The sequence below is a fragment of the Lycorma delicatula genome, chromosome 2 (assembly GCF_047948215.1).
Source record: "Lycorma delicatula isolate Av1 chromosome 2, ASM4794821v1, whole genome shotgun sequence".
Lineage (NCBI taxonomy): Eukaryota > Metazoa > Arthropoda > Insecta > Hemiptera > Fulgoridae > Lycorma > Lycorma delicatula.
In genome coordinates, this window is record NC_134456.1 from 55,019,237 (window position 1) to 55,163,415 (window position 144,179).

At 29.4% G+C, this 144,179-nt stretch overlaps 3 protein-coding genes and 1 pseudogene across 10 annotated transcripts; 1 reads left to right on the forward strand and 3 right to left on the reverse strand.

Annotated features, from left to right (window-relative positions):
* Window positions 1–20,329: 20,329 nt before the first annotated feature.
* On the reverse strand, window positions 20,330–39,288 carry LOC142320176 (uncharacterized). 5 transcript variants are annotated; one of them, XM_075357862.1, is made up of 5 exons: window positions 39,192–39,288; window positions 26,017–26,153; window positions 24,818–24,998; window positions 23,041–23,157; window positions 20,330–21,220 (listed from the first exon to the last, which is right to left on the reverse strand). In XM_075357862.1, exons 2-5 carry the CDS (start codon window positions 26,045–26,047, stop codon window positions 21,178–21,180), a joined length of 372 nt encoding a protein of 123 aa, XP_075213977.1. In that variant the 5' UTR covers window positions 26,048–26,153; window positions 39,192–39,288; the 3' UTR covers window positions 20,330–21,177. The 5 variants fall into 5 exon arrangements, with proteins under 5 accessions (XP_075213977.1, XP_075213975.1, XP_075213973.1 ...); XM_075357860.1 differs by lacking the exon at window positions 20,330–21,220 and adding an exon at window positions 21,366–21,936 and having other exon boundaries at window positions 26,026–26,153; XM_075357858.1 differs by lacking the exon at window positions 20,330–21,220 and adding an exon at window positions 21,366–21,936.
* An 8,437-nt stretch (window positions 39,289–47,725) lies between these two features.
* On the forward strand, window positions 47,726–69,384 carry LOC142318817 (presenilin-associated rhomboid-like protein, mitochondrial). 3 transcript variants are annotated; one of them, XM_075355327.1, is made up of 4 exons: window positions 47,726–47,821; window positions 51,477–51,574; window positions 59,709–59,832; window positions 69,119–69,384. In XM_075355327.1, exons 1-3 carry the CDS (start codon window positions 47,732–47,734, stop codon window positions 59,797–59,799), a joined length of 279 nt encoding a protein of 92 aa, XP_075211442.1. In that variant the 5' UTR covers window positions 47,726–47,731; the 3' UTR covers window positions 59,800–59,832; window positions 69,119–69,384. The 3 variants fall into 3 exon arrangements, with proteins under 3 accessions (XP_075211442.1, XP_075211439.1, XP_075211440.1); XM_075355324.1 differs by lacking the exon at window positions 69,119–69,384 and adding an exon at window positions 60,829–61,317; XM_075355325.1 differs by lacking the exon at window positions 69,119–69,384 and adding an exon at window positions 60,364–60,532.
* LOC142318814 (glycine dehydrogenase (decarboxylating), mitochondrial-like) lies at window positions 64,304–93,783 on the reverse strand (annotated as a pseudogene).
* A 5,645-nt stretch (window positions 93,784–99,428) lies between these two features.
* LOC142318816 (evolutionarily conserved signaling intermediate in Toll pathway, mitochondrial-like) lies at window positions 99,429–121,365 on the reverse strand. Of its 2 annotated transcripts, none has more exons than XM_075355323.1 (4): window positions 120,715–121,365; window positions 110,916–111,142; window positions 104,104–104,212; window positions 99,429–99,447 (listed from the first exon to the last, which is right to left on the reverse strand). In XM_075355323.1, the coding sequence occupies exons 1-3, from the start codon at window positions 120,824–120,826 to the stop codon at window positions 104,210–104,212; spliced, it is 342 nt and encodes a 113-aa protein (XP_075211438.1). In that variant the 5' UTR covers window positions 120,827–121,365; the 3' UTR covers window positions 99,429–99,447; window positions 104,104–104,209. The 2 variants fall into 2 exon arrangements, with proteins under 2 accessions (XP_075211438.1, XP_075211437.1); XM_075355322.1 differs by lacking the exon at window positions 99,429–99,447 and adding an exon at window positions 103,620–103,730.
* Window positions 121,366–144,179: the final 22,814 nt, after the last annotated feature.

Genomic DNA, 144,179 nt, shown 5'->3' on the forward strand with positions numbered 1-144,179 from the left:
GTTTCTCCCATTTCATCCTCCTCTTCTTCCTCTATAACACTATTTTCTAATTCATTTCCTCCGTATAACTCTTCAATATATTCTACCCATCTATCGACTTTACCTTTCGTATTATATATTAGTGTACCATCTTTGTTTAACACATTATTAGATTTTAATTTATGTACCCCAAAATTTTCCTTAACTTTCCTGTATGCTCCGTCTATTTTACCAATGTTCATTTCTCTTTCCACTTCTGAACACTTTTCTTTAATCCACTCTTCTTTTGCCAGTTTGCACTTCCTGTTTATAGCATTTCTTAATTGCCGATAGTTCCTTATACTTTCTTCATCACTAGCATTCTTATATTTTCTTCGTTCATCCATCAGCTGCAATATATCGTCTATGATTATAGCTAAATATATAGCTAATATACCGTCCATGATTATATAAATATGTATAGACCACTGCTTTCAAGTAAAAAAATTCTTTATTGGAACCTATTTAATGAAGAAACCTTTTTTTTATCCAAAATTTCTGTTGTATGTTGTAAATAAATTAATATTATTTTTTTTTTTTAAACAAGTATTTTATACTCCTAAAATAAAATAAGACAGTTTTAGATGAAATTAGGAATTATTTTATTATTTTTATTTTTTTAATGAGATCTGCAATTAAAGTAATTTGTTTTTATTGTAGTCCATGTGTGTTTCATTTAGGTACTACATTGTCATGTATTAATCATGTACTTATAAGTTTATTTTTTATAATTTTAAGTGTCATATAAATCTACTTGAATAAATATTTTTATATCTGTTATTCTTTTCACTTTAAGGCATCTTAACATATCTATTCCAGTCTACAATAAGTTGATTCATATTCATTACATTTTACAAAAAGTATATTTAAATTTGATTGTTTCTGATGAAAGTGAGTATAGAATTGTTTTTTTACAATTTTTTACAGGTATATATATATATATATATATATATTTTTTTTTTTTTATTGATAAGCTAATTGATTTTGAGAGTTTATTTATCAGCTTCTTTGAATCTGTTGTTTTGTCTGATTTTAAATTACTAGTAAAAACTTAAACTTATAATAGGGACAGTTTGCTTTTCACTTTTTTAAATCACTATCCAAAGATGATGATAGCTTCATTGTGGGTCTTGACATCTTCCTCTCATCTTCTTCATACATGGATTTTTTATACATATGGAGAAATCTTATCTTTCTTTTCCTCTTCCCCCTCTCTCATCCACTTTTCCTAAGTCTCACCTTTTACCCTGTAAAACATCCTACTAGTAAACCATCTCTGCTAACTGTGTAAGTGTGAGTTTTTAAGTCCAGTTGTAACTCCTCTTTTTGGAAATTCTAATTGTTTTCTATCTGCTATTCAGTTATTACTTGAGTACATGAACATTATAGTGTATGGATTGTTGGAAGTTTTCAGTGTCCAATTATTACTTTCCCATTTTCATTTTTGAGTCATTTTGGATGTACAGCAAAATTCCAAAGGTTTTACTAAATATCCAAATGTTGTATTGATATTGAGTTATACTATCAGAAATAATCGAAAAGGAGTTATTTTTAAAGAGGAAGTCATTAAAAGCTAGCCATATCAATTTAAACATTTCTAGCTGTATTTGTCCCCTCATAGATTAAAGGGATACTTCCCATCCCCTTAAGCCATTTTCATAAATATTTAATAGCATCAATATCCCATACAAACTAGTCATACCAAATTTTGGATGATTTACTCATCCATTTCAAATATGTTAAAAAAGTAAATACCAAATCACATATTCCACACGTACAGAATTGCACCATAGTTAGTTTTTATAGCTCATAGGACCTCAAGATTTAAAAAAAAAGTAAATACGCAGAATTTTTTTTCCTTACAGTATATAGTTTCTTCTTATTGAATTCTACATTACAACAGCCAGAATGTAACAATGTTTTGCCTAAATTACTGGGACAGAGCTTCAGAAGGGTATTTTGAAATGCTATTCAGCATTTTATGAGCCTTAATCTGTTTGTTTATTTATTTATTTTTTGTAAAGTACCTTATAGAATGACTACTCAAAAATGTTTTCATTAAGAGATGGTGATAAGTTCATCTTTAAATTTTGTTGATAGTTCAGTTTATGAGTATTGGTGAGTTTTTATAAATCCACCGGGTTGGTCTAGTGCTGAACGTGTCTTCCCAATTCAGCTGATTTGGAAGTCGAGAGTTCCAGCGTTCAAGTCCTAGTAAAGTCAGTTATTAGGATTTGAATACTAAATCATGGATACTAATGTTCTTTGGTGGTTGGGTTTCAATTAACCACACATATCTCAGGAATGGTCAAACTGAGACTGTACAAGACTACACTTCATTTATAATCATACATATCATCCTCTGAAGTGTTATATGATAGGTAATTACCGAAGGCTAAACAGGAAAAAAGAAAGAAGAAGGTTGAGTTTTTATAGAAATTTAGTAGCATCAATAACTTATAAATACAAATGACTGTACAGGATCTCATGGTTATATAATCACAGTTTCAAAGGTATCAAGCAGAGTTGATATATATATATATATATATATACTGGGTGTTTTCATGTAAAATCATGATTTCCTTTATGTGTTTGTTATGGAACATGTCTCTGTCCTGTTGAAAATATCCATGACGTAGTTCAATTCCACATCGTTTCAATGATTTGCATAAAATTCAACAATATTCAGTGGTGTTCATAGTTCTTAAAAAAAAGAATTAGACCTATTATTCTCCCTGCTGATACTGTACACCAAACTCTGACTTTCAATGGGTACATAGCCCATGTAATTTTTAGTTTAAAATATTTTTCATTTCAGTAATACAGAATAACTTAGATGGGACCACCAGAAAACCTGCTACATAAGTGTTTTTCTTTTTTAAATCATTGAAATTGTTTTGTGTGAAAGAGAAACTTATACATGGATTCACTAAGAACTTCCTCTTTTTGTTTAAGTCAATTAAAAAAAAAAATCTATTTTTTTTTTTTTATTCTTTCATAACTTTTTTTAATTGGAACCAAATTAAAATATTCATTTTTATTTTTCAGCAATTTTTTTTTATATGAAATAATCAAAATCTCATTTGACAGTTCATTTGAAAATTGATAATCAATCAGATAGTGCATGCTATGTTTACATTATTTCAAAAAAATGTATAAGCATTAATTACTACTTCTTAAATTCCAAAGTGAAGACTTTATACAGAGAATTTAGAGTACTTCAAAAGAAATCAGAAAAATTGCAACAGCCGTAGAAATAAACCTAACTCATAAGGAGAGCTAAATAATATTTCTTTAGATAAATGGTTCCATAAATGAAATTTTATTTCATTAATAACTTCTGAAATTTTTTTAAATTATTATTGAACTATTATTTATCATAAACATTATTTTACAATTAGAGATTAATAATTATTAATAAATTAATTTATTTAAATTAAAAAAAAAAAATGGTAAAAAAATAAACGGAGATGAAATCTGATTCAAACTGATGTGTCTTACCCTTGTAAGATCCAAATATTTCATTAGTTAAAAGTTTATTTGGCTATAACTGTGGAGCCAACAAAAATAAGTACTACTTAGGATATATTATTGAAAAGCTCTCAATAAGGATTTATTACTGCAGTTAAGAAAAAGTCCAAAATCCAAATTTTTGGGATTTTGGGCTTTTTTGGACACTTTTGGTTCAGTTGACTGCAATCAAAAGGGGAGGTATACAATTAAATGTTACAACAGTCTAAATAAAAAATTTCAACATTCTTCAGCTAATTGTTTTTTAGTTAGGGTTGATACGTACGTACATACGTCATGGTGAAACTAGTCAAAATGGATATTTTCGTTGAAATCTGAAAACCAAATTTTTTTGCGATCACAGTACTTTCTTTACTTCATACAAGGAAGTAATTAATGAATAAACAAATAGAGGAAGAAAAGTTAGATAGATAAGCAACTCAATTTAGCTCTCTAAATTTGTAAATTTATAAATTCCAAAGTGAAGACTTTATACAGAGAATTTAGAGTACTTCAAAAGAAATCAGAAAAAATGCAACAGCCGTAGAAATAAACCTAACTCATCAGGAGAGCTAAATAATATTTCTTTAAATAAATGGTTACATAAAAGTTCTATCAGATGCTATAGGAATGTTTTGAAAAATACAACCAAATTAAATTCAAGAAGCAGTAGAGTAAAATACAAATAATAAAGTAAACTTCTTATGTATAGTCTTGGATATGAATATAGTTATGAAAATATAAAATTAAATAATTCTTGTGCAGCTATTTTAAATTGAAATGCCCACTAAACTATGTAGAAGTATCTGTCAGGGATCAAATCAAAGTCTTAACTAATTTTTGTTTAATAGCACAAATAATAACCAACAATGTAAATGATGTTTGATCATATTCCTTATTTTAATGGCAAATAAATGGCTTGGTCCAATCAGCTAAAAAACTAATTTAATTACCGATACAATTCCAAGTAGTTGTGATAAACAGTGTTAATTTCTTAAATACAATCTATTACTCTAAAAAATAGAAAATAAAATAAACAACAATAATGATGATGATAAATAGATACAACATACAGAATAATAATTCAAATAAAAAGACAAGAGTTATTTAATCGCAATTAAAATAATAAATATCAAAACAGTCCAATTTACTAAAAACGTTATGACTGCTAGAAACTAAAAGAACCTAAAGTTCACAGAGTCCACTTTCTGCAAGTATTATTACTTTTACTGTTTACAATAGAACTACCCTTAACTTTATGAAAAAATGGAATACTGTCACTTTCACTACTATTTACCAATAACTCGCCAAACAACTTTCTATATTCAACCACTGTCCACACTTGAATACTTGTGATGTACTCTTCACTGATAATTACCACATTCTTACTGATAATCTGTTATCATGACTGAGTTGAACACAACTCGCAAAACTACTGATCGTTATCACTTGTTATCATGACTGTGCCAAACTACTGATTCTCTCTGCTGGTCCCTGACAGTATTTATAGCTGTTAGTATAGTATTTATGGCTGCTAGAATTATTATTAAAATTATTCATCATTTTTACATTTTACTCATACTTTTTTATTTATATAGAAAGTTTCATTAAAATTAGACACATAATTATCTCAGATCCTTTTGTGGAAGAGCCTATGAATGGTTTGGAGACCCTTATCCTGAAAACTACAGTTTGAGGTGCTGAAAATAAAAACTAATCAAAAATAAAATGAAAGTTAAGTACTGTTAATCTCTCACAAATTTTCTTTTCATTTATACAATAAAATATATAAATAATAATAAATATAATCTGTCAAGAAAAAAATTTTTATTTAGATAATAAAAAGAAAACTCTGAATAATGGCCAAATGGGGATTGATATCTAATCAGAATGGAAAAAATCAAAATGTGTAATAATAAGAATAAAATCAATTTAAAAAAAATCCTAACATTGCTGATATTAAGAACGAACAGATATTATAATACAATTATTACATAAAAGTAATTGATAATAACTAAAGTATTTGAGCACATTAAACCAAGTATACCATTCATTAATACTTACGATGACCAAATCCTAAACCTGAAACAGGCACTACGTATAAAACTAGAGGATATTAATCATAGTGTCATATTATTTTATAAAATTGTAAAAAACACAAAATAATTCTAACAGATCTTTAATCTAGAATTCTAATATATATGTGTTGATCATACATTACATAAAAATATGAAATCACATTTAAGACCAACTAATATATCACACATTTATTTTTAGTTCAAATGAAGCAATAATTAATTAATCTGTCCAACAGACCAGTAGTCTGGAAGTTGATGATAGATAAAGGCTGGTTTATGATTTATGAAAGATGTATGGAGTAATTCTATTTAAAAAATATTTTTGTTATTTTTCAATTTAAGAAGTAGTAATTAATGCTTATACATTTTTTTGAAATAATGTAAACATAGCATATCTACACTATCTGATTGATTATCAATTTTCAAATGAACTGTCAAATGAGATTTTGATTATTTCATATAAAAAAAAATTGCTGAAAAATAAAAATGAATATTTTAATTTGGTTCCAATTAAAAAAAGTTATGAAAGAATAAAAAAAAAAATAGATTTTTTTTTTTAATTGACTTAAACAAAAAGAGGAAGTTCTTAGTGAATCCATGTATAAGTTTCTCTTTCACACAAAACAATTTCAATGATTTAAAAAAGAAAAACACTTATGTAGCAGGTTTTCTGGTGGTCCCATCTAAGTTATTTTGTATTACTGAAATGAAAAATATTTTAAACTAAAAATTACATGGGCTATGTACCCATTGAAAGTCAGAGTTTGGTGTACAGTATCAGCAGGGAGAATAATAGGTCTAATTCTTTTTTTTAAGAACTATGAACACCACTGAATATTGTTGAATTTTATGCAAATCATTGAAACGATGTGGAATTGAACTACGTCATGGATATTTTCAACAGGACAGAGACATGTTCCATAACAAACACATAAAGGAAATCATGATTTTACATGAAAACACCCAGTATATATATATATATATATATATATCAACTCTGCTTGATACCTTTGAAACTGTGATTATATAACCATGAGATCCTGTACAGTCATTTGTATTTATAAGTTATTGATGCTACTAAATTTCTATAAAAACTCAACCTTCTTCTTTCTTTTTTCCTGTTTAGCCTTCGGTAATTACCTATCATATAACACTTCAGAGGATGATATGTATGATTATAAATGAAGTGTAGTCTTGTACAGTCTCAGTTTGACCATTCCTGAGATATGTGTGGTTAATTGAAACCCAACCACCAAAGAACATTAGTATCCATGATTTAGTATTCAAATCCTAATAACTGACTTTACTAGGACTTGAACGCTGGAACTCTCGACTTCCAAATCAGCTGAATTGGGAAGACACGTTCAGCACTAGACCAACCCGGTGGATTTATAAAAACTCACCAATACTCATAAACTGAACTATCAACAAAATTTAAAGATGAACTTATCACCATCTCTTAATGAAAACATTTTTGAGTAGTCATTCTATAAGGTACTTTACAAAAAATAAATAAATAAACAAACAGATTAAGGCTCATAAAATGCTGAATAGCATTTCAAAATACCCTTCTGAAGCTCTGTCCCAGTAATTTAGGCAAAACATTGTTACATTCTGGCTGTTGTAATGTAGAATTCAATAAGAAGAAACTATATACTGTAAGGAAAAAAAATTCCGCGTATTTACTTTTTTTTTAAATCTTGAGGTCCTTCTTCTTCTTTTTCCTGTTTAGCCTCCGGTAACTACCGTTTAGATAATACTTCAGAGGATGAATGAGGATGAAATGTATGAGTGTAAATGAAGTGTAAGTCTTGTACATTCTCAGTTCGACCAATCCTGAGATGTGTGGTTAATTGAAACCCAACCACCAAAGAACACCGGTATCCACGATCTAGCATTCAAATCCATGTAAAAATAACTGGCTTTACTAGGACTTGAACGCTGGAACTCTCGGCTTCCAAATCAGCTGATTTGGGAAGACGCGTTCACCACTAGACCAACCCGGTGGGTAAATCTTGAGGTCCTATGAGCTATAAAAACTAACTATGGTGCAATTCTGTACGTGTGGAATATGTGATTTGGTATTTACTTTTTTAACATATTTGAAATGGATGAGTAAATCATCCAAAATTTGGTATGACTAGTTTGTATGGGATATTGATGCTATTAAATATTTATGAAAATGGCTTAAGGGGATGGGAAGTATCCCTTTAATCTATGAGGGGACAAATACAGCTAGAAATGTTTAAATTGATATGGCTAGCTTTTAATGACTTCCTCTTTAAAAATAACTCCTTTTCGATTATTTCTGATAGTATAACTCAATATCAATACAACATTTGGATATTTAGTAAAACCTTTGGAATTTTGCTGTACATCCAAAATGACTCAAAAATGAAAATGGGAAAGTAATAATTGGACACTGAAAACTTCCAACAATCCATACACTATAATGTTCATGTACTCAAGTAATAACTGAATAGCAGATAGAAAACAATTAGAATTTCCAAAAAGAGGAGTTACAACTGGACTTAAAAACTCACACTTACACAGTTAGCAGAGATGGTTTACTAGTAGGATGTTTTACAGGGTAAAAGGTGAGACTTAGGAAAAGTGGATGAGAGAGGGGGAAGAGGAAAAGAAAGATAAGATTTCTCCATATGTATAAAAAATCCATGTATGAAGAAGATGAGAGGAAGATGTCAAGACCCACAATGAAGCTATCATCATCTTTGGATAGTGATTTAAAAAAGTGAAAAGCAAACTGTCCCTATTATAAGTTTAAGTTTTTACTAGTAATTTAAAATCAGACAAAACAACAGATTCAAAGAAGCTGATAAATAAACTCTCAAAATCAATTAGCTTATCAATAAAAAAAAAAAAATATATATATATATATATATATATACCTGTAAAAAATTGTAAAAAAACAATTCTATACTCACTTTCATCAGAAACAATCAAATTTAAATATACTTTTTGTAAAATGTAATGAATATGAATCAACTTATTGTAGACTGGAATAGATATGTTAAGATGCCTTAAAGTGAAAAGAATAACAGATATAAAAATATTTATTCAAGTAGATTTATATGACACTTAAAATTATAAAAAATAAACTTATAAGTACATGATTAATACATGACAATGTAGTACCTAAATGAAACACACATGGACTACAATAAAAACAAATTACTTTAATTGCAGATCTCATTAAAAAAATAAAAATAATAAAATAATTCCTAATTTCATCTAAAACTGTCTTATTTTATTTTAGGAGTATAAAATACTTGTTTAAAAAAAAAAAATAATATTAATTTATTTACAACATACAACAGAAATTTTGGATAAAAAAAAGGTTTCTTCATTAAATAGGTTCCAATAAAGAATTTTTTTACTTGAAAGCAGTGGTCTATACATATTTATATAATCATGGACGGTTACATTTTTAAATTGCATGGACATAAAAAATATTTACCTAGCCATAATAAGCAAAGTATGCAAAAGCCTAAGATACACTACATAAAACAATTATCATTTAAAACAATAGAAATTCATTAAATAAGGAAAATGCAAAAAATTTCAAGCCATTTACACAATAAAATACTATAAAACATCTTTGAATACAATGATTATATTGATGGCATGCTTAATAGACTAAACAGTTAGATTATGCATAATTGATTGTTAACCTCGAAGTGTAAAAATATATAAATTAAGTTTTTCTAACACCTCTACTTTGAAGTAGAAGTAAATGTTGATGTGGTGCCTATATAATGAATAAGTAAAAAAAAAAAAAAAATAATAATAAAATGGATCTAGATAAAACTGTACAACTGTACTATACAACCTCTTTCCTTACAACCTCATACTTCAGGTAATAGAATTGCGTACATTGTAGAAGTCAATAAACAACTGAATGTTGGGTGTAGTTTCATTGCTTATTATTAGAAGTTGATTAGGATGTTGAAACATAGTAATACTTTACAAAATTTACTCAATAGATTTTAAAATAAGTGGAAATATTGATTCCAGAAAGCCTTTACAGAGTTACTACTCTGAAATAAGTACTGCATACATTAGCCAATGGTTTTTTTGTACATGAAATGTGAAAACTACGTCTCTTGCCATAATTACTCTGCTTACACGAACACCTTCTATCTCCATACACAAGATGATACAGGACACTTAAAATTAAGCAGTACTGGAAAGGAAATTTAGTAAACAGAACCCAACATTTAATTAATCTATTAAGAAATACTAAACTTACAATTATATATATTAAATTAATATGTTATAGTAATAATAATTATTATTATATTAAATAAATCAATAATTAACACATCTCTAATTTATCTAACTGTGTGCAGGTGTATTTACTAGATTGTAGAAAGAGAATGATGTTGTTTACAATAATTTTTTTTTTTTTTTTGTCTTCAGTCATTTGACTGGTTTGATGCAGCTCTCCAAGATTCCCTATCTAGTGCTAGTCGTTTCATTTCAGTATACCCTCTACATCCTACATCCCCAACAATTTGTTTTACATACTCCAAACGTGGCCTGCCTACACAATTTTTCCCTTCTACCTGTCCTTCCAATATTAAAGCGATTATTCCAGGATGCCTTAGTATGTGGCCTATAAGTCTGCCTCTTCTTTTAACTATATTTTTCCAAATGCTTCTTTCTTCATCTATTTGCCGCAATACCTCTTCATTTGTCACTTTATCCACCCATCTGATTTTTAACATTCTCCTATAGCACCACATTTCAAAAGCTTCTAATCTTTTCTTCTCAGATACTCCGATCGTCCAAGTTTCACTTCCATATAAAGCGACACTCCAAACATACACTTTCAAGAATCTTTTCCTGACATTTAAATTAATTTTTGATGTAAACAAATTATATTTCTTACTGAAGGCTCGTTTAGCTTGTGCTATTCGGCATTTTATATCGCTCCTGCTTCGTCCATCTTTAGTAATTTTACTTCCCAAATAACAAAATTCTTCTACCTCCATAATCTTTTCTCCTCCTATTTTCACATTCAGCGGTCCATCTTTGTTATTTTACAATCATAGGTATGTAATAAGTGTAATCTCTGAATTTTTTCATGTAGATTCACACCTGGATGTAACACAAATTTATAGATGCCAATAATAAATGATATGACTAGCCATATTCCGGCCATACAATATTAAGAAAGATCTTTTAGAAGCAATATTTCAACATATTTTAAAAGTTAGTCATAAACACTTTAAAAAGAATTTGATTACTGTTACCATTAATTTAGAGGCAATGGCCATAGCAGTCATTACACTTAACAAAAACGTTATTTAAAGAAAAAATATTTTAAATATTTTGTAGTAGTGTAAAATCTAAGTTTTTTTTTAATGATTAATTCATCACAGAAAACTTGAAATCTTGTACTTAGAAATAAGCAGAATAAAATTAAAAATTTTATGTATACAAAATATGTAGATAATTAAATTATGAATGTAACAAGTGAATTCCCAGCGTAACTAGTAATCACATCTGAAACCTTCATGTACGACAGCCTTGAAACCTTCAAGGTCAGATGTACGACAGCTCTGTCTTGAAGGTGTGGTGGTAATATTACATAATAATAATTCCTCTTAAAAATAGTCTTGATTTTTGAAAAAATTTAAAGTCAATAATTTGTACGGATTCTTTTATGTATGTTTGCCTTACTCTTCATTGAATGGAACAATTTTGAAATTTTTCTTTTATAGAGTTCTTCTTATATCCTATCATAAGTTTTCCTACATTAATTCAATAGACATTTTTTAAGTAAATAATCTTGTTAAATATGAAGATAATTTTTATTAGTAAGTCAATATATGAGTTAAGTACGGTTTTGGTATACATCTGCTGTAGCCATATATGTATTGATTAACTACATTTATTGGCTTGCTACAGATACCATTACGTGATTGTTAGTATTTGTTTACAGTTCCCTGTGCATGTTTAAAACATCTATGAGTATAGACAGTAACGCCAATTGTGAAATATATGCAGTAATTGATTTATTAAATGTAAGATGTATGAAAGCGGCCAAAATTCAGTGATACATTAGTGAAGTGTATGAGGATAATACTATGTCAGATGGAACGGTAAGAAAATGGTTTAGAACATTTAAATAGGACCATACAAAAATACATGATGTGGCATGGAGTAGGTAACTGTCGTGTCATTATTGATGACCTGGTGCAGAGAGTTAATTGAGAAGTCCATGGGAGTAGATGGTTTAATTTCATCATTATGTAATGAATTTCCTTTAATTTCATGAAGAGTTCTCTATGAAATTGTGTTGGTACACTAAAATTATCAAAGTTGTGCTTGTGCTGGGAACCAAAAATACTGATTGAGATGTACAAAAACAAATGTTTAGCCAGTGTTTGAATTTTTTCACAAGATATTAATTTTTGCTTGCATTTTCTAAGCCCCTTTGTAATAACTATATCAAATTTCAATTCTATAATGACAGGAAAAAGTTGGATAGTGATAAATGAGTCAGTAAAGGATACATTTTTTGTAGGCGAGTGAAAAAAAAAATTTTATAGTGGTAAGTGCATAAGTGAACATAACTGCCAGGTTTAAAGTTTCCATCTCTTCCAGTCTTGGCAGCTCCTACTTAATCAAATCCCTTACAGTCATTAAAAATGATTTTTGTTTGACTATCTTAAAGCCCTTCTTGTAACAGTGTGAAACATTAACTTTCTACATATCCACTATTTTGTTATTTTCAACTTTGAAAATAACAACATAGAGATAATTGGGGCTTCTCGTTTTCATCCGTAAAAGAGTGAAACAGGATAAGCATAGACTTAATAGATTTTTTTTTCCAAAATGGACAGAAACTTAAACTTTTGCATGGATATTAATTATGAAGTTCTGTAGTGTTTTGAGGTTTTTAGAGAGTAAAATTAATTGGTTTAGTGTTTCAGTTTTTCATTCTGAATGTGAGCAACATTTAAATCAGTAATGATGTCTATTGAGAAACAACCATGATGAACTATATAAATGAAACTGCTTACTCTTTATTAATTATTCTCCCATTTCCTGAATAAATAGCATAGTTATTCCCTAAGCAGTCTTTAGGAAAAGTAAGGATAAATTTAATTTGACTTACAGTTTTTAAAGGGATAGAAAGGCAAGTCCAACGCTTAAAAATTTGCTATTTAAAGGTTGGGTACTACAGGCTCCTATAATGAGTATACAGTTTGAATAAAAAAATACTAACTTTGGTCATTATTAAACATCATTTGGAATTTCTATGACTTACATGGGGCAAGCAGTCTGCTTATAATGGAGTTTATTAAAGTCTTTTTACAGGATGATAGGAGGGGACGTCCTATCTGCTTTAAATCCAAAATGGCAGTTTCCAACAAGGCCCTATTTCCAAGTAAACTAATTAAAAATTTTTTTGTTGGTTCAAGCAGCCTATTAATACATCTAGTCACAGCAACCAAGTTGTGAGTGTTCCATTTTCATAATCAAGAGGTTTTGGTTTTTTTTTAAAAAAAAAACCCAAACCTCTATGAGACTTCTATGAAGACTCAGAGAGACTTCTATGTTATTTTTTCTTACACATATCCTAATGCAAATGAAATCTTTATTTTAAATTATTTGTAATAAGAATTTAGCAAAATAAAATGAATCTCATGTTTGCTGATTATTATTTTACCTGAATAAAATAATTATTAAGTTAACAAACAAATCTTGTTTTATAAAACATGAAAAAATGTTAATAAATATATTTTCCTACATTGTCTGCTTGTTACAATCCAAAAAATATTTTTTTTATAATTAAAAATTATTTTTTTACTTCCTTGTATGAAGTAAAGGAAGTATTGTGATCACGAAAAATTTCAGTTTTCAGATTTCAATGGAAATATCCATTTTGACCTTCCCTGAATCCATTTTCACTAGTTTCGATGTGACGTCTGTACTTACGTATCGCGCATGACTCAAAAACGATTAGCCATAGGATGTTGAAATTTTGGATTTAGGACTGTTATAACATCTAGTTGTGCACTTCCCCTTTTGATTGGAATCGACTGAATCAAAAAAGTCTAAAAAAGCCCAAAATCAAAAATAATTTGAATTTTGGACTTTTTATAAGCCTTCATTGAAAGCTTTTCAACAATGTATCATAAGTGGTACTCATTAGTTCCAGAGTTGTAACCAAATGAAATTTTAATTAATGAAATATTTGGATCTTATAAGGGGAAGGCACATTGATTTGTATCAGAAATTTATCTCCTTTCTATTTTTAAAGTTTTTTTTTTTTTTTTAATTTAAATGTATTGATTTATAGATAATGAATTATTAATCTCTGATTGTAAAAAAAAAAAAATACAATAAATAATAATCCAATAATAACAATAAAAAAATATGAAAAAAAATCAGAAGTTATTAATGAAATAAAATTTTATGTACTTTTAATTTTTTAAAAATGTGTGATTGGCATTCAATCTAATAGGTGTACAAGTAAGTCAAGTGGTGTCCACATCGGATTTGGTGAAACAGCTGATTTTTCATTTTTGTTTTCATTTTGTTGATGGTTACATCATAATAATTTTAAAAAAATATACTGTTATATAGATATAAGACATATATTTATATACAGACATATTTAAGACAGATTTATTTACAGAGCAATAAAGGGACTTTTACTTTATCCTAATATTTCATGTAAGATGGTTGAATTAATAATTGTATAAATATTTGATCTTAATAACTAATATTTTAATAATTGTGTAATTGTCCACTTTATTAAAGAGTTGGAGGATCGAATTTCACTTTCAAATGAAGTAAGTTTAAATGAAGTACAGCAAAAAATGTGTATTGTAATTTAACAATCATGTGGTGTCACATCACATTTAAAAAAAATTTTAAAATTATTTTAAATTTAAGAAATTTTAGTAAGTGTTTTCTTTTATGTAGGATTTTTTAAAATAATTAATCTACCGAATGTAACAGACATATTGAAAACTAAAATAAATTTATTTATTTACATTTTTACAACTTTTATAATACAGTATCTGTTTGTTTCCCATTTCTTAATCCCTCATTTCCCATGTGATCCTATTCCAACATGTTCATAAAAATTTTTAATTTGGTATTTGTTATATTCAAAACAATCACAACAGATATGCAATTTTTTTCTATAAATATTATAAATTCTTATAAATATTATTATTACAATTACTATATAAAAAAATCATCTGCATTAGCATGTATGTAAAAAAAATTAAATAAAAAGAGAAACAACACAAATTTAATGCTTGCCATTTGGCTGTTGCTGCTGCTTTTGAATGTAGATATACAAATAAGCTAGTTGAACCAATCAAATATGCTTAAATGGAGTTAACTTGAAAATAGGGCCAAATTGAAAGCTGCCATTTTGAATTTAAACAAGGGAAACTGCCTCTTTTTGTCCTGCAATACGGCATCAGTAAACTCTGTTGTAAGCTGACTACCTACTCTTGCTAGTTATGAGAAAATCTTTAAAAATTTCAATAAAAAAGTTAAGCCAAATCTGAATATATATATATATATAAAGTAGTGTTCATATGTGTGTGTGCTATCGACTAGACAACTACTGGACTGATTTACACACGGTTTTTTGAAAAATGGTCCACATTGTCAAGAGAAGGTATTGATATCCTCGATCTGACCATTACAAAGAAAGTAAGGGGTATTTTGAACCAACTACTGAATTATATCAGATAGGTAGCGCTGTTGTTTTGACAATTGGATTTATTCACATTCTGACTTTTATAAAGTGAAAAGTTAAATTTTGTGAAGTTCCGTAATGTTCAGTTTTTAATGTTTTATCAAATTTTCAATTGTGTTCATTTAATCATATACACTCAAATCTAGCAATAGGAAAGCATTGCCGGGTTAGCTAGTGTAAAATAAAAGAAGTTCTCCATGAAAACTTTTGTATAGATGCTTTATCTATCTTTCATTTAGAAAAGTGAAACTTTTGCAAAGAACAAATAAATAAAAACTCACTAAAAACTGAAATTAAGAATTAAAAAATTCAATGAATTAGTGCCTACAAAACAAATCTAATAAGTTTTATGCCCGATCATTCTGATTATATGACTTGATGACTATAATTAAACAACAAACATTGAATTATGCGTAACACAGTAAATCATCTTTAAGATACAAAGAATAAAATAATTAAATTTTATTTATGAAAGGTTTTACTGCTACGATTATATTGAACATCGATTACAAGTAAATATATATGAAAAATCTATTTATAAGAAAAGATCATTGATTGAATTTAACAAAACTTAAGACACACTGTATGTTAGTTTTTTGCTCCACCTCTGGTTAAAAAGTAACCAATGCTCTCCTTTGCTAATATCTCTAGTAGGAAATGATAGACATGAAATTTTAACATGAAAAAGTTGATTTTGTCATACTGTGCTTCAATGGTTAGTTGTTTCTCTCATCGAGATTATTTCCTATCTAGTTTTAAATGAATTACATTTGAATATTTTGTGCTATGATTTACTGAAGTAAGTGCAGTTTTTCACACATTCAAAGAGTATTTTAATAACCAAAATAGGTATCCTTGAAGACTTTTGTAGATTATCACAGAAGTAAATATATATAATCGGGTTACATCTCTATTGCACAGCTCCTCTAAAAGCTGTAGGGAATTGCCAAGAGTTGTAGTTTAATGATAATTTTTATCATTTTGGCTATACAAAAGAATATTTTTTAATTTTTAATTACATTTTTTTTATAATTTACAAATTCATAATTTCTTCTGCATTCTAAAATGTAGTGTAATGTATGGAATAAGAATTATTTGCACCTCGTTACATTATTGTTTGTTTCCTCTCATGTATGGATGGTAAACTATTTGTGTAGTTTAAATTTTAACTATGTGATTGTCTCTCCATAATGTATTGATTATCAACCTACTCTAAATGTTTTGGTTCAATTAGCAGTAGGATTTTTCTTTGAAGAATTTTTCTTTGAAGATGGTTGTAACAATTTAGATTAAAATTTAAACAGTTATACATTAATAATGATCTATAATTCATATTATATGCAACATTTTGCGGGGCTGAAAAAAAGTTTCTTTTAGGACATGATATAAGTTGAGTTAAGAACATGATCAAGTTAAAAAATTAATTAAAATATTTGCTAACTTTTGATTTAATCATAGATTTTAAATACATTTTAATCAGGTTTTGTATTTGTAATTTTAAAATACAAGAAAGTGAGAATCTTTTTGGATTATTTAGATTTTCATATTGTTACTAAATAAAATCAAAACTTGAAATCATAAGCTTCAACAAAATTTTATATAACAATCTGTTATTTTATAAACAACATGTATATTTGAAATTTGAATAATATTGTAAATTTTATTTGTAATTATAAAAAAAAAAAATAAATAAATAAACCATTAAAAGTTACTTTATCAACGAATATATTTTATTTAATTTCAAATTACTATGTAAAACATTATAATTAGATTAACGGTTCATTAGATTAATGGTCAAGTTCATATTTCATACATTTTATTGTGAGGTGAAGTAACTTTTTAGCTATCAGACTGGGACACTGAAATGGGAAACTTAATTAAAACCATTCTTTTATCCAATATATTATTTTGTGTATACTATAAGTTTAATGCATTTCTTTCATTTTATTATAAAGTTATAAATTAAAATGAGCTTTCAGGTAATTCTATCTAGTCATCAAAATGTTATATAAAATGCAATCTTAGTTATAAAACTGTTATAAATTATTCATTGTAGCAATTTTATTTATCCCACTTTATTATACTCTTATTAACTCATTCCTCCTAGACTAAAAAAAATTAAATTTTCTACAATTGTGTTACCTTCTTCTGAAATATTGTATATTTTATATATATAAATATAATTTTTTAAATTTTCACAAAATTCAACATACTGACCACTGTGCCAAGTTTTTAGTTTATATATGTATATAAACTAGCAGCCCTGAATTCTTCATCTCTGAAATCTTGCTTTTTCATAGTATTTATCCAGTTTTTTCTGAAGAATTTAATAAAAAGAACCTTATGAAAATAAAAATAAAACTATAAACATGTTTTATATCAGTTGAATAGAATATTTACTTGGGTAGCGAAGTGGGGTACTTACTATACAGTTCTAAGTCTAAGTAAAGTACATAACATCATAGAAGTAAGTGTTCAAAACTTTTATACTTATTTCACAGCATACAAATAAGTTGCTGTAGCAAGGTGCAGCTGGAAATACTGCTTAGCGTTAGCAACGACAAACTAAAACCAGGTATAAAATCAGGCTTTTAATATATGTACATTATTTGTTTGTACCATCATAACAGCTCAACAGCTGAATCGATTTATATGTATGATCCCATGTTGGAATCCTTATGTTACCGGGAGTGTCATTGGTTATATAAATATATATGTAATTTCTTTCATCATTTCCCAGTATTTTTCTTTTTTCTGTCCAGGTATTTTTCTTCTATCTTTTTGTTTTTTCTGGAAATCTGAGATGTTTTGGCAATTTCTTTCTCGATAGTGAACTTTCTTTGGTATTTTATTGTGTTATTTTCAATTATTCTACGTATCTTTCAGGTTCTCTAACTATTTGTTGTCGCTTTTTTACATTTTTAAAATTTGTCAATAGCCTATTTGTCAGCACATTAGAATTTATTATTTGTTCGTGATTGGAGAAGGTGATTCTTCTTTGTTTGATAACATCTGATATTTTTTTCTTTGTTATTGTATTTTCTTTATAACTCATTATTGTATTTTCTTCTGTAGTCTACTTTGTTTTTTATAGATGCATGACCTTACTAACTATTCCTTATTCTTGTGATTGTAGTTAATTAAACTTAAAACTTAAATTTAAATTTAAGTTTAATTAACTACTACTAAATATCTTAGAAAACTAGTTTCTAAAATTTAAAGAAAGAGAAATTAAAGATTCTTAACGATTCAGAAAATTGTACCTCTATTATTCTGATAGGTACAAATAATAATTAAGATAGTAATTTTTTTTAAATCTTAATAATTTATTTTTATTTTTAAAGAGCTGATAAAATGCATTAATTTGAAATAAAAAATGATATTTCAGTTTAACTATAAAATGGCTACCGACGAGTCATTTTTTCATAATATTATAAGCCTAAATAAAAATGATTGTTCATCAAATAACGAATTGAAACCGAAACACAAAATTTGATTTTAATAATATTAACGTATTTACCTGAGTATTGGGAGTAGGAAATAACCTCCCCCCCCCCCTTCAATGTTTGTGCAAAAGAAGAAAAGATTTAGTGGAAACAACTTCAAATAATTTTAGGTATCATGTCAAAATGAATAAACGAAAAGAGAATTTCACACATGGTTATTGTCGCTTAACTTGCAGTAAATAGCTTACGTTCAACTTATGTTTTTAGAGAAAAATATTACAATCCTTGCAAATAGATACACATCGACATAAAATGTTACAAATGCAATATAGATGTTTATTTTATATAGGACATATGTATTTGAAAAGAAAAAGATACCGATTTAAAAAAGTAATTAAATAATATTAAAGTCTAATATATAGAAGATTTTCAATAATTTTGTAAATAGATTTAATATAAACTATGATTAAAAACAGAACCTTATCAGTTATTTAAAGTTCCTTTTTTCATTCTCTTATTGTTAGTTCTAATATGGCAATCGTAAAATAAACTTTTTTCAGCTTTCTTTGAAAGTAAGAATTTTTTTATACGTAACAGTTGCTTTAACTACACCATTATGTTGTAAACATAATTTCAATAAAAATGGAAATGAAAAAAAGGTTGTAAAGGAAGGAAAGCAAAAGGAAATCAATTGAAACCAATGAAAACCTTAAAAGATTATTAGGATTAAGTACAGACAGTGTTGTATTTATCTGTGAAACTGTTTCACAGTGAAGTGCGAGTTGACTACATTCCTCTTTTACAAAAACCAGTGATTACTAGCAGTGTTACTAGACATTTTTTCCTTTACAACTGTTAAAATTATTAAAGTGATGTAATCCATAGAAGTTGTGAAGAGTATAAAGTTTCTTCCCCAACCTGAATTGACCACCCTTTTGCCATTGATTTTGAATTTACTAAACAGTCTTTTGTTTATTTTTTATTAAATAATTGGGATGACTCTTCTAGAACAGGTGACTGATCAAAGTGCTTAAATAGGTCTTTGCTTTATTCATAAATGCTTCTATTAACTGGATATAATTTCCAAGCTGGAAGTCAGTTTCTTTGCAGTTTTGTTGTTAATCATTATATATTTCTCTTTAGCTTGGGAATGACAAACATTTTTATCGATGTAATTCAAATCATACTAATTTTATCGGACAGTGTTACCAGAATCTCCACTGAAGAAGGTGGGTGACAATAGGGATTAATTTTAATGTAATTATTATAAATTATTTTAATAAAAATTTCCATAAATTTACAGTTCACTTCATATTTACAAAATGTCTGATAAATGTAATTACTGATTTATCAGGTTTATTCTTTGTATTGGTAGAAGACAGACAATAATGTGATTAAAAACAAATGGATAAATAAATTAACACAGTGCATATATTTTTAAATTAAAAACTAAAAAATATGCAGAAAAAAGAAACAAATTCAGTTTTGTTAATAGAAATGTTTAATTTTGACATTTCTTTTAATCTTAAAATAATTTTTTATATAACATTTACACATATTCAGCACAAGCTGTAAGGCTATTTTGAAACACTAAGTTTTTGAAATCGGATTCAATTGATGTAAGATACAATCTCAAATCTGGACCTGTTTGGTTTACTACAGTTTTTATTTATTTAAACATAGTAGTAGACATAGAGCAGTAAAACTCTTTCTACTGACTCTGTAGTCATAAATGATAACAGAAACTTAAGAGTTTCTGACTGTAATAAATCAGGAAGAATTAAGGTAACCAGTGTTTCATAATTCAGCGTTTCAGTAATTCAGGTAACCAGTGTTTCATGACATTAATATAGCATATGTTGCATTAATGATCATTCATTAATGTTGCATTAGATCATTCATTAGAATGCACTATGTGATTTTAATTAATTAAAACAGTCTTGTGTTTTTAATGTTGTTATGAACCACTTCTAGATCAATAAATGTGTTTAGTTGATTTTTTCTACAACACGTTCCTTTATTTTACTATTAGTCATACAGTATTGAGTTAATTTGAAAACTGGGAAAAACTTCCTTTTGTTATAAAAAACACTTAAATGTTAAATGTGTTGGGCATTTCAGTCGACAAGCATTATTCATTTTTTGCAAATGGTTTTGCGTTTTATGTTTTTTAAATTTATTTCATATATCATTTAGTTCAGCTCTTTCTTCATATATAATATACAGGATTAGAAAAAATAAATATAACATAAAATAACAAAGAAAACCTACTCTAATTACCAACTCTATTAATTAAAGTTGAATTAATTCTACAACTTCTGGTTTGTCTCTTATCTTACACTGGTGATGTAGGTAGGCATTTATACTATTACACAATTTCTTCACTTACTTCAAATATCCAACTTATAACTCTGAAAAGATATATACTGCAGGTAAAAATTACTGATTCTATACTAAAAATTGGAAGGAAATGTAAATTTTAGTCTGTTTAGAGAAAAAAAACTGTAGTTAACTAAACATCAAAATAAGTTGTACAATTAAGTATAAATATTTAAATACAAATAAAATCAATACACTTTATTTCCAAACAATAATACAACATAATGTGAGGGTTTTAAGATAGTAAACAATAGACGTACTATAACTGAAAAAATCCCCTTCACAGATTAGTTACAGAATAATACAAATCAACAACAAAACTTAAAACTACTGAAATTTGTGATTTTATCATCCTTTATATAATTAAAATTATTATTTTAGCAAAACTGTAATTTTGTTAACAACTTTCATATTAATGCAGATATTAAACACTTCTTTGGCACTAGATATGAAGGTATAGTTTCATTCACTGAACACACTTTGTCCATTAATTATTAATAAAAGTCACTAAGAAATATGATTAGTCTGGTACTAAATTAACTCTATTAGAAATAAAAACATTCACTTTTCTAATCATCTTAATTTTATTTTAACTGTACTTTAAAGCACCAATTCTGCTACAAAATTTTTTTTCAGTAACTTCATTGCAACAACTCACACACATACACACAAAACCACTTTGTTTTCTGTCATAATGTTCATTAATAGTCTTTTTTGAACAATTTTAATTTTGATATTAAATTTTACCCTTGACAACACAAAGTAAAAAAAAAAAAATTAAAATTAAAATGTATACATTTAATGATGATAAAAATTTTAATGTAAATTTTAAATATCTAAATAATTCATTTTCTATTATTTTTTATGCAGTGATCTTTAATATTATCTACAGAACAGTTGCTTCTTCAGCTATGCTGGTGAATTTCTGGTCTATCCTTGTTGTAAATAGTACCATTTTGTAGCTAGCTCACAAGTAGTATTTTGATTAATAGTTTTTGAGTAAGAAAGTAGAAATTGTTCAGTTTTGTAAGTAAAGAATATTTGAAACCTGATTACGGTTATTTCTTTACTGATTTGTGTGGATGACAAAAGTATTTGATCATGTTTAATCTATTTAAGTCATATGAGAAAACGTTAAATACCATCATTTACTTTCAACTAAACAGAAACTATACAACTCCTGCTTCATTTAACAGCTTTTTATTTTGTCATATTTTGGGGTTACCAGAGTACTGATAAGATTTATATTATTAAAAATTAACTTATTTGGTAACAGCATAAAAGTATAAATGCTAGTCTTTTATATAATTTATTTTATTATGTAATATCTATTTACTTTTAAATTTATAGTCTTTTTATTCCGTTTTTTTTTTTTTTTTTTTTTTTTTTTTTTTTTTTTAATAAGATTAATTATAATAAAATTAATTTAAGTAAAGTACTTGAAACAATAGTCTTTTTTGTTTCTTTTTTTCCCTCTAACATCAGCGGGTGGAAAACTTATTCTTTAATGGAATTTTATAATTCATTAATAAAATTTCCTATCTATATCACATTTTAAAAACTTGTAATTTTCATGAAAATAAAATGTAAACTCCACATTTACATGGAAAATCCTTTGTTTATTACCCATTCCAATTAGGTATACTTAACTAGAACTGTTGATACAAACTTTGGAACATAATAATCTTAATTAAAATATTAAAAATATTGAGAGGTATATTAACCATCTCAGTCACTGATATATGATAATTACATATATTCATATTTATACATAGTTAATATTTTAACTTTCAGTTGATAAATAATTCTATTAATAATTAGGCACTAAAGTAATATTCAATTAAGAACTCACTTTCCACTAGAATCCCTAGCATGTTTTATAGATGGGCTACAAATTTTCTTCATTGGTTTGTTGCGTTCTAATATAGGACCATCAAACAATTCTATCATTGACTGGTATGATGGTGATCTGCAACATTATTACATTATTAATATAAGAAATACCACAGTAAGATTACTGAATTATGGTTGATTGGATTTTATGGCAACATTAAAAATCTTCAGTTACCAAAATATTATTACTGTTTAGACACTGATAAAAAACTACAAACTGATTGAGAGTTGTAAGTATGTAGAAGTAAGTCATTAATGATTGCACGCTTGCAATATTTACAAACATTTAAATTTAGTTGAGATTTTAGATTTGCTTAATAAATATTTTATTTATGGGTTACTTTAAAGGAATAGGATTAGTAAAATGATTTTTTTTTACAAAAAAAAAAAACAAAAAATAAAAAAATAACTTACTTGAATTATTTTATTCAATCAAAATAGTCATGATTGGTAAAATTTGCTTATCCTCCAGAAATGAAAAATTAATCGGAGAATAAATGCTGGATCCTTAAAGGAACTCTTCAGTACTGATCTCTTCAATAATGTGTGTTATCAAATCTTCTAGACTCTTCAGACTAGTCTAGTAATCTATTTTTAAAGTACTACAGAAAAAATATAAAGGCTGAAGGGCAGCCACTAATCTGATGAATTCAACTATACTTCACCAAATACTTGTCTGAGTAAATTCATTAATGTTCATGCAGTACATAAACAGACACTATCTTGTTAAAAATAAAAATGACATATAATTGGGAAAGAAAATTGAAAATAATTTCTAGATAAGTTAATGTTTTATGATAACTATATTTAAAAAAAACAAATCACATAAGTTGTTGGCTTCTCAAAAAAAAAAGAAGCAAACTGTAAACCAACTTTATGTAGTGGTAATATTGTAGCACTGTACTCATATAGATTTATAAATCCATCTTAGTGGAAAAAGCTCAGTTGTTTCAGCACCTATTTTAAACAGAACTTCACAGCCTGTCTGTCAAAATTCTATTGTTTTTTCTCAAAATTTGTAAAAATTAATTTTAAAGTTCAGAAATCACGAAACTATTTTTATCCCAGAACTTAATAAAATGGATGGCAAATCAGGAATTAGTTTTGTAATAGCCTTTGGATTTATACTAACCCTGCTTATAAACTATCTAAAATCAACTAGATTTAACAATTGCAGAGGAAGAAACTCTTCCTTATTTTCTAATAATGTGTCTTAAATAAACCAGAATTTTGGGACAGCTGCTCATGTATAAAGTACATAGTTCATAATCCCTTAAACAGTAACTAAATAAAAATATTGTATATCTTTGCTGTAAGATGTAAGAATCATAGGATCTATATCATTCTAAAGAAAAAAAAAACATCTTTGGTGACCTATTTTTCTAGAAACAGATTCAAAAGAACAAGTAAAGTGAACATTGACTATAAGATTGAATAATTAAAGATCTAGTATGGTGTTATATAAGAAAATAAATATTTAACAAACTGACAATTGTATTTGATGATTAATGCAGTGATTCTGATTGATAAATGAGTTAGAATTTGTTATAATATGGGTGAATAGTCCATTATTATAGTAAGCTGTGTCAGATTCAATACATTAATGCTTAGTTGTAAGAATTCTATTACTGATCTACCATGACGTTCCTAATATAAAGCAGCTAATGCTGTCATATAAATGATGTATAATTTAAAATTTATCAATAATTGCTATTTAAAAATTAAATCTTACTTACTTGAGTTTGTAGTTGAAAAGGGATAAATGAACAACATCATTGAATTTTCCAGTAAATATATAAGTACAGTTTTGATTCCAGTCTAAATTTCTTGAGTCAAAATGACCAGATCGTGATTCATTGCCTGAGAATATGATTTCACATGAAGGGCGCGCAGTTGAATGCCAATTATGTCCATCCACTGCAATAAAAATTATGTACAATATTAATTTTTTTAAATTAGGATTAAAACTGGTGAAATGAGATGATCATTATTTTCACTGCCGTTCAATGATTTTCAGTCATGTTGCCCGTGGATTTCAGTAGTAAACTGAATTTTGTAAAATGATTAGTTTTTGAAGACAAAATGAAACTAATTTAATTTTAAACTATTTACTACATCAATATAATATTTCATTATTAGTTATCAACATTGATATTGATACACTGAAGTTCTAAATTATCGCAGGTAACAGTTTTGAGTTGGGAAGTTGTGTATTTTCTATGATGTCAAAAATGAAATTAGATGCGAATTGTATTCTATTTTTTTTTTTTGTTTTATTTATACATCTTTCATTAAATATTTTTGCTTTCATATTTATCATTTAAATAACTCACTTTCAAACTGTATAGAAATTGTTTTACTCGAGTACCATTTTGTTATTGTTAATAATTTTTAATGTTTTTAAAGAATATTAGAATAATTTCTTACACTGATCAAGAAATTTAATAAGAGAAGACTATCTTAAATTAGATTGATGAAAGAATTGCATAATTAGTTCCATAAGAGCTTTTGAAAGAACAATTTCAACCATAGCTTGAAAGTGACATTAATAATTTTTACTACTGAAAAAAAATGTTATCATATGTAAACTACTGTATTAAAAAAATATTATTATCATGTTTGTCATGCTGATTAATGAATTTTATCACATGTTATTTATCCTCTGAAAGTTTTCACTATAATTGTTACAGGAATTTACAAAAAAATATCATGGAACACTGTAAGAAAAGAATTAGACAGGAAGTGCTGCAAGTGGAATGTAATTATTAATATCAGAAATTAAAATTAGATTATCTTGTAATAAATAGTATGTGCTAAATTGGAATAATTAACAATATTTCAACAATTTGTTACTATAAATAACAGAGTTAAAAGTGACCAGTGATAATAAATGTTTATTGCAAAATAAATATCATAAGACATTAGATTAGCTTACTTGACTTACTCAGGATGCCCACTTCTGTCATCCTGGATGTTGGTAAAGTAGTGGCTTCTGTAGTAACTGGTTTATCCCAAAACTCAAGACTAGCCAAAAAACCATTGTGATCAAATGGTGGAAGAGAAGAACCTGATCTGTAAATTATAAGATATACATATCTGTAATTAAAACATTAACGATTTAAAGTTGACTTTAGCCAGCTCGAACTGCAGTTATTTCAGTGTCGCCTTTAATGGTGCAATTGTCACTGATAGTGATAGTGCCATTATTGGTTGTGTGTTACTACACTTATCTATTACTATCAGTTGTAAACTGTTCATGCTTCAGTGCAATATAGTTTTGTTTTTTGCAGTTGTGTTTTTATAAAATGCCTTATTTGAAAGAGGAAGGTTTGCTATATAGTGGAAGCTTATTTGCGTACTGTATCCTTTCAGAAAAACATGTCAAATATTTGGGAAAAAATTTCTGTATGCCAGTATTCCGGCAAAGAGTAGCATACTCAGTTTGAACCAATATTTAAGAAGAATTTCTGCTGTTCCAAAAAAAAATTTATAAGTAACACAAGGTAGTATAAAATACGTATTTTGTCTTAAGATTATTTATGATTTGAACTTGAAATCATATTGCATAACAACTGTGCAACATTTTAAGTCAACAGACTGAAAAATCTTCATTGTTGTAATAGCTTCTCAAAACTGTTGTTGATAAACAGATAGTCCTAATGCTATATTTCATGTCAGATGAGGCATAGTTTCATTTATCTGGGGATGTTAATACAGAATACCCGGTATTGGATTATTGAAAATCCTTACCAGATTTTTAGTGTCTACTTCATGATGAGAAGTTGATGCATGGTGTGCTGTTTCTGGTAATCTTACAATAGGGCCAATATTTTTTAATTGAACCGTCAGTCAATTATGTTTTCATTCTTTAATTAAATTTATAGAATATTGCACATTGTAACTGTATTTAGTCTATAGAGTTTGATTTTAAACTGTTCAACTGGTAGTATAGAAAAAATTATACATTTTTCAGCAGGGTGTATAAATGGGTTTTGCACTACTGGATATGTGAGAATTTTACTTAAAGGAAGCTGTGCTTGTTACCTGTAAACTGTTTAGTAACTGGAGAAAAACAATTTTTTGCAACATGTAGCATGTATTGATCAGTAATATAATCCCCTTATCCTCACTAAAAAATCTTGATTTCCTAATTGATTATGGGTGAGGTGGATATTTATTGCCTGGAGCAACACTTTTAAACCACTTTTTGGGTCTGTTATTGGATTCATTTCATGTTCCTCTAGCAGTAGATAATCTTTTTCTTTGTATGATATTTGTTAATTTATAAGCTGTAACTTTATTTTGAACAAGTTAAACTTAATTACATAGAATATTTTTTCTGATGGTGTTACGTTAAAAAATTGTTTGATTCTTACTTAATATAAATCCAAGACCAGATGAATTAAAAGCTAGCGTGATGGCAACTGCACCAACTGTCCAGCCAGTTAGTAATTCTAAGGTTTGGTAAGGGTAACTTTTCTTATGTCTCTATCCAGTAAATGCAGAAAAAAGTCTTACTTGGAACTGAGATTTATATTGAGTGAAACTGAGCATCCATATCTCTTAATAAGATCCACTAAATCATATCTTTATTAACAAAAATTCACCAAAGAAAAGAAAAAACTGAGATAGAATAAATAGATAAAATCTGTTGATAGTAAAATGTTTCTTACGGAAGGTTGAAACATGATTAAAACATTTATGGTTAAAATGTGTAATGACATACAACTATAAAAAAATTGAAGATTCTAACTTAATCAGTGTTAAACATCAAAAGTAAAAGTACTAAATAAAGGTAGATTAAAAAAACGAGACAATATTACATTTTGAACATGTTTACAAATGTGGTATATCAAGAAAGAGAAGGAAGAGATACTCACACCAACAACCAAATAATAATAATGATGATTTTTAAATGAGGGATTTGACTAAGGAAAATCTTAGGTTTCATGTTACAATAATAGAGTAATTTTTCATTTAATAAATATATTTTCTACTTCAAATTACTAATAAAAGAAACAGGAAGGGGGTCAACCCTGCTTAGTTCTTATTTCTCCTGTTATATAATCTTCTAAATCCATAACAGTACTTTAACAGAATTAAAATACAATTAAGACAATTAAAAAAGAACAGTAATGTCCAAAGAAACCTATAAAAAGAATTTAACAATTCTTATGACAGTCACACAAAGAGTTAATCTTGTAATGTTAATCCAATAATCTGTTGTAATGTTACATCTGTATTGTAGTATTATAGGACTTTTAATGTGGAATCATGTGAATTTCATTCATTAAAGATATTTATAAAAAATTCTTTCTCCAAACACACTGAAAGAAAATTGTTTGAAATCCAGTGATCTTTAAAATTCTGTCAAATATTTTATTATTATTATAATCAATCACAGAAACGTTTAAATAACGGACTTGATCATTGTCTGCCTTTTAAATATAAGATACCGTTAAAGTAGATAAATTTTTAACAGAAATATTAATAATAATAAATATAATTTTCTTTTTGTAGATGACCTCAAAGACTCAAAATCTTTTGTAGATAGACACCTGAAAAACTCTCAGCTTGTTATGTGAATATGGAATAAAAATTTTGTAGCATATGAAAAATTTTGTAGCATATGAAAAATTCCGTGCCTGATTGGGATTAATGAACCTTTTACTTGAAACGGTTTAAATACTGCTATTCTGCCAAAGGGATTAGTATTAATTAACAACATAAAATTATGCTATATAAATGCAAAAGTTTGTGAATCTGTCTGTTTTTTTTTTTAACAGTATCACACAAGAGCCAACCACCCAATTGCTTTCAAATTTTCAGGATATATTTGTGTTTTCCCAGGAAAAGTTATAAGTTACAGATTGAGGGCCTAGCCCCCCTGGGGGTTAAGATATTCATAAAAAAATCCTTTTATTCCATTATATTTCTGACACCAGGGCAACAGAAATTTAATCAATAATTCTTTTTTCTTTAAAAGTATTTGTAAAATATTTAATATTCTCATAATCTGAGGATAACAAATGCACTGGGGATCCAGGGGGTGGAACCCCTTGGCTACAGATAAACGAATGAAAAAAGCAAGCCCTGACCGGCTAGTTATGCTACAGATTGTACTTTTATTCAACAATATAAAGTAATAATTACTGAACTGAAAGCACTTATTAACTGTAAAAATGTGAGAGGTGTAGGCAATGTTACTGTACACATACAACAGCATTAAGTATAATTTAAAGTATAAGTATAATTTTAAATTTATTGTTTGTTTATAAAACGGTAATGAAAACTGTTTTGTTGAAACATAATGATCCAAAGATATTATGATGTTTGTAGTGTGGTAATCCAACTGAAGCTTGCTACTTTGGAAATTGCAAAAATTGTCCTGGGTTTGAAGAGGTCAAGGGAAGGATTGAGGAAAAATAATGTGGTTTACTAGATAAGGTTACGGAAGAAGTGTTTAGAGTTTCATGAATTTTGGATTACGGATTGTACAATTTTGATTTTTCTGTGTGCATTAGTTTTTCACATATAACCAGTGTGTAAGTTATTGAGGTTAGACAAGAAATATTCTAAGTAGAATAGACAGGGAATTACATGTCAGAAATGTCACTACTAATAACAGTAAACAAAGATTTTGAAAGTTTTTCAACAATTTTTCACCGAAGTAAGCGAGAATTATTTTAAGTCCTTGCACACTTTATAAGGGGGACAACCTTTTCTGCTATTTCTCTGCCCCTATTCTTCCGATCCCAAAATCCCCCAGGATCTTTGCGTCCAGTGTCCTTCTGGATCCCTTGACCCCCTCAATTTTTTTGAACCCTTTTTGAGGGGATACATTTTCGACCCCCCCAAAATTTTTGAACCTATTTTCAAGCAGATAAATTTTACCTACCCCCACCAAAAACCCCCGACCACCCCCTTTTGACCCAAAAACCGAGCCTTGTGGGGTGTCAAACTATGAGCCAATATACTAAAAAATATTGGAAAACTATTGATAGTCCAGCTGATCATTGCATCGCTTAACCAGAATGATTTATAACAATTAACAAGATGGCTATCAATCACATTACTACAATAAAATGAAAAGTATCACAATGAAAACTTGCCACAATGTTGGATAGGATGAGTTGGCAAAGGTGATTTAATTTTTTGCCAATTCTGATCAAATTTAATTCTGCAACATGATTTTTTTCTGATAGAGATTTGTGAAGATACTGTTTTTATAATATACCAAAATTCCTAAAATATTAAAAAATATACCAAAATTTTAAGGTAATACGATTTAGGATTTGTTTTATAATTTATTAATAGAAATTATTTTAAATGTTTCATATAGTACATATATGTTTCAAGTAGCATAACTGTACATAACATTTCGAGCCAAAAAAAAAATAAATAATGCTATGCAAATATGCATCATGATAATAATTATTCATTCATTCTTTTGAAAAACAATTTTTGTTTGAAGACAAGATGAATTTATTTATCCTCATTATTTGTTAACAACAACTGTTTTAAAGAATAAAACTTAAAAACTGAAGGGTAAACAGTTTTAAAAGATTAAAAAATTATTAATAAGGGGTTATATTAAAACATCTTTACCAAGAAATAAATAATTGCATTTTCAGTATAGTTTGAACAATTCTGTTAGATGAAAATTACATTTTCACTACTAAATTAATTGATGTATGTTCCTAGGCAAAACGGTAACTACTTTGATATCCCAAAGGATGAATGATCCTCTTACAGGTTCTTCCAATACTATTACATTCTTTGAACTTCTTTTTTTCTGGATTGTTAATCATGGAAAATTAATCAGTTGCTACAACATTAACACTCATCTTTCTTGACCCTAACTAAGATAGTAGTCTACTTTTACCTCAACCAGATCCTTCATCTAATCATCCATTTCCTTCTTATCCTACATCCTTTTTCTTTCATAAAGATACTATAAAAATTGCTTCCAATCATTATTGATGAGGAAGATGCTTCTTTATTGAAGTTAAATATAGTCATGACTCCAACTGTGGAATTGATCAGAAACTAGTTTTTCCTATTTGAAGATATCAGACAAAGCCAAAATAGTAATACAGTAGGTATTGGATTATATAAGGTCAAATTTAGGGAGTTTAACAACTTAAACTCCAATAATAACTTATGGTACTCCAATAAGGGAATCTGTAATTTTTAAAGTCTACATCACATAAAACTAGGTCACGCCCTCTGATTCTGTAATATTATAAACAAATATAAAGCGTTTATTCATTCTAACTGGACAGCCAGTTGACTATTTGGCACATGTTAATTAAAAAATAAATAAAAATAGAATTAATGCACACTTTTTCTAATATAATAGTTATTTTAGTAGAGGATAGAAATACACTAAAAAAAAGATAAAACAATGAAAATGTAAAAATTAGAATTAAATCCAACAAAATACAAATTATATCATGCTGTAAAAACAACACTTTAAAATAGTCATAAACATAATCTATAACATCATAAAAGAATATTTGATTAAGCACACATGATATTACAACTTTTCCAAAAAGTTTTATATATATATATATAGTTTTTTAAATTAACCAAAGAAGTGAGCTAATAATTTATACACATCTAGCAACATTGAAAAAAGATCGATATTTAATTTTTAAAACGCATTATCATAATTTATTTTTGTTAATTATTGTGATAATTTTATTATTTTTTTTAATTATAAAACAATATAACAATATATCATAAATAGATTTAATGATCATAATTGGTAATATAAATATATAAGTAGGCCTTACTTAACAATAGGTAAACAAATATTTAACATTAATTATTATATAATTAATAACAATAATTTATTCAATAACAAATAACACAGATTACATTTAACATAAATATACAATTAAAAATTAATTCTTAATTACTCCATTACAGTAGTACAATTCTTAATTACATAAAATAATGCTGTTAAAATAATAAACTACCAATAGAAATATAGACTTGTACTGAATAAAGTAACTGAATACAAAAAAAACCTTTAGTTGTGCTTTAGTGATTTGAATACTACACTGTATTTATTAAAGTATTTATTTGAATAAGGATTTATGATAATTAAGCTAAATTAACCCACTGGATTCTATAATAATTAGTTTTTTCAGGTTTCAAACAAACCAATATGCCATCAGACAAAATCATGAAGTAGTAATTCATGGAGAATTACTACAGAACTTAATCGGATGAGGCTAAACCAAGTAGGCTTTTCCAGAGCTCTTGGTTGGAAAAGCATGGATTGGAGCACACGACCGCCAAGACAGAGATGGTATGGTTAACAAGAAAGGAGATTGACACAATCATACGCATGAAGGTACAAGACAAAGAAATTCAGAAGAAACAATCAGTTAAATACCTAAGAGTGATGTTGGACAGGAGGCTCACATTTTGAAACCATCTTAGGCTGGTGGTGGACAGAGCATCGATGAGGGTGGTGGGTCTAAGCTTAATCATGCCGACTGTCAGGGGACCTAGTCCTGCCAAGCAAAGGCTTCTTATATTGACTGCCCAGTCCATCAACCTATATGGGGCAGAGACATGGGGAGATATGATGGACATCAGAAAAAACATAAAAAGTATAACCCAAGTTCAAAGAAAAGAAGCACTAAGGATTGCCTATGCATACTGCACAGTCTCTGAAACTGCAATACTTGTGATATCTAAGGCAATCCCAATTGACCTCCTAGCAAAGAAAAGAAGGCTGAAACATCTCACCGAGCAGGAAACCGGAGGGAATGAGGCTAAAACGGAAGCCTGGAAAATAACCTGAGTATTTTGGCAGCAGAGGTGGAAAAAGGACGAAAGGGGCAGATGGACTGTCAACTGATAAAGAAGGTGAAGCAATGGGTTGAGCGACAGCATGGAAAGGTGAACTTCTACCTTATCCAATTTCTGTCAAAAAATAATAATAGGCTACTGTGTAAATAAAAAAAAATAATTTCTGTGTAAATAGGCTACTTCCACGCCTGTTTACACAGAATGATAACAGACGATATACAACACTCATTCTTTGTGTGCAATCAGTGGCAGAACGAGACGAGATCTTAAAGACATGATAGGCAGCTTCAGTCCTGATGGCGTTATCGAGAAGATGCTGGATTACAGAGAAAATTGGATGGCAGTTGTAAGCTATATATACACTGTTCTTCAAACAAAGAAGAGGAATGGATGCTTGGAAGACTGTTAGGAGAAAGCCAATTCCCCATAACACACGACGTAGGAAGACAGGATTAAGGAGACAGATAGAAGGAGGCCTCCATCAAAAGACTAAGTCACAGTGACCCCAGCTTGAGGTTTCTATGTGAGAGCAGATACAAAGTCAAGTGTTCCTGGAATTAAGTCTTGCCAGTTTGGTACAGTAGTACAGCCCGTATTACTGCAGAAAGGTTATGTTGTTTATCAACGAAAGGTACTAAATTACCCCATCATTATTTTCTGTTTAGTCTTCATAACCACCATAAGATATTACTTCTCAGGATGATATGTATGAATGTAAATGAAGTTAGTCTTGTACAATCTAAGATCAACCATTCCTGATTTGTATGGTTAACTGAAACCCAACCACCAAAGAACACTGATATCCATGACCTAGTATTCAAATCCTTATAAAAGTAACCTGCCTTTACTAGGATTTGAACCTTAGAACGCTCAACTTCAAAATCAGCTGATTTGCGATGAAGAGTTCACCTGCTAGACCAACCCAGTGGGTCACTAAATTACTCCCTATGTAGTTTTTATTTTTTAAGAATCTAAAATCTATTAAGTAGTAACTCAAAGTAAAAGTTCTGTATATGTCCCAAAGTTTCTATTATTTTTGTTTAACAACCTAATACAGCCATTCTTAGAAATGGCTATATATCTAATTAACAGCATTACAAAGGAGAATGAAATGAAGACAGGTGTATTCCACACAGCGACTGATCACTTTGTTTATCGATAAACGTTGGCTGTGTAATAAAATTACTCTCAGAGAAATCAACTTGATGAGGATCTTGGTTTTTTCGTGCATCAAAACCATACAAAATCAGCGTATACTGATTATTATTAAAAATAAATTTATATCTCCATGTTTTATTCAGTACGAAACTATTGTAATTAAATAAATTTTAAACTGCTCATCAGTAACAATGAAAATTAAAAAAAAAAAATCATTTAATTATCAATAACTTGTAAACATGAAGTACTTAATTCATTCATACATATATGTGTACACATGTAAATATATATATCTATATAAAATCTTGGGTGCAATCTATTAATTTTAATATTTTTTTTATAATCATAAACTAATTATTAAAACAATAAATTAATATTTATTACAATTTTTGACATGAACACTTAAATACTATCTCAGTGTTATCTATAATAATCAGATAACCTGCAGTATACATTATGTGTGTATGCTAAAAACAAATAACCAGTAAAACCTTTGTATAATATGTTTGGTGCATGCATACAGAGATTTATGATAATTCATTTAAATAATTATTTTTTCACACCTTAATGAATCTGTACTGATTACATGATAATTTAGAAATTATCTTTTCATATGTACAAGATGAACAAAAATCTCTTTGTATACAATGATATGATTTCGGACTGGAATATTAAATAATCAAACTAATTCTTATTTTATAAATATGAAAAACTACCACATATTATAGTATACATAAATCACTTAAAATTTTTCATAAAAACATCAATACGGTATAACAAAAATACAATCACATAACAGCAAAATTTACATGTTTACACACATAAAAATTATCTATCGTGCTCAATTAAAAATGAATGGTTAACATAAAATAAAAACAGCAACATGGGATTAAAAAAAGTTAAAATTTGATAAAATTAACTACATAACTAACTACAATAATTATTGTAGTGGTAGGGTAGTAGTACAGTTTGAATTATTTTTTTACATGTAGGTATTGTTAGTAGTTTTACCACAAATAATATCAATAGTGATATAATACTTAACCCTACATTTTTGAAAACTAATCTTTTTACATGATTTAAGTTTTGGCTTCAAATAATTTTGACGGGCTGGTAATAAAAATTTCAAATTTGCACCGCTTGCAGTGTTTTTGTAGATGCTTATGGAAAATAAAATAGTTTCTTGTGTACTGTGCCAATAAAAAAATTATAACTTCTCAAAAATCATGAAAAACTTGCTACAAGCAATACAATTTTGACTTAATAAAAGGGATTTATTGTCTTCTTGGCGATTTAATATTTTTATACTTAATACTACAGTTGAAATAGACTTGTTTGAACCATTCAATTGCAGTGCTCATCTTATAACAGGCGCTTGAATTCATTTCGTCATCAGGAAAATTCATGCTGCAACATGCTCATTTATGCTTGTTGCATCATTTAGCTTTGCAGTTACAGACTGGTGTGTCTGACATTAGTCAGTGACCTGTTCACATCTTTACAAAGTGTCACAAATTTTATCCTGTTTTTGAAAGTGTTTATTAAATAAATAAGTTTTCATTATTACATTAGCAAATTTTTTAATTATTTATACTTTTACATTATTTTTCAAGTATAACAATGGAAGAACAATGTCCCATAGGAATTTATGTAAATGAAGAGTGTCAAAACATTGTACTGGTACAGTGCCAAAAGAACTCATTAAAATTTGTGAATTTACTGATGAAAACAAATCACCTTATTTTTTTACAAGTTAATTCAGATGTCACTAGTGTTTGTAAATATCATGAAAATGTTTTTGTCAACATTCAGTCACCTGCATTGACAGTTCTGTTGCAACCCTTTGAGAACTCATAAAAAAAACCAGTTAAGAAAACCTTGACAAATAACATTAGAGCAAGCTCTAAAAGAACACATTTTCCAAATTTAAATTTAGTACCTGGAAAGTCTTTTTCTGTTAACTGTTTCAAAAGTATTTTTTCTCAGCAGAACAAAGATCTACACGAATGTAAAAACCAAGAGCAATATATTGCCCCACATCACAAAATTGAACAATTGGATGCTGGTTGTAGCATTTTGGGTGTATCACTTCCATAAAAATTATGGTATTAGAAACTACCATAAATATGTTCTTGTGTCAGAAGGCATTGTAAGATGTTACTTTAACTTTACTTCAGACTCCAAGGACTAAGAATATCATCTGGTGTCAAGTATTCCACCAATTTCACTTAGGGAAAAAGACTCTATTGCTTGTGTGTATGACTATCAATGGTAGATAGAAGTGGTAGATATTAGCCTTGAAAATGATGATCTGCAGGTTCATTATTTCAAGAGAATTATTAGAAGAGATATCACAGCTGTTGCTTAACCACACTAAACAATATAATTTTGAAAAGTTTCATGGTTCAATCAATTCACATAGATTATCTATTAGTATCCCACCTTTTCTTTTTCCTGTTTAGGCTCCGGTAACTACCGTTTAGATAATTCTTAGGTTGATGAATGAGGATATGTATGAGTGTAAATGAAGTGTAGTCTTGTACATTCTCAGTTCGACCATACCGGATATGTGTGGTTAATTGAAACCCAACCACCAAAGAACACAGGTATCCATGATCTAGTATTCAAGTCCGTGTAAAAATAGCTGGCTTTACTAGGACTTGAACGCTGGAACTCTCGACTTCCAAATCAGCTGATTTGGGAAGACGCGTTCACTAGTAAACCAACCCGGTGGGTTATACTATGCCACCTATACTATGTAAAGGACAGTTAATACCTTAACCTTATCAAGAGCTATTCTAACTTATGAATTATAATTTTTTTATGTAATTATGTTGGTTTTTTTAATATGAATTTGTATTCATGGGTTTCATGCCTGTCTATATCAATTAAATAAATAAATACAATTTAAAATTTAACATAGTTACCAAATAGGAATTCTACAGTCTTTGTTTTAGGGTAAAAATAGAAAATTAGGCCACAACAGCAAAGACAATTGCAAAATTCCAGCAAGCACTTTGAAAGATTATTAAACTACAACGAAGCCAAGGTAAGATTTCAATTCCAAAATCTAGCAACTTGAACTGAAAAATCCAAACAAAATAATTAAATCAAAACAAGACAAAATCAGCTAGAAATTAATTAACAAGGTAGCAAGGGATAATTTTACTGCAGCAAATTACAGAAACAATCATGAAAACAACCAAGAAAAACGTGAGAACTTGGTTTAAGAGATATGGAAAACTGAAAAATCCCTCAAGATTGAAAAAATGCATTAATACATCGACTATACAAATAAGCAGATGAAACACAACTAAATAAAGACAAATGTATTTCCCTCTTACCTCTGACAAACAAAATCCTTTCAAAATATTGCTGAATTAATCAAATACTTAACAACTAGGAGAATACAGAGAAGGATTCAGAAAAGTAAGATCATGTACAGAACAAATCTCAAACCTTAAAACAATAATAAGGAGAAAAATGACAAGGCATAAAAACTAAGCAAATGTCTTCGTAGATTTCAAAAAGGCATACAACTCAATCAATAGCACTTCCTTATTTAATATGCTAGAAGAATTTGGTATGGATCCCAACACAATTAACATTACTAAATAGATTCTTCCAAACACCTCTCATAAACACCTTTCTTATAATTACCTAACGATAGTTCTTTATATTTTATAGTAGCTTGAATGAGGTTATATTTGATATTGATTCATTTATGTTGGCAATAATAAATAATTACTCTGAAGATAAATTTTTAAATAAATAAAATTAAAACAAAAATTATTTATCTGCATCCTGTTCAGAGATCACCTTGCTATTTCTTATTTAAGAACTAGAAATAAAGATCTCCCAGTTATAAGATTTGAACACTCACTATAACACTTGGCTGCTGTGACTAAAAATATACAAATAAGTTACTTATTTAATAAATATGTTTAATTACAGTTTACTACAAAACATCACGAGTTGGAAGCTGCCATTTTGGATTTAATGGAGGAACCCCCCACTAAAAAGATATTAATAAATCCCATTATAAGCTGAACCACCAGCCCACACTCTTGTTATCTAAAAACTTTTTCTAATTTGTACGCCCCATTTTAGAATACTTATTTTTTTCAACATGCCCACAATAATAAAGGTTACAAAAAAAAGGGAAAAATACTAACTTAGCATTAATGATAAAGCAGAATTCAAAAAACAATGCAAGCTGGTTTAAATATATAAATGTCAATAAGCACAGGTTCACTGAAGTTCTTTTTATTATATGTCCGTAAAATAGGTTCATAATATTGGTTTGTAAATCTTTGTTTACACACATCTTTGTTCTACATCATGCCATACATTTCAAATTATATGTGTGTGTGTGTGTGTGTATATATATATATAGTAAATTTTAAATTTAATAATACATTATAATTACTTTAATTAAAGTGAGGTGACCAACCCCTCAAGTCTCCTAGCATCAATAAGGATATGATAGCACTCACATTTAGTGATCATGGATTTATTCAATCAATGTATAATCACTTCTAACTACAAGTTACCTAATAAAAATTAAAAGTTAATAAACAATAGGAAGAATTAATGTTCAAGTACTATTAATAATTATGTACTAAAAATCTATTCTTTCTTTAGACAGAAATTTCTTAACGGTAGCTAGTTGCATCATTGCCTTAGAAGTAAGGTTGGGAGTAAAACAAATCTGGCAACTCATCCTGCCAAGTTCGAGGAAGTTGGCACAATAGATAAACTTAACTGTATAGGTTATTTCCCTATTCTACTGAGAAGGCTAGTGGCGTCTCGGATAAAACTGGTTTGTAACAAGAACAGCATGAAAGATTGGGACATCAAAATATGATATATGTGTAATCATTTCTGAAGGACTGTGAAATTGAAGTTCAGTTTGTGTTTTCATGGGGTAAATGAAATTTACAGTCTCACACTTTAAATGTGATTATACAAGTTGCTGAACTTTCCTTTTGAGGAAAACGATTTTACAACGAACTAAAATGAATTTACATGACTGGTTAAAGCTCACGCTACCAATTATCAATATAAAAAAACTCAAACTTAAATTCTTATTGATTTATATTAGAATAGCATAACATTACTTACTCAGTCAGATAAACAAAGTAAACTCCAACAAGTACACAATAATAAAATTAGAACATCTACTACATATCTTCCTAACAAAGCTTTCCCACAATTTTATCAGTGATGCCAACACATGCAAATGTATATTTTAATACCTACGATATCTCGATATAATCTTGGAAAAATATATATATATATACATACGTATAATATTGCACATTATACTTATTAAATAATTTCTCATTCACGGAAAAGCTAAGTGGTTTAATGTAAAAATAAAAAATGTAAAGAAATTTTCATAAAATTCTTAGAACCGATTGTAATTTATTAAAAAAAAAAATATTAAGCCGGCATTTAATAATAATAATAAAGTTTTCATATTCTTGTTTGGAGTTGTTTATTGATCCCAGACATCTTGAAAACCTAAACATATTTGTACGCACAACGATGACAAAATACAGAATGCATCACCCAAAATCCGAAGTGAAATGTCTGTATATCTCTTAAAGAAGATGATAGAGGTCTCGACCTAAAATCACTTTCATTGCTTCAATGAAGTGATATTTTCTCTCCAGATCTGAAACATCATAACACAAAGCAGTAGTTTCATCGGACAAGGGTTGCTCCCCTCTAAATCTGAATAGTGACAATTTGTACTCCTGTATCATTACAACTAGGGATAGGATCCAAGCATGGAAATCTAAGGCGCTCCACGGTAGATTTCTCCATTCCCACGAAAATGCTGATAACGACGCATTTACGCGTTAGCTGAGGGAAAAATTTCTATTTAGAGAAACTGAAGGTTTTGTACGTGCCATCCAGGATCAGGACGTTGCGATGAACAATTACAAGAAGTTCATAGAAAATCAGGACATCAGTGATGAGTGCCGGATGTGTCACCAATTATCGGAGACAATTGATCATTTGTTAACTGAGTGCGCCAGTCTGGCTGACAAGGAAATCTGCATCACCACGATCTTACATTAAACACTGTTCATTAGGCGTTGGCGTTGAAATTAGACTCGTAGATGACAGGGAGCAGTGTCCTTTTTATGAATATAAGGCCTTTGCTGGAAAATGAGCACTATAGACTGTGTTAGATCTCTCGGTAAATACTGATAAAATTATTGCTTCGAAGAGGCCAGACATGGATCTCAACAACATTAAAGAAAAGACTGCTCTTCTCATTGATGTCACTCATTTATCTGATCACAATATTAATAAGGCTGAGCAGATAAAATAACCAAGTACAACCCTCTGGCAATAGAGTATAAGGAAATTTACAGACTGAACTCAGTAAAGTCATTCCCGTTGTGATAACAGCAACTTGATTGATTAATAAAAATTCGAAGAAGCTGATAGAAAAGGTTGTCCTGGATCCTAAACTCAAAATTTCAAAAGATCGGTAATTCTGGAGAAGTGTAGGACTGTACAGACTGTGTTAAAGGTACCACATCACTAAATGAGGCCTCAATGGCCTCTCGTACTGGAGTTCCGGATGTGAATTATCTCTGAGATGAAAAGATAATAATAATGTTTTCGTTATATATAAAAATAATACGAAAATGTAGTAGTTGAACATAAAAGTTCAAATAACATTGTCCTTAATAACTTAAACAACAAGTAATCATTTTTAATTACTTCATAGCTTTTTGTCGATGACGGTCAGAGATTATATTAATTTAAAAACACATACTTCCGTAACAACAAACCGAAACAAATTTATTATCTTTTTTTTTAAATACGTACTCCAGATATATTATAAGAATTTAGTAGTCGTTTTTTATGGTGTAGGCTCCTATCATCTAAACTCCCTCCCCCACAAATAACTCTTGAAGACCGGACCATCATTCTGTACCTTTATCTTTGAATCTGTCTTCTCCAAGGTATTTCATGGGTTTTAACTTGATGCCCGCTGTGCATGTAGTAATTGTAATTACAAGGTCATCCAGAAAGAAACCAACATTTGATATTCCATATCATCATATTTGCCTATTCATTATTTCACTAGTGGTGGTGTGTCATTACAAACAAATTAAATATTATTTTCAAAGAATCCTACTTTGTTTTTAGAAATAAAACTTTGTTTGTCATGTCACTGTGTTTTGTTTCAGTCTGCAAACATGTCTATAATGAGATTGTACATTTTTTCTTGTATAAAAAAAAGATTAAAAGTTAGGAAGAGCAACTTGTTTGTGTAATTTTACTTTAAATTTGGAAGATACTTATAGAACCTGATGAATTTAGATGTAAATTTACAAATTTCTTTATAAATTATGCTTGGTTTTAAAATCCAGCTTTCATGAATTCTTCCAGACCATACTGCTTCAGTGCTGGTTATTTTGTTGTCCACATTACAATGTTGTCTGGCAAATCCTTTTAGTTAATATAATGAAATATAATTATTTTTTTCTACAAACAATTACGTATGGAATTTTGAATCTAATCCTCCATTTTCCTATGGCTTTAGCAATTTCAGTTGCATTTCATAAAAAAATTATCCATCAATTTTCCTGAAAATAATTGAATGCTTTTGTAACAGTTCTTCTGTATGAAATGCTTGCTAACACCATTCTGAAATCCTGGATATGATTAATGTCTGAGAAAAATTTCAGTTTTTTTTTGCATGCTTAAACCAACTCCTCTAGTTTCAATTGTTTCAGGTAAAAACAAATTTGTCAAAAAATCAACCGATTCCTTCACAACCACAAATCTTCTTGTACTGATCACCAGTGATTGTTCTTACACCACTTACTACTGTTTTTACATTACAAATGCTTATAAATGCGGCCATTTTAGTAAACTGTAAATGTTTTTGGTATGGTTACTACTATCAGTCAACGAGCTAGTAATTACTGATAAATTTAAGTAAATGAAACGTTTTATTCCCCCAAATTTCAGTATTTACTTAGTAGTATTGGTAAATAGTATTTCAATAAATACTGATAATATTAACTGAAGTAGTAATTGCTTTTTTATTCACAAATACTAAATAATTTACTAAAAATACAGCTAGTAATTACTGGTTTTTATTCCCCTTCCTCAGTGTGACAATTAAAATTTTCTGCTATTATTTTTATCTTCCGTGAAAAGAATGACTGTTCTAGGATAACCTCAGTCCAACTACTTCCACTACTCGCTCACCTTGTATTCATCCTCTTAATAAAAATTTGTTTTACAAAATTATTAAAAAATCAGAACGTAAAAAAATTATATATATTGGTACCTTTTTTTATTGCAGGCCATATTGTCTCAGAGGTGGCTGTAACCCAAATCACAGTTAAAAAGTTAATCTTGTCCTATCTTGACCTAATCAACCCTAAAATTAATGTGGAAACGTTAGCAGTTTACTTTGTAGCAACACAAATTTTCAACCATCCTTTCATGGATTACCACCCCCATATCCTTGAGGAACATGGATTAATTTTTAAGTTGTCTTTTACATACACATCTATATGATTTCATTCTTTATTTACCCTTAGCTGAATTGTAAATAATCGTTTTTATGTTTATATCAATAATTTTATTTTTACATTTCTTTATATTAATTATTTCACGGTCAGATATAACACAAACTTTTATTTTCACAATACTTTAGATTTCTTGTTTCATCTAATATTTTAATAAACAGATATCCTGTCAACCCTTTATATACATTAAATTTAAAAAGAAATTTTCTAAATAATTAATATTTTTATTGTCTTCATATCAATTCTTTCAATATTTATGATTATATCAACCTATTCTTGGTTTGCTATAATTAATTGATAGGCACATATGTAATAATAATTATTATGTCAACCTTCTGAGCAGATTAAATTTATAATGTCTTAAAAGAATAACATATATTATCACTATGTTAACGCTTGCTGAAATATAGCAACATTAATATGTACGTAAAAAATAAATGTTACTAACAATTAATATACTAATTGCTAAGTATTACATGCTAGCTACACTAATATTTATAAAAATTAACACTAACTATAACAATGTGTTTACTTAAAATAATAGGTAACGGGTTTTTTTGTACATTATTCATGTTGTTAATAAATATTTAAGCGTAAATTAAGTTTTAGCGTAACCGCTGATGAGTTTATTTGATAAAAACAAAGTATTCCAAGAGTTAATTAATGTCTGACTGTTTGAGGTTACAATAATATAATTATTAAATATAAAAAAAATTCTTGAGAAGTTTAATGTTTTTATTTTTTCATCTTTGGATTAATTTTTAATAAAATATTTATAATAGAATCCTTTAATAAAGTCATTGTTTTAAAATTAAGAAAAATAATATTCTCTGTTTCATGTGTTCACTGAACGTTTTTTCGCTTACTCTGATTCTTTTCTTTTAGTTATCAATTTGAGAAAGAACAGTAAGAAAAAATCTCTCCTATTCATATGGAAGATTCTGAATTCAAATCCCAGTTATTTTTCATATGACGGGCTAAGAAATGTTACTATGCCAGAGGAGGTAACTTAAATAGTGCAGGAGGTGCGAAGCTACATAGTGAGTGCCTCAGAGCACAAGGCGACTGCAGAGGTTGTTAAGGGGTGGTGTCCACCCAGGCATCTTTCATGCTAGAGGGATACGTAATGAAGCCAGGCGTCTGTGTAGGGCAGATATTAATTGGGCTAAGAGAGCTATGTGGGCTGACCAGCTCTGTGAGATTGATGTTGACATGTGGGGGAGCAGCTGCAAGATAGTAATGAAGAAGTTTGGTCGTTCCCTCCTCGTTCTGCCAAAAGTCTGGTGGATTGTTTGGAAAAACTATTCCCAAAGGCTATTGAGTGTCTTGGCAGGAAATCGCTCTGGAAGGTTCAGTGCCTCTCTTTAACCGGGATGAAGTAACAGCTGCCGCCATGCGGGTTAGGCACAGGAAGAGGCCTGGACTAGAAGGCATCACCATTTAGTCCATCTAGAAGCACTGAGTGATGCAGTGCAGGACCTGGTCAATGTAGTCCCGCAAAAGCTACAAGATGCTGCTAACTACTGCTTACACATGACTTTGTGCCAGATGCTTGGTTGGTGCTATTGGAAAAGGGTAGGAATCAGGAAGTTAATGTCACTGGCTACCGTCCTTTGTGCCTACCGAGTACATTTGATAAGCTATTCGAGCGCCTTCTTGTGGGTAGATTGACGACCGAGTTGCATGCTAGGGTAGGTAGTATGGTTTTCGCAAAGGTAGGTTCACAGTGCATTCTCTCAACCGAGTAATGAAGCTGGTCGATGAGGCTGCTGCTGGATCCTGGCGTATCAGGATGATTCCGGTTGTTGAAAACGCTTGCTATAGCCTGCCCTGGCGAGTGACTCATGATGAAGTGGGGAGACGTGGTCCAAGTGCGTAGTCCAGCGGATCATAAATCTGTACCTGTCCCGTAGGTATGTAGCCGCCAACTCTGAAGTAATGCAAATTACCCATGAGTTGGAGGGTGATGTGTCGCACAGGGCTCGGTTCTCGGTCTTCTGCTATGGATCATCACATATGATGTTGTGTTGAGAATCGGGTATCCGGAAGGGGTTACGGCTGTAGGTTTTGCAGATGACGTGGCCCTGGTAGAATATTATTTACATTTATAGAAATGTACAGCATAGTACTGTATTTCCAAAAAAAGTGTTTCTATTATTTATACATCAAAGTTATTTTACTAGTTTTTTTTTTACATTTTTTTTTTTTTTCTTCAGTCATTTGACTGGTTTGATGCAGCTCTCCAAGATTCCCTATCTAGTGCTAGTCGTTTCATTTCAGTATACCCTCTACATCCTACATCCCTAACAATTTGTTTTACATATTCCAAACGTGGCCTGCCTACACAATTTTTCCCTTCTACCTGTCCTTCCAAAATTAAAGCGACTATTCCAGGATGCCTTAGTATGTGGCCTATAAGTCTGTCTCTTCTTTTAACTATATTTTTCCAAATGCTTCTTTCTTCATCTATTTGCCGCAATACCTCCTCATTTGTCACTTTATCCACCCATCTGATTTTTAACATTCTCCTATAGCACCACATTTCAAAAGCTTCTAACCTTTTCTTCTCAGATACTCCGATTGTCCAAGTTTCACTTCCATATAAAGCGACACTCCAAATATACACGTTCAAAAATCTTTTCCTGACGTTTAAATTAATTATTGATGTAAAAAATTATATTTCTGACTGAAGACTCGTTTAGCTTGTGCTATTCGGCATTTTATATCGCTCCTGCTTCGTCCATCTTTAGTAATTCTACTTCCCAAATAACAAAATTCTTCTACCTCCATAATCTTTTTTCCTTTTATTTTCACATTCAGCGGTCCATCTTTGTTATTTCTACTACACTTCATTACTTGTGTTTTGTTCTCGTTTGTTTTCACGCGATAGTTCTTGCGTGAAAAACACTGAATTTCTCTGAAATTTGCAATTCAAAGGATGATCCAGTTTTTTCTACTAAAAAAGCTCATCCTATAGAAAGAAATCGATAGTCAAATTAGAAAAGTGTATATGAGGTTGTAAATTAAGTATGAGAAAATGGGAATCATATTTAATAAAAAACGATCAGCTCATCATTCATACAGTATTTTACAAGAAAAATTGTTCTGGTTATTTTTCTCTTATGACTGAAAAACTGAATCAGAAAATTGATATTAATTGAGATTCATAAAAATCGGCAACTCATTCATTATTGACAGATTATTTATTATACACAGATTTTCAAAGTCTGTTGTAAGAAATATGTTAGTGAACCTCTAAAGTACAAAAAAATTTGTACCGATGAATTCATTGACCTGCTGCCTGAAGAAAGCAATAAACAATGCATGGAAGCGGGTTTTGATATTTCTTCACTGGTATAAGAAATAAGTTGGGGATTTTTTAAATATTTTATTCCATACTGCCCTTATCTGGCCCCCAGTGATTTAAACAAATTTTTTCATGAAAATTTTTAAGCTGAATCATTTTAAAGTGACAAAAAATTATGCATTCTGTATTTTAACTTAACTTTTAGTTAATTTAACTCTTAATTTGAGTATTCTCTATATGTATTTAATACAATGTCAATTATTGTGATAAAATTGTAATGGTTTTTGTGCGCTAGTATAAGTGCTAAGTATAATATTATAATATTATCTTTAACTATAATATTATCTTTGACAATTAATTTTATTTTTATAACAATTTAATTTAAATACAATTTTATCAAATCATTCACCTAGTCATCGATTTACTATATTAATATAGAAACTGTTAAAATAGGTTGCTATGTATTCTATTTTTACACAAATCTTTCTCTTAATAATATCTTTAGGAAGTATTCTTTAGTGTCACTGCTTTTATCTGCCTGTAGCAGTTAACAAGTTTTCTTTCTATGCGACATTATTTTTTAGAAAAGAGAGCAGTGATGAACCATAAAATGGTTTAGATTGTTTTTTTAGTTTTAATTCTTTAGATTTTTAGTGAAGCATTCTTTGTGTTGTAGTTATGAAAAGCTCACGTAATTAGAAAAAAATTCAAATTTTAATATTATAGCGAAATTATAATTTTTCAGGAAATATGAAATCACCATAAAAAAAAAAAACATTCCAATGTGTTATACAGAATATAAAAGTATAGCATGTAAATGATTTTGAAAATGTAAACTTGTTACAAGCACACTAAAAGAATATATAAAATTAAAATAAAAGACTAATGGAAAGAAAAAAATTATTCCAGAATTTAATTGTTTATTTGTTCATTATTCATTCACATCAGACCAAAATTAGACTATGAAATGTCTTATTTCATTCTATTTATTTCATAATACTCTGGTAACTTCATTAATATCTTTTGGCTGTTGTACGATCTGAACATTTCATGAAAATCTCATCTATTCCTTATTCCTTTTGTTTTCAGGTAAAATTCATCTGCTCCATAGTAAGTTTTCTTTAGCACAAGAAGCAGATTTTTCAAGCAAAATTTTGATATCCTGTGTCAGACATGTCTTCTCTTGCTCATATTATGTAACGATTTTCTTCTAAAGTTGACCTTTCTGGTTTTGCATGTATTTCTTACCAGTATTGTTGCTTTTAATACCAGTAAGCCGTGTTAAGTGATATGTAAAAATTAAAACAGGTTGTTCTGGTAAGTGGTTGCCAAGAAAAAAATGTTTTCAAGACTGTGAGATCCAAAATAGAACAAGTGAAACACTTATAATTAATTAATTTAATTATCCAGTAACACTGAAAAACACTTTTAGCTAACATTATCGATTAGCATCTATACTTCAACTTTCTGCAGGCATGCTCCGAGCATATTCATTGACATTACACATTTCTCACTTACTAGTACATGATCCAAGTAATCAAAAGCCTTGCAGTAAAGAAAAAGGTGGGGTCCCTCTTCCCTACTTGGTTTACTAAATACTGAATAAGCACTAGCATAACAGTTGTTGACTTATCCCTATCAAAATAAATTTAAATAAGTAAGTAATAAACTCAATTAAGTTAATTTTAACTTAGTATTTAATTTATTTAGGTTATATTAGTTTTGATTAACGCTGTAATTTTGTATTTTTGGAATAAATTTTTGTCTTATAGTCTGGTGCTATAATGGCCATCATTGGTTATGTTTGTACTGCCTACCCAGATACTGAGATGTCACTAATATTTTTACCATTTGTACATTTTAAAGCTCATCATGTAAGTTTAATTACATATAATATTTTATTAATTAAAATTTATTTAAAAAATTTTATTATAATATAATAGTGTTTTTTTATTTTTTGAGTTTACAGGTAGGCTTTATTTCAGTGTTTATGCACTGTGCAGATGCTTTATAATTATGTGGTGCATTCCTTTCGACGTTAGGTTAGTTGGTCTGTGGACAACCATTGGGTGTAATAAACCGAGACGTCAGTTGTTGAGCTGTGATTGAACATGCTTCAATTCATGTTGTTTCATTTATCAGAGTCAATTGTTGCAAGAAATATAATGTTTCTTTCTGTTGAGGAGGGCATTTTTCTCGTTGAACACATTTTTCATGAAGGTAACAAGTATATCGATTTAATAAAGCACTAGTTTTCTGAATTGAATTGCTCAAAGTGGAAGACCACCAAAACTAAACGAACAGAAGCTGCTGGAAATTTCAGCATGAAAGCCATATCTTGGGGTTAACCAGGCCCAACTATGTCATTCCTGAGCCCCCATCCAAGGACCGTGACTCAGTCTGTACATTTTCTTGCCTGCCTATAACTACTAGGGGAGGGGTTTATACTGCCTATAATCGGGACCCAATTATGTTGGGCCCTGATTAACAAATGAACTTACATTTGTTAACCACCAGTTTCAGTCCATGTGTTTGTATCCGCATGTCAGTTAAAGATAATGCAGAATTGCCTCTTGTCTGTATTTCCTCTTCCGTCCTTCCGCTGACAAGGACCACAAGGTCATCGGCATATGCAATGGTCTCCGTCTGTGCTGGCAGACAAAGTTTCAACACGCCGTCATAAACCACATTCCAAAGCAGGGGCCTCAGCACTGACCCCTGTGGAACACCTCCAAACAGCTGAAACCAATAACCGCCTTGTTGTGTATCAGCTGTGGCCCACCTATCCTTTAGATAATCTCCAACCTGCCTGCACAGTTAATTAGTAATGCCTTTCTCTCTCAGCGACACCATAATGGATCCCCACAGTATGGAGCCGAATGCATTCTTTACATCTAACAAAATCATCATCCGCATATTTCTCGTTCTCCATGTGCCCTCTCTTTCTCTCGCAGCCCAGTTTATCACTCTTGAGATCACCTGGGTAGTCGGACTTTCCCTTACAGAAGCCATATTGGTTTAAGTGAATATCCATCCCAGCTTTTAGTTCATCAATTACTGCCAGCATCCTTTTCACCACTTTAGCCGTGGTATTTAACAGGCAAATAGGATGATACTCTGCTGGCCAACCAGCTGGTCCTCCCTTGGGGAGGAAGAACACCCATACCTCCTTCCAGCAAACCGGGAAGAAGCCACTCTCCAGACCCCTATTAACCATGATCTCCCAAAAGATCCATCTCACAAGGCTTTTGAGAATCAGTGCAGGAATCCCATCAGATCCAGGACTCCGTTTGTCACCCAATCTACCAATTGCCCAGGTCACCTCATCCATCGTGAATCTGCGTGCCTTAGAGTCCTGTTGTCTCTCTATGTCTTGTTCCTGACAGAACCCCAACCCCAATGAATTACACAAACAATCTTACAAAAATTGGAGTCTGGGTCAAATACGCGTTGTGGGTCCAAACTTTTTTAAAAATACAGTTAATAGTGACTGTTATTGTGCTGTTTTAACAAACTTCATTAGTCAGTTAACAGAAATGGAAATTATCACGGTTTGTTCAAACAAGATTGTGCCACAGTGTACACAACTAACAGGTCAATTATGTTTTTATGAAATGTCTTCGGTGAATGAATCATTTGAAGGGGTTTGTAGCCTGCACAATCACCCGATCTGACTATCTTACTTTCTACAGCAGTGAAACAAGAAGTGTATCACAACAGATCACACACAGTTGACGAACTAAAATCCTCATTAACGACATACGTAAGAGACATTCCAGTACACCAGCTGGTTAAAGTGTTTGAAAACAAATTGAAACATGTGCAGTTTTGTTCTGATGTTGGAGGAGGTCATTTTCAACACTTTTTATAAACTATTCTAGTAATTACAGTATCCATTTTTATAAAGTAATACTAAGAAAATTTCATTACTTTTTTTCTTGTGCACAGCAATTTTCTGAATGCACTGTAATCTAACTGCCTATGTGGTTGAAAAATACTTAGTTTATTTTTGTCTGCTCCATAGCAAGGGAAGGTTTAGTAAATCCCCGTTTCTACCATCCTAGTCAAAAAGAATAATACTTAACATCCAATTTGTTTATGAATAATTTTAATGATGAAAAGCTAAATGGTTGATTTGACTAAAACACTACTTACTTGCAAGTTCTTTTTTCTTTTTTTTTAATGATATTTAGTCTATGCTTATGTAAATTTAAATGTGTTTTACACTTTGTGATTACTGTACAGTAATACAGTAGAAACCTAGTAATCGTGACTTAAAATAGTACTTGGTCTGATCACTAAATATCTTGATTAACCAGAATTATCTTTCAGTCCATTTCTTTATTTAGTATTTTAGACAGCATGCATATTGCTATTGTGTAATGATTTATAAAATCTTAATCATCATAAAAATAGGTTTGCGGTTCTGACAATTAAAAGAATGAACATGAGAAGGTGAGATTGGAATATTATAGGCGGGTACCAGATAATTTTCTTTCCAAGTATGTCAAAAGAATGTTTATGGGAAAGAAAAGATAAATTTTTAGACAAAAACATTATCAATACCTGGTAACATATTGTGGTTACTAAACAAGTGTAAAATAGTTATTAATGAAGTGCACCAACTGTCCTTTCTTGCCCGCTTTAAAAGGAGTGGAGGAAATCTCCCAATATACCAATGCCAAAATTTCAGATAACTTAAACAGGGATTATTTAGTTAATAAATAGTTTTTGTAATTATTCCTTGAAAAATATTTATTTCTAAACCAAATTATGTAATATTTATATTCAGAAGAATTAAATTATGTAATTCTTATATTACATAATTTATAATAATGTAATCAAATTAATATAATTTCTACGTAATCTAACTTACTTTTGTTTCCTTTATTAGCTAAACCTCGGTTTACATTTCTACTTTTCTCATTTTAAGTATATAAATTTGAGAACATAGCTTCTAGATGTAAGACAAGTCATTCATAATTAGAAGATTAAAAATATAGGTGTAAAAAAAGATTCCCTTGACATTCAAGTTGAATATATAGGGTAGACTTGACCATCAGTTATCTATTTTTTTTATCAGTGTCTATTTAAAATTCTAAATTTATCTTTAGATCTTACATATTCAAAATTTAATCTTTTATGAAATAAATAAAATAATCAGTTCTACAACAATCTGTTTTTCTGTCTACAGTAACGTTGTGTACAACAATAATGTTTTAAATATTAAAAAACATGATTTTTCATCATTTTAAGTTGTTAAATTAAAATATAACAATTAAAATTAGTTATCACTTGTTTATCACATTGTATTCCTCTAAAAATGTGATAAACAAGTGATAACAATGCGATATGCTCGTATATATATAAAAATACAAACATGGAAATTGTTTTTATATTTTCATTCATTATATTTGCTTCAAAATTGTTATTAGAAATAATTATTTTATTTGACAGGCCTTAACTAGTCTGTATTAACAGGTATGTTTTGCATTAAGAAGTAAATTTAATAATTTTTATTTTTTTTAGGCTATAAAAGCAATAATGACATTGGATGCTGCTGGTATTTTATTTAAGTGGCAATTTTTCGATCATGCAGCACATCTTGGTGGTGCCATAGTAGGAATGTAAGATATAAATTAAAAATTTTATTCTTTTACTTTTAAGAGATTAACAGTTATAGAGATTAATAGTTAATAAATTATAAGTGCAAACTTATGTCTTAAATATAAGCTAAAAATAAACAGATCCTTGGAGATTTAATCATTTTTGACAATCTTTTATATGATATTTTTCTTCATTTATACATCATCATAAAAATATAACTAATTGCTGATGAACTTTTATGAAATAAATAACATAATCAGTTCTACAACAATCTGTTTTTCTGTCTACAGTAACATTGTATACAACAATAATGTTATTTTATATTTTAAGATAACATGTGTAAAATACAATGGAATGCCGATTATCCAGACTGCCATTTACAAGGCTAAATCCAGGTAAATGGAAAATTAAAAAAGGTTCATCATAAGTGTGGACATACCATTCCGATGTATAATGGGTATCACACTTAATAAAAATATGAAAGTATAAAAAATAATTGTATTACAGTAAAAAGATACTCAGAACATAAGTAAGTACAGTATAATAAAAAACAGATACAATTAGACGTTACAAAAATCGAATGTGGTAGAAATTTGCTAATAAAAGAATCTGAATTTATAAAAACTATTTTAAATAAATTAAAATTTACTACTACCTTACTGTTTTATAAAAAATGTCATTTCAAAAACTTACAAAAACATATTGAAGAGAAATTGCATTTATTATAAAAATATATTATTTTAAAACTGTTAAAAAAATAGAAAAAAAATTACAGTACGTTTCATAGAATAAAACTTTAAACATACCTTTAAAAATACTATTTCTTTTTTAAAAAAATCAAGAATGTATATTTGCTTGTATGTTGATCTTCATTTAGGAGCTACAGTAGCCAACATGTAACAGTGCGCTTGGATGATCAGCCCGCACATCTGCTATACTATTGTTCTCTAAAACATTGGCACACCATGATTAGTCAATTCTTAGTAGCATAAACATGATGTATGATACGTTGGGTAGTAATTGTCGCCACTCCAAGCTCACCGTTATTTGGCGGCAACTGTACGAGATCACATAATCATTTTAACAAAGAATCTGTATGCTTTAACTGTTCAATAATGATGGACAAAAATTAAGTTTGTGTGAGACAGCCCTGGATGTAAGTCATTGCCTTTTTTTGAGCTGTTGGCTGATCATATATGGTATCTACAATCTCATCATTGCACAAAATTTAGTACCCTGGGTTATTGTCATCACTAATGATCCATTCATCAACATTCTCGAAATCACAGTCTGTATTGCCCGATATGAAATCTCTTGTGTAAAATTCCTTACGTTATAAAATCTTCACGATGCATTACATCAGTATTGTTGGCATTGTTTTATTTAAAATTTCATTCCACATTCTTTGCTAATATCACCCTTCTGTCAGAGTTCCATGCATAGGCCACATAAAACGGCAATCTTTTAGATTAATGTCTTTGATTATCTTAATTATGCCACGTACATCTTCATTATCAGCCAAAAGAGTTCTTTTCATGTCCTCTGAAACCAGGGTGAGCCCAACTGTACATAACCTTCTCCAGTATGCGAACGCTGTGCTGGAGTCTTCTGTTGAATCGCTGGTCCTTTGGGAACAAAATTTCGGTTTTAGTTAATAATATTTCAGTACTTGTTGTTCCTCTTGAAAAAACTAACAAACTGGGAGTTTGAAAAGACTTCGACCAACCTTTTCAGCTGAAGAGGTATCGAACAATAAAGAAACAAGTAATGTAACAGAGAGTGCTAAATTATTTAATGTATGGTTTCTTTTAGTAAAGTGTAACAAGGAAGTTAAATCCTTTTCTAAGGTTTCTCTCTTTGTAATAAGTAAGTGCATAATAACAGCTCTGGCTTCGAAATTTATTAAAAAACTTAGTAATGGTGCCCAGGTAAGTAATGATAACAAGAGTCGGAAACTCCTAGCCCTTAGGTGCATGGGGAAGGACAAAGTGATAGTGGAGCCCAATAATACACTAAATTCCAGCAGGAGAGTGTATCTTTCTAAGAGTGATCTTTTACCATGAGTTGGCTGGTATTGAATTATCTGAAATATCAGAAGATCTATCATCGCAGTCAGTCACTTCTGTGCAGAGGATTATGAATAAGTAAAATGGTTGTGTCAACATTTTCACTTATCCTAACCTTTTTTACTCCAACTGTTCCTAAGCGAATAAGACTTGGCTACCTCTCTGTCTGTGTGTGACCATTCATACCAAACCCAAGATGCTGCTTACAGTATCAGGGTTTTGATCACAACAAAATTGGTTGCATGAGGGAACAGATTTGTCTGCATTGCAGCCGTACAGGACATGATGATAGTGCATGCTTTGAAGCTGAAAAATGTATTAATTGTAAAGGTTCGCATTTGGCAAAACTTCAAGATTGTTTCGAGGTTGCCCCCTTTCCAAGGAGGAACAGGCTTTATTAAAAATTTGTACCGAGCAGAAAGTGTCCTTTTGTGTAGCTTGTCAGGAATATAGAAAATCCCTCAACATGAGGAATCCTATACAACGCACTGTTAAGTTTTGTCCAGGCTCTTTCTAATAATGTGCAAAAGGAGAATGCATGTCCATCATGGAAAGAACCGACCAAATTGGTCTAGGCTTTGTCAGACCAGATAAAATTCCTTACGTCTGCTTTTTCGTCACTGAATTCTTTTTAGGCAAGAAAAAGGAGGATATTTTTGGTGGAAAGACTGATAGTGAGCAGTTTATTGAAAATCACTCAATCAGTACATCACCAAATAAAATTCCTGCTGTACCAAATATGCAGCAAACTATCAAAATCCCTATGAAGGGATGTATTAAAAAAAAAAAATTGTTCCCTGGTATGGTATCTCTGCCCTCCAAGGTTTCCAGGTCCCCACCACATCTCGAGGTCTCTTCACAGATATGGTGACAAATGAAGTGCCTGAAGAAGCAAATTACTTCCTAAAGTTTATAAACACCAAAAAGAAAAACTGGATCGTATTTGATAATCTACATGCAGGGTTTATATATTTTTTTTACTAAAGGAAGAAAATTCTGTGGTACATTGTCTGCAGGAAATTCACCTCCTTCCCCATAATGAAGTGTCTTCTCGCAGCTAGGTCTATAAGAGATGCGGCTAAGTGTAGGTAGAGGACATGAAGGTGTGGCTGTTTTCCTGAAGGAGGTTGATTAGCCGCACAGATTCCCCTGGCTATAAACATCCCTGCAGCTCAGTGAAAGTATTGGCATCATTTAAAATGAATATCTGCAACTTATACTTTTCCCCAAATTCCAGTATCAGTGAAGACGATCTTTCCAATCTGCTTTCCCAAATACCTTTGTCCTGCCTAATAATTGGTGATTTCAACACCTTTACTATTCATCATTATGTTCTTCTTTAGGTACTATAGTTGATTGAATGACGCATAACTTTTATCTCTGCATATTGAACAATGGGTCATACACATTTATGTCATCTTCATCTCGTACATTTTCATTTGTTGATCTGCCTTTGTGTTCAACATCCCTACTTTCATGTCTTACCCACTACATGTCCTAAAACTTTAGAAGCAGTTATAGACCAGTTTTTACCTCAGTTGTTAATTGTGATTTGCCTCAGAGTCAGCCAAGCAGATGGATAGTTGGGAAAGATTGGATGCAAGAATTCCTTTGGGCAATACAACAGGAGTCGTATAGTGTGATCCACCAACTTGTCGCATATATGGCATTTATATTTGTATTGTCATGGCATTTATAGACATAGAAAAGTCATTTGATAATGTAGACTGGAATAAAATGTTCTGCATTTAAAAAAAATTTAGTGTTGAGAGCATAAGAAAGAAACCGTAATAAAAAAGGGAGTCTGAAAAAAAGATGTTCCCTATCCCCGTTACTTTTATCTTTACATAGAACTAGCAGTTAATGATGTTAAAGAAAAAGTCTGATTCGGAGTAACAGTACAAGGTTAAATTATAAAGATACTACGATTTGCTGATGACATAGTAATTATATCTGAGAGTAAAAAAGATTTAGAAGAAGCAATGAAGAGCATGGATTAAGTCCTACACAAGAACTACCGCATGAAAATAAACAAGAACAAAATGAAAGTAATGAAATGTAGTAGAAATAATGTTGATGGACCACTGAATATAAAAATAGGGCAAGAAAAAGATTATTAAGATAGAAGAATTTTGTTACTTGGGAAGTAGAATTACTATAGGTGGAGCGATATAAAATGCCGAATAGCACAGGTGAAAAAAGGTTCAGTCAAAAATATAATCTGCTTACATCAAAAACTAATTTAAACGTCAGGAAAACATTTTTGAAAGTATATGTTTGGAGTGTAGCTTTATATTGAAGTGAAACTTGGACGATCAGAGTACCTGAGAAGAAAAATTAGAAGATTTTGAAATGCGGTGGAATATGTAAAACAAATTGTTAGGGACGTAGGATGTAGGGGATTTACCAATATTAAATGACGGGCACTAGATAGGGAATCTTGGCAAGCTGCTTCAAACCAGTCAAATGACTGAAGACAAAAAAAATTTATATTTTTAATATTGTGTCATTGTGATTTTATTTCGCCTTAAACATATGACATAGGCACTTCACATTATGCTGTACTGTATAAAAAATATTTTTGTTTTGATATTGAGCATTTTAATTGCTGATTTTATTTCTTTTATAACTCTGTAATTTAATTTTTAAGTTTGGTATTTTTAACTAATTGTTCATTCTAGTAATATAGTGTCCAGGTGTTGATAAAGACATTTAGTTGTCTGTCCAGGAAAAGATTAAATAGAAATAATCATATCAATCTGAAAAAATTTGCTAGAAAAAAAAAATTTTTCTTGCGGTCATCTCTATGATCTGACTAATCCAGTCAGTATAAGATTTAATCGATGATCTCAAGTTGTGTTACTACCAACCAACAGTGTCAAATATTTTGTAGCCTGGAGCTGATTCTTCTTTGCTGGGAAATAAAGTTATCTTAGGAAGAGCTTTCCATTCAAGGACATATTGTCACAATTTTCAATTAAATTCAATTTATTCAGGTACTCAAATGTAACATGATAGACCTCTATAAATAGAATGAATCAGTTCAGCTGAGAGTTACCTCCTGTGCTCAGACCTGGATATAAAAATTACAAAGATTTACATAACATACAAGAACATAACAAAAGATATATGTACAAGAAATAAAAATCTAATTTCTAATTACAAAGTACTTTATAAGCAAAGTATTCATCATAATATTTTAAAAGAATCAGAAAATTGTTGAATAAATTCATTTGCTACTGGGATGTTTGCTGATGATTCTCCATGAATTTAAAGTTCCCAAATTCCATCATGCTGATTAAAATTTTGAAGCCACCTGTATTTGCAATAATATTTTCTTTCCCATTTAGATTCTTATTAAAGTAATTGCTTTCTCTACTGGAATTGATCCACTAATTGGTTTATCAAGAGATCACTTTTGAACAAATCACCAAAAGAGCTCAATTCCCCTCATCATTTGATGCTTTCTTCATTGTCTTACTGGAAATACTTTATTCTTTTTTGAGTTGCAAAACATTAATCATAATGGTTTCTCCACTTATCTAAATATCTGAAAGAGTGGATGTTCCTGAACCATATTCATCTGATTACCATTATCCAATTTTTCTAAGATCTCTCTTTTTTCTGTAATTGATAAAACAATTGTTTTGTTGCAGACATGATATTAACAATCCCTAACAATATTGATACTTATGTTAACAGCACCAGAGTTACATTATTATAATTGTATTTATAAGAAATTTTTACGTGTACTGTCTCTCAATATCCTTAATTATCAAACCAGATTATTATATGAACTGAAAACATGCGATATATATATATATATATATATAAATAAAATATGTCCTTACTTACTTACTGATAATCAAAAACTACAGAAGATAAATTAATGAAAATTTGTATACACATTCTTCTTATGATGTAACTGCACATTAAGAAAGTATTTTTTTAGATCCTGAGTTTAAAGAGTTAAAATGGGGTAATATTAATTTTTTTTTTTTTTTTTTAATTTCTTGGTAGCAAAGTATTTAAAAACCAGTTTCTAGATTTTTTTTTTAATTCTATCTTGAAAGCGATGAGGGGTAAAAAAATGTTGACAATGATTGTAAATTTTCCCCATTTCCGATTATACTAAACGAGGTATTCATTCGATTTGGGCTTACAAATACTCTTCAGATAATTATCTTAAAACCATTTTTAGATTTTTTGAATTTTAACATTTTAAGGGATAAAAAATAAATTATTTATTATTTTTTTTGCTGTTTTATGCTACAACTATTGAATCAATCTTTATGAGATGTGGATGTGATTGTAATTTATGTTTTAGATTTTTTTTTAATAAGGTGTTACTTTTTTAAAATTGCCTAGTGCAGATAGATGTAAGGAGTCCAGATAGTTGGACATCTGGGAAATTGGCATTCCATTGTATATTGTGGATATTGGCAACAATACATTTAATATTTCCACTAAAGTATATATTAAACTGAAGATTTGTCCATAGTACATATTTTAGTTTTCTTTCAATCATTGCAGCTTATTATTAAAACATTACTAGAGCTATCACAGAAAACTATAATGATTAAAACTGCATCACAATTAAAATGTACTCTTCTTAGAAGATTGAACGTAGTGTACATTAATTGGAAATAAAAATCAATCGAGTGTTTTTGAGAAAAACATCTTAATTTTTGTGTGTAGTTTATTAAATATCATATTAATATAGCTTAATTATATTAAATAAGATTTTTATCCGTAGAATATATGCTTATGCATAACTGTTGTAATATTATGTGGATTATCACATGAGTACTTTTTACCAAAATTTAAATTTATACTATAAATAGTATCATGAGTAGGATTTAAATATAGTACTTTCTCACTTTAAAATTTTTACTGAATGACCATTTAGTAATGTTACTTTCTTCTACAGTATAAGGTTGGGTTGTTTTTTCCCCAATGTTTATTTTAATTTACCATCTTGAAATGATTTTACGTGGTCATTTATATTGAATTTTAATTAAATAATCTAGTTTTAAAGTATATATGATATAATTATCATTGTCACCATGAAATAAGGACAGTGTTATATCTTTTAAGCTTTCATGTCAATATCTTGGATTTGGATTGATTTTTCCAGTTCTTTCTAGAGCAATTTTTTATAAAATCATTTATCAAGAGTTGGATGATAACAAAATTTATGTATGTTACTACTCATATTAGTTAATAAAAGACCATAAACTAGTGGCATTTTTGTCATAGTATACAGAAGAAATGATGAATTTTTCAATTTGATTGTTTATGGTAATGAAAATGAGTATTGCATAGCACTTTAGAAATGAAATGCCAATCATTTTTGTATAGTACATCTGTTGTCACAATTGAAAGTATAAGCAGGATTTGCTTTTTAGGCATATTTATCACCATAGTTATTCGGGATCAATTCGGTACATTGTTGATCGACTTTCAAAAAGGAAGCACATAACAAATGCTGCGCTAGCCTTCTATCAAATGATATAGAAATTGCACACCAGAATATACAATCAATGACACCTAACAAAGAGCATTGTGTTATTGCATGATAACATAAGCATGTAATACTTGTGGGGCATAAGGTTTATTAAAAAATTATGATGGAAAAAGAAAACAGAAAATTCAAATCATTGATAACTGGTAAAAACAAGTAAGTTGAAGGGGTTTTTTGGTACTGATTTGGGAATGTGCTGAGTTGAAAGAAGCTGTCTGTTTTATGCATTAACCGTACAGTTGTAACATGCTTTATATATATATATATATATATATATATATATATATATATATATCTTTTTATGCTTATATATATATATATATATTTATATATATATAAGCATAAAAAGATAGTAAATCAACAAATTATGTAATATATTGTGTCATCAAATAATATAATATACAGGCTGGTTTGATTATTAGAGTAATTAACATAATACAATTTTTTCCTAGCAGACTTATTGCAGAGGATTTGATAACAGTAACTATTGTAATCATAAGTAATTTCTAGTATAAATTTGTTATTATGTATATTGTGTTGAATGCATATAATCTTCTTTTTCAGAGGATGGTATTATTATGGAAATTATTACATTTGGCAGAACCGTAAATATGTTGTTCAAGCATGGCATGATTTTAGGTCATCTTTTGACTGATAAAAACAATGTTAATAATCAAATATTTTAAAGGTAAATATATTTCCTATGCAAGTAATTTGATTTAATTTTTTTTTTTTTTTTACCTTTCAATATATAACAAAATAAATTATGTTCACATAACCAAATGAATGAAAATGCAAACAAATGTTAGTGAGAGTACTGTTCCAGTACGTCATGAAAAGTACTGTTCCATGTGTTACAGGGAGATTGTACTGCTAATCGGATTGAAGGTTCTGAAAATCATATGTACTATAAAAGATGATGTTCATATAAACATTGTATTCCTTTAAGTCATTTTTGATAACTTTTAATAGCTACAAAGCAATAAGATTACAATAAAAACTGATTATTGTGTGTACTTCTTTATCAATGTATCCTTCGTTTAGAATGAATGATTTTTAATTCGACCGGTGTATCCGTGCATGTTTGGTTTTTTTTTTGCAACATATATGCATTTTGTGTTCTAATGATTATTTCACACAAAGAGCAGCATCCTTAAAAGGACGTTTAAAAAAGATAATGAAATCCTTAAAATATATGTATTACTTTTCTTTGTTACAGATTTTCAAATGTTACACTGCAGGGATAAGTAATTTTTTTATAAATAATAATGAATGCATTTATTACAAAAAAATGTGACGAAAAAATATTTAATTCTGGATAGTATTTATTAAAACGTGCACATATTTTAATACACATTGTTGTGTATGCATTTATTTATGTGTGAAGTCATTTAAATTAAATTTGAATGGTATTTTAATATTAAAAATAAAAAAATTTTATTATTTTGTAAACAAAAATTTAATGTTTTATTTCCTATTTTGTTATCGATATATATTAATTTGTTTTTTTATCTTACTTCTGACTAATAAAAAAAAAAACAGTTTATTTTTAAAGAAATGCTTCTTTTAAATAAGTTTGATGAAATGTTACAAAAAAGTAAATTTTTCTTTAATAAATTAGATACCTTTTACCACCTTTCTTTTTATATTTAAGGGAATAATTTATTTATGCTTTTAATTACAGGCTGATGCCAAATTTAATTGCTATACTTTTTTATGGATGAAAGATGAATTTTGTTGTGTATGAAAAAAGTCAACCCTGACTTGGATTAAAAACAAGAACCTTCCAGAAGAAAGACTTTTTCATGCTCCCATAAAGATCAGCATGATAAAGATCTCATTATTATCAAAATTATCTTCTATAAAGTGAAAAGTTAGGTTTTCAGGTTAATCATATTTAAAATTTGTGACAAAACTTTTTAAAGAGATTGATGGGCTGTGTATTAAGATATCCACGTTCAATTAATTTAGTAACAGAAAGATGTATGGAACATAAAAAGCTGTGAAAAATATATATTTGAATATAAAACAGCGATTAAGGATGTATAAATACGTCAAAGTTAAAAGATTTGCACAGTACAGAAAAAAATGGAGAATACCATCAAACCAGTGTGACAGATGACAGAAAAAGTAAATATAATATTAAACTTTTTAAAATTAAAATATAAAAATATGTGGAAACAAAAGTTTATTTTTAAAATCAAATTGAAATGTTATATTTTGTACTATAGCAGTGGCTTACTTACCTAAAACTTCAGATTATTTTCAATGTAAAAATAAATTATGGTAGCATATTAGTTGAAACAATAACTTCCGCAATATAAAATCTAAGTTCATTACTTTCTGGTGGGTTGTTACTTTAATCAAAGTCTAAATTCTTACAGTACCTTTACTATATTGTTATCAATGTAAAAGTTCATACTGCCATCCTGAAATTACTTCAGCAACAGAAATGCATTCTGAAGTAATAATTCAGACCATCATCTTTGCTAACATACAAATCCCAAATTATTACTTTTGTTATAATTAAGTTTATATAATATATATGCGATGTTATTTTCTTTTAAAAAATTCTTCATACATTTTTAAGAGAGAAAAAATTCAATTTAATAGAACAAACACCTAAAGACAAATTACACAGAAAGTGGTTTAATTTTACAGTAACAGTAATTACTCAAAATACAGACACAATAACAAATGATGTGTTCAACCAAGAAAAAAAATTAAGAAGTGCGATAAAGTTAAAGATAGAATTCTACATTTTAATAGTAATCCTTGAATTTTTTTACTAGCAATAGTTCAGTATTTTATCATAACAGAAATATCTGATGTGGACAACACATGACTTCCTTGTACACAGATTAAATTAAATTACATTTACACATTTTTATTTTTTTTTTTAAATGAAAAGTACATAAAATTTTATTTCATAAAAAACTTCTAATATTTTATCTTTTTTTGTTATTGAATTATTATTCATCATAAAAATAATTTTACAGTGAGAGGTTAACATAATTATTAATAAATCAATGTGTTTAAATTTTAAAAAAAAGTTAAAGAAAAAGGAGATGAAACTGTTTTGAACCGATGTGAACCTAAGATCCAAATATTTCATTAATAAAAATTTTATTTGGTTATAACTCTGAAACCAATGAAAACAAGTACCACTTTTGATATATCGTTAAAAAGCTATCAATGAGGGCTTATTACTGCAGTTAAGAAAAAGTCCAAACACCAATTTTATTTTTATTTTGGGCTTTTTTTGACACTTTTGGTTCAGGCAATCAAAAGGAGAGGTGCACAGTTAGATGTTACAACAGTCCTAAATCCAAAATTTCAACATCATACGGCTAATCATTTTTTAATTATATGAGATACATAATACATATGTGCATACAGATGTCATGCCGCAACTAGTCAAAATGGATTCAGGGATGGTCAAAATTGATATTTCTGTTGAAATATGAAAACCAAAATGTTTCATGATCACAATACTTTCTTTACTTCGTACAAGGAAGTAAAACTAATTTAATTTTATTTAAATTACTTCTATTTTATTTATTAATAAAGTCTGTAATTTTCCATCAGCCAAACCTTTCTGGATGTCCTTGATATAGTCATTTTCATACAAATTATGCTGCGCTTCATTAAAAATATTAATTATATTCAAAACTATAACCTAAGCAAGCTAAAATTAACTGTAAAAAAGTGATTGAACAACAAAGGTGGACTAAGGAGGATAAAAATAACTTCCAAAGACCATGTTATTAGTAATTTTAGACTTGTGAAAGGAATGTGTTTTGAAAATAATTTTTTTAATGACAAGCGTAATTTATTAATATTTAAAACTAAGCATAGTATAATTTTAGTACTTTTCCTTTTACATATCATAAAAATGTTCAAAATATCCATCTTGAGCACTGATGAAGAAATCGACTTGTTTTTATGCCCAGTTCAATTTTTCTTAGTTACCGCAGCACTGACTTCAGCTAGCAGAAATGCTATCTTTTGATATTTTCTTTAAATTCACCAAAGTGTGTATGTTGTTCTTGTTATAGTAACTTTCAAATGAACCAAAAATAGAAATTTGGTGGTGAGAAAAATTTTGAGACCACAGATACCGTATTCCACAAGAAATTACAGTTATAAAAAAATTCATGCAACTCCATAGCCAAATTGGAAGTGTGACACAGAGCATCCATCTTGCTGTAACCAATATTTTTGCTCTTTATTTCAAGCTAAGCTATAAGATTTGTAATTTATGAATAATTTTCTGCATCCCAATCCCATTGGGGAAGACACACCCACTTTGTGGCAATTCCAGTCGCCACACCACCCTCTCCATTTTGAGCCCTGAGGGGCTTTACCGGAGGTCATCTTTAGACCCTCTTACATCTCACAGTCATCAGTCGGGATGCCACCGATGCAAATTGCTCGGCAGACATTTACAACAGTAAAAATTATATCAGCCAACACCTTCGCTTTAGGCTTCTTTCGGACAGCTTCACTCTTTTTCCTACAATATCACCCTCTGAACTGCTAAGTGAGTCCGTGGAAGCGCGAACTCTGTATCTAGTTCCAATTTTAATACCAATGCTTGTGACTAAATGCCTCAACCATCAACTAAGTAATGAGTCATTACAACGCTAAACTCATACCATTCAAAATGTGTTACATGTAATAACAAAATTCAGATTACATCCCATCGCCCATTATAAACATCATACCTGAAGACCGCCCCTTGGCAACACAGTGCCACACCTCATGGCTGCATGGACTACCATGGCCTCAGTAGCACAGTCAAGCCCCGCCAACAGTGGCTCCACCACCCAACTTTAACAACTATTGGTCTAAATTAACCGCATGACATTTACTTCATCACATTCATTCACTCTCGGCAAGACAATACATATGTACCTTTATGTGTTTATTTAGACAAAAGTACAAACATCTTGGACCTACAGTCAAAAAACATGAATGCAAACGTACATTTAAAATGTATGGAAAACTTACTATAACTGAAAAAATTTGTCATACATAACATTTAGTCATCTCAATATCATAAACTTCTAACTTTCAGACTAATACACTTCATTCCACTTAACAGAGATAAATTACACGAATAAAATTTTTAATTAAAGCAAATGACCATTACAGTACACTATTAGACAAACTCCTACACAAATTTTATTATTAAAAACAAAATAAATTACAAAAAAGATAAATTCATTAAAATAATTTATGTTACATCGCATTCAGAACTATAAAACAATATACAAATTATCAAACAATTTTGTTCTCCTGTGGTGTACAAATTTTGACTGCTGAGACTGAAATAAGTTTTACATTTGACAAAACAGATGGAGTATTTCATAATAAGAGCTCATTAAAACATTTCACTCCACCATTGAGTATACTTTCACAAACTGGCTTGTTGAAACAAATCTAAAATGCACAGGAATTCATAATTAAAAAGATCTTAAATAAACAATAAAGGACACAAATTAAATACACTTGTGAATAATCCAAAATATATATAATAATAAAAGAGGTTTTACAAAAACACAACTTAATAATATCTTACATAATTTTTGAGCATGTAATTAATAAAAAAAATGTTACAAAATTAAGTTCAAACATCATTATTACTACAGCAATCAGCATCGACAGAGGCAGACTCTGTAGAAGCTTTTATCACCAAGAAAATACAACTTAGACTCGGATAAAATTTTTATAATTTTAACCTTAAATAAAGTACACTGAAATTGATTTGAAAAATTTTTTAACATTTATGTTGTAAATTTTTCCATCTTGATATTCCATTCTAAAGCACTTATTTCTTTTTGAATAGTATCCCAATATTAAAAACTTGGTAATATTGGAGGGCAAGTGCATACAAGGTGTTTATCTCCATATATATCATCAATACGTCCAACTGTTGGCCAGATTTTATTATCGGGTCGAACAAATTCCTGTACAGAATTTAAAATGAAATATGAATATACAAATATACAAAATATACAAAGTTATAATCTCTTAACTTGGAGGTTTATTTATCTCTTGCTTTGGAGGTTTTATGGCATACCTTTTTTTTCAATTATTAAAAAGTTAGTTTTTCCACCATTTTGGGGGTGGAACAAAACACTTGATCTACAAAATTGATATTTTTATATTTTATGCATTTTAGTAAACCTTACATTACCATGTTTGAACCAACTTGATAGCTTACCCCGTTATTGTGTAATGATTATTATAAAATTTATATTTTGGCGACCATGTTGAGGTAAACCCAATGGCTAATTCATGTAACGAATGGCTGCATTTGTGTAATTTAGTAATCTAAAATCAAAATCCAAGAGAAATGTGTCCACACACATACATACATAATTGAATCTAATAACATACTGTACATTCATTGAAAATTACATCTCAAATGGCCGGCCTCGGCCTCCATGGTGTGAGTGGTAGCATCTCAGCCTTTCATACAGAGGTCCTGGGTTCGAATCCCAGTCAGGCATGGCATTTATCATTTATCAGGGAATTTATCATTTCGTAACTCTTTGATAAGGTAAGAGAATTGTTCCCCCTCTGTTAATGTCTAATGCAGAGAAAACTAATAAATATTCAAGGAGACAGGTTGAAACAGTGAAAAATTAAATAAAAAATCATTATTGTAACTCCTTAAAGAATGACTTAGGTTTTGTACCAAATTAAGAATAATTTAATAACGACTTCAAAAACTGAAATTTGAACAAGTCAAAAAGTCATTTTGGTTTGTAGTATGATTTTAAAGTTAGCTTTACTTTTTTTTAAAATTAAACCTGTAAACAATGTAGCTATATGAAAAAATAAACGATTTGCAAGAAATATAAAAGTAAGAAACTTCATCTCGATAAAAAAAAAAATCTGAAGTGAACACCACATGACTTCCTTGTAAGCCTATTAAATTATATATACACATTTTTTGCTGCATTTCATTTAAACTTATTTCATTTGAATGTAGATACAATCCTCCAATACTTTATATAAAGTGGACAGTTACAGAATTGCATTGTGGTGGACACCACACTGATCACATTTTTTTGTGATGTACATATAAGCATTTTATTTCAGTTTATATATTAATTTTGTTACACGCCACTCAAGTAGTTGTGTAGTGTAAGTGAGAACGTGTCAGATCTGTAACCATGGACACATCGGTTGGAATCTTGACTTCATTTACATTTTTTTTATTTATTTAATTATATTGATTTGCTAATAATAATTATTAGCCTGTGTAAAAATTTTTGAATTAAAATGAAAAGAATGTAAAGTTTTATTTCACTAATAACTTCCAATTTATTTTTAATTTTTTTTTTTTTGTTATTGAATTTTTATTGCAATTTGTTTTTACAGTCAGAGGTTAACAATTATTAATAAATCAATATATTTAAATTAAAAAAAAAAGTTAAAAAAGAATAAATGTATATGAATTCAGATTTGAACCGATGTGCCTTCCCCTTGTAAGATCCAAATATTTCATTAATTAAATTTTATTTGGCTATAACTGTGGAACCAATAAAATTAAGTACTACTTACAATATATCGTTGAAAAATTCTGAGGGTTTATAATACTGCAGTTAAGAAAGAGTCCAAAATACAAAACATTTGGATTTTTGGCTTTTTTTTTACACTTTTGGTTCAGTCGATTGCAATCAAAAGGCCAATTATTTTTGAGTTATCAAGATACATTCATGCTTTTTTACATACAGACGTCTCGCCGAAACTAGTTAAAATGGATAATTCTGTTGAAATCTAAAAACCAAAATTTTTTGCGATCACAGTACTTTTCTTACTTCGTCCAAGGAAGTAAAAAGAGGAATGATAATGTAAGTAGACTGCTACCAACAATGAACAGGCATATCTGTTTGTGTTTGTCCATTAGAATTTGTAAAATGCAATGTGCCTATTTTCTGATAATCGAGTTGATTTTTGATAGAGCTATCCAGACTGACAACACTGATATCAAATGTAGAAGCAATATTCACTGTAATTCGACAGTCATTTTGAATAATTGTGTTAACCGTGTCAGTCATTTCCTGTGTTGCCGATGTTTTCAAACAACAAGAGTGAGGTTTATTCTCTATATGTTTCGACAGTCTTAAAAGATTTACTCCATTTATAAATGCTTACATTTGTCAACATTTCCTTCACTATAATATCTTTTAAGTCTTATGTAAATTTCTGACAGCTTCATATTTTCTTTTGTAAGAAATTTTGTAATAATAAACTTTTCCACTTATAACGAAATAACATATAACAGCTAAGTGCTGAACTGTTGGAATAGGTTAATGCTAGTTTCCAGCCATCAGATGTGCTACTACTTCAGCTTTTATTTCTTATATTTCGCACCAGATTCAATTTATAATTTAAATTTTAACACTCCTCATAATTAAATTTGAAATTACTTTGTATTATTGAAAGACATTATAAAAAGAAATTTACGGTGCTCTATTTTCTATGAGAAAGTTGTGTATTTTCCATGAGAAGTTTGATTATATATTTGAAGAATTTTAGTTCATCAAACGGCAGCCAGTTTGTCTGTTGGCTTTGTCATCTAGCGATATTTTCAAACATAAATGTTATTTATTTTCAGTAACTATATAAAAAGGTAGTTGTATTTAAAATTAAATACAACTATTGCATATATATATGTGCATATATATATAACACAGCTAGCTAAAATATTAATAAGAATTTCGTTATCTAATCGTACAGTAAGTGTTGTGAATGTTTAATTACAGTAATTTTTAAATTAAATATATTTTTTTTCCTATGAGTAAGTAAAAATATACCATTGGAAATGCTACTTGTATCCTGCTATAAGGTCGATTCCATTCATCAGCCATAACTTGTTCTTGTGTGTGCGGTGATAGTTTTAAAAGATTTAGATTTATATCCATTTGTTTATTTTCTATTGCAGCAATTTCTTCTCTGATACCTATTAAAACAAACATCTTATTTAAACAACTTAGAAAATCCATTAGTGTAAATTGCAAAGTATTACTGTGCTACTACTTTGAACAACTACATTCTCTAGTATTAAATCTGGTACAACTTTACTTAAAAATTTGTGGGAATATATAATATTAAAAAAAAACCACAAAATTATAAATGATAATTGAAATCAACTCCCATGACATGTTTGCTAATAAATGTGAACTGAGGAATGCATACCAATAATGTCAACATGTTATTATTGCAGTTTAAATCAATGTAAGATTAAATTTATTTTTTATAAATTAATGTTAACATTAAATATGATGTGTGTGCAAACGTGTATATATAATTAGATCACAATGCAGGGCAAAAAAAGAATGCAAATTTCTACTCATTCATTTAAAAAAAAAAAAAAATTATTTGATTATAGTTGCATGATAGCTTTAATAATAGTAAAAGACAAAATAATAAATATATTTTATTTTTTAAATTATCCACTCAGTTAAGAAACACTTCTGATATATTGAGAAACTGTAAAAGATGAGTTTTTTACTTTTGATAAGCAACAAAATGGTTGCTTAGATGGATGGTTGGATAACCATTTTTATCCTATTAAAAATTTACAGGCTATATTCTGTCGCCAAATGGCTTCAACAATGCATGGTACCTTAAAATCTTGTGGTAGTCCTGAAAAGTGCCATTTGAGGTTTTTGGAATGATGGCCTTGATAGGGGTCTTTTGTGAGATAGCCTGAGAAAAAGCTGGTCTCCAGCAATTTCGGCTCAAATGTAGTCGGAGAATTGCAGCTTGCCCGAGCTCTTCCCTCAGCGGCAGTGGTGGCCCCCCGGCCCCCCACAGCCTCAAAGTGTCAGTCATCTTGCACTGAGGCGGTTCTCCCAGAGCAATCCCATGCTGGGCCCGACAGCCAGCAAACTTCTTTCTTCTTCTTCTCCAGGCGGTGGTTGATGATGAATTGAAAATTCGCTCTTTTATAGGTGCCTGCGAGTGATGGGACTGCTGTGGTGGGAGAGTTGCACAGTCGGCTACTTGGTGAAGAATGAGTGGCACTTGTGCAGGCACGTAGGTATACTGTACTCCCACTGATATCTGAATGCCTAGCATTGCAGTCACTGTTTTGAAGTTTGGCAACAGTACATTAACAACAGATTGAACAGCCTGTAATTTGTAAGCTAGAGTTTGAATGATTATTATATTATGAATGAAAGGCAGCTTCAGATCAATAAATGGCCCTCATTTTCACAAATAAAGGGTCTGATTAAGTAGTATCCCATCAAAAAATATATAATTTTTGTTTATTTTTAAATTAGAAACAATTAATACATAAAAATATTAAGTGTATATGAGATAATAATAAAGTAAAAAAATCAATGGAAATTAAAATAAAATTTAGAAGGCATCAATTGAATTTAAAAAAAATAATTAATGAGTTATTAATGAAAGCATATTTTGATTTCTGTTTCTTGAAGTACTGTGCTGCATAGAGGAAAATGTTTGGTTTGGTTGATATGGATATTGTTATTTTTGTTAGAAATAATAAGACTTCTTTATTTAGCAAAGATAGTATTAACATAAATATATCAAAATTAATATTTTTATTTATTAATTATCGGTCCTTATGTTTATATACATATGGGTACCAGCAAGCAATCTGATAGTCATGTATTTTCTGTAATTTTGTTCTTACACTAGAAGCCCAAGATAATCATTATGGTTTCAATTTGTTGGGCTGAAAATCAATTTCATTATTTTATGAGATATAATTTTCAACAAAACACATAAAAATTTTATTCATCAGGCAACAGTAATTCAACTATTACCAAGTGATCAGATAGATTTTATGAGAAATAGAGGACTGGGCAAATTGAACTGAAGGGTATTTTAGATCTAATTAATTTGGCTTTTCATGTAACTTCAACATAAACACAATCCACAGGCGCAAAAGCTTTGCTACTCTACTGAGCCCAAGTAGAGAAATAGCTGGCCTCCAGGCTACTAGAAGGCACCACAAGAAACTTGAAACAGAAACAGCTACTAGAAGGAACCAACGTAGTGACCAGTGTTTAACATTCATCCAAGGAAGAAGAGAAGGAATAAAGAACAATTGAAAAAGAAAGATAGAGAGGCTTTCTTAAATTAGGGGTATTAAACCAAAATATCATAAAGTGAAACGGATTCTTATAATACAAGGGACAATCAGAAAGTAAGTTACAACCCCCTCTATGAAACAAATACATATTTATAAAACTTTTCTTTTTTTTTTGAACAAAAAACTACATATTTTTATCTATTTTTTGGCATAATCACCAAAACCACACTTCTCATTTGAATTTTTGCAGTAACTCTACGTTACATAAGCTGAATGAGAAGTAATATTGTCATGAAGAAAACCTACCCCATCGCTCAATCTTCCGGTCTTTGATCTTTAATGGCTTTACACAATTTTTTTAGTCTCATAGTAAGATCAGCATTCATTGTTCCTCGAGACATAAATTTACTGTAAACAACTCCCTCAGAATCGAATGTTGATGTTTGTGGTTGTCGGTCTAACAGATGTGGCACCCATCATGCACACATCTTATGGTAACCAAGCTAAATAATTGCAAACACAGGACCGTAACTGATGTTAAGTTCACTTATAATCTCTCTAATTTTAATGCACCGGTTACTCAAGATCATTGCATTCACATGTTACCCATCGTGCTTACAGTTGAAGGACGCCCAGCACACAGTTCGTCACTCACATTTATTCTTACATTTCTGAGTATTTGGCACCATTTTGTGATCATGGGGTGTGACAGTGCATTCTCTTCGTATACCTCGACAATTTGGCAATGAATTTCACAACTGTAATTTTTTGCCCACAAAAATCATACTACTGGACGAAACCTCTAGAGGACACGCCATATTGACAATGATACTACACACATACCGAATGTCATACAGAATTGCTGCTAGGGGAGTGTAAAGACAACAACATAACCAGTGCTGCCACCGTAAGACATTAATATACACCTTTAATTCAAGAACAGCAAGGGTGTAACTTATTTTTTGATCCACTTCTCTTATACCATACTTAAGTAATATAATTACTATCCAGGTTTCACGCTTAAAACTTGTACTATTAAGGAAGGTTTAATTTTGTAAATCAAATCTTATATCAGATATTCAAATATTTCTTATATGAAAAAAAATTATTTATCAGAAATGCTGTATTTACCGATGAGTGCGCAACAGAATCTGTCCAATTCTTCTTTGTCTTCAGATTCAGTCGGTTCAATCATAAGAGTACCAGGAACTGGCCATGACATAGTCGGTGCATGAAATCCTAAAAATAAAAAACATTAAGTTAATTTTAATAATTATTTAAGATGTTTAAGAATGTAAACCTACAATAATTTATATAATCTATTAAACATGGCCTGTTGGTATGATTATACAATAATAATAATAATTTATAAAAACCTCTTACCTACAACTTTCCTTTAAAAGTTGTTGATAAGTGGTTTTTATAAATTATTATTATTTAATAGTTTATATCAAGAAAAATGCAGAAACAACACAGGAACAATGGAAAAAGCTTATAAAATAGTGTGTAAGGTTTGGACAATAGATGTTTTGAAGCCATTACCCTTGAATGAACAAGGGATACGATTCAGCTGCAGTTACATCAGAATAAGCCCTAGGCCTGACATTATAGATACTACTGAAGGCCAGCTACAGAGAGTGTGCAATAACATTCAATGAATATGTGCGGTAACATTTGAGCATATGAGCGAAATTGTAACAGTAATCTGTTTTGCAATCGATTACAAGAAGCCGTTCACCAAGTACAGAAAACATTATTTGTTTATAAAAATAAGTCACTTTCTTATGTAAATAGTAAAAGTAAAATATCTTTGTATAAAGTTTATTGGAGTCTGTAACTGTAATCTCGCTGCAACCTCACTTTTTAGTTTTGTATGCATTTTTATTAATTATTGTAAATTTCATAGATAATCAGAATTATTGTTTGTGAAATATAATTTATCTATTTTGTAAGTAGTAAGATACTTAAGAGTAAATAAATTGCATTTGTAAGAATTTTAATATGTGTAATCCTCTAATATCTTTATCAAACTGGTAGCATGCAACAGCATGATATATATTTTTTTCATTTGTAAATAGCTTACAACTCATAAATTTCATTAACAGAATATGTTCTTTTGAAAAAAATATTTAAAAATTATTTTCATATAAAGCAAATTATTCCCATACTGTAATAAAAAATAATGGAACTGTTGAAATCAAACATAAATCAGTATTGTTGCTTCAAATGAATATTTTCAATTCATTAAATATAACAATAATTTTCACTAAATCATTAGTTCTTCAGAATTTTTATTCCTGCCTTTTTAAATATTTGCAAACAAAAACTATATTACACGATTTGTATTTCCTAAACTTATAATACAATTTAAGCCAGATCGATCGTAGCGGATGATAGAAAAGCCTTACACCAACACAGCCTGTTCTTAAAAATGTAGGTAAAAATTTTTTGATCATTGTGATTAAGAGAATATGCAATAGCCCTATTATAATAATAAAATATAAAAACAGTACTTTCTAGACATAGAAATACAAAAAGATTAGCAATCATTATAAAATAAGAAGATAAAAATGAAAAAAGTGACTGGCTTTTCAAAATAAAAAGCAAACTTCCTTGATTCACTCATACCAGATTTAAATCTAAAAGCCTGTATAGTTTCAGTTGTACTAATACTTATTTCATTATTATTGAATTTTGACAATACAAAAGAAAAAACTATAAAAATATGTTTTCTTCAGTAGCTCTCTATGTCATGAAGAGCATATTCTTGTATCATCATTTTTTTGTTTCACCTAACAGTTAAGTGCTATAATGTAATATGTTTTATTTTATGCTATTTTAAATGTTCTAAAAAGTGTTCGATACAAATGAGTTGTAATGCTGCAGACCATTTATAATACAGAAAAAAAAATATTTCATTCATGCCTTACCATAATCCATAAGTCGTTTAGCAATATCCACAGCCTAATGTTGGCAGTTTTTTTTAATTCTCTAACATCAATAATGAATTCATGTGCTACTAAACCACTTTTAGGACTGCGATAAACAGTTTTGTAATATTCTTTTAACTGATTACTCATATAATTTGCATTTAAAATTGCAACTTGTGTTGCTTTACGAAGACCTTTTGCACCCATCATCTGAAAAAAGTAGTGAAAAATAATATAAAAGTATAAATCAATATAAATTAATGAAAAAATAATACAATAACATAAGAGAACTCATGAAATGAAGGTATTATTTCAATAATTACAGCATCTTCAGTCTTGATTTAAATAATTATCATCATCATTATTATTATCACTATGCTGATCTCCATGAAAGTCCTGCATTCATCACCATAGAGGCCCTGCATTCTAATCCTAGTCAGGCCTGACATTTTTCATATGCTACAAAATTCATCTTTCATTAATATTGTAACTGTAATTATAATTAGACTGTTTGCTAAAATAAATAAATTTTAGGTGTCATAAATGAAATGGGTACAGGCAAAACTTGACATGAGTTTCAAGTTTCTCCCAAAAATGTCACTCTCCAAAAAAAAAATACCATACATAGCTTACTACTAAGGAAAGTGAGGAATGACGTGATTTTCCACTGCCTTCTCTTCAAGCCAAATAAATAAGGCATATCGATACACTAAGCCCATCAAACTGCTACCGATATTCAACCCTACAAATGACTCCTTCACTCTGTTTACCACATGAACTTGGTGTACAGTTATCATTATTTTCAGAGAAAACAACTCTTATGGGTGCCTTTATACCTCTAGTGCTTTACATATGTCTCCACCATAAAAAAGACAGGAATTGTTACTGTCTCTCTTTCAACTCTGAACAGAGAATTATTATTATTACTATGAATGAAGTAAAAACAAAAAAGACATGTTTTTTTTTTAATTTAAAAATTTGTCTGATTTTTTTCCATTTAATAATTAATATATTAAAATCAGGTACAAAGAGCTTCAAGTTTATTATTTTCTTTGAATCAGAAAATATAATTAACAAAAGGAATATTCCATTTGAAAACGTCTTTAAATTCGTAAATGAAACTTCAAAGAAATTACATATTGTATTTTTCAAATACTTATATTGAAAAGATACATTCATACACAGCCGTAATAGCAAAATAGTTCAAAGTAAAAATATGAATAGAGATTAAAGCGCATAAGGTAAATTATGTATGTAGGTAGATAGATATAAAGCATCTTGAGTAAGATACAAATTGCCTCTGAACTGAAGAAAATTATCTGCTTATTTTAAATGTGGTTAGCTGTTTTTTCTTTTTATCATATATAAATGATGAGGTTTCATACTCCTGACAACAATTATAATTTTGTGATGTACATTTTTTGGAGAGTAACAGATTTAGATTTTGTTATCAATGTTTGCATGTTTTCTATATTTGAAAATTTGTCTATTTTCTCTAATGTGATCAGCATAATTAGATTTTTTTAATTATATTATTTATAAAATTTTAATTGTTTTTGAAAATATTGGGCTTTTTTAATTCCCATTTCTCATTTCTGTATAGAATTTTTTTCTTTCCACATTGTACTATAAAGCAGGTGTTTACCTATATAAGTATTAAAATTAGATTTATTATTAATTTTACTTTTTTAATGTTTTGTTTTAAAGCAATCATATATAATTAGTTAATCTTTTTAAAAAATTTATGTTGTGTTGGTTTTAATTTAAATGAATATAAAAGTATATTTTTATATTACTTTAACGTTAATTTATTTATTTTATTAAATTCTTTATATATATATATATTTAACAGTATGAATAATTGATTACCTTAATGTAAGCCCATGATATTGGTAAAATTGCAGATGAGCCGAAAGGTGCAACACTTACTGCACCAAAACTTTGTGATTTCTCTTCCCCAGTTAAATCAATAACAGGATGATTGGGTAGAAATTTTTGTTTATTTTTAAATTAGAAACAATTAATACATAAAAATATTAAGTGTATATAAGATAATAATAAAGTAAACAAATCAATGGAAATTAAAATAAAATTTAGAAGGCATCAATTGAATTTTTAAAAAATAATTAATGAGTTATTAATGAAAGCATATTTTGATTTCTGTTTCTTGAAGTACTGTGCTGCATAGAGGAAAATGTTTGGTTTGGCTGATATGGATATTGTTATTTTTGTTAGAAATAATAAGACTTCTTTATTTAGCAAAGATAGTATTAACATTTTTTTTCTTTTTTTTTTGTCTTCAGTCATGTGACTGGTTTGATGCAGCTCTCTAAGATTCCCTATCTAGTGCTAGTCGTTTCATTTCAGTATACCCTCTACATCCTACATCCCCAACAATTTGTTTTACATACTCCAAATGTGGCCTGCCTACACAATTTTTTCCCTTCTACCTGTCCTTCCAATATTAAAGCGACTATTCCAGGATGCCTTAGTATGTGGCCTATAAGTCTGTCTCTTCTTTTAACTATATTTTTCCAAATGCTACTTTCTTCATCTATTTGCCGCAATACCTCTTCATTTGTCGCTTTATCCACCCATCTGATTTTTAACATTCTCCTATAGCACCACATTTCAAAAGCTTCTAATCTTTTCTTCTCAGATACTCCGATTGTCCAAGTTTCACTTCCATATAAAGCGACACTCCAAACATACACTTTCAAATATCTTTTCCTGACATTTAAATTCATTTTTGATGTAAACAAATTATATTTCTTATTGAAGGCTCGTTTAGCTTGTGCTATTCGGCATTTTATATCGCTCCTGCTTCGTCCATCTTTAGTAATTTTACTTCCCAAATAACAAAATTCTTCTACCTCCATAATCTTTTCTCCTCCTATTTTCACATTCAGCGGTCCATCTTTGTTATTTCTACTACATTTCATTACTTTTGTTTTGTTCTTGTTTATTTTCATGCGATAGTTTTTGCGTAGGACTTCATCTATGCCGTTCATTGTTTCTTCTAAATCCTTTTTACTCTCGGCTAGAATTACTATATCATCAGCAAATCGTAGCATCTTTATCTTTTCACCTTGTACTGTTACTCCGAATCTAAATTGTTCTTTAACATCATTAACTGCTAGTTCCATGTAAAGATTAAAAAGTAACGGCGATAGGGAACATCCTTGTCGGACTCCCTTTCTTATTAGGGCTTCTTTCTTATGTTCTTCAATTGTTATTGTTGCTGTTTGGTTCCTGTACATGTTAGCAATTGTTCTTCTATCTCTGTATTTGAACTCTAATTTTTTTAAAATGCTTAACATTTTATTCCAGTCTACGTTATCGAAAGCCTTTTCTAGGTCTATAAACGCCAAGTATGTTGGTTTGTTTTTCTTTAATCTTCCTTCTACTATTAATCTGAGGCCTAAAATTGCTTCCTTTGTCCCTATTATTAACATAAATATATCAAAATTAATATTTTTATTTATTAATTATCGGTCCTTATGTTTATATACATATGGGTACCAGCAAGCAATCTGATAGTCATGTATTTTCTGTAATTTTGTTCTTACACTAGAAGCCCAAGATAATCATTATGGTTTCAATTTGTTGGGCTGAAAATCAATTTCATTATTTTATGAGATATAATTTTCAACAAAACACATAAAAATTTTATTCATCAGGCAACAGTAATTCAACTATTACCAAGTGATCAGATAGATTTTATGAGAAATAGAAGACTGGGCAAATTGAACTGAAGGGTATTTTAGGTCTAATTAATTTGGCTTTTCATGTAACTTCAACATAAACACAATCCACAGGCGCAAAAGCTTTGCTACTCTACTGAGCCCAAGTAGAGAAATAGCTGGCCTCCAGGCTACTAGAAGGCACCACAAGAAACTTGAAACAGAAACAGCTACTAGAAGGAACCAACGTAGTGACCAGTGTTTAACATTCATCCAAGGAAGAAGAGAAGGAATAAAGAACAATTGAAAAAGAAAGATAGAGAGGCTTTCTTAAATTAGGGGTTTAAACCAAAATATCATAAAGTGAAACGGATTCTTATAATACAAGGGACAATCAGAAAGTAAGTTACAACCCCCTCTATGAAACAAATACATATTTATAAAACTTTTCTTTTTTTTTTGAACAAAAAACTACATATTTTTATCTATTTTTTGGCATAATCACCAAAACCACACTTCTCATTTGAATTTTTGCAGTAACTCTACGTTACATAAGCTGAATGAGAAGTAATATTGTCGAAGAAAACCTACCCCATCGCTCAATCTTCCGGTCTTTGATCTTTAATGGCTTTACACAATTTTTTTAGTCTCATAGTAAGATCAGCATTCATTGTTCCTCGAGACATAAATTTACTGTAAACAACTCCCTCAGAATCGAATGTTGATGTTTGTTTCCTTGATTCACTCATACCAGATTTAAATCTAAAAGCCTGTATAGTTTCTGTTGTTCTAATACTTATTTCATTATTATTGAATTTTGACAATACAAAAGAAAAAACTATAAAAATATGTTTTCTTCAGTAGCTCTCTATGTCATGAAGACATAGAATTCTTGTATCATCATTTTTTTGTTTCACCTAACAGTTAAGTGCTATAATGTAATATGTTTTATTTTATGCTATTTTAAATGTTCTAAAAAGTGTTCGATACAAATGAGTTGTAATGCTGCAGACCATTTATAATACAGAAAAAAAAATATTTCATTCATGCCTTACCATAATCCATAAGTCGTTTAGCAATATCCACAGCCTAATGTTGGCAGTTTTTTTTAATTCTCTAACATCAATAATGAATTCATGTGCTACTAAACCACTTTTAGGACTGCGATAAACAGTTTTGTAATATTCTTTTAACTGATTACTCATATAATTTGCATTTAAAATTGCAACTTGTGTTGCTTTACGAAGACCTTTTGCACCCATCATCTGAAAAAAGTAGTGAAAAATAATATAAAAGTATAAATCAATATAAATTAATGAAAAAATAATACAATAACATAAGAGAACTCATGAAATGAAGGTATTATTTCAATAATTACAGCATCTTCAGTCTTGATTTAAATAATTATCATCATCATTATTATTATCACTATGCTGATCTCCATGAAAGTCCTGCATTCATCACCATAGAGGCCCTGCATTCTAATCCTAGTCAGGCCTGACATTTTTCATATGCTACAAAATTCATCTTTCATTAATATTGTAACTGTAATTATAATTAGACTGTTTGCTAAAATAAATAAATTTTAGGTGTCATAAATGAAATGGGTACAGGCAAAACTTGACATGAGTTTCAAGTTTCTCCCAAAAATGTCACTCTCCAAAAAAAAAATACCATACATAGCTTACTACTAAGGAAAGTGAGGAATGACGTGATTTTCCACTGCCTTCTCTTCAAGCCAAATAAATAAGGCATATCGATACACTAAGCCCATCAAACTGCTACCGATATTCAACCCTACAAATGACTCCTTCACTCTGTTTACCACATGAACTTGGTGTACAGTTATCATTATTTTCAGAGAAAACAACTCTTATGGGTGCCTTTATACCTCTAGTGCTTTACATATGTCTCCACCATAAAAAAGACAGGAATTGTTACTGTCTCTCTTTCAACTCTGAACAGAGAATTATTATTATTACTATGAATGAAGTAAAAACAAAAAAGACATGTTTTTTTTTTAATTTAAAAATTTGTCTGATTTTTTTCCATTTAATAATTAATATATTAAAATCAGGTACAAAGAGCTTCAAGTTTATTATTTTCTTTGAATCAGAAAATATAATTAACAAAAGGAATATTCCATTTGAAAACGTCTTTAAATTCGTAAATGAAACTTCAAAGAAATTACATATTGTATTTTTCAAATACTTATATTGAAAAGATACATTCATACACAGCCGTAATAGCAAAATAGTTCAAAGTAAAAATATGAATAGAGATTAAAGCGCATAAGGTAAATTATGTATGTAGGTAGATAGATATAAAGCATCTTGAGTAAGATACAAATTGCCTCTGAACTGAAGAAAATTATCTGCTTATTTTAAATGTGGTTAGCTGTTTTTTCTTTTTATCATATATAAATGATGAGGTTTCATACTCCTGACAACAATTATAATTTTGTGATGTACATTTTTTGGAGAGTAACAGATTTAGATTTTGTTATCAATGTTTGCATGTTTTCTATATTTGAAAATTTGTCTATTTTCTCTAATGTGATCAGCATAATTAGATTTTTTTAATTATATTATTTATAAAATTTTAATTGTTTTTGAAAATATTGGGCTTTTTTAATTCCCATTTCTCATTTCTGTATAGAATTTTTTTCTTTCCACATTGTACTATAAAGCAGGTGTTTACCTATATAAGTATTAAAATTAGATTTATTATTAATTTTACTTTTTTAATGTTTTGTTTTAAAGCAATCATATATAATTAGTTAATCTTTTTAAAAAATTTATGTTGTGTTGGTTTTAATTTAAATGAATATAAAAGTATATTTTTATATTACTTTAACGTTAATTTATTTATTTTATTAAATTCTTTATATATATATATATTTAACAGTATGAATAATTGATTACCTTAATGTAAGCCCATGATATTGGTAAAATTGCAGATGAGCCGAAAGGTGCAACACTTACTGCACCAAAACTTTGTGATTTCTCTTCCCCAGTTAAATCAATAACAGGATGATTGGGTAGAAATTTTTGTTTATTTTTAAATTAGAAACAATTAATACATAAAAATATTAAGTGTATATAAGATAATAATAAAGTAAACAAATCAATGGAAATTAAAATAAAATTTAGAAGGCATCAATTGAATTTTTAAAAAATAATTAATGAGTTATTAATGAAAGCATATTTTGATTTCTGTTTCTTGAAGTACTGTGCTGCATAGAGGAAAATGTTTGGTTTGGCTGATATGGATATTGTTATTTTTGTTAGAAATAATAAGACTTCTTTATTTAGCAAAGATAGTATTAACATTTTTTTTCTTTTTTTTTTGTCTTCAGTCATGTGACTGGTTTGATGCAGCTCTCTAAGATTCCCTATCTAGTGCTAGTCGTTTCATTTCAGTATACCCTCTACATCCTACATCCCCAACAATTTGTTTTACATACTCCAAATGTGGCCTGCCTACACAATTTTTTCCCTTCTACCTGTCCTTCCAATATTAAAGCGACTATTCCAGGATGCCTTAGTATGTGGCCTATAAGTCTGTCTCTTCTTTTAACTATATTTTTCCAAATGCTACTTTCTTCATCTATTTGCCGCAATACCTCTTCATTTGTCGCTTTATCCACCCATCTGATTTTTAACATTCTCCTATAGCACCACATTTCAAAAGCTTCTAATCTTTTCTTCTCAGATACTCCGATTGTCCAAGTTTCACTTCCATATAAAGCGACACTCCAAACATACACTTTCAAATATCTTTTCCTGACATTTAAATTCATTTTTGATGTAAACAAATTATATTTCTTATTGAAGGCTCGTTTAGCTTGTGCTATTCGGCATTTTATATCGCTCCTGCTTCGTCCATCTTTAGTAATTTTACTTCCCAAATAACAAAATTCTTCTACCTCCATAATCTTTTCTCCTCCTATTTTCACATTCAGCGGTCCATCTTTGTTATTTCTACTACATTTCATTACTTTTGTTTTGTTCTTGTTTATTTTCATGCGATAGTTTTTGCGTAGGACTTCATCTATGCCGTTCATTGTTTCTTCTAAATCCTTTTTACTCTCGGCTAGAATTACTATATCATCAGCAAATCGTAGCATCTTTATCTTTTCACCTTGTACTGTTACTCCGAATCTAAATTGTTCTTTAACATCATTAACTGCTAGTTCCATGTAAAGATTAAAAAGTAACGGCGATAGGGAACATCCTTGTCGGACTCCCTTTCTTATTAGGGCTTCTTTCTTATGTTCTTCAATTGTTATTGTTGCTGTTTGGTTCCTGTACATGTTAGCAATTGTTCTTCTATCTCTGTATTTGAACTCTAATTTTTTTAAAATGCTTAACATTTTATTCCAGTCTACGTTATCGAAAGCCTTTTCTAGGTCTATAAACGCCAAGTATGTTGGTTTGTTTTTCTTTAATCTTCCTTCTACTATTAATCTGAGGCCTAAAATTGCTTCCTTTGTCCCTATTATTAACATAAATATATCAAAATTAATATTTTTATTTATTAATTATCGGTCCTTATGTTTATATACATATGGGTACCAGCAAGCAATCTGATAGTCATGTATTTTCTGTAATTTTGTTCTTACACTAGAAGCCCAAGATAATCATTATGGTTTCAATTTGTTGGGCTGAAAATCAATTTCATTATTTTATGAGATATAATTTTCAACAAAACACATAAAAATTTTATTCATCAGGCAACAGTAATTCAACTATTACCAAGTGATCAGATAGATTTTATGAGAAATAGAAGACTGGGCAAATTGAACTGAAGGGTATTTTAGGTCTAATTAATTTGGCTTTTCATGTAACTTCAACATAAACACAATCCACAGGCGCAAAAGCTTTGCTACTCTACTGAGCCCAAGTAGAGAAATAGCTGGCCTCCAGGCTACTAGAAGGCACCACAAGAAACTTGAAACAGAAACAGCTACTAGAAGGAACCAACGTAGTGACCAGTGTTTAACATTCATCCAAGGAAGAAGAGAAGGAATAAAGAACAATTGAAAAAGAAAGATAGAGAGGCTTTCTTAAATTAGGGGTTTAAACCAAAATATCATAAAGTGAAACGGATTCTTATAATACAAGGGACAATCAGAAAGTAAGTTACAACCCCCTCTATGAAACAAATACATATTTATAAAACTTTTCTTTTTTTTTTGAACAAAAAACTACATATTTTTATCTATTTTTTGGCATAATCACCAAAACCACACTTCTCATTTGAATTTTTGCAGTAACTCTACGTTACATAAGCTGAATGAGAAGTAATATTGTCGAAGAAAACCTACCCCATCGCTCAATCTTCCGGTCTTTGATCTTTAATGGCTTTACACAATTTTTTTAGTCTCATAGTAAGATCAGCATTCATTGTTCCTCGAGACATAAATTTACTGTAAACAACTCCCTCAGAATCGAATGTTGATGTTTGTTTCCTTGATTCACTCATACCAGATTTAAATCTAAAAGCCTGTATAGTTTCTGTTGTTCTAATACTTATTTCATTATTATTGAATTTTGACAATACAAAAGAAAAAACTATAAAAATATGTTTTCTTCAGTAGCTCTCTATGTCATGAAGACATAGAATTCTTGTATCATCATTTTTTTGTTTCACCTAACAGTTAAGTGCTATAATGTAATATGTTTTATTTTATGCTATTTTAAATGTTCTAAAAAGTGTTCGATACAAATGAGTTGTAATGCTGCAGACCATTTATAATACAGAAAAAAAAATATTTCATTCATGCCTTACCATAATCCATAAGTCGTTTAGCAATATCCACAGCCTAATGTTGGCAGTTTTTTTTAATTCTCTAACATCAATAATGAATTCATGTGCTACTAAACCACTTTTAGGACTGCGATAAACAGTTTTGTAATATTCTTTTAACTGATTACTCATATAATTTGCATTTAAAATTGCAACTTGTGTTGCTTTACGAAGACCTTTTGCACCCATCATCTGAAAAAAGTAGTGAAAAATAATATAAAAGTATAAATCAATATAAATTAATGAAAAAATAATACAATAACATAAGAGAACTCATGAAATGAAGGTATTATTTCAATAATTACAGCATCTTCAGTCTTGATTTAAATAATTATCATCATCATTATTATTATCACTATGCTGATCTCCATGAAAGTCCTGCATTCATCACCATAGAGGCCCTGCATTCTAATCCTAGTCAGGCCTGACATTTTTCATATGCTACAAAATTCATCTTTCATTAATATTGTAACTGTAATTATAATTAGACTGTTTGCTAAAATAAATAAATTTTAGGTGTCATAAATGAAATGGGTACAGGCAAAACTTGACATGAGTTTCAAGTTTCTCCCAAAAATGTCACTCTCCAAAAAAAAAATACCATACATAGCTTACTACTAAGGAAAGTGAGGAATGACGTGATTTTCCACTGCCTTCTCTTCAAGCCAAATAAATAAGGCATATCGATACACTAAGCCCATCAAACTGCTACCGATATTCAACCCTACAAATGACTCCTTCACTCTGTTTACCACATGAACTTGGTGTACAGTTATCATTATTTTCAGAGAAAACAACTCTTATGGGTGCCTTTATACCTCTAGTGCTTTACATATGTCTCCACCATAAAAAAGACAGGAATTGTTACTGTCTCTCTTTCAACTCTGAACAGAGAATTATTATTATTACTATGAATGAAGTAAAAACAAAAAAGACATGTTTTTTTTTTAATTTAAAAATTTGTCTGATTTTTTTCCATTTAATAATTAATATATTAAAATCAGGTACAAAGAGCTTCAAGTTTATTATTTTCTTTGAATCAGAAAATATAATTAACAAAAGGAATATTCCATTTGAAAACGTCTTTAAATTCGTAAATGAAACTTCAAAGAAATTACATATTGTATTTTTCAAATACTTATATTGAAAAGATACATTCATACACAGCCGTAATAGCAAAATAGTTCAAAGTAAAAATATGAATAGAGATTAAAGCGCATAAGGTAAATTATGTATGTAGGTAGATAGATATAAAGCATCTTGAGTAAGATACAAATTGCCTCTGAACTGAAGAAAATTATCTGCTTATTTTAAATGTGGTTAGCTGTTTTTTCTTTTTATCATATATAAATGATGAGGTTTCATACTCCTGACAACAATTATAATTTTGTGATGTACATTTTTTGGAGAGTAACAGATTTAGATTTTGTTATCAATGTTTGCATGTTTTCTATATTTGAAAATTTGTCTATTTTCTCTAATGTGATCAGCATAATTAGATTTTTTTAATTATATTATTTATAAAATTTTAATTGTTTTTGAAAATATTGGGCTTTTTTAATTCCCATTTCTCATTTCTGTATAGAATTTTTTTCTTTCCACATTGTACTATAAAGCAGGTGTTTACCTATATAAGTATTAAAATTAGATTTATTATTAATTTTACTTTTTTAATGTTTTGTTTTAAAGCAATCATATATAATTAGTTAATCTTTTTAAAAAATTTATGTTGTGTTGGTTTTAATTTAAATGAATATAAAAGTATATTTTTATATTACTTTAACGTTAATTTATTTATTTTATTAAATTCTTTATATATATATATATTTAACAGTATGAATAATTGATTACCTTAATGTAAGCCCATGATATTGGTAAAATTGCAGATGAGCCGAAAGGTGCAACACTTACTGCACCAAAACTTTGTGATTTCTCTTCCCCAGTTAAATCAATAACAGGATGATTGGGTAGAAATGGGGCTAAATGAGCTTTACTAAAAAAAAAAGAAAAATTGCATAAAATTATTTAATAAATCTGTGTAATGCATGGACTATTACTGCACTACATGCATTGGTATGAGTATGTATTCTACAGTGAATTAAATTTTAGTTACTAACCCACTATTACAATCATATTTGTTAGTAAATTACAATTTCAATCACTTACACTGCAATAGGTCCCATACCAGGACCTCCTCCACCATGAGGTATACAAAATGTTTTATGCAAATTAAGATGAGATACATCCGATCCATAATCGCCTGGTCTACAAAGACCTACCTGTGCATTCATATTAGTTCCATCTAGATATACCTATAAAACAGATCAGTAAATATTTAATTAGACAAATTATTCAATAAAATAGAATCGGGAAGTGGCTAATATCATAATATCTTATAATAAAACCTGCATTTAACAGCATGTGAAAATACTTTCCTAATATATTACTGCAAAAGAAAAAGGTTGTTTATAAAGAAATATATCTTAAAAACCACTCAGTGGAATAAATTAAGTTTTATATTATATTAAACCTTGTTCTTTTTTGTATTATTATTGAGAGTTTCAATTATTTGAATAAAACTTGTACAAATTAAACATAAAATGTACCAATTTTTTGGCTATTTTTCCAGGTAAAGTGATTTCAAATTTCATTAAGAGGTTATGCAACAAATTATTGTTTAAGCATATTTAAGAACAAAGTTTTTATTTATCTACTGTTTAAGTGTTAACATTTTTTTCTGGTAAACAATTTCAATGTGCCATTACAAAAACTACTATTTTAGTACTTCTTAATAAATTTACTTTGTAAAATGTTTAGATTAATTTTTAAACTGAATTATCTATTTTAACATGACTGTGTATATAACTACTTTCATAATTTCAGTTAACAATGGGGTGAATAAAAGGTGTGAAAGAAAGAAAAATTAAAATAAAACTGCTGATAATCTTGGCCATCTGGCAGAGAATAACAAACATTATTGTTTCATAGTACTGCTCAGCAAAACAACTGTACCGTTAAATATAAGGTCTACACCTAGAATATGACTGTACTATAAACAGAATTATTTATGGTAAACTGAACTACCAGTATATTTGCAAATTATTATTTTATTATATGTAAGTGGGTTTCCTTAAACCATCCTTTTCCTCATCCTTTTCATTAATGGTCCATTAGGTGAAGGTCTGAGCTCCTAGTTAAGATGCTATAACCTTTGGACCAACTATGTAGATGTACTGGAACTATGACTCTGTTTCCTATCTGATAGCCAAAATTTAGCCCAATGGTTATAGTATTATTGAGTAAAGCTCAGCCTTCTAAGAATTGTGTCCTAACCGCTTCAATATGGATTTGTTAATTGTAGTACCATCTGCAGCATTAAATGGCAATAAGTTTCACATAATAGCCCTAAAAAAAAATCATTTGGAGAAAAATCAATATATTTTTTAAAAAATAAGCATTTTTAATCTGTTTAAAACACATAAAAACAAAAATATTGTTTCTTCATGCTGACCGACAAAAACCAGTTATCCATTTAATAAAAACTTTATTACTATGCATAAATAGATGTATTTGTTTTATGTGTTCACAATTAATGTCCTTTATACATATCTTTAATTTTCTGGATCTACGGAGATGGCTGGACCACAAAGCATGGAAAACTGGGGGTACTATTTAACTCAGTTCCTGATCGGTCAGTTACTTTAAAGCATACTTGTTTACATAAGCATTGAATCCCTCAGCCAAGTGTAATTATTGCAGAAGAGAGGATATCGCAGAACACATGGTTTTCAAGTGTCCAGTTCTTGCAGCACAGTAAAGCATGCCCGAGAGAACTTGGCATCATGATAACTATGCTACAGACCAACAGCTTTGATGTCAAAGATGTCGGTCAGAATTATCCACACAAAGATGGCAGAAGAAATACAGGGAGGAATTCACTCTGATTTTCTCTTGGAGCCCACTACTGCCCGAGGAATAGTAATAGGTAAAAAAGAAGAGTTTTATAAAAGGTACCATTATCCATTCATAACCCTACAACCATCAGTTCAAACCCTACAGAACAGTTTCTCCATATAACAACATGAGAGCCTCAATACGATAAGCCTTTCAGAACCATGAGCCTCATTGATCCGATGAATGATATTCATTCAAAGAAAAAAATCACTCTTAGGCCAACAAGGAGAGGTAGAAATGAAATGATTGTAGAATGCAAGTCTTAAATCTCTCATCTTATTCTTTGCTAGTAATTCTGTAATTGGTAATTGAAGTATAGAAGTGCTACCCTTACCAAAAAATAATTTTTTCTGAATTTGTATCAATCTCAAGCACCTACTAACTATTCAAATGTATTTATTCAGTACCAAACAAATGGATGATATATGCAGACACTTGCTGTTTGGATGTTGGATAACCACCTGCTGCAAAACAAAGCACTAAGGTCATCAAGCAAAGGACTTCTGATTATACTTCCCCTCTGTTAATTTAACAAATAATTCAATTTTTTCCACTAATTTACCTTGAACTTAGACAATGATGCATAACAAATAGGGTCAAGTCCATCATAACACCCGTATACTTTGGTGTTTGAATGTCATTTATCTACTTATATTAAGACGTGTTCTCTGTTACAAAAATGTAGGTCAAAATGAGGTGTTCCCAGGATTTGAATCTAAGTGATTTGTTTTTCATAATATACTGTTAATCTTCCTAGTATTTTTTAGACTGGATATCTCATTTTTGCACCTTGCCACTAAGATTATGTCACGTATATACATACAGTTATTTGTATAAGATTACATCTATTAGAGGAATTGTCTAAAATTTCTCACTTGATGGTCTCCAACAACTTTGTATAGTAAATAAGAGTATGGAATTGGAGGCTAACCTTAAACCAAAATTCCTTACTACATGTTTTTAATCATACATCAAAATTATTTAGTTCATTGTAAGCTGTAACATTTATCAAATTCCCTAATATATTTGTTTAAAAATTGCCAGGAAGTGTCAAATTGCCAAGATGTTTAAATAGTTTATTTATAGGTAAAATAGTCTTTGTTTCATCTGCTATTACTGTAAAGTTTAGAAAGCTTTCTTTGTTTTCCGTAGCAAAAAAAAAACAAAAACAAAAAACTTGTAAATAAATGTCAGCAAAATTTTTGGGTACACTCTACATAATATTTCTAATAGCCTACAATTTTAGTAGAGATCTAATAAAGAACAGTTCTTAATTCTACCAAGCCCTGCTCAAGAAGTATACCGATTAATTACTGAATGTCTATCACTGAAATTGTCTTTATTAGCTCATCAGTGAATTTTGTTCATCATTAACATCCATTGTTCTTTCTTTAAATGAACTGATCTTCCGTGCTTTGTCTACTCGTAATATCTTTACCGTACTGTAATCACTAATTTATTGGTGACAAATCTCAGCTAGAATTAGTCCTTTTATGCGGAGAAAATACAAGGTAAAATGAACCTGACAGGTCAATTTGAATATTGTTTTTTGCCCTTTCTAGCACTGTCACTCTAACATTTGTAGTCGATGCGTTATGGAGTACCTCCATTCTAAAAACTACTTTTGGCATTAAGTGATTGCTAAAAGTAGTTTTGAGAATGGCGATACTTTGATATTTGCCAAATACGAACGGGTAGAATAACAATGCTAGGAAAAGCAGAAAATAACAGCCAAATCAATTATGATAATCTAGAGGAAATACAAAATATTGTGAAAACCTAACAGGTTCATTTAGCAGGGCTAGAATGAAATATAATAAAAGTAATTGATATTGAATAATGAAAAGAAAAGTAATGCAGAGGTTGCCAAATCAGTTTAAGAGAAGTATAGTAGAGAAGAGAAAAAGGATGTAGTAAAAATGAGACTGTAAGCAATGAGAAGTACAGTTAGAGCAATAAGATGGTTTATGATAGCAGTGGAAGATGTAAGAACTTGCAAAAAAGAACACTGCAAATGTGCAGCAGCAGGTGAAAGATAGTGCAGGACAAAAATTAGAAGTATTTCAGATGACCCAACATAGATAAAATCTTGAACAGAGGATAAAAATAATGTTAGAGACAGCACTAAACTTTATTTTAATTCTGTTCACTTTTTTTAAATTTTTATTCCTTTCTTTTCCTGTTTAGCTTCCGGATGATATGTATGAGGGTAAATGAAGTGTAGTCTTGTACAATCTCAGTTCAACTATTCCTGAGATGAGTGGTTAATTGAAACCAACCACCAAAGAACACTGGTATCCACAATCTATTATTCAAATCCGTGTAAAAATAACTGACATTACTAGGACTCTAGACTTTACTAGGGCTCTCGAGTTTGCTCGAACTCTCGACTTACAAATCAGCCGATTTGGGAATACGCGTTCACCACTAGACCAAGCCGGTGGGTTAATATTTTTATTCCTGGAAAAAATGAAAAAAACACTTCCTAGAGCCTAACTGCATAGAACAATTTTTTAACTATTCTAAGTTTATTTAAACAAATCAGAAAATACAAACCAGTGGAATCATAGAATGAACTAAAGAAATATCTTTGTTTTCTAGTGACTTCATATATCTTACAATTCTTGTTTCAGAATGATAAGTGTTAAAAATAGGATGAGTCATAAACTGTGACATTCTTTTGAATTCTGTCTTCAAAATACTGTTGCTTAATATATCACTGTTTTCAGCAATCTAAAAACAGAAAATTAATAATTATTACTAAACTTTATAAAATAAAACATAAATACAAGGTTTGTTCAAAATCTGTCTGACCATTGACCAAGTGGCTATAAATCTTTGTTTCCTACAAAATAGCCTCTTATCATAATACTGAAAATATTTTTTGTACATCTCTTTTGATATTTCTACAAGTTGTGCTATCACATTCATCATTATATCTCCCAGCTGTGACATCAGAACACTTTCAGAAGCATTTGAAGTTACCAGAAATTACAAGGAGCCATATCTGGTGAGTAGTGATTTCAAAAAAATGTCTTAGGTTCTAGTGAACTGAGGATTTCTGTATTTGACTATACAGAATAAATACTTTCTGTATTTGAAGTTCTGGATTACATGTGACAAATAGGCGTGTGTGTTATGATGCAACTGACATTTATGTAATTTCCATAGATCCAATCTTTTGCACCAAACTGCATGACAAAGGTAATGGAGATCTTTAGAGAGTTCTGTTTCTTGATAGTTTAGAATTCTGGGGCATACTTGGGTTGCACAACTCTGAGGAAATTAAAAAAAAAACAGTCAACTTCATTTTCACTTGTCTTGCTTTCTTTGGCCTTGGAAATGATGGTGATTTATTTAGGCATTAAAAAGATCAGTAACAGCTAAAAAATTACACTCAAAATCCTACACAACATCTGTTAAGCATAAAAAAGCATCAATTTTTTTCTACAAGTTCAATTTAGTAGAGTCAGTGAAACTTAAATTTAATAAAGTCAGTGAAACACATTTAGTGAATGTGGAAAAATTGTTTGTTGTATGTGGAGACATAGATAAAAATTTCAAGGTATTTTATGAAACTCATACTTTTTTTATTTGTCATAATTTTTTTTTTTTGATTGACAAAGATAATAAAACTAATGATAGAAATAATAAAATTAGATATCTTTCAACCTCCCTTATTTTCAGAATATATTCTACTAAAAAATGAACTTGGTTAAAATAATAGTATGGAAAAATAAGTAAAATTTTGCAAAATTTCTACATCAGTAATAAATATTTTATGACAAATAAGCTCAAATTCCAAGAAATTTCCAGAACTTAAAGATTTTTCAAATTCCAGGTTTTCCAGTGTGCATGGAAATCCTGATAACTGTCAACTGAGCTTTCATTTCTGGGTTATATCCATATACCCAAGATTCATCGACAACATGGTCTTAAGAGATTTAGGATCACATTGGTATACTACTATGCAACATCAAAACAAATCTTTTTCTGCTCAAGTAAAGCAACTTTGGCACAAATTTCATGGTCTGTGTCTACAAGCTCAATTCATCCTTTAAAATCAGGTGAACTCATCACTAATCCCAATGTCCTTTGTAATTTCTTAGTCAGCAGATGATTTTCCATGTCAAATTGCATATATTGTTAATGATATTTGGAGTTCGACTTGTTAATATCCTATTGGTGTGTTGTTCACTCTCAACTGAAGTGTCACTATTTTGAAAATTATTATTCCATTCTGTAATATTTATTACCCCTGTAGCTTCACTCCCAAAAGTCTGCTTAATCTTCTTAATCGTTTTTCTTTGTGTTTCACTAAGCTTTTGGCAGAACTTGATATAATAATGTTTAGTGTATATCATCATTATGCACAAAATAAAATTGCAACAAGCCCTGCAAAACTCATGCATGCAATAGCTGCTGAATAACAAATGACATCCTCTATGCAATTACAAAAAATACACGTGGAACATAGTCCTGCACTTTTACCAAACTTTACTGATCACATTCAAGTAATTTTCAAGAAAAAGATAGGTATGATACTTTTTGAACAGATTTCACCAAAACACACACACACACACACACACACACACACCATATACAAAGAGTTTGGTTTCAAATTGAAACTGTTTATTGTATTTAGCATGTATCTAATCTTTGATCTGACTTGTCTTAAAGAACGAGGCATTTTACCAAAATGATCTGATATTCAGAAAAAACTTCAGGTATCAAGAAATAAAAGGAAAATTCTTTTTACATACAAGATAAAAAAACATCCTTTACTAAGCACATAGAGTATGGCATAATAACTATATCTTTGTAAAAAAAAAAACAAATGGAAATTAGAAAAATGTTGTTTAATATGAATGATTGGTGTAATTCCAGGGCAGCTCTACTCAGTTACAGATGTGTTTCTTTAATTACACTGAACCTTTATAGAAAGAAATCTTTAGTTTTTCTTATAGCCTATATTGTTGGTAAATATGTTCCTTTATATACCTGATTTTCTAGGCAGTACACTATACTATTCAAATCATTCATAACATTATGTAATATTTACGAGATGAATTTTAAAATAGTTTATTTAACTGCAATTAAATTTTTTTTTTATTAATTTCACCTAGTTTATAATTTTATTTGATAATTAGAAATGAAACTGTTTATCTTACTTCTTGTTTATGGTTATATGTTTAATATAACCAGACTTTGTGTTTTAAAGATTCTTCTCTGTTACACCTAATAAATTATTTTCAAAGATATTTTTAACTTTTTAGAATACTTTGTATAGTTTTATTTACACGCTATTTAATATAAACAATTCCTACAATTAAATAAAAAATATGTTACAAAAGGATTTTGATGTTTACTTAATAGCACATATTTGTCAGATCATGTGGCTCCACAAAATAGGAGTGTATCACATTTGGTTAAAGACAGGGATCAGTAAGTTCTTGTTTATTATATGTTCTTATTATATAATGTTTAAAATTACAACAATCAGTTTTTACTTTTTTGTAACCAATTTCTTCTATGGATTTCACTACATTTTTAAGAAACCTAATTAAAGTAATTTGCATATTTTATTAATTTTGAATATTTCAACCTTTTATGTTAAAAAATCAAGTCTTTTAAAAATTTCCTATTCTAATTTCTTTAGAGCATATTAAAATTTTAAAAATGTACTTTCATAATGAATGTCCCCTTATTTCTCTAAAATAACACTAATGAATAATAAAATAAATTTTCTAAAAAAAGGTTTTCTTAAAAATTATAAGATTCTAATCCCTACAAGAATTAGGTTAATTGTATATAATTTTTCTGGTGATTTGAAAAAATTTCAGACATAAGTTATATCAATAATCAGTTTATTTTCCTGTTAACAAATAAAAATAAATAAAATCTTACATTTTTTTGTGGCCCAGGCATGAAGAGGAAATAGTGCTTTGGTGAGGAATGGATTCTTTTTAGAAGGTTCCAAATACTGAAAAATTTTTAAATATTTATTACAATTCCTAGTGTTCAGTCATGAAAAAAATTATTTAGATAGGTGTTAAATAACTAAATTTTGGGTTAGGTAACAATCTACAAATCTTACAATCTTACAATCTCTCTTTCTATATAAAAGAAACAAAAAATTGGAACACCTATTTAAAAATACAACCCTACAAAGATTTAACAAGTAAAACATAACATTATCTATACAATGTCTGAACATTATTTATGTTTCATAAAACACGATTTTGAATGCTTTTGAATAGATTATTATTTAATGGGTAGAGTACGGAATAGAGAGGATGATCAGAGTATACCAGAAGGAAAAAGCATTAATTGAAGGTAGAGCAAGGAAACAAAGAGGTAAATTGCTTGACATTTCTTGTAACAATATTTATTTATATCTTAAACAGTACTAACGTATGCACACACATCGTACACAAAATGACAATCGTATTTGCTATCTGATTTTGTGTAAATCCCCTTCACTTAAAATTCTCAACATATGCAGCCCCCTACTGCAAGATTTTTATTATAAAAGTAAAAAAAGAAACTATCATTCCTGAGAAGACAGTAAACTAACCAAATCAGGACCAATCGGTTGATTGTTCCTTGCCTGTTCCCTACCCTTTTGTTATCCTTATCCTTCTTACTTAGGAACTTAGGTAAGTATTACGGTCAGCTGCCCTGGTTCCATCTATGTACTATGCTACCACCTACAGATTGGTATCAGTAAGACCTTGCCTGAAGAATTAGTCAAGGACTCTTGTTTCCTATGAAGGGATTGCACAACAAGCCAAACTAATGGTAAAGCCAGCCCTCCTGGCTGGAAAGAAAGAAATATGGTCACTGACACAGTTTTAGAACTAAATTTGTCATTCATATTTACTTTAACATATTACTAGAGCAAGATGTACGGCTGAAAGTGTTAACTCATTAACAATTTCAGTGTGAACATAAGAATTATAGATTAATGCATTAAAAAATATTCATAAAATGTACTAAAATGTTTATGAAATTACATTAAAATTTACACTTTTTCAAAATAATAGTAAATGAATTCAAATATTGTTTATGTAGTTTAAAAATATATACTATACCTCTTCTAACGATGTTTCACATCCAAAGATCCAAAGCAAATCGCTTACATCATCATGCGATACAGTTTCATCAAGTGAAATACCAACCTAAAAAACACAGATAAAAAGTCATTTTAAGGAATATTAACTCAAAATAAAACAAAACTTTTATAGGATAAACTTTTTATTTAAAAAGTTATATAAACAATATATCAAAAAATATATTTTAAGATGATCAATATTATGGCAAAATTGATATAAAATTTGATTATTATTATTAATATTATGAACTGCTATGGTAGGAGACAAACACATTTAACCATTTATAATGTAAATACTCTTGATGGTTCAAACCAGTTCATGATATGTCATTCATCAACTTCTTCATTAACTCATTATTAACTTATTCCCACCATCTGCATTTAGCCATTAACCATCTGTATTTATAAACCTTACTGAAAACCACCAACACTATTTGAAAGGTATATTTTTACAGCTTTTACATCTTAATTACATAATGAGAAAACTGGTCTTCTGAGCAGATTAAACATATTGCTACAAGGCTTGTAGCAATGCGATTAGATCACTTTTAAATAAAAACTAATTTTTTTCTGTATTCTATCAAATTTATATCGATAGGAAAAAATAAATAAGTTATACGTACTTCATAACTATTAACAACTGAAATAAACATATCAAAAATCTCTCAAGATTACGCTGAGTCGGTTATAAAAAATTCCTTTCGACATGCTGAAAGGCGGAGGTATATTTCACCGGTGCTAAGTAAGAGATAAAAACGATTTCCACCTTAAAGTTAAGAAAAACTACAAATTTACTCAATATGACAATGGTTGCACGTGAAAAAGGTTTCACATGTTTAGCATATGACAAGCCCCCCTCGTCATCTTACAATTCCAGCAAAATTTTGGTCATCCCTTGTCATAAGGGTTGGTCATTGTTTCAGACAAATATTTTAAGTAATGTTTAGAGGACTGAAGACCACTTTCAACCGATTTGATACTGTATCTACTAAGGGAGGTATGATTTTTTTTTGTCTTCGAAACTCCATTCTTCCCACCCACTGGGCCAATGGTTGGTGATATCAAAAAACTTTACTTAGATAAGGTTTAGGCCCTTATCCAAAGAATAGTAGGAACTTTAAATTAGTTTGATATTTTACTTAATAAGAAAGTTACAGAGATATTTTGTTTTTTTGAAAAAGCTTCCCCCCATGGCTTGATTTTACCCATTTAGGAACTCGACCAAAATTTTGGGTCATTATACTTTGTGTCAATTTGAAAGTGACTGGCACAAGATTATGGCAGTTATCGTGTCCACAAGAAAGTGAAATATATATATATACAAATAATGACATTTTCTGGAAATAGAATCATGGTAGTCGTTACAACAAGTAGATGCTGGTTCGTTACAACCAGTAGATAAACTGGATGGAATTTTGTATTGCGTTCTGATCTTATTAGATTGTGTAAGTTTGAAAATTTTGACTACGGTTATCCTTGGGAGAATTGCTAAATTTTTGCATCCTTTCTTCCTCTGTTCTCTGAAGGCCTTGGCAGTATCTTTTGGTCTAGCAGGGATGCACCTGATGGGGCCTTAGTTTATGAAGGGGATAACACACTCTCTTTAAGTGAGTTGCAAAGAAATGCTGAGGCAGTCACCTTTCTTGTATACAGACTGAGATGAAGAAGAGAAACTGGATTTTATCAATGTTTCTTCTTCATCTTTTTCCATTAACTCTGGTTTCAGGAGATGAATTTCTTGCTTCTTAAGTCTCTTCTTTTTTTGTTTACCTGACTTACTGAGTTCAATGGTTGTAATTATTTACAACTGGTAACATTATAACCGCTTCCTCATCTGATCATTATTGCCCGCCCTTATCCCTTTTTTCTTTTCTGTTTAGTCTCCGGAATCACCACAAGGTATTACTTCAGAAGATGAATGAGGATGATATGTATGAATGTAAATGAAATGTAGTCTTGTACAATCTCAGATCAACCATTTCTGAGATGAAACCTAACTCCCAAAGAGTACCGATATCCAAAATCTAGTATTCAAAATCTCGGTATAAAAGTAATTGCCCCTATCCTTGACCTTTCTATATTTCACTACTTAAAATTATTACATTTTTATATGTGATATGGTTGATGATAGCAACACCTCTCAGTCTTAAAACACTTGTTTGTCTTTTTCATTATTTAAAATAAAACATTTTAATCTTCAAGTCCCAGCAATGCAGTTATGAATGAAATTTTCTTCTATTTCATAACGTTTGAGTATGTTAATAAGCAATTCTTTTCTGAAAATTAAGAATATCAAGTTTATTATTAATGTCGGTCGATTACTGGCAAATATTGGTTCTACGTTGATGTGGAAAGCTTTTATAATATTCATTATATCTTAGAATGAAATTGTACCCTGTTTGACTGATGTAGAAAATTGTGTGGTTTGAACAATTCAGTTTACATACTACAGAATAGTGAAATATTCCAGGTTGTTTCTTTTCTGTGTAAAATTGTTTATTTTGTCTGATCAATGTTTGAAAAGCCACACTGCATCCAGATTTTTTTAATTTATAAGCTATTTTCTCCGATTCTTTATGTTTTATATATATTAATATGATGTATTTTTTGTTTCACTTACCTTTTTTAGTATTTTTATTAATTTTGTATAAGACTATCGATGAGTGTGCTGTTACACAGAATGAGAATCTAGGTGTTAGACATTCTGTAGTGAAGAGTCCTTATGTGCTCTTTAGGGGACATGAGTAGATTATACTTAAGCAGATAGTTAATGAGGCTGATTACTTAAGATGTTGTGGATGAGCATGTTAATTATCTATTGTTCTTGGTGTATTCTGAAAGTATGTTTTTGTTTATTCTTTTGTTAGGTAAGGTCAAAATTATTTTTTATTATCTTTAAAGTTTAATTTGTGGCATTTTCTTAGTTAGTATTTTAATAGTAATTCACAATGCTTCGTGTTATCTTAGGGATCATTGACTTATATGTTTCAGGAAATTATTTTACGGCCATATTTGTTGTAAGAAGTTATTTTTGTTCTATACTTTGAAAAAAGATTTCTACTATAATGCTGCATTATATAGGTTTGTAATAAAAGAAAAATAACAAGTACTGATTAAAAAAATAAGAAAACCATGAACATTTAATACAGAGATAAATTGACTTACCAGCCTGGATTTTCAAAAATATTTCTCATTATAGTATGTGGGACGCAACAATTATGGTATCCCATACCAATATATGACCGCCATACTTGGTTAAGTTCTGCAATTTTTCTAATTTTTTTTATAAGTTCATATTCACCTGTAAATTTAAATATGAATAATAATTTTTTAATTAATCCCATAAAGTTAAGTACAAAGCACTTTATATCCATCCCCAATAAATGTTCTTTGTGCACCTCTCTAAATCGAATTAATCTGCAAATGAATTAATTCATTTGCAGATTAATTATTTTAAATATAATTAATTTTTAAGATATAAACCACCTATATGCATCCAATCCATCTCTGCTGATTGGTCAGAACCATTTCAAGGTCAGTTGTTTTCTAACAAGTATTTTATATATTTGAAAGTTGCACTTTATTAATTATTCTTTTACAATACTTTATAAACAATTATTTCAATTCATCGCGTAATATATATTTCACATTGCAAATGCCACAATACATAAGATATACAAATAGATAAAATAAATCACACATTTAAAACAATAATTAGTTCATCAGTACTAAGTGTCAATCAAGAAGTAATCTACAAAACTTTCCAACATCCTGATACTGCAATCAGGGTATTGCAGGAATTGCCCCTCTCTACAAAGAAAAGAATTAAACTAACTGTTTAAGCATTATGAACTTTTATTTGGGAGTTATTCAAGTATTACAAAGAGTCCTTAACTATAAGAAAAGACCAACAAACTGTTTTCAATTTGGATTAGGAATTTTCGATTTAATGTGCTGGGTAGAAAATAGTAATGGTCACCTCAAATTTACACGATCAAGGGTAAAATTTATGTTATTCTGTTTGTTAGATGACAACATATTCAAGGATAGTCGCATATAACAATATAATAACATTGATAGCCAGTTCTGTTCCCTATAATTAAATTATGCTACATAAATTCTGTGAGAATGGGAGTTCAAAGAATCAAAGGGATTCTGTAAACTTAAATTTAATAATATTAATTTTATTATTGATAAATTAAAAAGATAAATTTAAAAATTTTCAGGGATTTTCTATATTTACTTGAATTTTAAGACATTCTCAGGATACCCTACTTATCCTGGGAGGATGTAGGATTTTAGTGAGGCATTTCATTTATGTCACAAAATTTAAGACATTATTCAGATATGAACTGCAACCTGCTATATCTCAAGATATCCCCTCAACATTCTGTATATCTCAATTCACAGATTGCACTTGTGGAACAAGTTTTGAGTTCCAGAGACATTATGTGTTGCATCAACAGAAGTATAAAAAATATTTGATTCATCAAAAAACAAACAAAAATATGATGGGATAAAATTCAAATAAACTGCAAGATTTTCACAATTTTATAACTTTAAAATATTTTAATAATATCTATAGTAGTAGCAAGATCACAAAGCAAAGTAATAGCAGTAACTGATGGCTTGAAATCTTTTACACTAAATCAGCTCTGCACATTTATGTTAAAAGTCCTGATCGGTGTTGGTGAAATTTTTATTTGCTTTTGTTTGTTTGTGCTTTTATATTTTGTTTTACAATTCTTTTTAATTGAAAGTACGGTTACAAAACTTTCTTAGCTGTAATTAATTCCACCACCTTGTTCAATTTTCATTAAAATTTAACATCATCGATATTACGTATATGCAGGTTATCATATGAAATTTCATGAATGTATGTTAGACACATTATGGTAGATAAATGCCAACACCCAAACAAATACACACCTACAGAATTTTACCCTTTTTTTTAACTCAAAACAATCAGAAATTAAAGAAGTTAGATCCCCAAAATTTTGACTAATTGCAATACTAATGCTTATTATATTTTGTTAGGTCTCTAAAACATAAAGCCCAATAAAGAATTTTCATATCATTTTATGATTAACTAAAAATGAAACAGATACATTTTACAATAAAATGTTAATTGGAATATCTCTTTTATATATATATATATATATATATATATATGTCATGAAAATGATATGAAAATAAGTTGTCATCCAAATTATCTTTGAACCAGATATAATAATGTTATATATATAATAATGTTATTTTTAAACAAATAACATTAATTTAGTTGACAAACAGATCTGGTTCAAAGATAATTTGGATGACAACTTATTTTCATATCATTTTCATGACATATATATATATATGTATGATTGAATGTATGCATGTATGCATGTATGCATGTGTGCGTGCGCGCGCGCGCGCGCGCGCGCGCGTGTGTGTGTGTGTGTGTGTGTGTGTGTGTGTGTGTGTGTGAGTGAGTGAGTGATGAAATCTTATTTACGTGGTTTTAAAAAAAAATTACCACTAATAATTTTAATTGAAATCATAGTGCAACAATGACAGCAGCACTTTTGCTGAAAACATTTGTGTTGTCAAAAGGATTTAAATAAAATTCTTAAAAAATACATAAAGCCATTAAAAATGTATTACCTAAAGGCTCATCCAGATGTAATGGTCTTCTCAGATTTATATTATCAGGAACCGCCTTACTGCTTAATTCATCCAATGACTAAAAAATAATAAACCACAAATCAATATATTCTATTTCATAGTGCAATTTATTCATAAAGTTTAAATTACAAACTAAATTAATTCAGACTGATATAGACTCAATATCTGTCATAAAAATTTAGTACACACAAAGGAAATAGAAAATAATTTTGGATATGAACATCAAAAAAAAATTGAAAAGAAACTTCAGTTAGGAATTTACAGAAAACCACCAGGAGAATGCAACAACATGATCAAGAAAACATCATTAGCAAAGTAATGAACACCATTATATTAGTATGCTATTGAAAAGTAGTACATACAATAAAAGCCCTAACATAAATAAAAAGATAAAAGAAATGACCAAATATGTGATTTTAAGTTAATTTAATTCATCTTTTTGCAAGGATGAATTTGGATAAAATGTTTATCAGTTAATGAAACAGTCGTATTTTAGCCATATATTACTATACAGACAAAATAGACAGACATTAAGAATATGACTTTAATACTGAGAAACTCTATTTGCAGTCATTACCTAATAATTTTTGTTAATCTTTTTTTTTTTTTAATATTTTGCCGTTATTTTTAATATATACGAGTATGTATACAGAGTGGTGCAAGAAATTATCTAACATTTGGTTTTGTTAAAAAATATTTATTTGAATCGCGATACAGAAAAGTAAAATACAATGTGTTTAGTATATACCTGGAGATTATGTTCTGCTTATCATATGTTCAATATGACCACCATCACATCTAGCAAATTCATCAACATGAACTCCTACATTGTTAGTAACTCGACGACAAATATCCTCAGTTATCTCATTGCACGCCTCGATGATCGGGACCCACAGTTCCATCACTGTACAAGGATGTTTAGGAAAATTTTTTTCCTTCTTTAATCCCCAAAGAAAATAATCACACGGATTCAAATCAGGACTGTTCGGGGGCAGTTCTATTCGCACACAAAACGATTATGAAATCGGTTTGAAATGACATTTGCGTTAAAAGTTTCATGCAAAAAGTCTAAACCAACATTAGCTGTGAGTGGTCTGGCTCCATCCTGCATGAATAGAGTTGCTGTACGTCCTGATTTTTTGAGACTGTCACTTGTTTTATCCTCAACGTCCTGGTGTCCCGAGAAGGATTTTCAGGATATTAAATTATCCCGGTTTGGTAAATAATGTAAACATTATTTTTCGGAAGACAAATTTCACTCTAATTTAGGGAAATTTTATGCGTTGAGGGTTGACAACTTCTGACCTGCGCGCCTGCCTGCAGACAGCAGATGTCAAACCAAAACAAAAGCCAAATCAAGGTTAGTCACTTCACTGCTCACAGACAGTCTGTGTCATTACTGTTATTTTGGAGTTTAGGCTATTTCATTGTGCACATATTTAAGTTGCTGCATGTTAGTGTAGCGTTTGCATGTACAATGCCAAAATGAAAATGTCATTTCAGAGAACAATATTCTAAGGTGAACTTTTATTAAAAAGGAGAAGAATGAAGAAGAAGCATATTGTTCTTTCTGCAACAAGTTCATCTCAGTAAGTCACGGCATTAGAGCTGATCTGTTAAACCATTTAAAAACAAACATAAAAATAGCATGTATGGTGTGAATTCTTCTAAGATGATTGGCAAATTTTTTTGTGAAAAAGGATTCGAAAGAAGAAATAATCATAGCTACTGCTGATCTTACAGCAGGTACCATGTTGTAAAATAGCATCGCTCTTTTCAATCAGTTGATTATTCAAATAAGTTAAATCCGAATATTTATCCCGACTCTAAGGTTGCAGTAAAACAATAAACAGCACGCACTAAAGCTACTCATTTATCAGTTACATGCTTTCTTCACATTCAGTTAGTACTTGGGTTTCAGAATTAGAAGAAATTCCATATTATGAAGTTTCAACTGATGCTAGTGACCATAAAGCAGAAAAATATTTCCTGTTGTTGTTCAATATTTTAAAGAAGATGATTATATTACCAGTAAAATAATAAAGGTTTCATCACTGAAAGATAACAGTTCAGATACCATAACCATCTACTGCTTAACAAGCAAGCCTAGCTGAAGTAAACCTCCCTTTAGATAAATATTCGTCATTTTGTGGTGATAACACAAAGGCTAATTTTGGAGGTGCGAACCACAAAGGTGTAAACAACATTTTCCACAAACTGCAAGGTAATTTGCGGAAAGACATAGAGGGGATTGGGTGCCCTGCACACACATTGCACAATACAGTTTCTTATGCAGCTGATGTCCTTGCAATGGATTTTGACACAGTAGCTGTCAAACTGTTCAACTACTTCTCTACACAAGCAGAACTGAAGTTTCTGTGAGTTTGTTGATATAACTTACAAACAGTTGCTTTACCACTCAAGAACAAGATGGGTATCTCTTACGCCTGCAGTTGAATGAATTTTAAGTTTACAGGAAGCTTTGAAGGTGTAGTTCCTCAATCAGGAAAAATCCCCTAAAATACGCATGGACTTTTTCTCAACCACACTAAGTGAGGCTTATATGTGATTTCTCTACAAGCAGCTGTCTTTATTTCATAAAAAAAAAATAAAAACAATTGAATCTTCAAATATTCAATTATTGAGGTTAAATCAATTCTCGACAAAACTTTGAAGGCTCTTAAAGAACAAAAAGAATCTCTCTTTATTGCGTTTAAAATTAAGCAAATAATTGTTAAAGAGAAAGAAAGTGATAAGATGTTTAATGGGGAATGTAAGGAATTTTTCCAGACAGCTTATGGTTAATTGGATAAGTGGAGTGAGTCCCTTCAGCACTTATCCACCTTTAACTGGATAATGCTAAAGCCAATCCCTAATTGGGATCAAATAGAAAAAAATCAGACATATTTTACCTCAAAAACATTTCTTTCCCAAAAAGTGAGGTTTATGATCAGTTTCTTTGCCTAAAGAGCACGGTTACAGTTTTAATGGACAAACAGCACGACGAAGGAGAGCCTAAATGGGAGAATTTAAACTCAAGTGAAAAGTAGATTAGGTGCTTTGAGAGTATGGATAAGCATCAGTATTCTCACTTGTTGAAAATGTTCCAATACTTATTTTTAATACCAGCTCACATGCAAACGTGGAGAGAATTTTTTCAGTGATGTCATCTCAGTGGACTAATGAGCCAACGGCCTTTCAGTGAAACAGTTTAAAACTTACTAATTTGTCTGTATTACTTCAACAAAACCTGTGTTGAATGTTATAATTATGGGAAAAATCAACCAGATCTTATAAAAGCTGCGAAGTCATCTGATAAATATGAATGTGCACTGGTACTCATACTTCTTTAGACTTAACTATGAACTTAAGAAGTATCCTGAGTTTTTAAATGAGCAACATTATAAACATCAGCAGTATCTCCAGTGAAGATGACTAACTCCAGTGAAGACTATTTTGCTCTGAAAGGACCTTTGGAAGAAATATTTTCAGTATTTTAAAAATAACTTTTATTAATTTCTAACAAAATATTAATCTTTCCAACAAACCAAACAAATTGTTTTTATACGTAATAAGTGTGTAAGCAAAAAGTATAAAAAGTGCAATTTATTAGATTTGAAAAGTTCTCTCAGATTTTAACAAATGATCTATTTTTTAAGATACCAAAGTAAGCAGAAACAGGTAAACAATCTGAATGTAAGTTTAATATCTCTGCAGTAAACTTTTTAATTTATAGAAGATTAGAACAAAATAAAGATGAACCCGAATTGGTTTCTGAAAAGCACGGGAACAAAATGCAAATTTAGTCTACCGATTAATTTTAGAAGGTTAGCTTGTATAAATCTGAATGTGACATTTATAATCTTAAAAAAAGTTATTTAAAATTAAATAAAATGTTCAAGAATGATGGGATTAAAATATGAAATATAAACAGTTATATAAGTTGTATAAGAATCCAATAATTATAATAAAAGTAGAAAAGGTAAAGTAAGGAATGAGTCATAAATGAACCCGATTTTATTTACTTTTTAATTTTTATATGGAAGAACCATTAAAAGAATTTTTCTTGGAGACAGACCCTTAAATCTTATCAATAGACAGAGACTAAAAATTCACTGTACTAAGTCACTTTATCTGAAGTTTAGAATGAGTTAAAAGAAATGAATGATTCGAAATCATTAGAGAAAGTCAAATGAAAAATAAGTTTTATTAAATTATCATTAAAAGTAACTAAAACAATGAGAAATCAAATATTAAGATAGGGGAACACAATCTTTTTTTCAGATGTAAGGTTGGATAACAAATAAAATATCAAAAGCAGCCTGGAATATATTAGGAGAGCTTAAACACAAAAGAAGAAATTTTCCGGCATCAAAATACAAATACTGTTATTAGAAAGAAATTCTTAAATATATTTATTGTATACTATATTATGACAATTAATACTAACAATAGAGAAATTATAAAAAGAAAAATTAGAAACTACAGTGAATGTTACGTATGAGGAGAAATTTGAAAACTGTTTTCTTCTGTTAGATAAAATAAGATTTAAATTATGAGTTGTATATAAGAAAATTTAAATTATGAGTTACATATAAGAAGATTAAATTTTTATGTAATATACAATATAACAATATATACAATATATACAATACAATATATATATACAATACAATATCTACAATATAACAATACAAGAAAATAATCAACTTACTCTAAAACCTAATGAATCAAGCATAGAAGTCTGATCTTGTTCTCTTGGTCCAATATGTCTAGATGGAAATCCTTCAGATTTTGGTATCAATTCATCAAGTTTCGATCTACTATAAAATTTCATACAATTAGAAAATGTTCTATTAATGCCAAGACTTTTAAATAATACACTCCTATTAATTACATTTTTATTATATAAAACAGAATGTAATCGTAATTGTTTAAAATTTATTTTGTTTGTCATATTGTTTAGCATTTTTTTAAATAAAAATCACCCACTTTATTAAATTAGATAATATTTAATTCAGAAAATTAAAACGAATATTAAGTAAAATATAATCAAATAATAACTAGTAATAAAGCAAACCTGAATTACAATAATTAAATTAGAACTAGTACTCAAATATTTGTAACATAACTACTGTTATTTTATACATTTATAATTATATATTATTATCATACTGATAGTTCAAAAGGTTAATATTAAAAAAAAAACTACTGATATTAGTCAATTTAAAATACTATAACTGCTGTTTAATCTTTTTTTCATCTAATTTACGTGGTTAAAAATATTGTAAAAAAAAATAATTCACCACTAACCCTCAAACTTTGTACGTGAGAGTATGGAATAGACATTTTTTAGTGTATGAAAAATACCACGCCTGACCAGGGGATTCAAACCTAGGACCTTCTGAATGAAAGACTGAGATGCTACAACTTCTCCATGGAGATCAGTGAACCAATATTTTAATTCACATATATGTAAATAATGCATCATTTTATACAAAAAGAAAAAATATATATATATTTTTTTTGTACTGGATTTTTAGCAGTTTACAACCATTATATGTTTATGTTCAAAAGTATAATAATATATTACATATTCAAAAAGGAAAGCTTTAAAAAAACTGGCTCAGTTGTGGTGAGATTACTAAAAGGTAAAATAGCAATAAAAAATAAGGGCTATAATTCGAAATAAATGATAAAATAAAACTTTTATGCAGAAGTTGTACTGTGCACAAAAACAATAAAACTATTCCTATTTCAATTTTTTTTTTATTTCTTCTTTTGATAAGCTCACACTAAATTAAAAATAAATAATCATAAAAACTTACTACTAACTCCTTGTTTAAAGCTGAATTGCAAAATTTTAAATTTAATGAAAAATTTAACAGATATATATATATTTAGTGCATTTTTTATGATTATGTTTTTTTATGTTTATCAGATTTGAAATTTTTAGTTATTTTATTTTAATTAAATAAGCCTATAAATGTTCCCCGTGTGAAAACAACACTTCTAAAAGAAAGTAATCTGGATCTTTGATAAAAAGAAATGTGAATAAATGTAGAAAAACAATTTAGAGTGAGCTAAAGACACCTTGGAATAAGCAGGTATGCATTATTTTTATACTGAAATTTACTAATTAGTTTTCCTAAATTTCTGTTTGAAAATATTTGATATCTGAATGCTCCTCATTAATCTCTAATAATCTAATTTTAAGCAATGAAGATGATGAAAAAATGGAAAATATCTTCAAATAATCTATGTAGACAATGTAATTTTTCATTTAAAAATCCTACACTTAATCTGGAAAAAATTACAAAGGACACAGAGTTCCTCTCATACATTGTAGAGGTAGTTGCCTCTACTCATAAAAAATAATTATCAAAACCAGTCCATTTAAAAGAGATTAAGTTTACATCAGCACCACAATGTTGTAATATCACATTCTTAAGCAAAACTCATACAATTCAACTAATGAATTCCCCAAGTTCATAGTAATCTCCGAAGTTCAAATATATCCAAAGTAATATAGATCTTAATATATCCAAAGTAATCCATAAATACACTTTAAAATCAGAAAATCCACTGTTATTGATACACTTACAGCATATCAAACTAACACATATTAGAAAGAATAAGACCACAGTCTTTGTCAAATGCAGTTAATATAGAAACCCGTATCAGTTAACAGCTACAAATGTAAATTAGGTAAAATAGCTCAACAGAATTAAATAAATATTCAGTATACACTAATTGCAACATAAGTCAAGAAACAAAAAAAGTAGGGGAAACAAAAAAAGTACGCAAAACGTATTTAATTCGCGCGGGTGTGGCGGTACTAGCGGCGACGGTCGGCACTAACTAAACTAATGTTAGAACAAATTTCGCTTTAGGGTAGATAGACCGGAGTAGCTAAACCCACCAGGTTGATCTAGTGGTGAACGCGTCTTCGCAAAATCAGCTGATTTGGAAGTCGAGAGTTCCAGCGTTCAAGTCCTAGTAAAGTCAGTTATTTTTACACGGATTTCAATACTAGATCGTGGATACCGGTGTTCTTTGGTGGTTGGGTTTTAATTAACCACACATCTCAGGAATGGTAGAACTGAGACCGTATAAGACTGCACTTCATTTACTCATACATATCATCCTCTGATATTATCTGAACGATAATTTCCGGAGGCTAAACAGGAAAAAGAAAGACCGGTATAGCCGCGAGGCTTAACGCACCAGGTACCGAGTCGACCGGGCGATCGAGTTCAAGACCAGGCCGGACCGAGTTACATTTTTACAATTTAAATATTATTCATTTATTTAATTCTATCGCTTACCTGTGACGTCACAACATAACATACAAGCATAACAATAGCATTTTTTGGGGTGGGGTGCAATTTTGCAAAACTCTTTTTGCAAATATTATTATTTTGTAACTGTTAACAAATGTGCCTTAAAATATGACCTTAATTAGGTGAAATCTGGAGATACTGAGGGTGACCTTGCTCTACAGCCTCACCCCCTTGACCTTTTAAGTTGAAAATGTAATGGTAATAATGCTCCATATATAGAAGTAATCTGATCAAATATAAAAGCAAATCTGGTCCAGCGGTTCTGGAGATAGGTAATTTAGAGGCCAATATCGAAAACTCAGACGTACATACGAACATGAAGATTCGGAAAATTTCCATCCGGGTTTTTGGGTTTCTCAGGCGTCGAAACGGTAAAGATCCTATGAAAATCGCATATACCCGAATTGTACCGATTGCAATACCTTCCTATGTAGAGCTATAGCGCTATCTAGACGGGAAAGTAAAAATAAGAATTCAAATTGAATTGAGAATTCTTATTCTTTTTAGTAGACTGTTAAAAGTAGTAAATATTATTTAAGAACCTGAATTAAAAACAATGAGAAATCTCCTACTAATGGATACTTAATGTGCAACACAATACGTAACTTCCTGGTGTGACTCAATTTACAGATATTTAACTTGTAATTCCCCTAAGTAATATTATTGTATGTAACCTTGATAAATTCATTTGTTACTTTGAAGTCATCGACTTTGACCGGTACCCCACGTGCTTTACATGTCACAACCGTAAGAAAGATCGTCTCAAGTAATTTAAAATAAAAGATTAATATTATTGAAACAATGCGTTATCTGCAATTCCGCAAGAGAAATTTACCTATTTTATGATGTCACTTTTTACTAGGTATACTTTCTATAAATAAGCAGAGTTAATTCTAGATTATACAGGTATAGATTAAACTGGTTTATAGCTAATCTGAGAACAGTGAAAAAAAATATATATATATATGAATATTAACTTAAATGTAATTTATTTAAGTTATTTTCCTCTTGATTGGATTGAATTAAATACAATAAAAAAACATATTTTACTTTAAAATATTACCTTTATTAATTTCCTGGTTAACCAATTATTTAATTTCTTAGGTTATATAAAGAGATAATTATCTAAGATAAGAAAAGTCTGGTATGAGTAGGGAATCTATTACATCAGGGATGGGGAAAAAAATATTGTTTTCTAGGATGGGTAGACCGGTTAATTTCTTAGTATGTAAGAGAATTTTGTATGAATATGTATTGTCACCTGAGGAAACTTAGAGAATTCTAAGTGAATCGTTGTGTATTTTATAGGTTTGTATAATTGATTGGTTAACCCAATAAATAAATTTATTAATTAATTTCTTACCCAAGATAATTAAGAGTTTAATCGTACAAACACGGTTAGGAGTTTTTAACAGCATGGTGTGTTTGCGTGATTATTTCAGTTAGACATAAAAAACTATTTAGTGTAAAAAAATTTATTTACTCTCATTTCGTGTATTATTTATTTTTTTTTATTTAGACAGAAATTTTTATAATCGATACCTGAATAAACAAATATATAAAATTCTAATGTCAACATTCCATCGATTTTATTATAAACTTTTTTTAATGAAAAATAAGGAAAAGTAATCTTGCCTAAGAATTATTGGAATTAGTTTTATTTTTAATATTTTTACATAGAACTAATCATTCAGATTACTGAAGAAATTAAATTTAATAAAGAAACATATACAAAAACAAACAAAAAATTTTAAGTATTACATTTAAAGAATATACAAATGTTAACCATAAAATCAGTAAATACACCTTTAATTATTGGCAATAAGAAGCATTAACCGTTTTAGTAAAACAATGAAGTTATAAGTTGAGTTTTCAGATAACTTTAATAAAAAAAAATGTCCGTTTTAATACAATAGTGTAAGAAGACCGGTATAACGGATCTGAGTAACGGAATCCTGCCAATTAAGAAAAAATAGTAGAAAATATAATAATAGGAGGAATCCAGAAAGGGAACTGAAAGAAATCCTTTTAGTAAATGTAGCAGATCCGTTTAACAATCGTCCTTTGTAATACTGTTCGCTGGTACACCTAAACAGATGTTCCGTGAGAAGAGTTACCGGACCAGGGAAGGAATTTCATGACAATATCTGAGGGCGGACGATCGTTCCCACGCTCAACTGGGGTCTGGTCCTGCAGGTAAACAGAGAGGTGAATACTTGGGGGAAGATCAGTTGACGGTCACATCTCTTGTGAAGTTAATATTTGAACTTATTACACATGTTCCATACTCACCAGATTTGATGCCCTAGGATTTTCACTTCTTTCTGCAATTAAAGAGCGATATTAAGGGTACTAATTCACCCCATATGATGATCTTAAGGATACAATGAGTCGTGGATCAAGGAAAGACCCCCAGCATTTCTCAGTAACAAAATGAGAAAACTTGTTCACCATCAACATAAAAGTGTAGTAATAAATAAAATGTAATTTTTTGCCATATTTGTTTTATTTGACTATTATTTCATTTGTGAGTTATGAGCAACTGTAATTATATTTCACACCCGTCGTACATAATTTAAAGTTAGGTCGGTAAAGTGTTAAAAATATCAAAAACTGAGGTAACAATAAAATTCTAAAACAATCCAATCAAATAATTTAATAAATCTTGAACTTCAGCAGGATTCCCATTGAATTTAAAGATTCATTTATACTGATTTTTCCTGACTAATTTAAAAAAAATTTCCTGACTCTCATAATGGTATGTATTGCCATTTATTCCGCAAAATATAGATTTCTATTTTTTTGCAACCTCCACCATCATCCCCATAACTGTCCAACTCACGCCTTTTTTATTAATTTATTATTACACTCATCTTTTAATGATTTTTTACAATAGACATTTAAAAACAATGGGCTTGGATCTAAGACTGCTAAAAACTTTTCACAAAAAAAAGCTCACATTATTTTGTAAAATAAACAAAAAACAATATTAAATAACTTGATTTACATAAAATTTTTAACAAAACAGAGATTTTCATTTAACAAAAATTGAATATTATGTATGATCACAACTCGAAGAAAAACTAAAATTACTGAGACTGAAAGTAATACAGATAAAAAAACTAGAACAGAACACCTTATTTTATTCAGAAAACAAACATTATTAACATTTACTTGAAAATTATTTTGTCATATTATTCTAGCATATTTCCAGAATGCCTTCAAAATATGGTACAAGGCGATAAGAGCATTTAGTAGCTCTAAGCTGGAATTTTGATTCTATACAATTATCAGGAAACACAATTTAAAAATTGAACCAACATCTTCACATGAACTTAAGGATAACTTATTTTGTACAAAATTGAGAACCCACATAATCTCTGCCTTAGAAACATTGTCTTTAAAATAAAAATAAATAATTGTGTTGCCATTTTGTATATATGAAATTGAGGATTCAAATATATCATTTGCTGCTGAAATGCTGTTATTCTGATCAGAAGATCCGCAAAGAACATACAGATGCATCACAACCACTATTCTCATAACTGTTGATCAAAGTTTTAGTCTGCCAAGTTGAACCGCCACTGGTAAATGAAAAAAAATTTCAGTGAAGGCTGAGAATTCCGTATCTTGTTTCATTAGAAACTTTAAATTTTTCAACGATAACCTTTTTGTTAAAATTTCACCAGTGAAAAAATGAACTACAATTTGAAATATTCCTCCTTTAATACAAAAGAATAATTACGGAATGTACATAAGAAAAGGACATGTTAATGGCCGCTTGATGGATGTAGTTGCAATATGCTGGACAGGGTTGTCACTTCCTGATGCCAAGAAAGTATATACATTTTGCCATTACTTAAAAAACATTTTATTAATAACATTAATTTTAATTCTGTAACAAAAATGCAATTCTCAAAAATTTTTTGCAATTTCTCCTCACTTTCCTAAGTTTATATTTCCTGACTTTTCCTGCTTGTGGGATTCATGTCTAGTAATCCTTCCAAATATATATTCATTCCCGCATAATGATTATAACTGCCAAACTAGTATTTCTCAATAAAGAAATGTTCATTTCAAACGATTAAAAAACTAACAGAACAGATGAGAAGTAATGAAATTTGATAAATGGCACACAATATAATACACAAACAAGCTGAATTTGCAGAAGCAAAGTACCTACTGAATGAACAGATATTTTACTAGCAGGATCCACACCGGTAATCCTTTTAATTGTTAACATAGCTAAGTCAAATGGTTCCTTAGGAACTTCTTGTGGTAAAGGCCACGGTAAAATATTTTTAAATTTTGGCATCCAGTATAACATTCCCATAAATTTTCTAACAGGATAGCCTCTTTCACCAAATATATTTATCAATATTTCTCCAGTTTCCGGATCGGGTATAACACCTGAAATCAGAAAAGTACAGTAAAAAAGAATGATTAAAGACTGTTCATTATAATGCAACATGAAAAACAAAAATAGTGGACTACTAAGATAAAGATATGCACACTTTGAATATAAAAAAACGTAAACACAAGATTTAAAGTAACTAAGCAGAATGATTACTATTCAACTAACCTCTATGGCTAAGTAGAACAATCTCATGCTTTTATTTGAAAGGTCCAGAGCATCTATACTCTAATTTAAATAAACTGCTTATATATAGTGTTACTTGAAAACAAATAAAAAACTGTTTTGTTATAATAAATAAGTTTTATGACACTGTTATATGGATCAAAAAGGACTGGACAAATAAAAGTCGATGATTCAGAAATACCATACAACCTCTTGGGATCAAACTTTTTTGTTATAATAATTTGTATAAGACTGTTATAAGGATCAGAAAGGACTAGACAAATAAAAGTCCAGATGATTTAGAAGTATCATACAGCATATTGGGATCGGTCTTTTTTATGTAGGTATTAATAGTAAATGCAAACTTTACTTAAAATAAGTTCAATTTTGAAAAATATACCTACAAAATAGAGAACAGGCTTATAACAGTCACTACATCGTTTATACTTTTTTCAAACAAGAGATGAATGAGATCAATAAGCTGCAGCCAATTACAATAGTTTGCATTACACATAAACAAATACATTTAACTAATGGCCATCACATATAGGCTTTATTAATTTACTAGTAAGTAAATATAAATAATCTAAATATTTCCCATTTAAAAAAAAAATGGTAAATTAAGTTTTTCTACCGAAGTGTATTGCATAATACTAAAATAATTTTTTTTTAAATCAGACCTAAATTACAAAAGAAGTCTAAGTGTTCTGAAGTTATTTATAAATATATAAATGTACATATTTCAAATATCTCATCACTGAATCGATCCAGGAAATTCAAATGTATGGATTAACAGGATTTGGATAAACAAGGATACACCATAAATCAAAACATTATATGCATCAATGTACTGTACTAGTCTACATCAATAGTACTGATGTACTATTCTGATTGTGACTGTTGCAGAGTGCTTTAAATAAATAAAATACACACACCGACAACCAGCAGTAATTATAAAAGTAATTATAATACATAATAAAGACCAAAACATAGCAAATTTTAAGAATGTCAATAAAAAATAAAAATAAACATAGTTCTTACTTTCCATTTAACATTAGTTTTCTTAACCTTACAAATGACTCTTTACCAAGAGCCTTGGTGAGTGCATCAGCCACTTCATGGTAACTTCAGCAATATCCAATTGTAAATAACATACTTTTATTATACATTGTTTCATTTTCTCTTAAATAAAATGATTCTTAATGTCAATGTGCTTTAATCGTTCACGATATTTACTAATTTATAAAGCTGACAAACTGTTATCAAATAAAAGTACATCTACATCTAATTCTATTAAAATATTTTGAAACCAACAAGCACATTGAAACTCGCTGACACATTGATTGAGGGCTAGATACTCTGCCTCAGTGGAAGACAGAATAACATAAAACATACTGGTTTTTTGAACACTAAGACAGTTTAAAACAATGTCCACTGGTGGATTTTCTGTCAATGGTGTAACCACCCCGGTCAGCATCTACAGAACCTTTGATAATATCAGTAGTAGAACATTTACTATATACTAATTTCAAATGAAGAGTTTCTTTCATGCAACATCATAACAGATATTAATTAATTATTACTAGCACAACATTGGTATCCGCTTCGAATACTAATACTTGCACACAGATATGGTCTGCTACCTAACATAGCATTCATAATACAACCTATTAATTTTTGACACTTATTTTTTATTTCTGTATTTTCCAGTTTTTCTCTCATCAAATAATTATAATCAAAATTATAATCCGATGCAGTAGAAACAGTTTTACAGTCAAACATACTGAAACGTTTTAGTACACTTCCTAGATAATTATTTTGATTCAAAGTTATCACACCTCATCTTTTAAATTTTGTTCTATAGCAATACATAAATAATAAGAAATTTGAACCATATCTTTCATTTTAAACTTACTCTAGTTAACTTACTCATCAGTTAATTTTAAAAAAAAAATTAATTTCTTGCTTATTTCAGCCCATGATAGTTAATTCATAAATTAGTACATTAATTTCTCAAATATTAACCTGAAATACAAACAATAATCAATATTTAACTTACAAAATTTTGAGATCGTGAAATCTATCATACCAGCATTTGGAAGAAGTTTTTAAACATAAATTGCTTTCTTAAGTTTGCACACTTTTTCATTTGTTAAACTGCAAATCTCAAGTAAACACATAAATACATTTTCTTTCAGTTCGCCATGTAAAAAAGCACTACAGACATTCAGTTCCGTAACAGGCCATTCAAAATTTACACTAACAGGTAACATTAATCTAACTGTATTTCTGGTTTATCAATAACATCCCATAAATCATTTTCAGCTAATGATTTCAACTAAACTTCCATAGCGTCCTGCCACTGCTTAGCAAAAACCACTGATTTTTTAGCTTCTTCATATGATGTTGGTTCTTCAATATTCAACACACTAACAAAGACAGTCTCATAATCATTATATTTAACTGGAAGCTGCAGCTGATCCCTAGGATGAAGCTGTTTCTATCAGTAGGGTTATGTATGTTCATGTTCAGGGAACTTCTTTTTAAACTTTCATCTGCAGTCACATCCTTAATAATGTTTACAATGTATTCAACTTCAGATGTAGGTTCTTCTTTCTTCATGTTGACATTACAATCAAAAAACATAAAAGAACTTATTCGGTTTACAGAGAACAAAAACAACACTACTTTTTAACATTACTGCTTTCATAACTGGAAAATTAACTCTCAGTCCTTTGTTCTTTCACCCTAACCTACAAGCATTTCCTTTTTATTTTCAAGATCAAGCTTCTTTTTCTTCTCTTTGGTATACGCACCCACACTTCTGTATCAAACAGCGGTTTATTATTTTAAAATCAAAACTTTGCTTATTATTTCATAATTCATAAGGTGTTTTACTGTTAACTGTAGCTGCCTCAATGATTGTATGCATTTCTTGTTCAGCACAACCATTCTGCTTGGGATTATCAGAAAGAGTAATTTGATGTTCTCTTCCTTGTCAATTCAGAGGTTTTTTCACATAGTGATTAACAAACGCTTTTCCATTATCTGTTCTTAAGACTTTAATTTTTTGAACCGTTTGTTTTTCACATAGTTTCACAAAAAGTTCAAGCTTACCACAAACTTCATGCTTGTGTTTTAAAAAATACACCTGTCTATAATGCAAATAGTCATTTTTCAATAAAAATATATAACAAGAACCACCTTGAGTCAACTTCCACAGGACCACAGACATCAGCATGGATTATGTTTCCAACTTCAGTTGATTGTGAATTACTTCCTTTTAATGACTTATGATGTTGTTTTCCCTGCACACAGGCTTCACAGAAGAAGGTTTCATTTTTATCTTCACACGTAATAGCACTCTGATTTAAAAAGACTTTTCACATGATTAAAATTTTGATGTACCAAACTTTCATGCCACCAGATTAATTAAAGATTTTTTATTTGAGTTCACTATGCCACCATTAACCATACAACACGTTACTCTACAAAATTCTGGTTGTCCTGCAAAAAGGTTTATTTGAGCGTCTAGCCAACGCACAAACTTAATTTGTTTTCTTGTAAATTAAGTGTGCTTCACAGGCGTATGACTTCAAATAAAAACCATTATCCAGAGCCTTGCCCTAAGAGAAAAGTTTCATCCTTAAATCAGGCACAATTTTCATATTCATTATCACTTGTCTATTGACCATTTAATAAAAACAGAACCACAACCAACTGCATTGATTACTGAACCATCACCTATTCTTACTTGTTTCAGTTCATTAATTAAGCTTTACATACTTGTACTTTCTAAACATCTTTAGATCATGCACTACTATCAAGATACTATTCTGTATCCAAATTCACCTAAGAAACTTCAATTAAGGCCAATCTTTCATTTGAATCATTTACATTTTGTTTATTTGCCTCTGACAATTTCTTTTGACGAAACTAACAATCTTTTACACAATATATTTAGTTTTCATAAAACCTGAATAATTTTTACACCGATTCTTTTTATGTCCAACCTTTCTACAAGAAAAACTTTTGAGACTAAATTTATTTACATGTTTAACAGTTAACACCACAGTATCTTCACTAGATTTCAAATGCTCTTCTTCAATCAATAATCTAGTTGTTAAATTATTTAGAGTTTGCTGATTTTCACCCACTGATTTCCAAGCAAAAAAAATGATCAAAGATAAAATTATTTTTGTAATAACGAGATTACAAAAAGATCAGATTTCAGGTATTTCTTCCTTATTGCTTAAGAGAAACAGTTAAATTTTAAATTTTTGATAGAAAGTCCATAACACCATTTTCAGACTTCAAATTAAAAAATTGTAGCTGTAATAAATGAATATTCATACTTAATTGATGCTCATATATTGTTTTCTGTTTAGTCCAAATTTCATTTGCAGTCTTGCACATTAAAATGTGCGACTAAGGCCTGGATTCCACGCACATTAATAACACTTCCTGTGCACGTACATTATAAATTTCATACTTTTTCAATTCTGCAGCTTTCAAAACATCTGGTTTCTGTATATCTCCATTGGTAATAACAAAGAGATCTTTAGCTATCAATACTACTCTCATCTGGAATTTCCAAATATTCCAGTTATTTTCATTTAACTTCATAAACTGCTGTGATTCCATATTTACCCACATGGTCACAACTAAACAAAATTTTCATGACCTCTGTACCTTTGTTCACAGTTACATATCTGGGCCCATAACCTGTTGCAGAGTGCTTTAATAAATATTAATAAATACACATATTGATGACCAGCAGTTTACTTCTAAAAGTAGTTTTAATAACTCAAACTCTAACAAAAACTCCCATATACTGCACATATTCTCTTTCAGTGTTAATACACTACTGTTAATATGGGCCTCACTCGCTATCGATTGACACAAAGCCCATATTACTGTTACAATTTGGTTGCTGAAATTCAGTTAATGAAATAACCTTAGGAATAGCCTGAGCTATTGTTATAGATTGTTACAATAGCAATAGGTTATTGTAATGTCACAGACTTGAAGAAAATAATTTTGTATAACAATATGCTAGCATCTAGTTATCTTGATAATTTAGTTAAACAATCATTTCACAAATCATATAAATTAAAGAATGGGCAAGGAATAACTTCTTTTAAGGAGACCTGCACCTTTTCTCAAGTAGTTTTTTAATAAATCAAGGAAAAGCAATTTCTTACAGCACATATTTGCGTACATCAATGCCAAAATATGTGATCTGTTACAGGCTGATCCCATTCTGAATATTCTGATTTCCTAAGGGATTATATGTGGGATGAATGTATATTACCTAAAGGAATGCATACTATGCCCAGATGATAATTAATTTAAGTGCTACTTTTTTCTTTTATTTTTGAAGCATTTCCAATCAGATTCTCAAAACCAGGAAAAGTAGAATATATAAATAAATGAATCACTAAAAAAGAAATGGAAATACAATAAGAAAACCAAGTCGACAACTACTATTATCTGAAACTTGTAACAGAATAAGTTTGGAAAGAAGACAACTGAGGGAAAGAACTGACTTCTCAGCACAATTTTTAGTAATTCATTAATACATCTATTTCTCAATACATAGAAATCTCTAAAAAAAATTCAAGTTAGTGATAACTTTTATAAAATATCATGTAAACGAATTTAAAATAATAATGAAGACAATGAACCTATTCCAGTGTTAAAAAGGAATGAACATAAAATGATTTTACAAATTGAATAACAACTCTAAAACAGTTTAAGATTTAGATCTGATATCTTTAACGTATGATAAACTAAAAATTTATTTTTACTTTATTTAAAAAGTATTTATTAAAAATTTCATGGTTATATGTGCAGTACGTTTTTAATGGCAAGCAATCAAAGTCAAGTCAAGAGACAGCCACTCAGAAAATAGAGTATTTTCATTTTCACCACATAACGTACTTTAAATAGTAAAAGTTACTATTTGACACCATTAAACAATGAACAAAATTATTTAAACAGTGATGAGACTTGTTTTGATACAAAGCTGAATAGTTCTTATTTTATTAAGATCAAACTCCAGTAAATATAATTTCTCCACCAATAGTGGTTATTATTATTGTTTGATGAAATAACACAGAAACTTAGAAGTTTTTACATGGAATATGGAAATGGAATTTTGTATCATATGAAAAATATCATGCCTGACAGGATTTGAATCCCGGATCTCAGGATGAAAAGCGAAGATCCTATCACTCCGTCATGGAGATTGGCTAATTAAGTTCTTGAGTTTATAAATTAAATATAGCATATATCTCTGAAAATAACCCTACAAATTCTTTGAAAAAATTTAATAAACAACTTACTTTCTTAATATACAGAATTATACTACTACTAGAAGGTTCTCTAAGCACCATTATGCAACTCCTTTATAAGTGCTGTTATTAAGTGGCATGTGAATAATGATGTCCATCTTGAAACAGACAACAATATTATACTTGATCTATGATGTATTAGTTCATTTAATTCATTGTTATTTTTTTCAAATTTAATATGCATTTCAGATTGTACAAGTGTGGCCATGGCTTTTATCCACTAAGAGTAAAATTTGCATGTTTTAATTAGATCTTTATATAACTATTCTGTTTCTATCAGGTTAATTTTAAAGTTTTGTTCTATTGCTCTGAACAGTGAAGGGATAACGCAACTGGGTCAATCTATTTGAAGTGACCCAAGGGTGGTTGCTTGACCAATTCAAAAAAAAATTGAAACTTACCCAATTGTTTCCTACATATCTCAGGACATTAAAACTATTTTTTAAGCAGTTTATGTGTGGCGGCCATTTTTGCTAAATGCGCACACCTATTTTTCTGATTGTAAGGGTTTATGGAAAAAATCATAACTAAAAAAACTATTGTTCCTGGAAGGATGAAACAAAAAGCAATTTATTCATATTTTCTCAACGTAAAAGATTGGTCCATCAATCTTAGATAGGTAAACTGAAGAGAGATAGAAAATTACTAATAAAGTTGAACATGAAAAACGGTGAAATTTCACTTTTGGTAATTCTTTTCAATAGACAGGGATGGCATGCACAGTTTGAAAGATTTTTTTATATGTAGGTATATGTTAGTAGTTCTAACATAAATAATTTTAATGGGATATACTTACCCCCTTTTTTTAAGAATTTTTGAGAACTAATTTTTTTTTTAAATTCAAATTTTGGCATCCAATAACTCTGATTGGGCTGGTGATAAAGATCTCAAATTTGCACAACCTACAATGTTTTTGTAGATGTTTATAGCAAGTAAAAATGTTTCTTTATATGTAGGTATATGTTAGTAGTTAGGTATATGTAGTTTCCTGCCCTAATTAAGATTCAATATTAAATTTCTTTACAGCATTAATTAAGATAATAAAAATTGAAACTGAATGTGAAATTTAGAAAAAAACTCCATATAAAAATATTATAAACATGGCAATAATATTTCAAATTTTACTTTTTATATGAATATCCGCAACTTTGTAATTTATTGGATACAGCATTAATAAAATGAGTAAATTATTAATTTAAAAATAAGAAGTACTTATTTAGCAACACTTTAAGTAGCGTTCCCAGTTTTGCAATAATGCATCATTAGCACATATAATGTTAAATGAATCACATATTGGTAAGCTGTAACAGTCATTTCAACAAGATTCAGTCATTCACACCATACTTGACAACTCAGACAATTTTGCTAAAAGAATGATTTTGCCAAGTAGATAAAAAAACTCATTGTATTTAAATAATTACTGAAAAACCTTTTTTTTGTACTTATCCATAACAAAGGAGTGTACAATTTCCCCCCTAATTGTATTGGACAATTACTTACAGTTATACTCATATTAGTTATATAATTAACAAACTTGATTTGTGATATTTAAGTATGTTATTAGTCGACTGATGACAGCCAGAGATCTCTATGAAAGCATAATCTGTGGTATATGCTGTAACAAGGGAACTCTGCTAAATGAAAATCGAAATGGTACCTAACTGTACTGCTGTGCAGTATATTATAGCACTTTAAACTACCCACAACTTTTTCCATGTTTTGTGTACGAGCATCATACTCTGGCTGAATCGACATAGTTATTTTATCTAAGTTTAATATGATTAAACCACTGGGTTGGTCTAATGTGAACTTATCATAAATCAGCTGATTTCAAAGTTGGGAGTTCTAAGTTCAAATCCTAGTAAAGGCAGTTACTTTTATATGGATTTGAATACTAAATTGTGGATACCAGTGTTCTTTGGTGGTTGGGTTTCAATTAACCACATATTTCGGGAATGGTCTACCTGAGACTGTACAAGACTACACTTTATTTACATTCATACATATCACTCTCAATCATCCATCGTCTGAAATAATACCTTATGGTGGTTTTGGAGGCTAAACAGAAACAGAAAAAGTGTAATATGATTAGAATCCAGCTTTTTCAAGTCTGCAATACACTTCCCGTGAATTGTAATAAACGACATACTTTCTTGATAATGATTTTGATGGTATACATTATTGTGCTAAGGATCAGTCATTAGTAATTTAGAAGGACTCTTTCATCAATATGCAAATTTTACCCAGTTTTTACTAAATTAAAAGAACATGTCATAATACATTGAGAGGCTGTAGACATAGAGGTTATAAGTTTTAAATCACTACATTCACAGACAGGATATAAAATTTACAACTACCTTGATAACATACATATAACTTTTTCTGTACCATCTGTCAAACTTACCTTTCATTGTATTCCTTTAACTTCAAGTGATCTCATCAAATGATATTTTTTTATTTTGTTTAATTAAATATTCCCTTATTAAAGTCAAAATAAAACTGCTGCATAACACATAAATCTATATTCTATTTTTGCAGTCTTGCTCAGAATGAACTGAATCTACTATATTTCAATTAACATTTTTTTATTAAATAAAATTCAAAATGGAAACAATCATAAAAAGTGTTATTTAAAAAAAAACGAAAAAGTGAATAATGTACACTACAACAATGACTGATAATATGTTAACAATCTATTTGAGGAATAAAACACACTTTCAAATTATTGAATTTGATGTGACAAAAGCATTGCATTTGCCATAAATTTTGCCTAAGATACCAGCATGAATCTTAGCAATGACAGATAGGCAAGGTATTAAATAGAGATCAATAAAATATTTTTCCAAAAATAAGACTGTCAGGGCAGGTTTAAACTGAAATACAGAAAACATTGCTAAACCCATTCGTAATTTAAAACTTATTAATAATTCTATTAGATTTTATTTTTGAAACATTAGGATTTGTAGAATTGTACAAATTCCACGAGAACAAATAATAAAACATTACAAAGAATATAAAACACATTATTATAATAAGCAAATACTTACTATTGTATTCCATCTGCTCTAAAATATCTACTAATATACACTGTTGCTGCTTAAGATAATGCATGAATTCAACTTGAAGAATATTTTGGGCAACAAATTTTCCTTTAGGCATAATCTTTCTCAACACCGAATTCTTTCATATATTTCATGGCAGCATATATAAATTCCACATGTCCTCTTTTATGGGTCTCCCTAACCCTGAAATGATTCAATAATTCTAAATAAGTTTCTTTTGATTTGTCTTCAGTTCTTTCAAAACGGTTAGGAGCCAATAGTTTTTCATCATCTCTCTTAGAAGAGAAATTCTTATTGAATGTATGAAAGCACGTCCTATTATTAAAAATTACTTTTCTATGTAATCCATCACAAACGTTTAAAAAACCAGTAATTTTTTTTAAACTAAGTCTAAAAATTGCTCGTGACATTATTAGTATCCGTTAAATAAGAATTACCGGTCAACATAAATTAGGATACTTGAAAAATCACATGTTATTTATAAATCATTTTATAAACTATATACATTACAAAAATGATATTTAAAGACAAAAATCATACACAACGCTGAAACAATATTATTTACAGTAATTATTTTTTTCATCTAGGGAAATGGCTCTCCCTCACATTATTTACAATACTAGAAAATTAACCTGAAAATTTCGATCATATGAATTGACGATCGACTTCTATTTAGAAATGGGAAGAATCGTGAACGAGTCGTTCCTTCGATTCGACTCTTTATACTGAACGAAAGAATCGAGAATCGGTTTGCAGGAGAAACAGATTCTTTCTACAATTCTTAACAATGAAATGGATAGGCGACGGGAAACCAAATCTTTCTCAATTACGAATCGATTCTATTCGATTCATAGCAATGAGTTATGTATTATTAATGCTATAAAAGAAATGTAGTCTCTTAATCTTTTTTGATATCAGTATCATTTTGTTAAAAACAATTTTATCTACATTACAGAAATTTTGTTGATATGAACTAGATCTTTCAGCTTACTTGAAAGCCATCATCAGGAGATAATATTATTTTATTAAAGTTTAAAATATTTAAAAGATCACAGTTAAAATTTAAAACAGTCATAACTGTGTGGTCCTACCACTATACTGAAGGAAGATACATGTACTCTGGTGGATTATTCCTGTATTCCATGTTCTCTACATCAGTATTCCTTCGCTATACTGGTAAGACCATACAGTCATTACTTTTACATGTGAGCTTTTAAATTTTTAATTTTAATTAAATAATTTTATCTCCTGATGATGGCTTTTAAGTAAGCCGAAAGATCATGCATTGATTTCAACGTGCTGGTAAGATGGGTTTCATTAATTGTTTATTTATTTAGAATATCTGTAGTACCATATTTGAGAAATTTCTTGGCCAACTTTTTTTGTTGAATCATATCATTCACAATATATATATTTTCCTCTTTTAATAAAACTAGTATAATGACCTTCACAAATCGATATAAATTCATATAAATCTTCACAAATCATGATATAGTATTACATTGATTTTTATAAGTATTAATGTTGTATATATTTTAAAACGTAATTTATACAGAATGCTTTTGGTGACATAAACATGTACATTATAAATTCACTTGCATTAAATTGATCTTTGTAAATATTTTCATTTTAATTAAAATAGCTTACAAAATGCAGATATTTCTGTCTTTTGGGTTTGGTTTAAATACATTTATTATCCCCAATCAATTTTTGTTAATATTACAGAATAAAACACATTAGGGCCTGTAAAGGTTGAACTACAGGTATAATCTATATGAACCTGGTTTACTCATTATATTTGTTAATTATTGATAAATGATTAGAAAATTGGTAATTATCAGTAACAATTTTAGTAAAAGTTATTTTAACTTATATCCCTCTACAAATCACGAGACCTTGCCGGTGGTGAGGGGGCTTGAGTGCTCAGCGATACAGAATAGCTGGACCAAAGGTGCAACCATATCGTAGAGGCATCTGTTGAGAGCCAGACTAAGGAATGATTCCTGAAAGAGGGCAGCAGCTCTTTCAGTAGTTGTTAAGGGCGTAGGTAAAGAGGACATAAACGGCCATATTGTCATCACTCAATCTTCAGAGTACTGCGCAGTTGAAAGCAATAGAAAACTAGAGCTGCTTTTCCAAAAAAATGTAAGTCTGCATTTTCATAACAAAGATGAAAGTGCCTTGCTTGGTAAAATATTCCAGAGATAAACTAGTCCCCCGTTCATATCTCTGGTTGGGGACTACTAAGGAAGGGGTCACCAGAAAATTAAAAAATAACATTCTACGAGTCAGAGCATGGAATGTTAGAAATCTAAAAAAGGGTAGGTAGATCAGGAAATTTACAGAGGGAAACGGATAGATTAAATGTAGATGTAGTAGGAATTAGTGAGGTTCGTTGGGAAGAGGAAAACTGCTTTTGGGCAGATGATTTTAGAATAATTAACTCAGCTTCAAATAAAGGGCAGGCAGCAGTAGGTTTCATAATGAAGAATAAGATAGGAACAGAGTAGAGTACTTCAAAATGCATAGTGACAGAATCATTGTAATAAGGATAAAATAAAAAACCTAGGCTTACAACGATTGTTAACATCTATATGCCTACAAGTGCTCATCATGATGATGATGATGTAGAGAGTTTATACAAAGAAATTGATGAAGCAATTAAGCACATAAAAGGGGATGAAAATTTAATAATACTTGGAGACTGGAATGCAAGCACTGGAAAAAGCAAGGAAGGATATTATGGGTGAATATGGGCTGGGCAAAAGGAATGAAAGAGGGGACAAAGTTTTGCATGAAGTATAATTTAGTAATTGCACACAGTTTAAAAATCAAAATAAAAGAATATATACAAGGAAAAAACCAGGTGATACTGCAAGGTATCAGATAGATTATACATGGTTAAGCAATGTTTTAGAAATCATCTCGTCAACTGGAAAACTTACCCTGGAGCAGACATTGATAGGGACCATAATTTAGTGATAAATAAATATAGATTGGGATATAAAAACCTGAAGAAAAGGTGTCAGATGAATATGTGGAATTTAGAGAAGTTTGAGGAAGAAAAGGTAAACAACTTATTTGAGGAGGACGTCGCAAGAGGTTTGAGTAACAAAGATAAGGTAGGAAATGCAGAAGAAGAATGGGAGAATGCTAAGAAGGAAATACTAAAATCAGCAAAAGCAAACTTAGGCGGAACAAAAAGAACTGGTAGAACACCTTTGATGTCCGAGGATATATTGCAGGTGATGGATGAACGTAGAAAATATAAGAATGCTAGTGATGAAAAAAGTAAAATGAACTATCGACAATTAAGAAATACTTAATTAATGTATTTCAAAATACATTTTGAAGTACTCTACTCTGTTCCTATCTTATTCTTCATTACGAAACCTACTGCTGCCTGCCCTTTATTTGAAGCTGAGTTAATTATTCTAAAATCATCTGACCAAAAATTTAGTCGAGTGGATTAAAAAAAAAGTGTTCACATTTAGAAAGAGAAATGATCATTGGTAAAATAGACAGAGCATACAGGAAAGTTAAGGAAAGTTTGGGGTACATAAATTAAAATCTGATGTGTTAAACAAAGATGGTGTACTGATTTATAATATGAAAGGAAAGGTCAATAGAGTGGAATATATAGAAGAGTTATACGGAGGAAATGAATAAGAAAATGGTGTTTAGAGGAAGAAGAGGAAGTTGAGTATGAAAGGGGAGAAACACTACTGAGATCTGAATTTAATAGAGCATTAAAAGATTTGAATGGATAGACGGGATACCTCCAGAATTACTGCACAGTGCAGGTGAGAAAGCAATAGATAGGTTATACAAATTGGTGTGTAATATTTACGAAAAAGAGGAAATTACATCAGACTTCAATCAGACTTTGTTATCATGATACCAGTGAAAGCAGGAGCAGATAAATGTTAAGAATACAGAACAATTAGCTTAACTACTTGTGTATCAAAAATTTTAAATAGAATTCTGTACAGAAGAATTGAGAGAAGAGTGGAAGAAGTGCTAGGAGAAGACAGATTTTGGTTTCAAGAAAAGTATAGGCATAAGAGAAGCAATTTTAGGGCTCAGATTAATAGTAAAAGGAAGATTAAGGAAAAACAAACAAACGTACTTTGTATTTATAGACATAGAAAAAACATTCAATAACGTAAACTGGAATAAAATGTTCAGCATTTAAAAAAAATTAAGGTTCAGGTACAGAGATAGAAGAAAAATTGCTAACATTTATAGGCATTAAACAACAGTAATAATTGAAGAACGTAAGAAAGAAGCCGTAATAAAAAAGGGAGTCCGACAAGGATGTTCCCAAACCCCGTTACTTTTTAATGTTTACATAGAACTAACAGAACAATTTAGATCTGGAGTAACAGTACAAGGTGAAAAGATAAAGATGCTACGATTTACTGATGATATAGTAACTCTAACAGACAGTAAAAAAAGATTTGGAAGAAACAAAGAATGACATGGATGAAGTCATACGCAAGAAAATAAACAAGAAAAAACGAAAGTAATGAAATTTAGTAGAATTAAAGTAGATGGACCGCTGAATATAAAAATAGGAAGAGAAAAGATCATGGAGATAGAAGAAGTTTGTTATTTGTGAAATAGAATTACTAAATATGGACGAAGCAGGAGTAATATAAAATGCAAAATAGCACTGGCAAAATGAGCTTTCAGCCAGTAAATTAATCTGTTTACATCAAAACTTAATTTAAACATCAGGAAGACATTTTCAAAGAATGTGTTTGGAGCGTAGCCTTATTTGGAAGTGAACTTGGACGATCAGAAAAGAAAAGTTTAGAAACTTTTGAAATGCAGTACTATAGGAGAATGTTAAAAATCAGATGGATGGATAGACGGAAGCGACAAATGAAGAGAAGTTGTGGCAAATTGATGAAGAAAGAAGCATTTGGAAAAATATAGTTAAAAGAAGAGACAGACTTTTAGGCCACATATTAAACATTCTAGAACAGTCGCTTTAATATTGGAGGGACAGGTAGAAGGGAAACATTGAGCAGGCAGGTAACATTTGGAATATGTAAAACAAATTATTAGGGATGCAGGATGTAGGGGGTATACCGAAGTGAAACGACTGGCACTAGATAAATAATCTTATTAGATAGATAATCAAACCAATCAAACGATTGAAGACAAAAAAAAATTTTATTAAAACAACTCGGTCATTAATCTTTCATGCGGTTGTAATATAAGTGCAATGGCAATGTCAAACAAATTTGTTTGTTTGGTGTTCTCACAACAGTGTTGAAATGAGTAAAGCTCTGCCCCCTCCCCTCCATTTACTTTGAGATGTAGTTTGCAATGAAGATAAGTTTTAAATATTTGCACTAAATTATATTTTATTTGAGTACCTACTCAAATAGAAAGATGATAAATAAAAATAAATAAAGGTGTACAAGGTGAAGATAAATAAATAGACTTAAATAATTACCTGTACGTTTTTATAACGTGTTCATTATTATTATTATTATTATTATTATTATTATTATTATTAAATATTTTCAAACAAATTTGTAATTAAACAAATATTGTTTGATATTCTGATTAAATTATAATATGAACACAAAAAAAATTAAGCATAAACCATAGAAGCAAAATGAACTGTTCTGGCATTTGCCTTACAACCAAGGGAAACCATGGTAATATTTTAAAACATTCACCTTTACAAAAAAATAAACGTTACAATCAGAAATAATTATAAGTTCTTCCAATTATATTGCATTCTGAAATGACATCAGTTAAAGAAAACTGTCTTTTTTTTAACATATTCTTGTCAAGAAGGAGTTTACACATTCATGATGATAAATATAAATAAGAACAAACCCTTGTTTTGTTATACAAGAAATTAAGTTTCATTACCTTAACATATTATTTGTTGGGCAACATGAAAGTTTTTCTTCATAATATTTGTAATTAACACTTTAAATATTTTTAGTTTCTTTTGTAAAAGAAATAACAATTACATAAATTACATAAATAAATAGTATAAAAATTAATAAAAGTAAATAAGTTAATAATAGTTTTTCAGTAATAAAGTATTTCTTAATATAAATTTAACACACAACAAAATCAGAAAGAAATTAACCAAATAAATATAAAAAAGTATTGTTCCTGCAATAATAATTAACAATATTACTTTCAATGGAGAAAGAAAGATTAATTTTATATAATATGAAACTAAGTATTATAATCTTAATGAAAGATTTCTCCACAATATTTCCAAATAAGGATTTATAACATTATAATACATTTAATAATGAAACAAAATATAAATTAAGATATTTTTTCTTTTTACTAGAAACACTGACTTTCTGTATTAATTTTAATAATTATTTACCAATAATTTTATGTTTAAATAATTTCCTAATGTTGTTGTATACAATTATGTTAGGTCAAGTAATTTTCAATATATCAAAAACAGTATTCGAAAGAATCAATATTTTCAAATATTAATAATATTACTGTATTATGACTCACTCGAATTTACACAGTATTCTTAAATTAATGCATCTTCTTAAGTTAGTTATTTTGTAAATGGTTTTTATATTGTAAACGCTTGTAAACAGCGTTTTAGTTAATCATTAAGATCTTTGATATTTACAGACTGATGAAGGTAACAAAAATAATCATAATTTGATGAACTTTACAACTGTGATAGGGAACAACTTAACAGATAAATCATGATGATCCCACATTTGATGAAATCTGCAAAAATATATAAATAGGCATTTAAATACCTGCGTTACAAAAATAAATAAACCTAATGTATAATGTATCCATCATTTCCCTAAGAAATGGAGCGGTCATGGAGGTTCATATTCCTGGCCACCAAGATCACCTGATCTAAAACCTTTTATAGATCTTTTTGCGTCTGGGGATGGGTGAAAAATATTGTACAAAAAACAAAAATACATTCTCGTGAGGAATTAATTGTTCGCATTATGGATGCTGCTGACATACTTAAGGATAGCCCTGAAGAACTATAAAGAGCTACAAGAACAGTACAGAAGCAAGCCAAGAAATGTTTTGAAGCTGCTGGGTTTTATTTAATATTTTAATAAACTGGTAGGTAAAATCTACTGTACTGTTTAAATTTTAAAAAAATTAAAATAAAATTTTAATTTTTCTAAACTTTTTTTGTTTTGTTCGATTTATCTTGCACAATTTTGTTCAGAATTAAATTCTCTACAAGTTTTATTTATAGGTTTTAGGTGTTTATTACCCATTTAACAAAGTTATTGTACATCAAACATAAAAACGGGTTTTTTACTGTAATTCATTGATTTTCATCACAGATTACTTAAAAACTACTGTAGATACAGTTTTGGTAGGTATTGTATTCAATTTTTAAGGTAAAAATCCATAGCAATCACTAATTCTGCCCCCTAATTAATGCCGAAAAAATGTCAGAATGACCTCTTTCACCGAGGTTGCTGAAATCATGAGTGAAATCTGTCATTAGCCGTTACTCACAAACGAAGCATTTAAGGGTGTATGTTTATTTGAACTTTTTCCATTAATTTCACATGTGGAATATGTTACAAAAATCCTGGTTGAACTTTGTTATACACTCTGTATATAACTTGATTTCAATTTCTTTTTATACAGTTTTGCTAACAGGAATCACAGTCAGGGATTACTTCAGAGGATGATACGTATGAGTGTAAATGAAGTGTAGTCTAGTACAGTTTTAGGTCGACCATTTCTGAGATGTGTGGGTAATTGAAACCCAACCACCAAAGAACATCGTTATCCACGGTACCGATACCGGTACAGACACCGATAACAGTATCGATAAGGGTACCGTTAACCAGATAACGGTACCGTTATCTGGTTAGCGTTGATAACGGTATGCAGATAACAGTAAATCTGGATACCGTATCAACGGTATTTTTCATACCGTTTTTCTAATATTCAAATCTGTGTTAAAGTAACTGCCTTTACTAGGATTTGAATGTTGGAAAACTCGCGGCTTCGAAATCAGCTGATTTGTGAAGACGCGCGTTCGCCGCTAGACCAACCCAGGGGGTATAATATCAATTTCAAAAAAAATAAAAATGATGTATTTAAAGTTCTATTACTTTTTAAGTTAAATATTTAAAAAAAATTAAATTTTATAAACAATAGCGATTCTACTAAAATAATAAACCCCAAATAAATAAATATCTTAGACAAGTTGGCTATAGTTTAAAACGTGAAAACTGCCGGCCAGAATATATGTGTAGGAGCAACCGTTCTTTTTCTTTTAGAGCTAAAGAACAATAATAGTATAAAGAAAAATTGTTTCGATAAATCCAATCATGCTAATCACATTTTATAGAATGAACATAATTACAGATAATTATTATAAAAATAATTACAAATAATTTTATTAAAATATTAGATTTTTCCACAGATTATTATAAAACAAGCAATATCCAAAAATTTTATACATATTGTAATAATAATAAATTAATAAAGCAGCATATCAGATTTGAAGATGATTTTCTATTTAAATTAATAATTATCACGATGGCTAACTTATTTCTCTCCAACAAGGAAGACTGTTGTTAGGTTATTAATAGTTAATAAATTTTATTTATGTTTTTAATTTTTTAAAAGTACAAAAAAATTACTCTTGAGGATTGTCAAATGGCCTAAAGCCCTAGGGATAAAATATAAATTGTTGGTAAGGTTGATTTTTTTTTAATATTATAACGAATTATTTAACCTAACTTGCGACTTTATTCTGATCGGAACAAATTACAAAATTTGAAAAAAATTATAATATTTTCAGAGACATGAAATGATATTAATGTAATATCATTACATGTCTCTGAATACTAATTACATGTCTTTTAATACTAATAATAAAATATTAGTATAAAATAATTAACAGTTAAGAAATCGTTCCTGAAAATCATTTCGAACATATACACTTATATCTGTACATGTTGAAGTGCTTGCAGGTAAATCATATGTTAGTCTTTTTTTTTAATTCATCAACAGAACAATATATTATCTTTAAAACTAAATCTTTTAATTGTAAAATAAGCCAATGGTTAACTGATTATACAGTGTCCCTTTTCATAAAGTATGCCTCTGTATTGATCTGAAAGCACTTCTTTTGTCCTAAAAGATTATGTTTTTAAAAAGCCCACAAATTGGAGTTTACACATTATATGAGAAAATATTTAGGCATGAAAGTAATCGATAATGATTACTAGCTTAGTGTTTTTATAAAGATGCTTCAGAGTAAAACTACTCCATTTTGGTAAACAAAATATCAGTTTTATCATCCCACAAGAATTTATTAAACAAAAATCCCAGAGGTTATCTTTTGTGGACAACAAAGATACTATCAATATCATTAATGGGATTTTTGGTCACACAATCTGCAATATTATGTCTACCCGAGAAGCACAATGTTTTATCCATATTTTAAGTTACATTGTTACAATCCATCCAGTGAAAATGTTTTTAAACTGCAACTGTTAAGTTTCAATCCATTTTTATTTATTATCCTTAGAAATAGATACAGTTGTGTCATCTGTGAAAAGAGTTGGAATGAACGGCTAAAGATTTTAAGGCAGATCATTAATAAACATAAGAAAGCAAAAACGTTTCCCTGAGGCCCTCCTCATTGTACATCTTGAAGCGAGGACCTAAATTGTGTTCTTGTCAAATGATAAAATTTCTATTACTTGTTCAGAATTTGTAATGTACGACTTGAAAAGTTTCTTTTCAGATACCGATACCACAGCTACTAAGTTGTTTTATCGGTATAAATAAATGTTTTACAAATATTTCATAAAATTGAAAATGAAATTTTTTTATCTTAAAGAATTTAAAATATTTTCCAAAAACTGGTTAATGGCTACGGCTTGGTAGACGTGTTTGCTAATGGAAATATAAAAATTAGATTACCTTATCAATATTATAGTGCACTTGCTATTAAGCTGTCTTGTCAGTGCACTGCACAATAATATCTATAAGAATAAACATTGCAATATAAGTATACACTTTCTTTTATTCATCATGCATTTGAGTAAGATATTTTAAGTACGTTATAATACGCATCTTACTCTGATTGAGTAGCATTTGGGTAGCTAATGCAGAACATACTTTAAGAATCAATTCAGTGTATGAAAAACAATAAAAGTACATTTATTGCCATCAAAAGTTCCATCTATCTATATTATCTATTATTGTTTTTTTAAAATCTATTTCTCAGTAAGTTTTGCGGTATCTTGATAATATTTGATATACTTATTAAATTTTCTGATGAACTAGTAATTGTGTGACATAAAGCTTCATTTTGTAATAAATTTAACAATAAATTAAGCTCTAAAAAGAGAGAATAACTACAGTGGAATTAAATTAAATTGTAAAATGGAATTATTGTTTGCAATAGGTATTGTATTGTAATTTACATATAAATTTATAGTAAAAATATTTTAAAAGTTACAACTACCACATCCTTGTTTTTTTTCTGTTTTTGTTTTCTTTTTGTTCACAAAAGTTATTTGAAGGTAAAATGAAAAATAATAAATTTTAACTGTTATGAATTTTATTATCACAAAATGACATCATTTATTAAAATATAATTTTAAGTTAAGGCAGAGTAAGTGCAGGTACACAAAGTTTTAGTGGATAAAAAAGTAAATTATTTACTACTATAATTTACTTGTAAGATGCAATTAAAAATCACACCTGAAAGTGAATTAATGATTTAAAGGGTTTTCGTCTCTGTGAGCTTTATTCTCTTAACACTTATTCAAAAAAAAAAAAATAATAAGTGATCTTTGTATGGTTTGAAAATTATAATATAGCAGATTTTGTAAATTCTGCAAAAGAATATCAGTGGTTATAAATATCATTTCCCAACAGTGAAAGTGAAGATGTCACTCTTACCCCAAAAAACATAAAAAACTTTCTCATGAAAATTAAACAGATCGTTTCTCTCTTTGGTAGATACATTAAAACCGACACACAATATGCTTCATTTCTTTTATGAAGTAATTTGAAAGACAACCTGGAACTTTAGATGTTATCCAAATTAATCGCTTCATTACTAATATTGTATTGATTATAAAGACAAATTGTTATTCATACAATGGAATTTAATTACATTCATAAGCCTTTACATAGAGTTAAGCCTTTAAATATTATAATATCGAATCAAGAATCGATGAGTTAATCCCAAGTTTTCCTAATTTTTTTAACGTTTTCTCTCAACTTAAAAAAACCTATGGAACTTTTTTTTTCTTTTTGCTAGAGCCCTTCTAGTCTTTCCTTACACATGTCTTCCCCTTTGTAAGAGCTGCTGGACATTCTTAAATGTACATTGATGTTACCGCTTGCTACATAAAATTTTTAATGGTTTTTACTTATTGCATTGCACGTTTTATATATTGTAATAAATAAATTGAAAACTCACAGATTTTTGTTTCCTCTCCAATCTAATTTGATGAAAATGACAATTCTATTTATGCTAAATTCTGGGATAAAAGTCCTCCATCTGACATTGCTGAAAAAGAAAACTTACCAATTTAGTTATTATTAAATTACAAATAAGTGACAAAGTCTATAAGTTGTATTGGTATAATTTTTTGTTTAATGATATTTAGTTAACACAAAATTCAATTCACCTTAAAATTATAAAATTTAACTTTATGCTTTTTGTTATGAAGAAATTTGGTGAATTAAATTATAAGAAGTGTAAATTAATTCATCAAGACATCTAAGTTTAGTCTGTTGTGCTTTTAATATAATAATTTGCCTGCGATATAAGTCTCATAAGCAGACAGATATCACTCTGTTAAGGGGCGATTAAGAAAGTAGCTATTGCCTCAGCCTAAGAGATAAATCCAGAATTTTATCCAAGACAAAGCTCAAAGATGTAATCGATATTCATGGAATCTATTTGACGAATAAGGGATTCCAATCGACTCAAGGAATCTAGTTCACAATAATTAATATTTTTATGTCTCTGAAGCAGTCATAATTCAACAGATAACCTGACATGACACATATCTATTTCCAAAAAAACGCTGAGCCAATCTTAATAAAAACTGAACATCAATAGTTAGGCTTTCTGAGGAAAATGGATATTTTAATGGTTTTCCTGGTGCCTTTCCCACAAAAATTATTGCATACCAGCATGAAGCTGACTAAACTATAGCTGATATTCAGCCCTGAAATTGGTCCTTTCACTCTGTTCATCACATTGACTGGTTGTGTAGTGTCATCGTAAATTTAAAGAAATCAACTTTATATGGTATCACTTGTATCTCGCATGACTTGTATAGCACAGAATTCACAGATCAGGAATTTACAATGTAATGACTTGTTCAACCACTCCTTCAATCTATTTAGTGCTGGTAAAGGAGCAATTGATGAAAGTTATGATATTGCTGTTTCCAACTGTGAGATTTGTTTTGTAATTCATTTTTTGTGAGCAAACTTACAGTTAAACTAAAATCTGTAGATTATAATCTCATGATTATACTAATATTATGAGTGACATAGTCATGGTGCCAGAAAATCATGAAGAACAGCTGAATATTGATTTGTAATCAAGAATTACCTTAAACCTGATTGATATTTAAATATTTATTTTAAAAAACGATAGAGGAACCGGAACTGTTATGATAATTTTTTTTTATTTCTAGTTACTTAGGAAGAAATTGTACTTTGAAAAAATAAATCAATAAAATAGTTATAATCAGATATATATATATGTCATTTGCCGTAAACAAAAGATTGAATGCGACAAGATACGAGATGCATGTCCCACAAAATAGCATTGGCATTCTCAAGAAAAAAGCATTTCATGCCGGGCTTAGTAAGGAAAGTGAGGACTGAAACAATTGCCCATCATCTTCTACACAGAGTAGGCCAAGCCCACTAAAACGCAGAAAATCTTTCAGCTCTACAAGCAACACCTTCACTCCGTTCACCACTGGGACTGGTCGTGTATGAAAATCATTATTCTTAATGAAATAGAAAGCAATTGTACCTCTTACCTCTTTTGTGCTTTATATGCATCAGTACATTGTGATTGCGACAGATTATGTAATTCAATAACTGAAGATAAGACTTCTGCTAGGTCAAAGAAAATTATTCACGAAATGTACCTCACAGTTGGGAACAGTAACATCATGTGTTTCATTGACTACTCTTTTACCTATTACCTATTAAATGAATGAACATGTAATTAGATTAATCATAGCTGATTGGTGTTAGCACATTATATACTTTGCTTCTACTTACTAAAAATGTAATTAATTCTTGTATTCTAATATCATTGTAGAAGTAAAATAGACAATAAAAATTATTTGTTTTAAATAATTAAAACATTTCTCCTGACATTAGGTATTCGTGTGTGATCCTCGTATGTCACAACCGTAACCGGCAGAGGACAACTTCCTCACGACGAGAGTTTCTGCAAGAGGAGCCCCATGGCAACACTTAATCCATTGGAGTTTATTATCGACGGTAGCCGTCCAGTCACTTTGCCACCTCGCTCGCAGTGATTGTTTTATATGATTGATAAAATCAAAGGTACTAACTCGGGTGAAAGGAGGCTGAATACACGCTTCCTTGGCAGCAGAATCTGTTCTTTCGTTACCTAGAATTCCAACGTGGCTGGGGATCCAGCAAAAACCTACCTCCCTGTTGCGTTTATTTAACTCAGCGATTTTATCATAAATGTCAATGACAGGATGTTTGGAATAAAGGTTTTCCAATGTCTGGAGAGCACTGTACGAGTCACTGCAAATAAGAATGCTCCTATATTTAGGGCCAACGATACTTAGAGCCCTATCCACAGCGAGTAGTTCTGCGGTGAACACACTCGTAACACCGGGTAGGCCAAACATATAGGACTGTTCATTGATAACAAAAGCACAACCAACGTTACCGCCATGCTTCGACCCATCAGTATATATCACCACGCCTGGGTTCAACTTGGCGAGGAGAAACTGAAACATCTGCCAGAAAACAATAGGTGGCGTGGAACACTTATATTATGTTGTAAGATCAAACGTAAAATTTACATGGTGTATTCTCCACGGGGGGTTCGAGCACGGACATGATGGAAAGAACGAGGGAGAGTCAACACTCATATGGTGCAGCAGACGTCGTGTACAGACACCCACAGGCGCAGTACAACGTGGACGGTCCTCATACTCCCTCATATTAGGATTCTTAAAAACTGGGTCAAAAGCTGGGTGATTTGGCTGTCCGCTGAGACAGCCAAATAATAGAGACATCTGTTGTTGCCTACTACAGAGCTTAAAATTATATTCAGTCAAAACTTCAATTGTCTATACTGTGTGTTGTGTTCACACAGTTATTAGTGTTTTGCTATATTTTCATAAATTCTTTATAATACTGAAGAGATTTTTTTCTCATTTTTATTTGCTACATGGCCTCTAAAAAGTTGATGGATGCTCAAATCATCCAGACAATTATTGTTACATTAGAGGTAAATGTACGCATAAATCTCAAAGAAAAACTTATTTCTGGATTGCGCACTCAGGGATAAAGATAAAATCTGGGTGCCTCGTGTTATTTTTATATGATGCTCAGTAACTGAACGGTTCAACAGGAAACGACGAGCCCTGTTATTTATCATGCATTAGCTGCATGGAAGTCCTTCAGAGACATTGTTGGTGTTTTTTAGGCCACAGAAAAGATGAAAACTATGTTTATGGTTAATAAGCTGTTAAAAAACTACAAATATTTAGTACGTAGGATGTCATTAAAAATTCATTTCCTAAAGTCTCACCTAGACTTTTTTCCTGAAAATTTGTGCTCTGTCAGTGATGAGCAAGGAGACCGTTTCCGTCAGCATCACTACCAAGGAAGATGGGACGCTAGAATGATTGATGACTGTTGTTGGTTTTTATTTAGAGAAACTGATAAAACATCGTATAAGCGAGAAAACATTTGTAAACTTATTTTAAAAACTTAGTTCCAATGATTTAATCATTTAAAAACTCTATTGAATATATTTCAATTCATCTGTATTTGAATAACAAAAACTTAGCTGATTTAAACAAATTGAAAACAAATGAATACATAAAAATAATAACTTTTTTGAAATATTGGTATGACACTGATTATGCATTTATTGGTAAATAAATCGTATGTATCTAAAAATGCAATGTATTACACAAAATTTTATAAGTTTTGAATTAAGCACCCAATATTTGTTAAAATACCATGCCCAATTCTAGATGTGATTTTTATATTTTGCTGCATTTTAAAAATTCTATTAGACATTTACAGTACTTACTTTTTATTCAATCCAGATTTGAAACTATGGTTGATAGTCACTTTAACTAAAATTTTCTTTTATCTTCCATAACCATTTTCCGCTTTCAATATTATATTTGAGAATCAGTAACCATTTTTTTTGTCACAGCTTCCATGAATTTAAAAGTACTCCCAGTACAGCACCTACAACTCAAAATCACTTGGCAAAAAGATTAGTAATGCACTTAATATGAACTGTTAATTTTTTTTTTTTTTTTTTTGTTTTGCGTAGGAGGAGGAAAAGCTCTACCAGCCACCGTCTGCGCCCGCAACAGACGGTAGTGTCGGGCTCTCACCGACTAAAAACCTCCCCCTTAGGGAGGAGGACCCTATTAGGGATTGGGATCATGGACGCGACTTAACTAACTAATAATAAAATAATATATACGTTGTACCTGAAAAAAAAAATACACAGCATATACAAAATTTAAATCTATTTTCATAAAACTTAATTTACACTGCTTATCTAAGTAATTTTAATGTAAAATTTACGTTGAACCTGAAACAGAAACATACACAAAAATAGACAAAAATTTCCTACAGGAAAGTTCCTATCAGGGGACCCTACTGGGACTAGGGCATTGGGATCGCGGACGCGACTTAACTAATAATAAAATAATATCTACATTGTACCTGAAAAAACATACACAGCATATACAAAATTTATATCTATTTTCATAAAACTTAATTTACACTGCTTATCTAAGTAATTTTAATGTAAAATTTATGTTGAACCTGAAATAGAAACATGCACAAAAATAGACATAAAAAATTCCCTAAAGGAAAGTTCCTATCAGGGGACCCTACTGGGACTAGGGACCTACCGCGATTTTATAAGAATATTATACTATCAACTTAAAAACTACACAACTTATTTTTAACATGAAAATTTATAATATTAAACAATAATAACAAAAGTAAGTACCTTTAGTAGAAAATTATCCTACAATAAAAGGGAGTACCACAATGTAAGGAGGGCCACTTACATGGCAGCTCTCCCTTAGAATATTAAATGAACCGTTGAGTTACCTGAAACAAAAGAAAATAAGACAAATTCAATTAGCGGTTGTGAAATTAAATAGTTTTGTTTTAGTTATTTAATTCATTTCATGTATGATAGCACTTAACTTTTTCTAACAAAAATATTTATTAGGAATGATTAGGTGGTCCATTTTTACTTCTTAAATATTTAACCTGAGGTACAAGTATTTATATAGACATTTTTTACCGAAATAGAATCACTAGCTAGGTAGGTACACAAGAAAAGTGTACCTACCTTCTTCCACTCTAGATAGATACAAAGAACACTGAATTTTTTACGGACCCCGCATCGGGTAGATATCCATTGAGAAATCATTGAAAAACACCCTTTTAATAGATCAAGGTAGAAGAAAATAAAGGAAAAAAGTTGAAGTTAGAAGGTGAGAAAGGAAGATTGCTAAACAAGACAACTCGCTCAAAAAAACTCTAAGCCCATTTTAAGGGAGCAAGGATTCCTCTCGTACAAGATCAGAGCGCTTTACCAAGAATAAATGCAAAAACATTATTCTGAATTAAGGTTCACTGATGTAGATGGTAACAAATCTATATCGCATCCAGGAATGTGTGTTATATGAACCTACTTGGCCGAGCTAAAATTTTCAGCTAAGAATAATGTTGAATGGTAACAAAAATCGATACCGGATATCGGTATACCACCTGATCCTTTTACTAATTTTTATATTATTTTTTTAAAATCATATTTAATATTTTTATAGAATGAAATGCATCATTTATTTTCTTATTATTTTTACAATTTTATATAGGTTTCCACTTGCTTTGATTGCTCTGGTATTTAAAATTCATGAAATATTTATGTGCCATCTACTTTATAAGTATATTCAACAAATTTTGACAAAGAGGTGCAAGCATGGTTTCATTAAATTTTCAAGCCCCCGTCAGGCAAGAGATTCATAGTTAAAGCAATTAAAACAATAAAGGACTAAACAGAATTTCCATTATCAAAAACAAAAAAACTTGTGAAATCACTTCTAAATTTTTACACAGTATATTTTTTATTAAAATAATACGTTAAATGAAGATATTGCTTTGTTTTTCATCTATCAAAACCCATTCTCTATCTGTAAACATATATAAAATTCATTTTTATTATAATTAAGGAGGTATCTAAGTGAAAAGATGACTGTCACGACAATAATTTGATTCTCATTTCATTTATTTTACACATGAAATCAAACAAAATCAGTTGCTTTTCATGGCTATTCTTTACATTATAAAAGAATAATTGTCTTCTACAAAAAGAATAATTGAGTTAAATTATAAGTACATGTTGCATTTCAATTTTATTAACAATGATGAAAAAAAATCAAATGATGTACAGTTGTTAACTGATAAATACTCAAAATATTCTTGAAATATTGTAAGCCAAGAAATGTACATAATAAGTTATTAAGTTTCATTGCTGTAACAAAATTCATAAAAATTTGTATATACATATATATATATAAAATTTAACATTATATGAAATTTAAATCACCTAAACACAGTAATTAGATTATTTATACTTATGTTCCAATAACCGGTTTGTGCAGTATCTTACACCTTCACTTGCTATTATATTCTATCTTATTCTTTTTAATTTATTAATATTATTTTTGTGTAAATTATAAATATTTTATTTAATTAAATAATTATAAATTATAAATTTCCACAAGTACATTTATGTTCATTTTTTTGTCTTAGGTCATTTGACTGGTTTTTGATGCAGCTCTTTAAGATTCCCTATTTAGTGCTAGTCGTTTCATTTTGGTATACGTTGTACCTGTACAATAGGATATGTTGTATACCCTAATTATGTTTGTAATATCATTTAAAATTTCACAAAAGATAACATAATTTATCATAAAAAATAGATATCATTAAAATAAATAAGTTTTAATGTAATAAAAATAGAATTTAATACATACTGGAGATGCAGGGTACTGCAAAAAAACAGTCTGTGGAAATTAATATGGCAAGTGTAACTTATCTAATTACTGTGTTTTGGTGGTTTATATTCAAATAAAATATTTATCAGAGACAAATTAGGCATTGACCAGATACTGGCATTTCTTGATATGTAACACTATTAAGTTTCTTTTCTTTATTATACTGTTTTTTCCTTTATTGCATTATGTTGTAATTTGCCACACAAAATTTCTGTGTTTCGCATGACATTTAATGACCGATCTACCTAAAATTTTTTAAAAATTTAGAAATAAAAGTACCTGCAGTATCAAAAGAGAAAGTTACCTATCAGTGATATAAACTGGAGTCTAAAGTAATGGGGCCTGACCCGCTCTTTTTCTGTTTAGCCTCGGGAACCACCATAAGGTATTACTTAAGAAGATGATATGTATGAATGCAAATTAAGTGTAGTTTTGTTCAGTCTCACATCGACTATTCCTGAAATGTGTGGTTAATTGAAACCCTACCGTGAAAGAACACTAATATCCACACTCTAATATTCAAATCCATTTAAAAGTCTTTACTAGGATTTGAACCTTAGAACTCTCGACTTTGAAATCATTTGACTTGCAATGACGAGTTACCACTAGACTAGCCACAGTGGGCTAATGCCCTGACCTTGGCCCCTGGTACAAGGCAAGTGATAATGGCCGGTTGAATTCACAGAGTGAGTATCTCCAATACTTGGTTGCTCTAACTGAAGCTAAACATTACATAAACGGATGGAGTCTTAATAAATACTAGTATTATCATGGAATTATATGGTGTAGTAAAGAATTAGTAGTACCTTAATATTTTACCATTTGGCAACACAGCTATACATTTATCGCCAAGGCTAATCCAAAGATCAAATCCATCGAGCAGCTGAAAGAATCGGTCGATCTGGTAGTCTGAAGAAATAGGCTGCAGCATGAAGTGAAGAGTTGATGAGATGTGGAATGTAATCTGGTAATCTGTATTATTTCTAGTCTCATTTTTATTTATAGTTTGTAAATTTTTGTAGTGAGGAAGATAACGTTAATTTCTCACTTTGATATTGATCGCACTTTAATTTCACACTTTATTTTCACCAATCACTTTATTTACCCCACAATTTCAAAATATGTGAAAATAAAATAATTACACACTAAAAACCAGAATCAGTACACGCCTTTTTAATATGCAAGGCAAATATATTACATAAAAAAATTATTAAATTTTGAAGTAATTTGGATTACTGTTATGATAGATGGATTTTTTTCAAATAATCATTCTACTTAGGTTTTTACCACAAAAAATTGGTAAATTTTACAACTAAGTTAATTGTTTTAATAAAAAAAAAAGCAAATAAAGTGAAATAATTTATTATGGCACCTCTAAAATCAGCTGACTCTGGTTTGAAAAAATTAAACTAACATGCAAGCATGCATCTTCTCTGAAGCTGGTTGGCTGAATGCAGATTGGGGAATGCAAAGGGTATTCAAAATTTAAAATATTTCAAATAAAATAAAAAATTCTTAAAACTGTAATTAGATATAAATATGCTCTAACCTTCAATTTGATTAACACCTACCAAAAAAAAATTTAAGAAAAAGCTTATGTAATATAATATATATCAAATAAAAAAAAAATTAAAAATAAACATTATATCCTACATAAACGAGATTTAAAAGCTGCATTTAATTAAGAAATTGCCTCTATATATTTACTTATTTTTTTAATTTCTTGAACTTATTAAAATGATTAATTTTGTCAATGAAATGAACAAAATTTAAATAATTTACAAAAAAGGTAATTTTAAAAACCCACTCATTAATATTTCAAATAAAAATTTATAAAGCAATTTAAACTAAAAAAGGAATTTTTATGCGATTAAATTTAAAATTAAAATAAAAATTTAAATTATAAAACTGAATTTTTTATGAATTTAAATTGAGTTAAGGAGGACTTCAGCCACTGGTAGTGAAGTGATGAGCTGAAAAGACAAAGAAACATAATAAACATAGAATAACTAAATATTATGAATTATATGAATAACTATTTCTAACATTAACATATTTATATATCACCCCCCAATATATAGACACATTTATATACACAGCACCCCCCAACCGAACCCGATGAACGATATCGGGATGATGAAGTACGGTCGCGACACGGTTGACGCGGCGCGAATGCTTTATGTACCCGGCACTTGCGAAAACTATTCATTGCATACAACATAGATATTTACAATGTCAATATGTAATCAAGAATTATAATTAAAAATAATTGTGTATCATATTAGGTAACTGATGAGCTAAAATGCGAATAATACACCCGGAACTGTGCAAGAGCACATTGAATCTCCTACCCGTTAAGGAAAACGTTGAAATAATATACACTGAACTATCACAGCATATAAGATTTGCTTCGTGTGAAGCAACAATCTAAAATAATACACCCTGAACTGTTTCAGAGCATATCAGACTTGCTAAGTTGATCAAAAATTTAAAACCATACACCCTGAAGTGTTTCAGAGCATATCAGACTTGCTAAGTTGATCAAAAATTTAAAACCATACACCCTGAAGTGTTTCAGAGCATATCAGACTTGCTAAGTTGATAAACAATTTATAACAATACACCCTGAAGTGTTTCAGAGCATATCAGACTTGCTAAGTTGATAAACAATTTATAACAATACACCCTGAAGTGTTTCAGAGCATATCAGACTTGCTAAGTTGATCAAAAATTTATAACAATACACCCCGAAATGTTTCAGAGCATATCAGACTTGCTAAGTTGATAAAAAATTTAAAACAATACACCCTGAACTGTTTCAGAGCATATCAGACTTGCTAAGTTGACCAAAAATTTATAACAATACACCCTGAAGTGTTTCACAGCATATCAGACTTGCTAAGTTGATCAAAAATTTATAACAATACACCCTGAACTGTTTCAGAGCATATCAGACTTGCTAAGTTGACCAAAAATTTAAAACAATACACCCTGAAGTGTTTCATAGCATATCAGACTTGCTAAGTTGATAAACAATTTATAACAATACACCCTGAAGTGTTTCAGAGCATATTAGACTTGCTAAGTTGATCAAAAATTTATAACAATACACCCCGAAATGTTTCAGAGCATATCAGACTTGCTAAGTTGATAAAAAATTTAAAACAATACACCCTGAACTGTTTCAGAGCATATCAGTCTTGCTAAGTTGACCAAAAATTTAAAACAATACACCCTGAAGTGTTTCAGAGCATATCAGACTTGCTAAGTTGATCAAAAATTTATAACAATACACCCCGAAATGTTTCAGAGCATATCAGACTTGCTAAGTTGATAAAAAATTTAAAACAATACACCCTGAACTGTTTCAGAGCATATCAGACTTGCTAAGTTGACCAAAAATTTTAAACAATACACCCTGAAGTGTTTCAGAGCATATCAGACTTGCTAAGTTGATATACAATTTATAACAATACACCCTGAAGTGTTTCACAGCATATCAGACTTGCTAAGTTGATCAAAAATTTATAACAATACACCCTGAACTGTTTCAGAGCATATCAGACTTGCTAAGTTGACCAAAAATTTAAAACAATACACCCTGAAGTGTTTCATAGCATATCAGACTTGCTAAGTTGATAAACAATTTATAACAATACACCCTGAAGTGTTTCAGAGCATATTAGACTTGCTAAGTTGATCAAAAATTTATAACAATACACCCCGAAATGTTTCAGAGCATATCAGACTTGCTAAGTTGATAAAAAATTTAAAACAATACACCCTGAACTGTTTCAGAGCATATCAGACTTGCTAAGTTGACCAAAAATTTAAAACAATACACCCTGAAATGTTTCAGAGCATATCAGACTTGCTAAGTTGATAAACAATTTATAACAATACACACTGAAGTGTTTCAGAGCATATCAGAGTTGCTAAGTTGATCAAAAATTTATAACAATACACCCCGAAATGTTTCAGAGCATATCAGACTTGCTAAGTTGATCAAAAAATTAAAACAATACACCCTGAAGTGTTTCAGAGCATATCAGACTTGCTAAGTTGATATACAATTTATAACAATACACCCTGAAGTGTTTCAGAGCATATCAGACTTGCTAAGTTGATATACAATTTATAACAATACACCCTGAAGTGTTTCAGAGCATATCAGACTTGCTAAGTTGATCAAAAATTTAAAACAATACACCCTGAACTGTTTCAGAGCATATCAGACTTGCTAAGTTGATCAAAAATTTAAATCAATACACCCTGAACTGTTTCAGAGCATATCAGACTTGCTAAGTTGACCAAAAATTTAAAACAATACACCCTGAAGTGTTTCAGAGCATATCAGACTTGCTAAGTTGACAAACAATTTATAACAATACACCCTGAAGTGTTTCAGAGCATATTAGACTTGCTAAGTTGATCAAAAATTTATAACAATACACCCCGAAATGTTTCAGAGCATATCAGACTTGCTAAGTTGATAAAAAATTTAAAACAATACACCCTGAACTGTTTCAGAGCATATCAGACTTGCTAAGTTGACCAAAAATTTAAAACAATACACCCTGAAGTGTTTCAGAGCATATCAGACTTGCTAAGTTGACCAAAAATTTAAAACAATACACCCTGAAGTGTTTCAGAGCATATCAGACTTGCTAAGTTGATCAAAAATTTATAACAATACACCCCGAAATGTTTCAGAGCATATCAGACTTGCTAAGTTGATAAAAAATTTAAAACAATACACCCTGAACTGTTTCAGAGCATATCAGACTTGCTAAGTTGACCAAAAATTTAAAACAATACACCCTGAAGTGTTTCAGAGCATATCAGACTTGCTAAGTTGATATACAATTTATAACAATACACCCTGAAGTGTTTCACAGCATATCAGACTTGCTAAGTTGATCAAAAATTTATAACAATACACCCTGAACTGTTTCAGAGCATATCAGACTTGCTAAGTTGACCAAAAATTTAAAACAATACACCCTGAAGTGTTTCATAGCATATCAGACTTGCTAAGTTGATAAACAATTTATAACAATACACCCTGAAGTGTTTCAGAGCATATTAGACTTGCTAAGTTGATCAAAAATTTATAACAATACA

Bases quoted from the DNA above. Each gene is read 5' to 3' on its own strand.
- LOC142320176 (XM_075357858.1), bottom strand. From the start codon at position 26,047: ATGACAGAAGTGGGCATCCTGAGTAAGTCAA. The intron at 24,999-26,016 runs GTAAGCTAATCT...TTTTTATTGCAG, and splicing joins GGGCATCCTGAGTAAGTCAA to TGGATGGACATAATTGGCAT. The intron at 23,158-24,817 runs GTAAGTAAGATT...ATAATGTTGCAG, and splicing joins CTTTTCAACTACAAACTCAA to ATCACCATCATACCAGTCAA.
- LOC142318817 (XM_075355327.1), top strand. From the start codon at position 47,732: ATGGCCATCATTGGTTATGTTTGTACTGCCTACCCAGATACTGAGATG. The intron at 47,822-51,476 runs GTAAGTTTAATT...TATTTTTTTTAG, and splicing joins TACATTTTAAAGCTCATCAT to GCTATAAAAGCAATAATGAC. The intron at 51,575-59,708 runs GTAAGATATAAA...CTTCTTTTTCAG, and splicing joins GGTGGTGCCATAGTAGGAAT to AGGATGGTATTATTATGGAA.
- LOC142318816 (XM_075355323.1), bottom strand. From the start codon at position 120,826: ATGCCTAAAGGAAAATTTGTTGCCCAAAATATTCTTCAAGTTGAATTC. The intron at 111,143-120,714 runs GTAAGTATTTGC...TTCTGATTTCAG, and splicing joins AGAGCAGATGGAATACAATA to GTGTTATACCCGATCCGGAA.